General features: G+C 41.8%; 1 protein-coding gene across 1 annotated transcript; it reads right to left on the reverse strand.

Moving 5' to 3' along the window:
* Positions 1 to 38,196: 38,196 nt before the first annotated feature.
* Positions 38,197 to 101,969, reverse strand: ITGB8 (integrin subunit beta 8). The gene is made up of 14 exons (XM_054991970.1): positions 101,819 to 101,969; positions 79,131 to 79,216; positions 71,292 to 71,463; positions 67,070 to 67,316; positions 66,598 to 66,763; positions 62,261 to 62,401; positions 55,833 to 55,928; positions 55,661 to 55,750; positions 52,319 to 52,453; positions 49,289 to 49,691; positions 47,930 to 48,155; positions 46,222 to 46,322; positions 42,570 to 42,736; positions 38,197 to 42,463 (listed from the first exon to the last, which is right to left on the reverse strand). The coding sequence occupies exons 1-14, from the start codon at positions 101,946 to 101,948 to the stop codon at positions 42,338 to 42,340; spliced, it is 2,286 nt and encodes a 761-aa protein (XP_054847945.1). The 5' UTR covers positions 101,949 to 101,969; the 3' UTR covers positions 38,197 to 42,337.
* Positions 101,970 to 143,170: the final 41,201 nt, after the last annotated feature.

Below are 143,170 nucleotides of genomic sequence, written 5' to 3' on the forward strand. Positions count from 1 at the left end.
TTCCCATTCAATTACCAACCAAGGCTGACCCTGCTTAGCTTCTGAGATCTGACAAGACTGGGCTAGCCTGGGTCATCCAGGTCAGGGCCCACTACAGGACAGAACGCATGATATCACCTAAAACTGGAAGGAAAATAGTTTGGAGGATGAATGAAAGGATAAACACTTTTAAGATGGCAAAATTCAAGTGGGAAATAATAGCCTGAAGGTTCTATAAAAGTAAGTAGAAATCCTCTATATGCTACTTTCTGGTACTGGTTCCTGTAAAACAGTTTCTGCTTTCTACCTAATTTTTGCCTTTGGGAAGTATATTGTTAAAATATTGTCAGTCAGAATTGTTAAAGTTGCCATTGCCCTCATGCTCTGAAAAGAAGACTGATCTGCACAGGACCTTATTAATTATTGGCCTATTATTGCCCCACCACCATTGCAGGTCATTTCCAATGGACAGCCCAAAAATGCTGCCTGCACAGGGGCAACACTACCCAGCTCTTCTCATACCTACCAAAGCAGCTCAGCCTTTTCTTTCATTGCCTGTGCCAAGATGTACCAAGTCCCCCTGCTTCCCCTGATGCTGCTCAGCACCTAGACACCTGGGACAGAGGGTGGTATGCTAGACAGCCGCTTGCTCAGAGCCCATACAGCACTTCTAATACTGGGCCCTCTATGTCAAACCTAGAGGCACTGTAACATTCTCTATAACAGCGGACCCCAGCCTTTTTGGCACCAGGGACCAGTTCTGTGGAAGACAATTTTTCCACGGACCAGGGGGTGGTGGTTTTGGGATGATACAATTGTGCGATTTATTTCTATTATTACATTATAATATATAATGAAATAATTATACAACTCACCACAATGCAGAATCAGTGGGAGCCTAGAGCTTGTTTTCCTGCAACTAGAGTGTCCCATCTGGGGGTGATAGGAGACAGTGACACCCAAAGTGTGTTGCTTATGTCCAGTCCATAATCTCATTTTGGTTGCTGTCACTACAGAAAACCCTGCTTCACCCTGCCCGCCACTCACCTCCTGTGCGGCCCAGTTGCTAACAGGCCACGGACCAGTACCGGTCCACGGACCGGGGGTTGGGGACCCCTGCTCTACAAAGTCCAGCTAGGAGAAAGTTCCATTGAACTCAGAGTGCCTTGGAGTGCCTCAGTACAGGTGAAAGGTATTGGTAGTTAGAATAATCTTTCTGTGTTTGTTTAAAACCACTAAAATAATTTTTAAAAAACCCTTCCTTGTCAGAGTACTTGCATAATTTTAGAAGTGGCAGTGTCATTGACCTTATGGGGAAAAAACACTGCATATATAAAGTGCTCATTTAAAAAATCTGTTGAAAATTGCTTTATAGAAGGCAGACATGACAGACGAGCAACGTGTATATAGTCATTGTTTGCTGGTCGACAAAGCATGGGTGGAGGGGCTTTTTTATTTACATGAAAAGGTATGTATTAGTGAGGGTAACAAAAGCTTCCTCTAGCTCATCCTCCCTGCTCCATTCTTTGAAAACACTTTCCTCCCGGCTCACTTCTGTTATTGGAAGTGAGCTGAGCTGAGTAGCAAAATGCGTAAGGCATCCGAATGCAGAGAGTTAAACCTAAGCCACCTCACAGGGTTGTTGTTGTAAGAATGAAAAGAAGGCGGGAGAATGATGTAGCTCCTTGGAAGCTGAATAGGACAAACATGTACTTAATAAATCGTGAAGAGAGTAGATGCATGACTGGATGTTTTGGCCACTTAGACAAGCCTATGTGGTGTCATAGTTAGATTGTTGTCCTAGGATCTGGGAGACCCAGTCTTGAATCTCCACTCTGACATGCAAGCTTGCTGGATGGCTTTGGGCCAGACACAGTCTCAGCATAACCTACTTCACAGGGTTGTTGTGAGGATAAAATGGAAGAGAGGTCAACAATGTAAATCACTTTGAGTTCCCATTGGGGAGAAACGTGGGGGCATAAATGAAGTAAATAAATAAATCTGTAAGGAGCCATGGATGCTAGGCTAGGACACATATAGTGCTAGCGTAAGAATATTTTCCTGGGAATAAGCTCCATTGAATAACCAAGTAGGCATGCCTAGGATTGCCAAGCCATTTTTCCTTAGAAAATGACTCATGGTTATTGTACAGTGTAAGCATTTCAGGTTGTGACTGTTAATCTATGCTTGGAGAAACAAGCAAGGACATTCTAACGATCTGCAGGGAGATATGTACAGTACATAGAACTTACGACAGACTGAACTCTAAGTTCACTGAAGTTCAGTGAAATTTACTTTTCAGAACATGACATGCACATTCTTTGGGTCAATGAAGTTTAGCTCATACCATAAAAGGGCAGAAGTAAAAACACCTTATACTTACAGAGGGCTAGAGAAAGTTAGCTCAACAAATAATTGTAAAGCAAAACTATAAAACATTATTGCTCTTCTATACTTCCAGAGCTTCTGAGCATTTGGTTCCATCAAGAGTATTCTCATAGAAAAGTCATTAATGGAATTTTTTCTGTCACCCCAGAGGATCAGGTTAAAATTAACGCAAAAGAGTTTGGAGCTAAACTTTAGGAAGAGGGCAGGAAGGGATGAGCCAGTGCTCAGTTCTTGTTGCACTTTCTTATGTACCCAGTGTAATGTCAATCACCACTTTGAGGTCAGGAGATAATTTCTCTCCAAGCCAGATTTCCTTCCTCAAGGCATTGATCATGGGTCACTGGGGGAGTGCGGAGGGGGATAGCTGTGAATTTCCTGCAGAGGATTGGACTAGATGACTCTTGGGGGTGCCTTCCAGCTCTATATTTCTATTATTCTTTTTAATTTAACTTTGGTTTACCTACCTGAGACCTCTTCAACATGCTCATTAGTTACAGCATATCTCTATCAAATGTATTTTACCCAGTCTTTCCTCCTAGAGCCCCGTGGCGCAGAGTGGTAAGCTGTAGTACTGCAGTCCAAGCTCTGCTCATGACCTGAGTACGATCCCGGTGGAAGCCAGGTTCAGGTAGCCGGCTCAAGGTTGACTCAGCCTTCCATCCTTCCAAGGTCAGTAAAATGAGTACCCAGGTTCCTGGGGGTAAAGTGTAGATGACTGGGGAAGGCAATGGCAAACCACCCTGTTAAAAGTCTGCCAAGAAAATGTCGTGGTGCGACATCCCCCCATGGGTCAGTAATGACTCGGTGCTTGAACAGGGGACTACCTTTACCTTTTTTTTTTCTCCTAGGAACACAGAACAATGTATGTGTTCCTTCCTTCCTTGTTTTAATTTTTGTAACCCTGTGAGTTAAATGAGGCAGAGGATGTGTGTAGGTGTGATCAGCCTATCAGATCAATTAGTGAACTTCATGACAGAGTGGGGATTAAATCTTGGTGCCCCAGGTTCTAGTCTGACACTCTGTCCAATACGCCACGCTGGTGTCACCGGTCTCTCCCAGAACTGTTAAAACAATAGCTTTTATTGGACCAGAAATTAAGAAATTTCAGTGTGATACCACTACAAACATGGGGTTCTTCAGTACAGTGGAGATATCTGAAACCAGGGGTTGGTTCAACCCACTAAAATATTTTTCTTCTGTAATCTCCATGATGGGCAAGCTAAAGAAAGATTCAAGCTGCATAAATGACAGTTTTCATATAACCACTATGTTGTTGAGGTGTTTGTTTCCAAGAATGCTGTACAAGTGCCCCTTACCAAAATCATACCCCCTTGCCCAAAAGCTAAAGTTTAAGAGATGAAAGGCTCCTCTCTCTCTCTCTCTCTCTCTCTCTCTCTCTCTAGCTCTCTCTCTCTGTCATATGAGATTTTGTTCCAAGTTCACGTGCATTAAAATATCATCCCATACCAAACATATGAAAATTGTAATGGTATGCTCCACTCATGAGGACTACAACACCTCAGTTATGGGAAATTTCCATTTGACGACACTTGTGCATTTTTAAGGTGACATGATTATCGTGTATTTCTGGATACCACCCTGAGAGTTTCACGATATAGCTGCCTAGAGATCTTCAGATAGTGCAAAGGTTGGCTCAGATTGCCTGTTCACATGCAATGGAGAAGTTATGGTGTGGCACCACATTTCCTTGTATGTGGGGGAAAGGTTTAATTCCCTTCAACTGTAAAATCAACTTTTTTGGAGTGGGGAACAACCTCCACCCATCTCCACCATACATGTGAACAGGCAGACACAAGAATGCCTTCATTGTAACCACTCCCATCTCTAACACATAGGATAACATCACAGGCCTACATTGCAAAACTGTTGTAGGAATGACCGAAATGATATATAACCTAGATGAGAGAACTCAGTTTTCCTTGAATTTCTGGAGATGAGGTGGGGATCATGTATATATTAAATGAAAAGAGCCACTAAAGGTGAGAGACGAGTGCTGGAAGTTTCCCTTTCTCAAAACGCTGCTTACTCTGCACCCTTCATTCAGTCAGGGATGATGAGAGAAATGCCATCAAGTTGTAGCCAACTTGTCGATCCCTGCTGAGGTTTTCAAGGCAAGAGACCAACAGAGGTGGTCTGCCATTGGCTGCCTCTGCATAGTGATCCTAGTCTTCCTTGGTGGTCTCCCACCCAAGAATCAACCAGAGTCAACCCTACTTAGCTTCCGAGACCTGATGAGATAGGGCTAGCCTGGGTCATCCAGGCCAGGACAAGAGTCACCATGGCCCACAGTCCACTCAACTATTCTCTTTGGATCCTTCGTCACACGCCTTAGGTTCAATCTACATGACACATGAAAAGAAATTGCATGACTTGCTGGGCTTTGTACCTGCCAACTTCCCCAGATGAACGTATACAACAAAAACCTGGTGGTTGTATTTAACAAAACATGCCCTAAGCCACCTCACTGGTGAGTTTTACATGACTGGCAAAAAACCCAAAACCTTTCTTTTTTGCATATGTTTTAGAGCCAGTTTGGTGTAGTGGTTAAGAGCGCGGGACTCTGGAGAGGGGTTTGATTCCCCACTCCTCCACTTGAAGCCAGCTGGGTGACCTTGGGTCAGTCACAGCTCTTCCAGAGCCTCTCAGCCCCACCCACCTCACAGGGTGATTGTTGTGGGGATAATAATAACATACTTTGGAAACCGCTCTAAGTGGGTATTAAGTTGTCCTGAAGTTGTTATTATTGATGGTATTATGGGGGGGGGGGGCGTGCAAAAAGCCAAACACCTTGTGTAGCACCTGAAAACAAAATGAACCTGGTGTGGTTGGGTTGCTGCAGAGATCAGGAAGTGGATTTATTCTTTGTATCCTGCTTTTAACTTTGAGGTATGCTCCTGTTAGTGTGTGTACGCATGTTCAGAAATTTTCTGGTCTCTATTTTTAAATGTGTTAAATTTATTTTATTTAGAAAATATTTAAAATGTTCAAGGTCTGTACTGTTTCTTTTTTCTGTACATATCTTGATGCATGGAAATAAAGGCAACCAATTCATGATCATGACACGCAGATAAGCAGGTGTTGCTAAAGTTAGCTAACAGTCTGCTGCCGGATGACCCTGTTGATGCCTGATTGCTGCAGCTCATCCATCATCCCAATATCTTATGCTATTTTTTCTACCTATAGCAGAGTTTTATGTGACTTTGACTCTACAATGCCTTTCAACAATTATTTTTAAGAACTTCTTTCATTTTTAAACCACTTTAAAATAATGTTTTTACTTTAGTTATTCAGTACTTCAGTTTTACCTTCTGCCAATTTTACCTTAATTCCTAGTACTAATAATTGTTCTTACTCTTACTCTCTTCTCTATTCACTATGTGCACGATCCTATGCAGTTACTCTGGTGTAAACTCAATGATTTCAATCTCCTTAAACAGCAATAATTCTTCCATAGTTTTTAGTTCCTTTAAAATTATGATGTTCTTTATTTCAGTCCCTTAAACATGTAATTTCTTAATGACCTCTAAATGTGGGCAGGTATTTTCATTTCACAGGCTTCAGAAATGCCACTTTTACATTTCATTATTTTAGCTCAGTTTCATATTTTCTGGAGCATAATATCCAACTTGATTGCAAATAGTGAAAAAAATCCTCTCTGAAAGGCTTAGGATATGTACTGTCCCCCAAGTATAATGCCCTTAACACGAGAATTGATCTGTTCAAACTTTTCCGACAACTAAAATTAAAAAAATATTTTGGAAATACACGTACTGTCCCTTTTTATGATGGTTTCAAAACAAGATCTACCTTCATTTCTAAAATATCTTATATCCAATTGGAGACCTTTGAGTGACTGGTCCTTAAAGAAATCGATCTTGCAGAAAGCAAATTGCAGGTAAAATGGCATAATATGACCAAATTGGATACAGCTGCTTTACATGACTTAGAAAATGACAAAAACGTGATTATTAAACCTGCCGATAAGGGGGGAGGCATAGTGTTGATGGATCGTGTGGATTACCAACAAGAGGTCTTACGACAACTGTCGGATCGAGAGTATTACTGTCCGATAGATCACGACCCAACACTAGAAATTAAGAGGGTAGTTAAAATAGTGGTGGACAATGCCTTGGCAAATAACTTTATCCAAATCCCTACACAGGGCTCTGCTCAATTTAGATCCACGGATTCCTGTGTTCTATTGTTTGCCTAAAATTCACAAAAATGTACAACCACCCCCCGGAAGACCAATTATGTCAGCATAATTCAGTGTTAGAACCGTTGGCCATTTACCTTGATCGCATATTGCAGCCATTCGTTGTGCAAGTTAAATCTTTCATCAAAGACACAACGGACTACATTAATCTAGTGGAGGACATGGACATTCCAGAGGGGGCATACCTCCTTACCATGGATGTACAATCTCTGTACATGTCCATTCCTCACCATAGCGCCAGGCTTGTGATAGAAAATATTTTCAATCAGAGACCACTCCAAATTCCTCCGACCAGTTTCCTTATGGATCTATTGGACCTCATTATGGAGAAAAATTACTTTAGGTTTGAGGCTCAATTTTTTTACCAGGTAAGGGGGGGTCGCCATGGGTTGCCCAGCGGCCCCCAGTATCGCGGTTCTGTACATGGCCGATTTTGAGGAAAAATTCATTTACGATCCTATGACTAATCCCTTTCATGATCAGATCATATGTTTTCGGAGGAACTTGATGACATTTTTTCCATTCTACGTGACCCCGAAGTGGTAGATGAATTTATAACTTGGATTAATAGTCTAGATCCTAATATACAATTTACCCACCAGGGTAGCCCTGAGAGCGTCACTTTCTTGGACGTGGTCACCTTTAAGCAATCGGCTACCTCTCTAGGTGTGAAACCATACCGTAAACCCACCAACAGGGCGGCATATTTAGAATACACCTCTCATCACCACCCTGTCTTAAAGAAGAACATACCGGTGGGCCAATTTTTACAGATCAAAAGAAACGCCACTCATCACTAGGACTACTCTGTTGAAGCAAATAGAATGAGTACAGCTTTCAAGACACGTGGATACCCGAACTGGGTAATCCAACGCTCTAGGAAGAAATCTGACTCGATCCCGCGGCCCCAGCTGTTAACTTACAAAAAACGTGACAACAATACAACTGGGATCTCTTGGGCCATAGACTATACACCTTTGTCAGGGGCAATAACTAAAATCATAAGAAAGAATTGGCATATCCTTTTGGACATACCAGGATGTGCATCCTTACCACAAATAGGATATCGACGCACGAAAAGTTTGAAAGATTATTTAGTGCACTCTGACTTTAAAGAGCCACAGATAACATCCAGCTTACCAAAGGGGCATTTCCCCTGCGGCCATTGTAGTGTTTGTGCACTGTGCGTTGATCTTAAAACAGTCACACATGCATCTCTATATCGCCCTCTGTTTTCAAGGTGTTTTTCCACTTGTAGTACTGCCAACGTAGTGTACCTCTTACAATGCAGCGGTTCTCTTATGTATGTCAGCTGCACTACTCGCCCGGTCCGGCAGCGCATTCAAGAGCACATTTCACGTATTAAGACTCACAACCAGGAAGCACCACTTTACCAGCATTTCCAGAACATCCAGCACATGGAGAAGCTTTTTTAAATTCTCAGTTCTGGAGGCACTGCAGAGACCGGGCCACATGAATCAGTTTCTCTTACAAGCGGAAACACGATGGATTTTCCAATTAAGAATATTAATTCCTCATGGCCTTAATAATGAGCTCAAATATTCAGCCTTCTTATAATAGCTTTTTAATACATCTTCTCTTCCTCCTTATCCTTCCTTTTTCCCTCCACACCCCCTTCCTCTCTGCCCTTATTAAGAATTGAATAAGTTATATACAGGAATTAATACTTGTCTCCAGGGGTTCAACCCGACTTTTGCATAATATTTAATTAAGGTTTAAAAGATTCTAGGTAAATTAGTATAATTAATAAATTATAAAATCTTATTTAAATATTTATTAAAGTATTTATTTCATATATATTATAATTTTTTACAAAGACTGAGAATCAATTAACCTAAGGTGACATAGGATCTCCTTTTATTATTGCACTTTCCACTATTGCACTTTTTTGCACAATGTCGGATGTATGTTTACATTGTAGTATCAATTGATTTAATAGTATCAATTGGCTTAAATACATGGAGCAAGTTAATTAAAGGCTCGCCCATCTTTTTTGTATAAGACTGTTTAAAGGCGTGTCAGTTTCACCTTTGAATTTGTTACAACACACAACGCTGGAGATTGGATGCCTTGCGTCCCCTGCTGTTCAAAATCGTTGGAATTATGATTGTGAGTAACTCTGCCAAAAATTGCTGGTGCGGGTGTTTATTAGCTTGTTTATTACTTTATTTATTAGCAATATTGTACAATTGTAGAATTGGTGGCCTGATGAAGGAACTTTCTGAAACGAGCGAAGTGTGATAAGGCCGGCATTGCTCGTTGCCACCATGCCTATCCATTGCTTCGTGTCAATTTCAATATCGGCTTTGCCCTTCCTTCTTGGCATCATGATCGCACGGCTTCGGGGACAAGAAGTGACGACTCCCTAGCTGACTTACCAGCAGCTTGGAACAATACTATATACATAATATGGGACACTATATCTCTCCTTGTATATAGACCTTCGAATTGTTGTACTTCCATTGCTTTAAATATTGCGAATGGTTGTACAAGCGTTAAATTGTAAAAAATTGTAATTTATTGTTGCAAACGGTTTCCCTTGTATGTTACGCATTATCATTGAATCTTCACAATACAATTGTATATTGTGGTTGGTTGTGGCACACTTCCTTTTTTCCCTGGCTAGTGGTATATTCTAATCTACACAGTACCTCCATTAATCAACTTTCATTAAATGAACGAATCATTTGTATAGTCCTTGTTAACTGCACAACTCCCATTAATTGCACTTCCAATAATTGCATGGTTTGTATTAATTGGGTTACTTGTCCCTCAATTTTTTCTAAATTAAACTGTTTCTTGTAGAATGCAGTTGCAGCTGTCATTTCCCTTATTTAAATTTTATCTCAGTGCCCTTTGTGTTATTCTTTTCCTTTAGTATGAACTTTTTCCATACACTTACAATTTCCCATTGACGCTAAATATTTGCAAAAAGACCAGTAAGACAGAAAACAATCTGCAGTCCCAACTTTGCATCCTATTTAATACTGTTTAGCTGTCCCAGTGTCCTGAGCTGAGTGCGCTGACGATGCGAATCTCCACCCACACACACCTCATAGCAAGCCCCGCACCCTTTGAAGAGGCTCCGGAAGAGGCAGAGAGCCAACAATGGCGAACCCTGGAGGATCAAGCCTCAAGGCTCCAAAATATAGGACGAAGCCCGGCTGCTGGACAGCGCCTGCTTGCCGTCTACCTGGGCAGCTGTCTGGGAACTGCTGCCAGAGCCGCGCGAGGGAGCGTCCTGTCCAGGAAAACAGGGCAGGGGGTGGTGAGAGAGGAAGGACGAGGCTGCCAATTGGGGAAGAAGCAAGTCCCTCACCCAGGATGGGGGTGCTGGTTGGGGCTGTGGTGGGGCCAACAACAGCAGGACTCTTAAAAGGCCGCCAGGGCCAGACCTCTCAGGGGTGTAAGTGAGGGGCTCCTGGTGGGGCGATGCTCAATCCACCCCCCCCATGCCCATTGCTGATGCTTGTTCTTCCAGATCACACTGGAGGCGGCAGGCCCCTGCCCAGAGGGAGCATGATAAGAAAATGGAAAACCCTTCTTGCTCGCCACACCTTTGTGATTGCACTGAGCCAAGTCTAAAATATGCAGCCCGGAACTCCGCCCAAAATAAACTCCAAACATGAATTCCGAGAAAAATCTGTCCTCACTCTCCTTCATTACTTTTTTTTGAGTTGCAGTCAACAGTAATAATGGATTGGCAGGAAACTGATCTCCTCCCTCTTCTGCTGGTGTTGGGATCGTTCCAGGTCAACCTCTTCCCAATTCCTAAAGCATGACACTTCAAAGGTCAGCAGATAAGATGCCCTGGGGTTGCTAATATAGGGTGGCATTGCTCAACTGATGATTCTTCCTTCCCTGCAATATTTCTCATTCACCAGCTGTCCTCTCTGTCCCTAAATGATGATGGTGCTAAACCAACCTCATAATCTACAAGACAAAAGAAGAGACACGGGCTTCTGCACTGGGCAGGATGTTATGCTGTTGCAGGAAAACCTATATTAAGTTGGGAATAGTCACCATCGTATTTAACCACTGCAGAGACAATTAGAAGTCTTGTCACTGTTAAGCAATCATGTCTTGGAATGGGATTGCAACTCACCCACTCTACACCAAACAGCAGTATTTGTACCATTTTTGTTTTGCTGTCAAGTCACAACCAACATGGCAATCCTGTTGGGTTTCCAAAGCAAGAGATGTTCAGAAGTGGTTTGCTATTGCCTGACTCTGCATAGTGACCCTGAACATCTTTGGTGGTCTCCCATCCACGTACTAACCCAGGGGGAGGCTTCAAAAGCTTCTGAGATCTGCCGAGATTGAGCTAGACTAGTTAGGAAATTTGTGCCCTCATAGTTATGAATATTTATACACACACAGCTTTTGTTTAAGAACTAGGTGAAACTGCATATATGCCTTATTTTGACCTGTATACACCCTGTATAATCTATAAAGTAATATAGAAATAAAGCAATTCAAAGGAGCAGAAAAACATTGCTTGATGAGACATTAGTATGCTGTCCTTATCATAAAAGACAATGACTCGCATGTTACATCCTGAATTTAAACATCATAAACTGTTTAGAATGGCTGGTATTCCCCCACCCCCCCTCCAAATTTGCTTTCTGTTTTAAAGTTTACTGATGCTGTACAACAGTGCTAGGAAAGTAAAGAGGAAAACATTTCAAAAATACTTCAGAGGCAAAAATAACGACTTCCAGTTTCTGCCAACTCCCAGATTGTATGCTCCTTACATTGGGAACTAAGGATAGATTGGGTATTCTGCTAGTCTACCAGCCACCTAGCTCCTCAACAAGCCCCCTTTCTGAGCTGGCAGAGGTGCTCTTGGACATGGTGCTGAGGACACCTAGATTGATAGTTCTGGGTGACTTCAATATCCATGCTGAATGCTCCATGTTGGGGCCAGTCCAGGACTTCATAGCTTCCTTGGCAGCCCTAGACCTGTCTCAAATGGTGACAGGCCCATGCATGAAAAGGGCCATACCCTGAATTTAATATTTTCCTCTGGGCCTTTGAGGGAAGGTTTTCTTTTCGATTTGGAGATTCAGCCTGAACCACAGACTGACCATTACATTGGTGAATATGGCCCTGATAGCCCACAAAATGGGCCTCCCGGCTAAAATGGTTCACCCACAAAGGCTCATGGATCCTTCTGGTTTCCAAAATGCACTGGAAGATTTTAGAATGACAAACTCAGTCATTGTGGTGGTGGAAGTTGTGATCGAAACATGAAATCTGAAGCTCCTTGAAGCTGTTGACAAGACTGCACCTCGCTGACCCCTCCCTCCCTTGCAGCAGAACCCAGCCCTGTGATTCTCTGCAGAGCTGGGTGATCTAAAGAGGATTGGAAGATATCTAGAAAGATACTAGTGGAAAACTCAGGCTGAGTCTGATAGAGCATGCTACAGAGCCCATTGGAAGACTTATGAAGCAGTGGTGATAGCAGCAAAGAAAAGTTACTTTTGTGCAACTGTTGCATTGGCTAAATCACATCCATCCTAACTGTTTAGGGTATCTCAGCAGCTTTTGATCCCTAAATCTGAACCTTCCTTGGTTCAAGAACAGACAATTAGCTGCAACAACTTTGCAGAGCTTTTTGCTTATAAAAGAGCTTGAATACAGACTGATTTGGATGCCACCTGTAATATAGGTGAGCCAGAAGTAATGCTTAACACACTGTCTGGTCTGTGTCTGAATCATTTTGACCCAGGCATAGTGAGAGATACTGACAGAATTCTAGCATCTGTGAAGGCCACTACTTGTACTCTGAATCCTTGCCCATCCTGGCTACTAAAATCTTGTAAAGATCACGTAACTCAAGGCACCTTCTCTAAGCCTCTCAAAGAGGCAGTCACCCACCCACTATTTAAAAAACCATCCTTAGGCAAAAACGATGTAGCCAACTATTACCCAGTCTCTAACCTATCCTTTCTGGACAAGTGGTTGAGAAAGCAATAGCTGACCAACTCCAGGCCTTCTTGGGCAACGCTAGTATTTTCGACCCCTTTCAGTCTGGTTTTAGGCCAGGCTATGGGATGGAGAGAGCCCAGGTGGCTCTAGCTGATGACTTGCGCCTGAATGTAGACAAAGGCCATGCTTCATTGTTGCTCCTTCTGGATCTAACTGCAGCCTTCGACACAATAGATTGAGTCATCCTGCTGAGGGATTTGGAGGCAGAAGTAGGTATCAGGAGATATGCTTTGGATTGGTTTAAATCATTCCTCATGGGACAAACTCAAAGGATTGCTATTGGAAACAAGCTATCCTCAGTGTGGGAATTATCTTGTGGGGTTCCATAAGGCACAACCTGAGGTTATTCAACCTCTATGTAAAGCCTTTAGGTGTAATCATTCATAGCTTTGGAATTGGATGTTACTAATATGCAGATGACAGCCAGCTCGATATCTCTGTATCTAAATCCCTTGGTGATAGAGTAGAGGTCTTGAGCCGCTGCCTGACTGCTGTGATCAAATGGCTACAAGTAACTAAATTGAAACTGAACCCGGACAAGATGAAAGTGATGCTGGTTAGGAAGACAGAGTTCTTGAAGGACATTGTGCTTCCACTTTCAGTGGGGTTCAGCTGACTCTTGCTGACTTGGTTACAAAACTGGGGGTTATACTTGATCCAGCATTACTGCTGGGGAAGCAAGTTAATGCAGCTGCAAAAAATTGCTTTCTTCCAACTTGGTCTAGATGGCAAGGTGACCCCTTTACCTTGACACAACTGATCTGGTCACCTGAATCCATGCCATGGTAACATAATGTAACTCTCTGTAGATCTTTCCTCAAAGTCGGTTCAGAGACTAGTTGATACAGAATGCCACAGCTCAGTTATTATCAGGAGCTAGGGAAAGCATGTGTATTACTTCCATTCTGCAGTCACTCCATGGCTACCCATCAGTTTCCAGACTCAATTCAAGGTATTGACTATCACAGATGGATGGGGAGGGGGAGGGTAAACAGTGGGAAAGATAAAACTAGTATCTTACTTTATCCCTACTAGAGGTGTTAAAATAGCTAGAAAGACTGTATTATCGCAACTACTGCTGGTATCAATGGTCATTGTACTTACCTCATTTGTTTAGAAATGCCACTTTTTTTTTTGCTTTTTTTGGTCTCTGTATTTTCAATTTTTCCTCTATTATTATGTTTGTGTATGTGTATCTGCCAAATGAGGATAACATTCCACACCTGATAAAGTAGATTCCAGCCCACAAAAGTTTATGCCACAATGAATCTATTTGTTATTAAGATGCTTTTTGTTGCTTTCTCTACAGCCTATTAAAACAGCCAGCTTCTGGAAGTTTCATTTCTCATAGTTACTGAAAAAAAAGACTGCATTTTATTAAAAGGAAAAGAAGTACAGCATTCTTTTATAGCTTCCTGGATACCTCCTTTTTAATGTTTATGAAGGCTATCAAAACTTACTAGTGATTTTATGGGACCCAACATTCAAAACATTGGCAATGACCTCTGAAAGCAAATATACATTCATCTCATGCACATGCTACACATTTTCACTTTTCCACTTCATGTTGTTTTGTATAACATTCAGAAGAAAATCTGCTAACTTAATGTGCAATATTAATGTTAATATTTTTTATTTAAATCTCAGCTCCTGTTAAAATCCCAGTCTGAGACCACGGAAACTTTTGTCAATGTGGTGCTCATATTCTCATGAGTGTCCTCTATCCAAAGATGGATTTAACTACTGAGTCCTATTACCTATATGGGTCTCCTTGCAAGTGGGGGTGGGATTAGCAGACAAAAAGAAGACTTAGCTAGAGGTGGTAACAAGCGAGACCATCCACCAATTTTTACGGGGTCCCCTCCCCAAGAACACTAACGAGATGGGTATTTTCCAAAACAAAGAATTTTTATTGAAGAAAAGTCTCACACAGATAGCTATATGCACTAAGAGTCCTAGAGAATAACAGACAGGAAATGGGGAATAGTTACAGGCTTTGGGTAATAATGACCTATCAGAGGAGTAGAGAAGTCCGTGGGGAAAGGAGTGAATGACCTGTATTGCATGGAGAAGTTCTCAGAGGGTTACCTTCTGGGTTACCTTGAATTGAGCATGGTAGCGGATAGGTAGCCAATGGAGAGACTGTAGGATGGGAGTGATGTTCATGCTCCTGCTTGCTTCTGCTAACAGTTGAGCCGCAGCATTTTGCAACAATTGGAGCTTCCTAGTTAACTTAGGTGAGAGACCAATCTATAGTACATTACAGTAGTCAAGTTTTAATGTTACCATAGCATGGATCCAGGTGGCTAGGTTGGCCATGTCAAGGTAAGAAGCCATCTTCCAGGCTAGAGTGAGATTGTAGTAAGCATTTTTTGCAGCTGCCTTAACTTGTTTTTCTAGTAGTAGTGCTTGATCCAGTATAACCCCTAGGTCTCGTAACTGAGTCTGCAAGGATCAGATGAACACCATCGAAAGTGGGGAATACAATCTTCAAAATCTTTGCCTTCCCAATAAGCATCAGTCTTGTCTGGGTTCAATTTTAATTTGTTATTTTTCAGCCATTTCACTACAGCTGTCAGGAAGCGATCTAAGATTTCTACTGCATCCTGTGGGGACCTGGATAGCGAGCTATAGAGTTGGGTATCATCTGCATACTGATGACATCCAACTCCATAGCTGCAAATGAGTTCTCCTGAAGGTTTTATGTAGAGGTTGAATAACATGGGAGATAAGACTGTGCCCTGTGGAACCCCACAAGATAGTTCCCATTCTGGAGATAGCTGATCCCTGATGGTGACCCTTTGAGACCGTTCCATCAGAAATTATTGAAACCAGTCCAGGGCACATCCTTTGATACCCACTTCTGTTTCTTAATGCCTCAACAGGATGGCATGGTCTACTGTGTCAAAGGCTGCAGACAGATCCAGGAGGAGCAATAAGGAGGCATGGCCTTTGTCTATATTCAGACAGAGATCATCCACTAATGCTACTAGTGCTGTCTCTGTCCCATGCCCTGGTCTGAATCCAGACTGGAAAGGGTCTAGAGTGCTAGAGTTTTCCAAGAAGATCTAGAGTAGATCAGCTACTGCTCTCTCAATCATTTTGCCCAGAAAGGACAGATTAGAGACTGGGCGATAATTGGCCACATCCGTTTTATTTTTCTATTTCAATGTATATACCGCCCATCCCCAAGGGCTCTGGGTGGTGAACAGTTAAAATCGATAAAAACAAGAACTAAAATCAATATACAAACAATAAAACAAATTAACAAAGTGCAGTGGTGGGGAGAACCAGTGGTGGTGCAGTGGTGGGGAGAACCTATTGTCTAAGTTCAATACTTGCAATGAAGTGGATAAGGAATGACTCAACTAGGTGTGGCAAACCTTCCATGTTTATCAGAGTAAAAGTGTGGGAGGAAGGACTTGTCAGCCTTAAATATATCTCTTTGCATACTGCAAACCACATTATATAGCAGACAGTCTGCCTCTGTTTTTTTGACACCAACTGAAAGGAAAAGTAGTAACCAAAGACCAGGCAAGCTTCTGGGCCAGTGGGGAGACATCATACTTTTTTTTTGTCTGCACCAACTGCAAAACCTGTGACTTAGTCCTGGGAAATTTACTGCAGGCAGGTGTGTGCAATAGGGTTGCCAACAAGCCTGGAGAAAATTCTCCTATTGCATTGATATATTTTTTTAATGTGAGGAAATGAGCAGTTGAAAGTATGGCATGAATGAAATAACATCCCATTAGACCGCTATTAAAGGACAAGACATTTTTCTCCAGGCCTGTTGGCAATCCTAAATAATGTTCTGCCAGCCCTCCATTCCATCAGTCTAATGGCTTAAAGTTTCCTTCACACTATTGTACAACACAGAAGTCAGTTATTAGAGATGAAATTTTGAATTATGAGAGATTATGTGCTAATTATGAGAGATAATGAGCTAATTCATTAGGATTGAATAAACAACACCAATTGGCATGTCAGAGGTGTTTTAATTAAGATGTAGTTGACAATGAAGGTGTAGTTGGCAAGGAAATGAAACACTTTCCCGTACCACACAAACATTTTTCACATAGGCATGATATTGTTACCGGAATTGGTCTCCTTGTGAGTAAGAAAATTTGTGGGGGAATTACCAAGTAAGGAAGATAGCTATGTGAGAGGCCGGTAACCGCAGGGATCTATCACCAACTTCTACAGGGTCCCCTCCCTTATAAAAAATGAGGCTGGTGCTTAACATCAAACAACAATTTTTATTAGAGAACAGAACTGCATGCACATACACTCAGAGTTACTGGAGTAAAATAATTACACACACACACACACACAGAGTCCTAGGAAGCTTAGCCAGAAATTGGGAATAGAGAGAGGGAATAAGTACATCTACCTATCCTGAAGAGGGGGTCCAGTCTGTGGGAGAAGAGAGTAGCTTCGAACACCAGCGTCATTGGCTTAGGAGAGCAAGAGGCTTGGGCAAACCTCAAGGGAACAGCGCTTTGGATCTGGTAAGCGTGAACAAAGAGAGAGAGGCTTAGGGAAGTGACCCTAAGGGAGCAGCCAGGAAGCATGCACAACTTGAATGAGGCCAGGGCTCTACCTTTATAGATAAAATGTGCCCTGAGGTGGGAGAACCCACCTAGCCGTTAGAACGGTCAGTTCCTGGGTTTGACAAAAGGTTTGAGTACCTTGATCAGCAGCTGCTGGGATGTGTGAAAGCAAATGCAAAACATGTTCTAGTGCTGCACAAAAGGAATAGTTCGTTAGTGAATTCCACCGCAGCTAAGTTGATGGATTTAGGTGGGGACTGTACTTTCCCAGGAACAAGTGTATATACTTATGAATGTCATTTGATTAGCTCCTCAATCAGAGACAGGAGATCTCCTCATGGAAGGAGGGAAAGGAATGCATTTAGTGGGGATGACTCTGCGAGACCTTTGTTGCACTGGACTCCTATGGGGCTGGTGGGACTGCAAATCCAATCACCTCTTAATCACTCTGCATTCCTGTGCGACATTCCATGCATGCTGTGTTTTTCCGGGTGGGACTCAGCAACTGTTTGAGGCTCTCTGGTGGCAATACAGCAGCTATTTTAAATCCAAACGCCTGGAGATATTTTAATATCACAAGCAACCATATTAAAATGGCTATTAAAATGGCAGAGGCTGGGCCAACTGCTTACCCTATAGGTAAAATCAAAGTCAAAGACAAAGTCAAAAGAATTTATTGTCTATAGTCATAGGCCATCACAATTCACCAAACATTGACTAATAAACAATTAAATCCCTTACCACAGTTGATATAGATTACTAAAATTAATTAAAACAATACAGTATGCCAAACTATCCCAGAAGTCATGAAACAGCCTCATTCAGTACCACCTTAGATCTTTTCTTTTTGGCTGTGAGTGCGAACTGAGAGCCTCTATAGGACACATGATTATCAGTGTCAGATAACAAAAACACAATCTTCTCGATTTCAGAGTATGTGTTTGTCACTGATAGGATTCTAGCCAAAAATTTAGGTCTGGGTACACTATATAATGGACAATAAAGTAGGTAGTGGGAAAGGTTCTCCACTGTAGGTAATCCACAAATGCAGGTGCGATGTTCCATAGGGGTGTGAGAATAACGCCCTGCCAAATGAGCTGTCTGCATCATCTGAAAGTTCAGAGCAGTGAAAGACACTCTGAGGTTGTAATGAGAAATACTGGCTAGGTAGGGAGATCTTGAATGGTCAAATTTGAATAGTTTATACCAAGGAGCTGCCTTAGATTTTGATATTGATAGCCGATCCATCACTCCATCTGACTTGTAGATCCACTTCTTAAGTGGGAGGTTGTTGGCTGAGACTCCTAACAGGTCATCCGGGATGGTATACGTTTGGCAAATGGTGGATAGAAAGCCAGGGCTTGTGGGGTCTTTGGATAGTAAGTAATTTACTGATTGGCAACTTAAGGAGTCAGAACTGGAAAATTTGATCCTTTTCCAGTATTTTAAAACTGCAAGGTGTACTCGCGCCCTAAGGGAAGGGAGTCCTGTTTCGGCCCTCATCAGGGCGGCAGGAGCACCTTTGGGTAAATCCAAAATCCGTCTCAAGAACTGGTTTTGGGTTACCTCAAGGCTTGTTAGAATGTCTTCCTTCCAACCCCACACTTCAACTCCATATAGAAGGTGAGGGACTACCTTGCTCTTAAATAATTTCAGTGCTGGATCTATCAGTCGACAGCCACTTTGTATAAAAGAAATATATGATTGACCCTACAGTCCTTGATGCTGAGGATTTAACCAACGCAAGATGTATCTTCCAATTCATAGTCTCTTTAAAGGTTACCCCTAGATATTTAAAGGAGCTGCATTTTTGGATTGGGTTGCCAAGGATGCTCCAGCAGGAGATTCTTGGCTTTCTCCTGAAAACCATTACTTTTGTCTTTGTGTAGTTGACATTGAGAGTTTCTTTGTTACAATAATGGCCTAACTGATCTAAGAGTCTCCTCAAGCCGATCTTTGTCAGGGAGGTTAGGACCATGTCATCTGCGTAAAGGAGAACTGAAATCTTCTGTTGTCCCAGAGAAGGTGGCATAAATTGGGGACCTGACAGAGTCTCATTGATATAATTGATGTACAGGTTAAATAGTAGCAATTTACTGCAGGCAGGTGAGTGCAATAGAGTTGCCAACAAGCCTGGAGAAAACTCTCCTATTGCATTGATATGTGTTTTTAATGTGAGGAAATGAGCAGTTGAAAGTATGGTATGAAGGTAAACAACATCCCACTATACATCTATTAAAAGGACTTTGAGAAGTAGAGCAGTTCCCTGCAACAACCAACGGGGGTTTTTAGGAGGCGGTTACAGAATGAGAAGAGGGAGGTTTCGAAATTAGTATTTAATCTATCTGTCTAGCCACTTTTCGACACTGAAACCAAAGTCTTGAATAAAGGATTGGGATTCGTCCCCACCCCACACTACAATGCATTCTAAAGTAGGATGGATCTCTTTAAACTTACTCGACTTATCAAACTTAAAAAACATTTTGGAGATCAAGCACAGCACCATGAATGGTGTGTGTGTGTTAAAATATTGATCCACTTTTGTACCTAAGATAGCTGATAGTTTAATTGACACATTTGAAAAATTGGTGAATAGAGAAATTGACAAACTAGAAAGATCAGATTGGAAGCCATGGTTTAATTTAACATCTGAGAAGTGCAGTGCTTTAGAAACATTAAGTAAGGACAACTCCATTATTTTGAAACCATCTGATAAAGGAGGGGGATAGTTATGTTAAATATCACTGACTATCTCAAGGAAACTGAATTGCAGTTAAACAACTATAGACTGGTATTACAGGACCCCTTACCAGTGATCCAAAAAAGTATCAAAATAGTATTAAACAAAGCGGTATTGACTGGGCAAATAAATGACCAAGACTCTAGAGGTTTGATCAATGAGTCCCTGAGAACACCAGTTTTTTATGCACTACCTAAAACCCACAAAGGAATTCCCCCCTCCCCCGGGGCATCCTATTGTATCTGGTACAAATTCAGTGCTAGAACCCTTGGCTTTTTATATTTATTATATACTTCAACCATTAGTACAAAATACAAGAACGTACATCAAGGACACTATGTCTTTTATTAAATCTATTGAAGAGATCTTCTTTCCTGAGAATGCCTACCTCATGACAATGGATGTGGAAGCTCTGTACATGTCCATTCCTCATGAGGAGGCAAGAAGAGTTATTGAACACGCCCTTTATTCCAGACCTCAGATTAGCCCACCCATCTCTCTTCTACTTAATTTCCTTGATATTATTCTTGAGAACAACTACTTTAGATTTTGTAAACAATTTTATTTTCAAGTGATAGGAGTGGCCATGGGGTGCCCTGCAGCACCCAGCATAGCCAACCTTTACGTGGCCAACCTTGAAGAAAAATTCTTTTTGAACCCCACTGCCGACCCTTTCTTTGAGCAAATTATTTTCTTTAAGAGGTACATAGATGACGTTTTTCTAATTTTAAAGGGGCAGGATTATGCAAATGAATTCAGTAATTGGATGAATACAGTTGACAGCAACATCAAACTTACATGGCAATTCCATTCACAATGTGTCAGTTTCTTAAGACGTCGTAGTATACAAGAAAATCAACTATTATTTGGGGGTTAGATCTTTTAGAAGGAATATTGACAGATGGGCTTACCTCCACTACACGTCTTTTCACTCGGGAAATTTAAAGAGAAATATCCCCTTTGGGCAATTTCTCCAGATCAAACGGAATTACTCTGTGGCAGTGAATTATTATAAAGAAATGGATAAGATGAGGCATTTGAGGACAGGCATTTGTAAATAGAGGGTATCAATCTGGGCTGGTACATGAAGCTAAGATCAGAGCTGGACATGTTTCTAGAAGTTCATTATTGTCACCCAGAGATAGAATGACAATAAATAATATCGAATGGTCTACTGATTTTACATTTTTGGCTCCGCAGATTTCTAGAGTTATTAGGAAGAACTGGCATATTATACAAAGCATACCGGGTTGTGAGTCTCCTCCCCATAGGGTATAGAAAAACTAACAGTCTTAGAGATATCTTAATTCATTTGGATTTTAAAGAGGAACCCACACATTTGCCACAAGGTCATTTTGTTCGTGGCCACTGTAATGTTTGTGCCCTAGCAGTCAATACCAGCACTATAAAACATCCCTGAACTGGCAAACCTCTATAAACTAAACATTTTTCGACATGCGCCACATCGTTTGTGATTTATGTCATAGAGTGCTCCTGTGGATTATTGTACATAGGTAGTACCATTCGCCCTATAAAGATTAGAATACAGGAGCATCTTTCTAAAATTAGGAATCGAACTAACATTGCCCTGTTGGTCCAACTTTTTTCTTGGTATCATAATCATGCGAGTTCACATATTAAGTTTTAGTGGTCATGGATCCAAAGAGATATGCCCTTACACAGAAGTCTTTGTTACAATGTGAGGCACAATGGATATTTAATGAAGATTGCCTGGCCCCTAAGGGTCTTAATCAGGAAATAGATTTCTCTGCATTTTTATAAAATGACACCTGTTCCTTTAAATGGTTCTACAATTCCTTTTGTGAATAACTCTTTAACTTGTAATTGACCAGCATGTTGTATTTATATCCCGTCCTGACTATGTTTCAATGTGAACTGCACTGACAGCACTACCAATGCATATGAGACAGCAATTTTTTATGGATATGTAAGTTTTAAATATTTATTATATTTATTATGTATTTATTATTTTTACTATTTATTTATTTATTTATTTTATTTTTAACCCGCCCTTCCCGCAAGCAGGCTCATGGCAAGGTACAACATTGATTAAAATACAACTTAAAATCAATTAGATAAAATACTCTGCCCCTTTTGGGGCAACCAGTGGGAGTGGACTCTCCATACCCCTTGTAGAGGGAGACCAGTGGAAGTCTCAGCAATGATGGGCTAAAATTAGCCTTCATCATATGCCTGGCAGAACATCTCTGTCTTACAGGCCCGCTTAAATGATACAAGATCCTGGTGGGCCTGAGTGTCCTCAGACAGAGAGTTCCAGGGCCCTGGCCCTGGTAGAGGCCAGCCGAGCCTCCCTAGGGTCAGGGACCACCAGTAGATGTTTTCTGGTTGAACAAAGTGCTCTCTGGGGCACATACATGGAGAGACGGTCCCTTAGGTACGCTGGTCCCAGTTGTTTAGGGCTTTATAAGTCAAAACCAACACCTTGAACCAGATCCAGAATTCTACTGGGAGCTAGTGAAGCTGCTGCAAGTTAGGTGTAATGTGTCCTACATGAAGCTCCCGTTAGGACACGTGCAGCAGCATTCTGGACCCGCTGAATTTTCTGGATCAAGCCCAAGGGCAGCCCTTCATAGAGCGAGTTACAGTAGTCTAACCTGGAGGGGACCATTGCATGGATCACTGTCATTAGTTCCTGAGCCGAGAGGTAGGGCACCAGTTGCCAGGCCTGCCGAAGGTGGAAAAAGGCTGCCTGAGCCACAGCCATGATCTGGCCCTCCATAGACAAGGAGGAATCCAGAATCACGCCCAAACTCCTAACCGATGATATGGGCACAAGTGGCACCCCCCAAAGGTTGGGAGAAGGATCCCTGCCTCTGACAGTCCACGGCCCAAGTACAGGACCTCCGTCTTCTCGGGATTCAACTTCAGCCTGCTCTATTCTACCCACCCAGACACGGCCTCCAGAGCTTTCAACAGGGTGTCAGGGGCACAGTCAGGTTGGCCACCCATCAACAGATACAACTGGGTGTTATCTGCATATTGATGACAACCCAGTCCAACACTCCACACCAACTGGGCAAGGGGATGCATATAAAGATCAAACAACACGGGAGAGAGTATCACCCTCTGTGGGACACTGCACTCCAACGGTTGGCGTGCGGACAGTCTCTCCCCCAGTGCCACCCTCTGTCCCTGACTGTGGAGAAAAGAGACAAGCCACTGCAAGGCCGTCCCACGAATCCCCACATTGGTGAGGCAGTGGGCCAACAACTCATAGTCGATCGTGTTGAATGCTGCTAAAAGGTCTAACAAGATAAGCAGTGCCACCCCACCTCGATCCAGGTGCCTACGGAGATCGTCCGTGAGGGCAACCAACACTGTCTCCGCCCCATGACCCATACGGAACCCGGACTGGTATGGGTCCAGGACAGAGGTCTCTTCCAGGACACCTGTAGCTGATCCCGCTCAATCATCTTTCCCAAGAACGGGAGTTTCAATACCAGGCAGTAACTGGACGGGTCACTGGGGTCCAAAGATGGTTTTTTCAAAAGAGGCCTCACTAACGGCTTCCTTTAGCACCCCGGGAAAACCCCCAGAGCTCAATGATGTATTGATAATGACCTCCAATTGGGCCCCCAACCCATCGGCACTGGCTTTCACCAGCCACGACGGGCAGGGGTCCAGGGAGCACGTAGTGGGCCTCACCAGCCGCAGGATCCTGTCCACCTCCTCCCGGGAGACCAGGCTGAAGTGATCCAAAAATGGGCCAGAAGACGGCCAAAGGGTGTCCAGTTCCCTTACTGTATCAATTGTGGCTGGCAGAACATAACAGAGGGATGAGACTTTATCTGCAAAAAAGCTCCCAAAAGCTTCACAGCTAATAGCCGAATTTCCAATTTGACGGTCTCCCTGCGATAGAGAAACCAAGGACCGAACTACCTGGAACAATTTTGCCGGATGTGAGCTTGCAGACACTATGGAGGCGCCAAAGTATTCCACCTTATAGGCTTTCATAAATGCTCTATAAGATGTTCTTGCCTCTTAACCCCAATTCCGCCACCACACTCGCTCTACTTGTCTCCGTTCCTGCTTCATCAGACGTAGCTCTTCTGTATACCAGGGAGCCAGTCTGACGTGGGGACAGAGAGGGCGATGGGGAGCGATTTTGTTGATGGCTTTCAAGAGATGGTCATACCAGTCCCCCAACAGCTCATCCGATGAACCGCTAGGGGGCATTGGATCCTGCAGGGCATTCTGGAAGCCAATTGGATCCATAAGTCTTCACGGGCGAGCATAAATCTGCTCACTGCCCATGCAGGAGCGGGCCGGCACGCCCAGACAAGCCCTCAGGACATGGTGGTCCAACTATGGCACCGCTTTAATAGCGTCCAGGTCCACCTGAATCCCTGCCCCAAAGATCAAATCCAGCGTGTGGCCCGTTTGATGCGTAGGAGCTGAAACAAATTGGGAGAGTCCCAGAGCTGCCATGAAAGACACCAGGTCCAAAGCCTGAAGAGAGATGGCATCATCAATATGGACGTTGAAATCACCCAGGACCAACAGTTCAGGATGATCCAATGCCCACCCCAACACCGCCTCTAACAAGCTCGACAGGGTAGCTACTGGTGCACTAGGCTGTCGGTACACCAAGTAGATAGCCAAACTCTCCTCAGCATCCCATGCCAGGCCAACACAATCAATAATGGAGATCTTTGGAGCAGGGAGAGTCCTGAAGGAGAAAGACTCTCAAACAAGTATTGCTACCCCACCCCCCGACCATCCGTCTGGGACTGATAAAGGACCGAGAACCCTGGGGGAGCCAGCTCTTTCAAGGTGACCGTCTCGCCATCCCTCACCCAGGTCTCAGACACGCACACCAGGTCCACTGCTTCTGCTGCAATGAAATCTTGCAACGTTTTGGTCTTATTATTAATGGACCTGGCATTGCACAACATCAGTGCCAGAGGGAGGCTACACCTCCTAGTCCCGCTACCAGCATGCCTCAGGATGGGACACAAGTTGGAAGGGCAGCAAGCCCTAACATGTCTCTGTGACCTTCCTTTCCAACCCAGCGTCCCACCACCATACCTCCCTCAACCCCAGAGTGCTGGGATCCCCAGTCCCACTCCGGTCTCCTCTCTCATATCCACCACCCTCCGCAAATCCCACCTCACAATTCAACATACAACAATAGCAGCACAACATCGTTGCCCCGCACCCTCCCTGGCCTCTCTGGTCAGCAGAGCACAGGCAGCTTCAGCAGCAGCAGTCCCCGGCAGCAGCTCCTTTGAGGCCGGAGCACTCAGGAGGCGGGGCTAAGCATTATAGATTAATTGTAACAACACATACATTTATTATTGGATATTTATTGATTTTAGTCATGTAAGTATTTTTTTATTTCTCTCAGGCAATGTGTACATGGCTGATGAAGAAGCTTTGTGAAACGGGATGTTTTGGTTGCTAGCAAACCTGTTGCCAACTCTCCCAGATCTCGGCTTCCCGTCGGATGAAACTGGGTTCTCGATGACGGTGCTTTGCCTGCAAAAGAAAAGGATTGAGTAAATACAATGGTTATAAGGACTATAAAGCACTATCCTAATAGAATTATATTTGGACATGATACCGACCTTGGACACTTATTGACTGCATTGGTTGTATTGAGTAATTAACATAAAGACTGTATGACAGAATCGAAATAAGGGGTTCTCCCTGGATAATTTAAAAGGGCTTTATTGTACAGATATATTAATTAATTTTCACTGTTTTCATTTGCACTGTACAAATAGAGTTTATTTTGATAATTATATAGTGATTTGTTAGAGTCTCCTTGGACTAAGTCCTACTTGGTTTTTGTTTTGTGTGCAATAGGGTTGCCAACAGGCCTGGAGAAAACGCTCCTATTCCATTGATACATGTTTTTAATGTGGGGAAATGAGCAGTTGAAAGTATGGCATGAAGGTAAATTACATTCCATTGGACTGCTATTAAAAGGACAAGACATTTTTCTCCGGGCCTGTTGGCAATCCTAAATAGAGCTATGCCAGCCCTTTGTTCCATCAGTCTTATGGCTTAAAGTTTCCTTCACAACACAGAAGTCAGTTATTAGAGATGAAATCTTGAATGAGAGTTCCTAGTGCTTCTTATTGAACAGCTAAATCATTAGGATCAAACAGACAACACCAATTGGCCCGTCAGAGGTGTTTTAATTAAGATGTAGTTGGCAAAGGCAATGAAAGTGTAGTTGGCAAGGAAATGAAACGCTTTCCAGTACCACACAGACGTTTTTCACATAGGCGTGGTATAGGTAAAATCTAACTTGCTTTGTGCAATGGAAGCAGTTTGGTGATGATAAGGGAGTAAACTTTCCCCAGTTTATAGTGGAGATTTGTTGAACAGTGAAGATTTGCAAATATAGGTAGTTTGGAAATCTTGCATTTATAATGCAGGCAAGGGTGGAATTCAGGGCAGACTCAACCTACTTAGCTAATTTAAAGGTTTAGAGAGTCATCCAGAATCCTACTGGGGTGGGTCTATTCAATGTGGCTTACTCTCAGGAAAGCACTCTTAATTAAGTTCTCAGTGTTTAAGCTTCTCATTGTGTTTGATTAAGAGAAAACGATAGAAATATTTTTAAAATTAAATTTCAGTTTTTTAAATTTTAATCAATAGATTCTTGTTGGGTGGCACACTATGAGCGGAACTAAGAGTGACAAAAGGCACAGATTGGACTTGTCAGCTTCCCTCAAGTTTTGATGGGAAATGTAGGCAGCTTGGTGGAATGTTGGACAAGTGATAGTTGAAAAGTCGATTGGACAGCAGTCAGAGAGTCAAGCTGCAAGACCAGGATGCCTATATTTCCCATCAAAACTTGAGGGAAGCTGACAAGTGTCTAATCTGTGCCTTTTGTCACTTGTAGTTCCGCTCTATATTAGACTGTATTATGGTACAATAGTAATAGTGCCCTTGTGTTATTAAAACACTAATGGCCTGTCAATGGCCGCAATCTGTTTGGTAATTAGATATTCACTCCACCAAGAAGCACTAAGAGCTTTGAAAAGATCCCTCATAATTCTTGGGTCTCTGAGGCTGCTATCAAGATTACATGCTCAGTAACTAATGTCTACTGCACATCAATATGGAGATTAAATTATGCAGTAGCCATAGGCCATGAGACTGAGGGAATGGCTGTGCTGGAAGGGAGTGCAGGCCTATCTCTGTTTTTAAACATAGCCAAGATCATTTCCCAGGTGCGACTTGGGTAAAGGATTTGCAGTAGAGGCAAACAGCAACAACGGCGTGTCTCCCCTGGCCCACATAGTCCATAGCTTTTTGACATTCAACATGAAAAATCAGTCTGGGTCAAAAAACCGAAGATGTTATGCTGCTCAAAGGTCAAGGTGTTAGCCTGTCTTGAAGGAGGTTACACTCCCCGCTGAAGGAGGAGGTTTGTAACTTGTTGGTGCTGTTGGATCCTGGCTTACAGCTAGATGGTCAAGTCTCCTTCATTGCTAAGATGACTCTTGATGAGAAAGCATTCTAGGAAGGATTTGTATTAAGAAACACACCCTTGAGAGAACATACACCACGGCTCAAGCAGTTCGTATGAGTTAACCTGTACAACCACTGGATGGCACAGTTGCTCTGCTCAAGTAACACTAGCTCGATTTGCATGATACCTTTTTTTAAAAAAGTCCCATGTTATATCTCTTTAGCAGGAGGAAAGAGAAAATTTAGCTCATTGCTACTATGCCACTAGATTGCCACAAAGCCGCAGCAATTTACCTCATTGCCACAGAACTCTGGCTTGTCACCATCTTTTCAGACCATAACAACATTTTTCTATCTTTCTGGTTTCAGGCAAAATATCCTATGTTAATTTGTCTGACAAGCCTGTATCCTGTTTTAGTGAGGATATTTGTCCATGTATATGAGTAACATTTTAAAATGTGAGTGGAAGTGTTTTAAAAACATATTTTTTCTCCTGAATTCCATGTGTTAAAATCATATGTCATATTTGTCTTGGATGTTGCATAGGCCTGGTGATACTCTGGTGTGACTCACCATTGACCAATTGGAATGAAAGGCATAGCCTACAACACATACAACATTCATGTGCTATTGTATTTTAGGAGACAATTGGTGATGGCACACATACTATCTTTTAGAGAAGCTTGAATTCCAAGGGTCCTCAGAATATTATAAAATTGTGTTCTTAAAAAGAATCAGTTTGCTGTTGAGAGAATCTAAGAAAGTATGCACTTTCTATGGGCACTTTCACATTTCTGTTTTAATCCACTGCTGTCCTAGCTGCATGTAAAGTGATGTGTGGGTGGTGGTTTCAAACAACATTTATATCCATTCATGAACTGTATGAAAATGTCTATGGCCATTTCAAAAAGTGCTGCTATTTCTGGTGCCAGAAGTGGCTAACCTCCTCTCCAGGCCACCAGGGCTTTTGTAAAGTAACAAAATAATATTAATATTTGATTTATATACTGCACTTCAGGACAACTTAATGCCCTCTCAGAGTGGTTTACAAAGTACGTTGTTATTATCACCACAACAATCACCCTGTGAGGTGGGTGGGGCTGAGAGAGCTCTGGAAGAGCTGTGACTGACCCAAGGTTACCCAGCTGGCTTCAGGTAGAGGAGTAGGGAATGAGACCCAGTTCTCCAGATTAGAGTCTTGCTGCCCTCAACCATTACACCAAACTGACTGTAGCTTTGTAATGATAGGTAGCACATTCTCTGAATTCCCAGCTGTCACTTTTTAAAAAAGTAAGTCTCTAGCCCCTTCTGGGGAAAAGGCATATCTCTACAACAGAAGGGGCTAGAGAAACTGGGAATTCAGAGAACTTGCTACACCTATTGTTACAATGCTATAGCGCTATAACACTAATTTGTGTATGTTCAAAAAAATAAAGCATGGAAATTGTTTGGGAAAATATGCAGCTTCCACTGCGTCCGCTAGTTCTCGCCCAGCACAACTTTCCAGAGTGATTCGGTCTTTAACGTCCCTCACACATGGGACAAATAAAAATATAAATTCGGTAATAAGCTGTGAGGCTTTTGGAGACTATTTTGCGGATAAGATCTTGTCACTCTGTCGGGATCTGTCGACCACGGTTGATGCAGTATGTGTACTGGAGGCCCCTTGGTCATCCTCAGGGTTGATATTAGATCAATTCAGGACACTCTCCCAGGAGGAGGTAGGCAGGGTCCTGCATGCTGTGAAACTTACCACATGCCCACTGGACCTGTGCCCATCATGGCTGGTGAAAACTGGTGGTGATGGGATTCGGGCACCATTAGCTGACATCATTAATCTTTCTCTGATTTCTGGGTTTTTTCCAGACTCACTGAAGGAGGCAGTGGTGCAGCCCTTATTAAAGAAACCATCACTGGATCCTGTTGATCCAGCCAATTACCTCCCAGTTTCGAATCTTCCGTTCCTGGGTAAGGTAGTTGAGAAGGCAGTAGTGGAACAGCTGCAGGTATACCTGGATGATGCCTCTATCCTGGATCCATTCCAGTCCAGCTTCAGGACTGGCCATGGTACAAAGATGGCTCTGGTCACCCTCACAGATGATCTGCAGTGACACTTGGACCGGGGTGGGACCGGTGATCCGGAACTCCACTGGGAGCCAGTGCAGCTGGCACAGCACAGGATGAATGTGCGCTTGGATTGGCGTTCCGTTAAGGATGCGTGCCGCTGCATTCTGGACCAGCTGTAACTTCTGGGTCAGGCCCAAGGGCAGCCCAGCGTAGAGTGAGTTGCAGTAGTCCGGATCTGGTTCAAGGTGTTAACCTTGGTGTTTAAAGCCCTTCATGGACTGGGACCTGCATACCTGTGGGACCGCCTCTTCCATTACGTCCCCTGCAGGGTGTTGCATTCTGCAGACAAGCAACTCCTGGTGGTCCCCAGCCTGAATGACATCTGTCTGACCTCAACCAGGGCCAGGGCTTTTTCTGCCCTGGCCCCAGCCTAGTGGAATGCTCTCCCACTGGAGATCCGGGCCTTGCGAGACCTGTTACAGTTCCGCAGGACCTGTAAAACAGAGATGTTCTGCCAGGCCTTTGGCTGAGTGGCAGCAGGTGTCCTCCTTCTTCCATCTAAGACGATCACTTTTTCTGAGGCTGCCCTCGGCCATCTGCTATGTCCATATACAGACTCCCAATATTTGTTTAAATAGCCTGCTCCTGGACTATTTTAATGACCTTTTAAAAATTATTATTGATTTTATGGTTTTTTTACTTTTAATGTATTTTTTGAATGTTGTTAGCTGCCCTGAGCCCATCTGTGGGGAGGGCAGGGTATCAATCAATCAATCAATCAATCAATCAATCAATCAATCAATCAATCAATCAATCAATCAATCAATCAATCAATCAATCAATCAATCAATCAATCAATCAATCAATCAATCAATGCTGCTATTTTGTATGATATTTTTGTATGATGTTTTTAATGTTTAATATGGAATGTTTTAATTGATTTAATGTTGTTATCTGCCCTGAGCCTGTTCGCGGGGAGGGCGGAATACAAATATGATCTAAATAAATAGATAAAAATTAATTAAATAAATAAATAAAATAAAAATGTCAGAACTGTCAGAACTGTTACGTGCAGTGAATGGGATGGTCATTGAGAACTTGAGAATGGGAAAACAGTTTTTTTTAAAAAAAAAATGGGTGAACCCTGCAGTGCAAATGGGATACAATTGGTTTTGTCTGAAAAGGTGAAAAAAAATCCATTCGCAATTGGCAGCCAAACCGGTTGCATCTGAAATGGCACACAAAAAAAATCAGCAATCAGCAGCCAAAATGGTTTATAAAGGCTGTGTAAAAATGGCCCAAGTTGTGCTTATTGTTATCATTGATAGGCTTCTTCAGTTTATGGTTATTGGCTTTACTTGAGAACATCAAGACTCATTCTGAAACCAGGGTCATATCTATACCAAAAATTTAAGTTGTACTTCCCAAACAATATGTGGCTTGTATAAAATTCCACTTTTGACAAAACTGTCTCTTCACTGGGGGAAGCTTTGGTATCTGAACCATTTAAACAATGATTTGATCTTATTGTGTACAGCTTTGAAAGGACTTTTTACTGAGAACATACACCAGTAGCACAATCATAAGTACTAGGTTTCCCGGTGAGGGCGGAGGATCCCCCCTCCCCCCTGCCACCACTCACCTGGCCAGAGGGCGGGAAAGGCGGGAAAACAGATTTCCTGGGCATGCTCCTGGGATGGTGCAACAACGCCACTCCCAGGAGTGACATCATTGTACCACCTTTGCAGTGGGCTGATTTGGGCCCCAAATGTCATTGCACTGCCCTGAGAGCACGTGCACATGAGGAGCAATGAAAGAGCGATGAAAAGGTGAGTGCTGGGTCCCACCCTCTCACCGGGAAGGAGACCTGGCAACCCTAATAAGCACATTTTCTCAGAAGTCCCACTGAGCTCAAGAGGAGCTTCCTCTTAAGTGTGTGCCTATGGATTACCACCAAGAAGTGCCGTACCCCTTTAGGCAGAATTAACTTTTGGAGAGTTCAAGTGAGTTGAGATTGGCAGTGTCTCCAAAGACCAGTTCTAATACACAATAATCCATTAAGAAACAAATGTTCCTGAATATTCTGGATATCCAGGAAAAGGACTAAGTTTGAGTTGCAGTATATGAAAGTATGGAAAACTACATCTACTTTTCCTATCAGTACTAACTCATACATCACCTTTCTATATCCAAGCTGAAGACCACCTGACACAGCATGAAAAAACAGAGTGGAAGAAATTGCCTATGATCCAATAACTTTGCTGAAACAAGGGGGAGAGATGTAAGGCTCAGGATTAAGAATTCATGAACCACACCATTGTCAATAATTATATTTCTTGGTGTTCCCTGGGTGATGACGTTGACTTGGATGTTAGCCCAAACTATTTCTGTAGCCTCCAAGCTAATCTAAGGCTATCTGTCAAATCAGGTGTCAGATGATCCAGAGGAGTTAGCTGTGTTAGTCTGTAGTAGCAAAATAGAAGAGTCCAGTAGCACCTTTAAGACTAACCAACTTTACTGTAGCATAAGCTTTTGAGAATCACAGTTCTCTTCGTCAGATGCATGATGAAACCAGGTGTGTGTTGCTATCCCATGTTTAGCACATATATAATGAGTTGCAATCCTGTTGCTCAACTGCTTAGTTGATCTTAGAGGAAGAAATAAATATTTCCAGGGAACTATGAAGAGAACAAAGCAGCTATGGAACGCTAGAGAATCACTGATAGAGGTTCTAAGTGGAAACAAAGGCAGACATCCAAGATCAGAATCCCAGAGTCTGCAGTAATAAAGCAGATTTTAACAGACATAACTCAGCTACAGATGAATAAACAGCACTTGAATGAAAAACTGAGTAGTTCAAGAGTGGAGGAGGAGAGATTCCAAGATGAAATTCCTCAGAGAGTTTGCAGTAAAAAGAACTGTGTCAAGCAGAATTCAATACTCCCACACAGACCTACAGTAAAATCAGATAGTTTAACAGCTTATATACTCATGAAGAACAGCTTTTAATAAAAAATAGTAGCAGGTCACACTGATAGTTTCCACAACAGTAGCTGCAGAAGAAAGGTTGGTGAGATGGGTTTTCCCTGAAAAACCAGGGTTTAGAATCAACTTGAATTAAAATGTTGCATAAAACACATGACAGAATAACAGATTTGAGTTTCCTCATTCATTAAAGAGGCTAACAGATGATCATGACCCACCATTTATGGGTATTAATTAATTCTGCTTATATACAGCTTATATATTCATGAAGTATACTCATGAAGCTTATATGCTCTGTTTATATACAGCTTATATACTCATGAAGAACAGCTTTTAATAAAATAGTTGCAGGTTACACTGTTAAGTTCCACAATAGTAGTTGCAGAAGAACGGTTGGTGAGATGGGTTTTCTCTGAAAAAACACTGTTTATGGGAGTTAATTAATTCTGTTTACCATGTAACACACTGCACCTTCTTCCAATTAGATCTGCTTTTGTGTTTATTCCATTCTGCTCATCTATCTATTAGTTCCTCAGTACCCTAGTATAATCGTTGCTTTATCTAAGCTGGATTTCAAAGAGCTGGTCATGATCAAATGTTGAGTCACAGCCAGACAATAGATGAGGCCAGGGCTTTTTTTCTCAGAAAAGAGGTGGTGGAACTCAGTAGGTTGCCCTCGGAGAAAATGGTCACATGGCTGGTGGACCCGCCCCGATCTCCAGACAGAGGGGAGTTTCGATTGCCCTCCACGGTGCGGAGGTCAATCTAAACTCCCCTCTGTCTGGAGATCAGGGGGCGGGGCCACCAGCCATGTGACCATTTTCAAGAGGTTCCGGAACTCCGTTCCCCCACGTTCCCCCTGAAAAAAAGCCCTGGATGAGGCAAACATTCAGTTTTGTGGACACTGAGCCCTCATGAGTCTATTGCCAGTACAGCACTTCTGAAAGCTTCTCTGCTAACAGGGTTTCAAGTGCGGAATAAAACCAGCCACCCATAAGAAAAAGGGGGGGATCCCTTAATTCCAAGTACTGCATCTATCTGCAAGACGTGATTGAACAGAACTGTTAATCCATTAGAGAATAAAGTTATATCCACCCTAGTCCAAGGAGTTGTGTAGTAAAAAAGAATGTTAGTCTAGGAGAGTGTATGACTGCATAGACAGGAGGGCTTCCAAAGGGTTTTCAGTACACTATGTCCAGTCCTAAACTTGTCTTGACCTTCAGAAGCCAGGTCTAAGAGACATGTTTACATTCAATGTCATTGGCTCATTTTTTCATGGTAAGAATGTTTGTTTAAGTACTTTTCTATGTGTATTTTTTTTAAAAGAGAATGATGATTGAATTAGCCATGTATCTCTGCTTCTCCCTCAAGTTATCCTCTCTGGGATGAATGTGGGAGGGATTGGACCTACATGTATTCTCTGCATACCAGGATTTTTGTTGAAGCATGGTAAATTTGCGGTTTTGTTGAAGGGTGGTAAATTGGTCCCCTGAGGGGAAAGGAGTTCTAAAAGACAGACTGCCTCCCTCTGTACTCTAAAGTGGCTCAGATTTAAATCAGATAGGGAAAGAAAGAAGAGCATGTGAATCATGGAGAGTTAAATTTAATGAGAATAACCAAGAGAGAGGAAGTGGAAACAGAGCATGGTTGACAGGAGAGAACGGAGCAATTCAACCTCCAGTAAAAGAATACAGAGTAAAAATGTATAAAACAACCACATCAGAGAGATTGACAGAGAACCAGTTCATGTGGGATGCTAGTAAAACTGATATGAGATGAACATGTAAAGTGACTTTTATACATTGCATGGTGCTTGATGAACAATACATGAAGGCTACAGCTTGGGCAAATGTGCATAATCACATAATTCCTGATCTCTCCTTGTTGACCTGCACATTATTAAAATGGTCCTCTTGTTAGGTACAGGGTGTGTTCCACACCGGAAGACTCTGGCAAGTACAATTTGTTTTTTGAGACAGCTGGCAGGGGCAGTCATGCAATGGATGGAATGTCCTTATTACCACTGCTTGTTGCACATTGTCAATTAGATTATTAATTAAACTGATCATGTTATCTTTCTGAACTGCCGTTTGAGGTTGACGCTGGGAAGCACTGTTCTGCAGTGGTTTCAGAGTGTGGTACTGGGTGATGGCTGCTCCACCCATTTGCTTCTGGCCTACAGGATCCCACAAGGTTCCACCTTGCCCATGTGCTTTTCAATATCTATGTAAAGCCATTGGGTGAGGTCACCTGGAGTTCTGAACTAAGTTGCCACCAATATACAGAGGACAGGTGTCTCATGAGGACAGGAGATCCCAAAGAGGCTGTGGAAACTATGAGCAGGTACCTGGCGGCAGTGAAGCAACTAAAACTTAATTGCAACCAAATGGAAGTGCTACTGGTGGGGGCAAAGGTTTCACCCAGGAATTGGGATGTCTTCTGTTCTGGATGGGGTTGTATTCCCATAAAGGAGGAAGTTTGTTGCTTGGAGGTGCTGCTGGCCCAGGCCTCCTGTTGGACAAACAGGTGGTAGCAGTGGATGAGGTAGGTCCCTTTTGCCAGCTTTGGCTTGTGAGCCAGCTGCAGCCTTTCCTAGGCAGAAAGGATCTTGGCACTATGGCACATGCCCTGGTACCATCTTGATTAGATTACTGTAATGCGCTCTATATGGGACTGCCCTTCAAGACTGTCAGGAATCTAGTTGGCACAGAATGGTGTGACCAAAATGCTGACTGGAGTGGGTTGTATTGACCATATCGCTCCTGTAGAGGTGAGCACGGACCTGGAAAAAACCACGGGCCATCGGGCCATGATCCATTGTGTTTCACAGACCACGGACCACAAACTTTTCACAGACCTGCCCTGGTTCATGGACCAGTTCGTCGGTCTGTGATCCATCACTTTTGGAGGCCTGTCAGCTGAAGCCAGCCTCACGTTTCCATGCCTATTGCAAGTGAGGGGCATGGAAATGGGCACTTTAAACCCCGCACCTTGCTTCAGCTTGCAGGCGGGTAAGTCCTTGCTTCAGCTGGCAGGCATGGATTAAAAGTTAAAGCACACCTTTGCCATGGGGAAAGGGAGCTTTGCAACCTCCCTCAGGCAAGAGGGTTTAAATATTAAAGTGCTCCTTTCCCTGTGGCTCGCAAGCTTCCAGAAAGGGGCACTTTGCACCCTCCCTTAGTCAGCTGGAGCAAGCCAAGGGGGTTTAAATGTTAAAGCACCCCTTTCCACATGGCTTGCAAACCATGCAGAATGGGGCACTTTGCAACCTGGTGCAACTTGCTTCAGCTGGCCAGTTGGGGAGGAAGCTCCCCTGCCCATCAGCTGAAGCCAGCTCTGCAGGGAGTGCCCAATTCCATGCTGCCTGTGAGGGACATGGAAACAGGCACTTTAAAGGCACAGACCAACGGACCGACAGACTGGCCCAAAAGTCATTGAGTCTGTGGAAAACATGCATCCCACGTCCCTCCGGTTTGTGAACGTTGAACCGGGTTGGTTCAAGATGCTAGTATTGACTTGGGGCCAGGATAACTTAAGGACTGCCTACTTCCATAGGAACCTACCCGTCCAGTCTGGTCCTCTTTGGAGGCCTAGCCACTCAGGCTAGACAGGCGGAAACCCTAGAAAGGGCCCTCTTGGTCATGGCACCAAAACTTTGGAACTTCCTCCTCATGGAGATTCAACTGACTCACTCTATCATTGTCTTCTGTTTGACATCCCCATACTATTAGTGTCCCTTCTTCCTGGTTGTGTTATGCATGCAAATATTTATATATTTTATTGAATTATTCGATATATAGTATATGTTAAATGCTGTTTTCATGTTGAAGTGTTTTAATGTTTGCCACCTATTTGGAAGTAAAAGCAGCGAAGAAATATTTTAAATAAACAAATACATGTGTGTCCTATCTTTTCCAGCAGTTCAAGGCAACATGCATGGCTTCTTGTCTTGTCTGTGGTTTTCTCTTAACTAGTCAGAAAAAAGGAGTCAACTTTGAAAGAACTTGTGTGTTTGCAACTGAGGGGCACACTAAAAAGCAAAATGAAGCCAAGAGTCTAAGTATAATTCAACAAGAATTAAAAAAAAACTATACCACAACAGCAAATGCAATGTTCAGGAAGGCTAGGAAGATCATTTTTCCATGACCTTGTACAGAACATGTGGCCAGTTACCGTTTCTGTTATATACAATCCATGATGATTACATGATAAAAAGGAAAAATAGCTTTTATTTATTTTTTTGTGGTTCCCTCGATGCATATTAGTCATAGTTTATGTCCTTAAACAATTTGGCTTAAAATCTTTCCAGACTTAAATTAAGCCAGACCACCCCACTTAAGTGCCTCAGTGAGAAACACTTAAAGAAAACAAGATCTCCATAGGGAGTAGTGTTGCAGTTGGCAATCTCTCCAAGGCATTGCATGTTTGCCATGGCCCTTTTCAACTTCAATGTCATTGTGCTATAAATATGCAATTCTATTTTTCCACCTGTCACAGGCTGTGTACCACTTAATCTTTGTATCGGTGGTAGAAAATGCATGTTATTTGGTTTCATCATGCACCTCATTTTCATTGTTTGCAGTATTCCAGAACTCAGTGTCTATAATTTATGAACTGCACAAGGCATATCTGAAATCTGGATCTCTATATGACATGTAGAATACTCTCTCTCTCTCTCACACACACACATACACACACACATACCCTTTCCAGAAAGCAACTGAATTTTGTTTAGGCTGCCCACTCTCCTAGATTTTTTTTTTTTTTGCAATTCAAGTAAATCCAACATAACTTAAATTCTTGGGAGCATGCAAAGATTAAGCTGAACAAATAATGGATACTGCTAAAAGAAAAAGAATAATAAAAGTAAAAGGAAAATGGTAAGCTTTACTGAGATTTAGCTGTTCCCACTGTAATCCCACTGTTCATTTGCAGTAAGATCAAAAAATAGCAGAGCGAAGTACCATGGATTTTTTTTTTCATTCTTGAGGAGTTTTTGTGCACTGGCATTTAAGTGGGAAGGGCTGCATAAATAAAGTTCTCTATCAAGACTTAATGTTGGTTCTCTTTCATAGCCTCTATATAATGTGACTGAGTTGGACAACTACAGAAGGACAAACTTGTTGGCAAATACTTGTCAAAATGCTACATAAGTACTGACAGATCAGTACAAGACTACGCAAGCAATCCCAAGCAGGTCTAAGTCGCACACTATTCAATGGGGCTTATTCCCAGGAAAGTGCCCTTAGAACTGCACTGATATGACTGAACCAAATAAGATAACCCATGGCATACAAAGATATTATTTACAGTAATATTCTTTCATGCAGAAGGCTTTGTGTGATAGTGAAACTTTTTAAATTGGTAGATGTGACTCTCCTGTTAATTACGTCAGGACTATTGGTTTAGGGCTGCATTTATACTTCTTCCCTCAAATGGATTTGTGTATCTGTTTCTTATATTCAGACATCACAAAAAAGTAATAATGTTTCAATACACGTATTTCTCAACTTCCAAATATTAAAATTTCATAAAGATAAATTTCATATGCCTCATCCAAAGGTTCTGGCCTACTAATGATAGTTTCTTTCTGCATTATTTTTTACTGGAGAAAGGTTTCACCATTAGTAGAACACAACCTTTGGATCTAACTTAAGACATTTAAAAGATCCCATTATTAAACAAAACAAATAATTACTTCAACAGAATTTGCACAATCACATGAATTAAGATGGAAGACAAAAATAATCACAATTTAACAAAATGGATCAAAGGCAGAAAGTATTTTATTTTTTTAGCCAAAGTATAATACTTTTGCATTAACTTAATGCTAAGTCATAGTTATTGCAGCTCTCATAGAAAAATAAACTATTTCCTGATATACTAAAGTGACAAATTAATAAATAAATTGAAATTAAAGTTAGTCATATACACTACAAAAATATACTTTAAATAAAACATGTAGTAAGCTTCTAGGGAAATTGGCAGTGACTTTTTCAAATGGTTTAAAAGATTATAATTAACAATGAGTATTTATATTCTCAACTGCTCTTTCTTTCCTAGAAAGATTCTACATATTAAATAAATCCGAAAACAAATGACTCATCCGCACAAATTTTTACAAAAAGGACAGTAAACATTAAATATGATAAAGGCAAAAACATCAGAAACCACTGCAAAATATACATTTCAAATTGGATCTATTTTTTTTCTGTTTTAAGTTATGTAGTTATATGCAAGAATGAAACTGATTATAACATGGTAAACAGAAGGAAAACCCAATTATTTGTAAGCAGAAATAATAGGCTGTACGACGTTCATAGTAACCTTTAAGTACTTTGTGACTATTATGTACCTTTTCCAGAAGTGTGCAAAGCAGAAAAGAAAGGAATTATTTCAGGAAGAGAGGTTTCCAGAGAACAATATACATTCTAATCTTCAAAGTGCTATGATTGTGTAGTTTGAGCATTTTAGCCACAGGGACACATTTCCATTATCTCCTAGGGTTGCCATCTCCCATTCCTAGAAATTTGGGGAGTAGTTCCTGGGGAGGGAGCTCAGTGGAGTTGCAGTACCATCGAATCCAACCTCTAAAGCTGCCATTTCCTCCAGGAGAATCGATCTTTGTAGTCTGCCTATCAGTTGTCATTCTAGGAAAACTCCAAGCCCCCTAGAAGCTGGTATCTCCGCAAAGAAATAATTTGGTTTGATCAAAAAATCCACAAATTACAACAGGCAGAGTTTCCACATATGGAAGTTCTTCCAAATCAAATCACAGCTACAGAGAGTTCCTTCTGTGCAGTCGATATGAGCATGGGACTTATAATACCACTCCATTGTTGAAGTAAGTGCTCCATGCACATCTGCACCTCCTGGGCCAGGGTCTTAAATTTTTAAAGAGATACTAGCCTGAATGTGTGAGTTGGCGGAGACTTTAAGTAAAGTCTTTTAATCTGAAAAGTGTACAGTTTCAGTGCCTAACCAGATGATATACTGGGAGTTCTGTGTCGGGAATAGACATGGACACGATCCAAAAAAAAATACCGATCAAGCTGTTTGTGGATCCACGCTGATGGCGAGTCCAGATCACCGATTCACTCCGATCAAGTCCCATTTCCGATCTGGAATCTGGGATCGGAGGGGTGCCCCCCCCCACACTTAGAGCAGATGGGGAAAAAAGTTTTTAACCCCTCAGGGAGGGGACTTTTCTCTCTCTCACACACACACGCACTTAGAGCAGAGGGGGGGAAGTTTTTAACCCGTCGTTTTCTCTCTCTCTCACACACACACACGCACTTAGAGCAGAGGGGAAAAAAGTTTTTAACACGTCCCTGCCTCTCCAAATAGAGAGAGACACCCCGTCAACAAGTTTTAGCCAGCTTTTAAAAAAAAGCAGGGATAGAATCCTCCATCCCACCAGATTTTAAAAGCAAGCAGCCAGTCTTCCAAAAGCATATTTTAAACAGGAAGAAAGTAAAACCAGGATCCACACGGATCCTCATGGATCCTATGGTTTTTTAAATAGGAAAAACACAAATGAAACATCAAATCACATACCAACTTCTTGCAAAAAGCAGGCACTGGGCTGAGAAGCCAGGAGGAGAGAGATATCTCTTTTCAGTTAACTCTTTCAGCACTAAATGAACTCAGGAGAGGAGTGCAAAAAAGTTTGATAGCTGCTCTCAAAGCAAGGGTTTTTTGAAAGAGTTAACACTGAGAAGTGCTTTTCCTCGCTAGGGGAAATATTATCAAGTTTCAAACAGAGCTCAGGCATTCCCCTGCCTCCGTTGCCAGTGGAACAGATTGTTGGCACCTGAATGTCTAACTTCCCAGTCCTATCACGATCGCCCCGGAGTCCCGACTGCTGGATCGTTTGCCGTGGAAGACAACGATCCACCAGGTCACGATTGAGAGATTGCTTGCTATTATCGTGGTTTTTTTTTTATCGTAATCCAGATCGTGCCCATCTCTAGTCGGGAACTCCCAGTCCTTTGAAAAGTCATCATGGATGTGGAGGCCTAATTTGGTTCAGGACCATAGTGTAAGAACAGGAGGTGTTAAGTCTTCCCCTGTGCCACTGCTTTCCCTATTGGGAAAACTTGTTTATTAACATCAGTATATGTAGTTTTCCCCAGCAGGGCAAATAAGGGCACCCTTCAGCCATTTTCAATTAAGGGAAAGGTATGGAGGCGAAGAATTAACCTGCCTCCTCTTGTGATCCCTTCCTGATCTGAATCAGGCCACTGCACATCTGGAAACTGACTTTAAGAAGCACTGGGACTCATGACACATCACATAAGAAGTGCCCTGCCAAAACAGAGCAGGGGCCCATCTAGCCCAGTATCTTGCTTCACACACTGGTCAACCAACAAGGCAGAGAGGATGAGGTCTTCCCCTGATGCTTCCTCTTAGCAGGTGTATTAAAAGGTTTTCTGCTTCTAGATGGGAGGTTCCTTTCAGTCATCACGGCTAGCAGGCATTGATGGACCTATGCCCTATGAAGCTGTCTGATTCACAGAACTCCCAGTGTATCATGGTTAGACCCTGAGTGGTACTCCATTTATATCAACTACATGATTGCCACCTAACTTTTCTGTACTAACACAGTATTTTGAAACAGATAAAAATCTGCTAGTCAAATGTCATGGAATGTTTACATACACAGTTTTAAATCCTGTACAAATAAATTCTAACCATTACAAAATTTTGGCTTTAAAAATCCAGTAGTAATCACATTTGTTTATTCCAGTCTCTTGTAAGAAAATGTTCTAGTAAATTTCAGAAATACTTCAAAACAAACAAGGTCAGCCCAATTAGTAGTAACTACAGAAGAAATCTACAAAATGTGTACACGTGTACAAATATTCTTGTAGCTTCTAGCACTCTCTGAAATACAGCTTGGTTCAGTTTTATCACATGATATGCTCATTCACATATAGTGGTCTTTGAAAACAAAGTGGGTCTCTCCCTACTGATGGCTGCATAGCAGCTGGGAAGAACCAAATCCCATGGCTGGCCTTTGAGAATCTACAACCCAATCCCAACTACGCTTATTTGTAAGTAGCCACAGATTTTAATGGGACTTGCTTCTGTAATAGTACGTTTAGGACAATAGCCTTACAGTGCCATCTTAAGAAGTTACACCTTTCTAAATCCATTGAAGTTGATGTACTTAGAAGGGTATAACTCTTCTTAGGATTGCACTGTTAGTGTCTTAGTTAGGCTGAATGTAAACCCACCTCTTTATTAGTGCAATACAGAACATAGAAATTCATCAGTGCTGGAGAAGGGATAGGAATCAGTAGAACAACCTTTTTTTGGTTGACTTTTTAGAGTAACCTGGGGGTTCATCTAGACCTACTCTCTTGTCCTTTGAACAGTTAGTACTGACAGGCAAAATGTCACTGTTTGTGTCAGTCATATTTTTCTTGACACTGTGTGCGAACCCCTGCCATAGATCAAGCCTGTGTTAGCTACCTTTAAAGTGAAATCAGTGCTTTTGTCACACCAGTATAGTTCAACATTTTATGCCAAAATCTTGTAAGTTACATTATGTTAAAGTGCTACAATGCTGAGTGGTGCTGTGAGCAGATATCAAGCCCACTTAGACCGGAATATTCCAAATGAGACTAGTTTGGTCCTCTTGGGTCTCAAACGGGGCTGAACTGCCTCCAGTCTAAACATCTCAGCTTAACTAGACTAACTGGTTAATCAGTAGTTAACACTCATGTGTCTTTCAAAATTGAGCAGCTTTGTTCAAGCCTAGCCATGATGTGCAACTAAGGCTTTTAGATCAGGTTTTTTCCCCCATTACAGTATTCATACCATAAAGTCCAAAGTGTCAGACAAGGGCCTTTCGAATAATCTCCTGGCCTGCAAAAACAAGGCTTTGAAGGAAGTGGTTTGTCTTCAGGAGCTGCATTTGAAAGTTTCATTTACTTGTAACTTCGTAGTGCTGCTGATGTTTATTTCTTCAGGCTTATCACGTCTGTAGGTTACGGTTTTTGTACAAACAGTAGGCAAGAACATTTTATCCTTGAAAGACAAGATATAAGTGGTGAGAAACCCCCACACAATGAACATTACCTTCAATGTTCAAGGGAAAAAAAGACATGAATCGTGATTCTCTGACAGTAGTTACCTTTTTTGTTGCAGGTCCTCTATAATCAGCTGAAGACCTGATTTTATTATTGCTCCACTGCAGCACTATTTGTCGGATTATAAGTACATTAAGCAACCCAAAAAGAAATGTAACTATAAAGATTATGAAAAAGATTCTACAGTGGCTTGGATCATTAGAGGTGCATTCTGCAAGAAGGAAGAAAACAAAAATACACATTACCTTAAAGCTCCAGGGAGCGATGCTATCATATTATTATCAGGAACTCCATTACTATTTGCAAGCTACTTTTATCTAAGCATTTTATCATGTTAAACACTGAATAAATGAAATCATATTCTGATATTTACAAAATGGCAACTAATTCTTATATAGAAAAAGTATCTCTAGTCACGGAAAATACATTCATGAGGAAGATCTGCAGCCTTTAATACCACCAAATACAGGGTATCTGTATTGAAAAGTTAGAAGTAAAAAAGCACCAAGATCAAAGTATAGTTTTGTTAACACTACAAACCCAAAAACTATGCACAAAAGGTGACTTGGCTGAGTTCACAGAAAATACCAATGGTAAAGATAAAAATTAGGACATATTCTCCGGATAAATGATTTTAGTGTTCCATCAAGCTTCTTTCGTCTGTCTGATAATAGACTTTAATATCTAGAAGCATCAGAATTCCATTTATGACTCTTTCAAAACATAAAAACTATAGAGATGTCTTTCAGTTAAATTTTCTCCCAGTGACGTTAAAAAAAACTCCAAAATCGCTGAGAGTTTGCCCTCCTCAAATCCTTAATTACACCATAGCTTCAACCAGGACATGAAATTATGACATTGGCTGTACTTTTCCATAAGATGTGGAGGTTCAGGTCTAATTTTAGAAAAGAGCACATGTGGATTCAAGATTCAATGACCATATGGTAACTCTGTGCTGTACAAGTTGCTCATTTTTGGGCAAAACTAGATAGGCCGAGACTAAAAATGTACTTTATATACAAGTGTGTGAAATGGTAGCTTAAAGAGCCCACTTAGATCAATAAAAGCTGCCATTTGGAGTGAGGAAAACAGTGGGGAGAAGTATCCCTGTGTCCACTTCTCCACATCAGATTGCCTCCATCAGAAAGGTCTTTTTCAGAAGTAAATGCACTACCAGACAATCATGCGCTGAGGACTATAGCCAGAATCAGGCATTTGAATGAACAAAGAATGTTGAAAGAATCCAAACCTAAGTTATCTGAACTAATTTGAAGGCCATCATGTAGCCAGTGTCAAAAGCAAACCTATCGTACATATTTTTCTGACCATTTGAATTCTGCAGCTACTCTCAAGCTAGTTGGAAAACCAAGAGGTTCTAGACAACCATAAGATTCAAGCCCAGTAGCTCAATAAAGATCCAGAACATTTTACAGAGTATAACCTATTGAGAGTCAAGCTCCCTTCCTCAGTAGGAATGGTGATCCCTGAGCCTTTATATCCCAGTCAGAAGGTAGGAGGGATGTTGCAAAGAAGCGGTTCAGGCTGTAACGGTACAATGCAAAATGTAATCAGTTTGATTAGAGTTGACTCTAGAGTTGACTCCCTTCTTTGCAACCACAGAAAATCTCACGGATCTTTAAGGTGCTACTGGACTCAAATCTTCCTCTCCTAACATGGCTACCCACCTGAAACTAGACAACCATAAGAACTGGACACCAGTTACTTATTTGTATTGCTCCTGCCCCACTTTGCCCCCATGTTCTCAAAGTAGCTAACAATAAAATTATAAATGCAGTAGCATCACGTAATAATAAAACCAGCAGCATAAAATGCAAATAGTGTAGCACAACAAAATTGTCTCCACAGCCTGTAATGAAAATCCAGTAGCATGGATCTGGGAAAGTTGCCTCAAGAGGGAATTTGACAGAATAGATGTCTCCTGCAGGTGCCACCCTGCACATGGGCAAAATCAACAGCAGCCTGTACACAGGCTTTCTCTGTGGTAGCCCCTACCCTGTGGAACGGCCTGCCTGAGGAAAGCCCCCACTCTCCTGGCTTTCCACAAATGACGCAAAACCAAATTATTCAAAAAGGCTTTTGTATTGTAGGGAGGGGATCCCAGATACTTCGCTAATGAGTTAAGGACCATAGACTTCACCACTATGTTGCCTTATGTACTACCTGTTTTCTTAAATATGTGCTCCTATGAGCTACTTGTGCTTCATGTGGTCTAATGTCAGCCCTAGAAATGCTTATGTTCTGTTTCAGCATATCTTCGACTCTGTATTGGATTCTTACTAATGCTATGTCTTGGTACAATTGTGTTTATTTACCCTATGGCATTATTTATGGAAATGTCCTTGAAATTAACTGTACTAATGTCACACTGTGTAATCCGCCTTGAGTCTCAGTGAAAAAGGCGGACTATAAATGACATAAATAAATAAATACACATTTTTATTCCACCTCTAGCATTCAAGGCCTTCCAAGTTCCTAGTGTGTAACTTCATATGGGAGTAATCACTTCCTTAATTTTTTAAAAAAGTGACAGTACATAACTGCATTGAAATGTTCATTCTGCTTTGTTTGTTCATGCCAGGTAACCTGGTATGAAATAGCCATATAAGGAGAAATGAAACAGATAGTAATAGTGGGCTTATAGAAATATTTCTTCCTGCGTTACTCTATCTGGCTTCATCAGTGGCAAATTAATTTCTCAAGGGCATGGAAATGCCCAGCCTAGCAATGCATGCCAATTATATTCCCTGTTCTTATTTGGGCTTCACTTTCCCCAGAAAGAGAGAAAAAAAGAGATTTGCCTTTTAATCCCTACATGGAAATATAAATACCAGTGAGAGCAAGAAATACCACCTATGAAAACAAAATCTATTTAAGCACTAGAACAATCTCTAGGAATTTATTTCATGTTTGACCCACGTCAAAACTGACCTGCTCTGAGTGAGGGGAGCTGCTGACATTGGTGCCAGAGTCCAGCAGGTGGGGCAGATTCTTTTAGGACTCGCCCGATTCTTATCCTGATGACAGGAAGGAGAATCGGGTGTAGGACTTCCTGGGTAGCAGTCTGCTGCCAAGATGGCCCTTAAATTCCTGACTGGATGGCGGGCCACAGAAACAGTCTTGCCCGAAGCCAAGAAAGAGCAAAAAGTGGAACAGAATATTTGGCTACAGGAAAGTCTCTGAGAGGCGGGGCCTGGCCACCTCCAGCTCCGTTCTTGGGGTTGGACTTTAAGAATGAGGCTGGGAAGGTGAAGGCAATAGGCTCCAGCCTCTTATGGTATGAGGTCTCTTTGCAAGAGGATGGAGATGAGGCCACAGGCATTGTGGGTGACAGACTGGGAAGCCAGCTGATGCAGACATACTGGAACTTACCTCCTGATGCTGGAAGGAGTAAAGCTGGGGGGAAGAGGAAAATGGGGGCACCTATTCTCCCCACTTCTGAGGCCATTTGGCAACAAAGAGCTTAGGTGCAAAGCTCTTTGGGGAGATGGGACTCTCCCACATTAACCAACACACTTCTTAGCAGCATTCCAGCAACACATGACTTTTCACCTGCTGACGAAGGTAGGACATATGTTCTAACCATGTGTGTTCCTGTGCCAAAAAGTATGCTTCATGCAATCTCAACAGGAGGGAATGAGGAACTCTTTTGTATCAAAACATAATCAGTTGACCTACCTGAAGATTTTTCAGTATAATGGACCCTGTAAGTGCATGAAGCTTTGCACTGGTCAAGAGTAATTTGAGAGGAATTAGAATGATGACAGGGCACACAATTCCTGTAAAGAAAAGTGAAACTGAATGGATTCTTGAAAGATCCTTCTTCCTTTGGACTACAAAGCTCTGCAACACTAAGCGAGAATCTCAGATGCTTTCAGTTCATATCTTCCTAGCAATAAAGATAACCCAGAGAACAACACAGCCTTTGTTCAAGGTTACTCAAGACAGGAGATGGTCTGGCATCACAACTAGCCACAAATTGGACTCTTACTAATCTCCTTGTTTCAATGCTTGCTGAGAGAAAAATGAATGGGACAGTGTCTGTATTAAAATTACATAAAAACTCAGCAGCAATGTGCTCTTCAGAATATAAAAGCAGCATAAAGGACATAAGTACTACTGCTTCAAAAATACCTTCCCGGGAGTAATCCCCAGTGAAAAAACCTGAATAGGAATTTGATCAGACCTACTTAGGATGTTCTCAGAAGACTTCTGCTCTAGAACAGGAATCAGCTGATTTAAAACTCAGGAGCCATTTCTAGCTCATGAAAGCATTGTCTCCTTTCTTATTGCCCTCTTTACATTTGAGAAAGTGTACAAACAGCTGATGAGAGTTCTTGGAACTGTCGAGAGGCATAGGAGCAGACAGTAAGACTTCATTTGTAGCTGTGTCAGAACTACAGTTACTTTTACTACCCATGAACGAATGAGTAGCTTGCTATTTATGTCAGCTTGCTATCTTGAAGAAACTGTTCCTTAGCCTACCTGGCAAGAGAGAGGTTACACCATATACTTTGCATTAAAAGATCTCACAATCAAAGTCAGTTACCTTCAGTTAAACGAAATACCTTTCTCTGCCTGATTCCTGGATAGCTATTAGAAGTCAGAATAGACAGTACTGAGCCAGATCAGTCAATGGTCTGACTTAATGTAAGATAGCTTTGTGTCTAATTAAGCAATATTCATTTGCTGAAGCACCAAATTGGAGAGACCATGACAACAGCTTCAACAAATGGAGGGGTGGGGTGGGGAGAAAGAGGGCAGGACTGAAAAGCAGTTAGCCCCACTGTATTGTACTAGTTAGCCAGGAACTGTTGAAGAGCTGTCCTATGAGTCCCAAGTGTAATGCCAATGACACTTGAAGGACAGCCCAGAGCAAGCCATACACTCAAAAGTGGTCTTTTCCCAAGAAGAAGACTATATCTTTAAACAACAGGATTTGAGTCAAGTTGCACCTTTCGAGACCAATGAGATTTTAGGGTATAAGGTTTCAAGAGTCAAAGCTCCCTTCTTCAGAGCTTTGTTTCTTGAAAGCTTATACCCTGAAAATCTTGTTGGTTTCTAAGGTGCCTCTGGATCAGATACTGCTGATCGACTAGATCCAGAGGAGTTGGCTGTGTTAGTCTGTAGTTGCAAACTAGTAAAAAGTCCAGTAGCTACTGGACTCTTGACTATTTTGCTGATCTACTGTAGACCAACATGGTTCGCCTTAAACAAGATGACTTGCCAGTTCTCAATATCCTCCCAGAACTACCAACCACTGGTGAGATGTCACATGCCGGAATCATAGGACTTAAAGGACCAAGGAAGAGGTTTCTGTGGAGAAGCTGCAGAAGTCTATATATGGCAAATTAAAAATGACAAGTTCAGCTTCCAAGTAACTTACCACTTTTCACTGCAGGTTGTCCTACAAGTAGGGCAGAATTCACACAAGTGACCAAAACTGCTGTAATCAGTGCACTGGCATTTCCCACACACACACATTCCTCTTCCACTGCAGATCTGGCCATCTGAGTTCAGGCAGTGTTTTCTTAAGGATGAAGAACACTGGCAACGGTCACCTTCCCAGCCATCAAAACATTTGCATTTGCTTAGTTCACATTCACCATTGCCTACAACAAGAGAGTGAGAGGGTGAGATGGCATGTCTACGCTACTCACTAGAAAAGGGCCTTAAGTTCATCTAGTTATTAAGTCCCAGGCTACGCACAGAATACAAAAGTCACTGTGCTCCAACACTCCTGGGCTAACATCCCTACCTCCCAACCATGGATTCACTAAGCTATCTGGGACAAGTTTACTTAGACTCAGTTTTTCATTTCCAAAACAGAAACCAATTTCATAGGCTGTTGTGGGAAAACAAGCTTGCTTACTGTAACTATTGCTCCTGGAGAGCAATCCACACACAAGAGAGGCTGCGCAGGAAGGCCACTTCGGAGGAAAGCAATGCCTAAAGTTTGAGCTGGAACTTTCCTATACTTGCCTGGCTGCAGCTGGAGATGCCCCAAACTACTTCACATCCTCCTCAGATCACAACTCACCAGCCAGATGTTACTCTGGGAGTGAATTCTAAAACAGGGAGGCAGGAAGGAGCCATGACTGGGGGGATAATTCTTTAAGAACAACAGTTAACAGTAATTAACAAACTTGTTTTTCTTCTGAGGGGTGTCACATGGGTGATTATCTTTCCTGGAAAAAAAGAAGCCAGTCTCTTTAGTGACTTTGATATGCACCATATGTATGTTTCTAGGCATCAGTATCTAGTAGTCCTTTGGATTTCCCACTGAGACCTACAGGGTGAGATGAGATCTTGTGAAGGACACTGTTGAAGGCTTTCCCATTGTTGGTAACATGCCAGAAAGCTCATCCATTATATGATTTTCTGGCACCACCTCAAGAGGTCAAATTAGCTGAGAAACTCCAAACATTATGGAGATTAAAACCTTCCTTTTCAGAAAAGCTTTTCCAAAACCAATTGTGGGTACTGCATGAAATAATTTTGACTGGAATTCTTTCTCTCTTTTTGCTCTGTGGCAACACCGTTATGTTTTTATAGATATGTTTTAAAAAGTTAATGCCTCTTTTTTAACATTGCATATTGCCAATAATTCTAAACCACTTTAAGAAGTAAATAAATAAAAAAAAATAAAAGAAGCAACTTTATCCAGTCTTGGTCTTTGAAACAGAATAGCCTGCAAAGAGAGGAACAGCTGAACTGGTAAATACAGAAGAGTTCTAGAGCTTACCAGCACACAGGACTCCAAGGTGATATGGGCAGGAAAAGTCATCCTTCTCACAGTATTTACCATATATCATGCCAAGTTTGGTTTTATGGCAAACACACTGCCCATCGATGCAGTCTCCCTGACCATTGCAGACTGGATGGTTCTTCTGCATCTTGCATCGCTCAGAAGATAATTCACTGCTGGAACTACAGATATTGCCCTTGCAGGCAGAACTGTCAGTATCCAGAGATGTCTCACTAGAACATATTCTTCTGTGCTTTATGCTGTCCTCACACTGACAAGCACATCTTGTGTATATATTAACCCTGGTCGATTCATTGAAGCCAATTGGTTTGAGCATCACATGTTTTCTTCCTCCAACTGTACCACATCTTTTCATGGCAATGGATATATTGAAGAGTACCTGTGACAACAATAAAGGACTTTCACTTACTATAATGTCAAAAGGAATCCTGCATCTCACTATGGCTTTGATAGACATAAAGAATACAGTATAGTTATTTTGAAGTGCTTTCAAAGCAACAAAGAGGGAAAAGCTCATCTGAACAGGGTCTTTTGTAGGTGCCAGCTTGTACATGGGCAAAATCAACAGCAGCCCATACACGAGCTTTCTCAGTGGTGGCCCCTACCCTATGGAACAGCCTGCCTGAGGAGGTCAGGAGAGCCCCCACTCACCTGGCTTTCTGCAAACGATGCAAAACTGAATTATTCAAAAAGGCTTTTTTCTCAGCTAGGAGAGCAGTATTGTAGGGAGGGGGTCTCAGATGTTTCACTAATGGGTCAGGAACCATAGATTTCACCATTATGTTGCCTTACATATTATCTGTTGCTTTAAATATGTACTCCTATATACTACCTGTGCTTCACATTGTTTAATGTAAGTCTTAGAATTGATTATGTTCTGTTTCAGCAATTCTTCAACCCCATATTGGATCCTTGCTAATGCTATGTCTTTGTAAACTTGTATTCATTTACCCTATGGCATTGTTTATGGAAATGTCCTTGACACTGTATGGAAATGCCTGCCCTTGTCCTTGCTACCAATTGTACTAATTTCACACTATGTAATCCACCTTGAGTCTCAGTGAGAAAGGCGGAATACAAATGACATAAATAAATTTTTAAAATCTGTAATCTTGTTTTTGGCCACTGAGGCATGAATAAGAATAAATGATCATAATTAATTCTAATTTAAAACATACAAATGCTAACTAAACAAGACACCTTTTCCAAGCAATGTTTTTCCTCTACTGATAATTTGAATATAGGAAAAGTATGTACAACATTTATATCCTGACACATGTGGAGATTGCACATATCTATTTTGCCAGGTACATCAGGAAGCTTATGGTACAACCCTATGTAGAGTTACATCCTTGTATATCCATTGAAGTCAATGGGCTTAGAAGAGTGTAACTCTGTTTGAATTTCTTTTCTTTTTTTTAATAAAAATTTTATTGAATGGGTTAAACATACATCTCATTAAAACCTACAATTTCATTACCCTTTAAATGCATGTATATGCCCCCTTCCCTTCCCCTCCCCCTTTTCCCCTTTTGACTTCCAACAGCACTAAAACCCCTTTATTTCTTATCATTACCTCTATTCACAATATAATCCCTATTACCAAAGGTAAAGTTCATATTCATTCTCCACAACTCTCAATAGTTCTCTAAAATCCACAGTTGTCCTTTCACGTCCCATTTATTTTCCAAATAATTTTTAAATTTTCTCCAGTCACTTAGAAATTCGTTTGGATTCTGGTCTCTTAATTTCCTTGTCATTTTGTCCATCTCCACCATATATAACAGCTTTTGAATCCATTCCTCCACTTCTGGTATGTCTTCTTGCTTCCAGTATTGTGCATACAATATTCTTGCTGCAATAGTCATATAATATAACAGTGTCCTGTCCCCCATATTTACTTCTTGCATGTTTAATCCTAGCAACAACATTTCAGGGTAACTCTGTTTGAATTTCTAGTTTGGAATGCATTCTAATGCCCCAGTCCAATGATCCATTGCAGGCTCATGGTTGTGATGTGCACATGAACTCCATATGGGCTCCCCTTTCTGTTTTATCAGAGGAACACATGTGCACAAAGAACATACTAATGGAGATGCTAGGATTTATTTTCTCCCTCTCTCATAATACTGGTGCTCTGAGCATCTAATGAAATGGTTGGGGAATAGGTTCAGGATAGATGAAAGCAAATACTGCCTTAGTTATCATGCAATTAAACTGTGGAATTCACTGCCAGGGGAGATAATGATGGCCACGAGCACAGATAGCTTTAAAAGGGGGTTAGACAGATTCATGGAGGAGGGGTCCATAAATGGTTAGCCATGGTGATTGAAGGGAGCCAAGAGAGGGGGCACTGAACATCTCAATACTAGTGTGGGAAGGCAGCAGCAGGGGAAGGCCTTGGCCTCTGTGCCATTTCTGTTGACCCTTCATGGTAACAATGGGGGGGGGAGGTCACTCTGTGATACAGTGAGATGGACCACTGGTCTGAATTTGCAGGATCTTCTTATGTTCTTATCATGCACCTGGAAGTATTCATGGAGGACTGGACGTACAAAAATAAAACTAAATCATGTTAGAACAAAGATGATGGCTCTGAAGACCATAAAAACAGGCCGAATGGTGACTTAAAATAGAAGTTTCATCTGTGGATGTCTAAAATAACTGTGTATCCTTTACACTTGCTACTCAAATGATTCAACTGATCAGACATCAGATTTAAAATGTGAGTGGCCACAACATCTTGGCTCAGAGAATACTGGGAGTTTTTAAAAAAATCTAGATAAATCTGAGCTTGGCTTGAACATTGTTATCTGAGAATAGAAATGCTTATTCTTGGTCTGAATTTAAAATAAAGCTCGGCAGAAATCAATGAACAATATGGAGTGCCTGTGGCCCAAAGAACTTTACTTTCAATCCATACAAAGACCCTCTTTATAAGCTGAAAAGAAGTTGTAACAACATTGAAAAAATTCATTCACTTAGGGAACAAAAGAATGTTCATACTTCAGTTGTGGATTTCACATTTTTGCATCCCTCAAAGCCTGTTTTTCTACTTCCATCAGGACAGATTGCAGTAACGTTGACATGTATATCTTGGATTGTGTTATCCACTTGAATTCTGACTTCAGAGAGCAGCTTCTGAAACAAAAACAGAAAGAATTCTATCACATTGCTACATTTTAGTATCCCATAAGAATTAGCATGTCTGACTCAGTGGATTTAACCAAAATGAAAAAAGAGCCTTATCTGAGTCCACCAATAAAGGGATGAATTGTTTTCTCTATAAAGACTCCATTATATATCATCCAGCCACAGTTGGGGGAAATAGTTATTCTGTAAGAGGATAGCAATGTCTGTGTTTTCAGTTACACTGTTGTGAGATGAAGCATGTATGACAATAGAAAATTCTATTCAGATAATCCCAATTCACCTCTTAATGAAGAACCACATGCATAAGAAGCCTTCATGAACTTTCTGTTATCAAAAAATACTGCAGGGGCCCAGACAGTACCTTCCTGTAATAAGAGAACTTTCAGTGTCCACTTACCCCTGCGGGAGTCTTACTCTCTAGTTCTTGCTATGGAGTGCAAGTTTTTCCTTCCTAATTCCATCTGTTTTTCCTTCCTTGCTTCCTTTGGTTGTAGCTACTTCCCCCTGCTCTGACTGCCACCTCAGAACAGGAGCCAATAACATAGAGAACAGAATGGAACATAGTTATATTGGTGACTTCCATGCTCCCTCTAGGGCTTCCATGTCTGAGTGGCCAGCTGCAATTCTTTTCTTGGTGGGAGCATAGAGTGTCTATGACAATAGAAAACTCTGTTCTAGTCATAGCAGGATTTGAGTCCAGTGGCACCTTAGAGACTAACAAGATTTTCAGAGCATAAGCTTACAAGAATCAGAGCTCCCTTTTTCAGACATGAGTAGGAATGGAGATCCCTGAGCCTTTATATCCCAACCAAAGGAGGGCATCAGGATGTAAAGGTCAATGCAGCTTGATTAGAGAAGAAATTAGCATTCATAGTGATATAAGAATCCCAAGTCTTTGTTCAACCTCGGGCACCCATTGTTCTGAATTTGTGAATAAACTCCATTTCAGCAATCTCACGTTGTAATCTGCCCTTGAAGTTTCTCTGTTTGAGGACAGCGACATTTAGGTCAGCAATAGAATGTCCTGGAAGATTAAAATGTTCTCCCACTGATTTTTTAAAGTTGTGATTTCTAATATAAATATGTTATAAATATCTAACACTGCAGCCTCACCATTGATGTAATGCCGACTGTTGTTATTCTACACATATTCCTAAAGCTATGGCAAAAGCTTATATTACACCATTCATTAAAATCTGCTTCAGAGATACAACTGGCTACGTGCCCTCATTCACTGAGAAGAAACGGGTAGCCATGTGAGACAGAGCCTTTTCAATGGTTGCACCTCAGCTATGGAAAAGCCTCCCTAGTGTAGTGGTTATACTGTCAGACTAGAGTCATGGGTGGGTCACTTCTGGGTGATCATTGTGTGACATCACAGCCCTCTCCAGGCTCTGTCCCTGAACATTCCCACAGGATTTGTGGCTATGGGGCTGGCAACCCTACTGCTCCTGCTTTCCTTGTTTTATCATGATTTGATGGATTGTTGTCCCGGGTTTTGTTTTTCTTTGGTGTGTTTTCACTTGTATACTAAAAACCTTAAATAAAAAATCCATAGTTCTAATTAGAAATAGTGGGGAAAAAATAATAGTGGGATATCAGACAACACTCAAAAACCAGTGGGAGAACATTTAATTCTTCCAAATTCAGAACAATGGACTCACCTGGGGCTGAACAGAGACTTTGTTTTTGTCTCACTACAGACGCTAATTTCTGCTCTAATCAAACCACATTGTACCTTTATATCCTTCCTGATACTCTCCCTTGTAACACCCCACCCACCTTTGGCTGGGATATAAAGATTCAGGGATCTCCATTCCTACTCATGTCTAAAGAAGCGAGCTCTGACTCTTGAAAGCTCATACCCTGAAAATTGTATTGGTTTCTAAGGTGCCACTGGACTCAAATCTTGCTGTTCTATTGCAGACCAACAGGGCTACCCACCTATTTTAATCATATTTCACTATTTAATCACTATATGTTTATTTAAAACTTTTACTAGCTGCCTTTCTACCTTGCAGGAACTAATGGCAGCTTACCATTATAAATAAAAGAATCATAAAATGAATAAAAACAATGTTTAAAAGCACAGTTTAAGACTTGTCAATAAACATATAAACAAAATTAATTAAAAGCAGTCCTAAATAAAAAATGTCTTCAGCTGCCTCATGAAGATTGTCAGTGAGGGATCTAGGCACACTTCCCTGGGGATGCTGTTCCATAATTTTAGGACTGCTGTCAATAAGGCCCTCTCTGTTAACCGACCAATTGAGCTTCTTTGGGGCTGTCAGGAGGACATCTCCTCATGATCTTACTTCCTGGGCAGGAACATACAGGAGAAAACAGTCCTTCAGATATCCCAGTCCCAAGCCATTTGGGGCTTTAAAGGCCAAAAACAACACTTTGAATTGTGCTCAGGAGAAGATTCGTAACTAGCAGAATTGCTGTAATATCGGGGTTGCATGCTCCTAATAGCTGGCCCCAACCAGCAGTCTAGCCATAGCATTCTGCACTAGTTATACCTTCCTAGGGCTCTTCAAGGGTAGCCCCAATTACAGTACGTTGCAGTAGTCCAGTCCAGATGTAACATGATTTATTGTGGCTTGGTTTGTCTGAGCTAGGAACGGGTGTAGCTGATGCACCAACCAAAGCTGGGGAAAAGCCTCTGAACCACTGCAGCCACCTAGTTCTTTAATGAAGGACCATGTGTATTTTAATTCAAATATTATGGTTCCAGTCAATCTTTTCCCTCCCTGAAATGATGTGCTAATATCTAAAAGGAGAGATTTTAAAAAATTGGGGAACAAAAATGTAAGTTTCCATATGCAATAAGAATAGGCCTGTTACTGTATAATTATTTCGAATGTGTTGATTGTCTCAGTACACTAAATTTATGTTTTCAATGTCTAGTTCAAGGCAGAATACAGGGGAAAGTCATCAAATTTAATAAAAATGGTGTGTGTGGGTATCTTTTTTGGCTAGTTTATATTTTTATTCTATCATAAGCAAATGTGCATCAGAATCTGTGTCCTCATTCCTCTACAAGAGATTTCTGAGCTTCTGTCTGGACATTTTGCTATATTATACATGACCTTGGAGTCTTTTTGCATATTCACTTTAATACTGATGTTGGGAAAGCAACTAGTAAAGAGATGAAAGTATCTTTACAATTGTAAAATCTTCAGAAACAAATACCTCATAAGCTTCTACCACCAAATCACTGAGATTTGCTGCTTGTGATTCTATCTGGCTTGCAGTAGCACCAGGCAGCAGAGGCAAAAGGTCCTGTGAAAGAGAAATGTACCCAAGGTTATGATGCCAATTTAATCATTGCCTTCTTTAAGCCACAATTAGATGCTTAAAATACCTTATACCAGTGAAACTGGCTCCCTTGGACTGCAAATATTACATTAATGTTGTTGTCTATGAGCTTTTCAGAAAGTTGACCAAGTGATGGATGCTCCTGTGAAAAAACAGAACAGAAATGGGGACAAATAATGCAACTGTTTTCACCTTCAGGGCATTCCATGGACTAAAACAAACAGGAAACCTAATCTATGTGGTAAAATCTCTAATTGCTTGTACCAGACCAGCGGGCGGGGGGGCGGGGGTTAGGACAAATAGTGTTAACTGCAAGTATTGCTTGATAACTTAAAACAGTGTGAAACAGCCAGCATACAGTCACAGAACAGGGGAGAAAAGGTTCATGAAAAACTAAAGAAAACAAAATACCGTAACAGTATTTGTACTAAATTATAAGCAGAATCCAATTGGTTATGAGGAGTAAGACCAAGCTAGATACACAAGATTAAAAACAATATTGCAAAATTCCACAGAAAAGCTGAAAGTCAACTACGATCTAATTGAAAAGGCTGGACTTTGATTTAACTTCAAAAGGCTGGATTTCAAACTACAACTTCAAAAGGTCAATGAATCTCAACTGTAATAACACTGACGATGCCGAAAAATGATTCAGCCTAGAATTTCAACAGAGTTCTCTGGACTATCACTGTTTTGGTTATTTTTCATGGTCCTCTCTGCATTGTGTAGTTTATTTGTGAGGTCCATTCTCCCCCCTAATGCATGCTATAAGTTAAACCACTGATAGTTGCCTGTCATGTCAGACAGAGGCCATTAAATGGCAGCTGAGCTCAGAGGTGCTTGGCTTATTGATCCTGGCAGTCTGGGCCAATTCACACATTATGGGGCAGGAAATATCACCTCCTTGCATTGTATGCTTCTTTGATATATTCAGTTAAAGACATGATTTGTCAAGTGCGTGCATCAAATTTTTAATGGCACAGGCATACCTCAAGGGTGATGTGGCCATGAGCTGTCGACTGGAGCCTACTGTTCCAGTCTGCACCACTATGCATTGAAAAGATTTACATGAGGATGCAAAATGCACAGGAAAAAGGAGGTACTAGAAGCTGCTACTCCTGGTGGCAGGGATGGAAATGGCTCAGACACACCACACCTCCTTCCCCTTGTCATGCTCTTTTCTGCTTACCTATGTGTTTCATGCCACAAAATAATGCTGTATCTGGACCAGGTAAGAGAACAGGATCAATGGGTGGGTCCAACCACCCTTCAAAAAGCCTTCCTCCAGCATGAGTTGCTGTTCCTCCAACAGAAAATGCTCCCTTCAACCAGCATTGTGCAGTAGAGGACTGACGTAGCACAGTGGTTAAGTAGTTCAGCTATGAATCAACACTCTACTGGTTCAAATCCCACTACTACCTTGAGCTCTGTAGGTGGCCTTACCTAAGTTGCCCCGCAACTTAACTACAGTGGTCCAGGCAATGGTCACCTCTACGTTAGACTACTGTAACGCACTCTATGCAGGGCTTCCCCTGAACTTGATCCAGCAGTTACAGGTGGTGCAGAATTCGGCAGCGCGTGTTACAGGTACGCCGATGCTTGAGCATATAACTCCAGCACTGTGTCAGCTGCACTGGTTAATGGTGGAGTACCGAATCAGGTTCAAGGTTCTGGTACTAACCTATAAAGCCCTATGCAGACTGGGACTGGCGTATCTGCAGGACCGCCTCTCCCCATATGAACCCCAGAGAACTCTTCACTCCAGTGAGAAACATCTCCTAAAGGTCCCTGGCCCCAGGGAGGCCGGCTTGGTATCAACTACGTCCAGGGCCTTTTCGGTCCTGGCCCCAGCCTGGTGGAATGCTCTGTCTAATGAGACCAGGGCCTGGCAGGATTTGTTATCTTTCTGCTGGGTCTGAAAGACAGAGCTGTTCCGCCAGGCATACAGGCGGTACCAGGTGGAGCCCCTGTGGCTGGTTGCTTATAGAATATGCCCTCCCTACCAGCAGTACCCCCATCTAGTAATTTTTCTTATTGCTAAGATGCTCTGTAGATGCTTTGTAGATAGTTAAGGATTGGTCGGTTGGACTCAGTGCTGCTATGTACATGTATATATATGTATTTTAACTGCGTAATTTTGGAAGTTCTATGGCCTTTAATGGCTTTTAACCTATAATAATTGTTTTATGTATTTTAATGTGTCTGTTGGTTGTAATCCGCCCTGAGCCTGCTGGTGTGGGGAGGGCGGAACATAAATCAAATATATATAATTAAATAAATAAATAAATAAATAAATAAGCCACTCCTCTCAGCCCTAGATCCCCAGCTGTATTGTGGGCATAACTTGTGCTAACTTGTTCACTGCTCTGGGTGAGGAACTAATCTGTCTAGAAGAGTGGTATATAAGCTCAGTTTATAATGATGATGATGATGATGATGATGAAAATTCATTTAATATATAACTTGAGAAACTTTGGGGTACATAACTGGTTTATCCCATTCTCTCCCAGGTGAGCTCAGCTTTGTTCTTTGTACATACAAGGAAACCCTGTCAGGATTACTTAAATCCAGAGGCAGCCTTTCCTGCACCCAGTTAATTGTGATAGGATATAACCTAAGTACAGAAGGCCATGCCTCAGCAGGGGGAGGGGAGAAAGGAGGAGAAGCAATGGACATCTGGCCAGCATTAATTAGGGCATGTAAATGCTATTTTCCTTTTAGCAAAATCTAAGAGGGCAGAAACAAGTTCCCAGAACATATTGGCTTACAACCACCAGGCAGATTTTTGTTAATACAAATTAGTACAATTAGCATACCACAGAGTTTACTTTGGAACACAGTTTGGTAACAATTTGTTGCTGTTAATGGTTTAATGTTGCTTCAGTTTCAAAGCTTCGCCCACTGTCCACAGATGTTCTCTGGCTTCTCACCACTGACTAATTTTGCCAGACAGATTTCGTGTAAGTCACAGAATCTCCTTCTTCAGGCTGCTTTGTGTAGAGCGTCTTTGGTCTTGCATATCCCTCTTGTATTTGGAACAACGTTTGGAGGATTACAACCACTTTTTTGTAAATTTCTGCTGAACTCCGGATGGGAGGCTGCAAGCCTTTTTGATTCCAGCAGGCTTAATTATGTTGTACTTCTTACCGTAATATCAAGGACTTACATTTAAGTAACAAAGACCTGCACTCTACTTAAATACAGCCCACAGGGTTAACATAAACATGTTGTTCACATCATTTATAAAAGGTTTTACTAGAAACAACAGCCATCTTTCTACATTCAACAGAACACAAATAACTAGAAGTGGGTACACTTAACTGGTAGTGTTTTCTACCAGGAAGAGCTATAGACAGACTTGATAATTTATCAGATACAATGCAGTTAGCTTATTCTACCAAGCCTTACTGTTAAAATAATTGTTAAATAATCTATTATATATTTTCTTGGAATAAAATGTTTAAAATGATAATAAGAAAAAGAAGAAAATAGTTAAAATAAGAACATTGCATGTTAACAAAAAACTTGATCTTGAATGCCATTTTTGCCTCCATAAAGAAACTCAGAATTACACACAGGGAATAATTATATTTTAGCTAAACTTCCCTTCTGGCTTAGGATTTCAGCAAGACTCACACCAGTTATAGTGACTTTTCCATCTGGTATATACCCTAAACTCAGTGGTCTCCAATAGGTAACTTTCCTATAGCTGCTGTAGCTCACGCACCCCCATAGAAGAGCCAGGAAAAGACTGTGAAAAAATTTGTTATAGGCCTTTTTTAAAAAGTAAAAATCTTCTATTTTGCAGATTTTCTTTGTGCTGATTAGCAGATAGCTTCATTCCTGACACTCTTCCTTGTCCATGTTCTGTTGCTATGACAGAACAAAACTTAATAACATGCATGGGAGTGGGAGGAGCTTGGCATACGCTTCATTACTCAGAAGTAGCTCTCATTAAAAAAGGGTTGGCAACCCCTTCCTTAAACCATCTCTTCTGCATCCAATCAGTTCCTGCTATAAAAATCACTGCTGCATTCATGGTTTTCTGTCTAATACATACAGGTGGTTTATGTAAAGATGAGCTATTAAAGCAAAAAAGGATTATCATGGTTGAAACTACAATTGAGATGTCCTATCTTACATATAATATAAATAAATAAATACCAGCCCACTGTACCAGCCTCAGGCCTCCTGTTGCGCCAGCTGGGAATGCAATAATCCAACTCTCACATGCAAGTGTTAACTCCTGACAAAAGCAGAAAGGTACATATAGAGAAAAGCTGGACTGCTAGCTACTTTGTGAAGAAGAGATCGCAGGAGTCAGATCATGAGCAAGATGAGACAGAAACAGGCTTGCCCACTTATACTACCCACTTATATCAGGCAACCTTCCAGCCAAGCTCTCCACTCCTGCCAATGCTCAAATGAGCAGCAGGGGAAGAATGGGGGGAAGACTTTGTGCAACATCACTTTGAAGGCCTGGATTTGATGCTACTATGTTGAGCAATGCTCTAGGAATTCAGGGAGAAGCTCTGACTCCATGGTAAAGTATTTGCTTGGCATGCAGAAGGTCCAAGGTCCAGTTCCAGTCATCTCCAGCTGAAAGGATCACATGGTAGGTGACATGAAAGACCTCTACCTGAGACCCCTGGACAACTGCTGCCAGTCTGAGTAGACCATACAGACCTTGATGGACCAATGATCTGGTTCAGTAAAAGGCAGCTTCATGTGTTCAATCCTATCTTTATGGTAAAAACCATAGAAGTTCATGGAATTCCTAGAGCACCACTCGACATGGTAACATCACTTCCAGTTTTGACCCAGAATCAATAGTGCATATTGCTCGGTGTCTCTTCCCCAATACCCCAACGCAAAAAGTCTCTCAAGGGTTTCATGCATGTGCTTGGCAACCCAAGAATGAAAGGTGGGATCAGAGACAGAGTTAGACCAATCCTACCTTCTTTATTTATCAGTTGACAATGACAGCACATAGTAGGGTTACTATTACCTTCACTGCTGATGAGAAAATTATGTAAAGAAAAAGAGATGAGAAGACTGGTCATCCTCCCTAGGGATGCTGAGAACCCTTTAAGCCCACAGAATTTCCTTTGAGCCCAGACCCACCAACAAAACCCAACACAAACATCACATGAAAACAAATCACATGATTTGTGCAGTTCCATGGGTTCACATAATCCCTCCCCTTGTTCTCTGTACACCTATAACTTGCTGTTCCTTTTTCATGTGGAAGAACATCTGCATTCAGCCTACTGTGGGAAGAAAGCAGAATTGCACCCCTTCTGACCTGCTATTGAACTATTACACTAAACTATTACATTTCTGCCAAAATAGGCTGTAGCAGTCCCATCTTAGATGCCCATAGACCAGGGGTGGCCAAACTTGCTTAATGTAAGAGCCACATAGAATAAACATCAGGTGTTTGAGAGCCACAAGACATGATGCATTGAAGTGACTACATATGAAGAGGTGGGTTTGGGGGAGTGTCCTGAAAGTGACATCACACGAAGGGGTGGGGTTTTGGTGCAGTATGCTGGAAGTGACATCATCAAAAGGGGTGGAGCTTGGGAAGGGGGTGGCATAACAGATGTCTATAAAATTATGCAAGGTGGGGAATGTGGATAAAGAACTTTTTATCCGTGTCTCAAAATACCAAAAACTTGTGACCACCCAGTGAATTTGATGGAAAATAGATTCAGGAAATAATTAAAATGTAATATTTTTCTTTCTTTCTGGAAGATAGACTCATCCATGGCAACTAGCCATGGTGACAGAAGGAAACCTCCATGTTCATACCGAGTAAACCTCTGAATACTGCCTCTATCCTCTGTTTCTTGGCACTCTAGGATAACTCGCTGGTTATTGTTCGAAGAATGCCGGACTAGATGGATCACCAGTGTGATACTGCAGGGCTCTTCTTCTGTAGTATGATGCAACAGCTGAGGCTTTATATGATCCATACAAAGCTGTTTCCATCTCTCAACATATTATAATTTGTGCTCTTCTTCCATTTTGCAATGAAACATTACTTTCCTATATTTATGATACAAGCAAGAAAAAACAAACCAAAGGTTCTTGCTGGGCTAATGGCACTAATTATTATTATTCCTGAAGAAAGCAGATCAAAAGAAAAAGGAAGAAAGCAAATATTCAAAGTCTTTGTGGCACGTATTTCCATCAGTTGCCTGCCTCACATGTTCCCTTTTCTTCCCCTCCAATCAATACATGACCCATAAACAATTGTTACTCACACTGCATTGACTGGGAGGAAGCAGACTGCCATTCTCCTTTCTGACCAATCAAGAACCTTAAACAGCTTGAGTGAGGAGAGATCTGGCAGAAGTTCATGTCTTCCCAGCAGTTGTTTCTCATTATGGAGGCCCTCTCAAGCTTTGGGAACTACGGTCCAAAGAACACCATCTACAACATATACCTTACCATACTGGTTGCTTTGACGTACACATTATCTTTCAAATGGCAATTTCCATCATTAGGAACTACTATCCCTGCTAATTTACTGTCAAGGGCGAGATGAGAAGTCTGATCTGTCATCATGAGGAGTAGACGCTTTGCTTCCCTGCGCCAACCAATATGGCTCTAGGAAAAGAAAAAATAATAATTCTATATGCTTTTTAAAGGAAAAATGCAGGTGAAATTGTGTCATTTGGTTCTGCATTACTCAAGGACGGATTTATAACTAAAAAGCTAAAGTTAATACCAATTTAATATACATCAACCATAAGATATTTAGGCTGCAATCCTAAGCATGATTTCCTGGGAGTAAACCCCACTGAATAACATGGAACTTACTTATGAGTATTCCTGCTTTGGATTCCCTTATTGACTTAAAAGTCTGCGATACATACTTATTTACTACCTGCAGGTCTCCTGAACTGATGGTGGTAAAACACACAATCAGAATTCCATGTATATTCTTGAGGGGGGGAGGGGGGGGTCTACACTGTGTGAAAAGGGTACATTTTCAGTCCATCTCATAATTGATAGCTCCCTCTCTCTCTCTCTGGACAACCTCCATCTGGGAAATGTGAGTAACATACTTTGATATTTATTGTATACTGCTAGTCAACTGGAAATCTCAACTTGGGATACTACAGCAAACCAAACTGTATCACATCATAGATTGTTGTAGAGCCAATACCTGAAGCTGTACTTCATTTAGCAATTGATTAACAACCCATAAAAGCCAAACATTCCTGCTGCAGAGTGCAAAGAGTAGCTGCCAGTGCTATCTATATCTGACATGCTTTTCTGCTCAGCAACTGTGGCTTGCAGGAAAGCAGGTTTTATAAGCCATGCACAAATGATATTTTAAAAATCTTTTTACAGTGTAATCCTAAAGTTACACCAGTCTAGCAATAGTCTTAGACTGGAATAATTCTGCATAGGATTGCACTGCAAATTGATTTCCCCCCAGTATTAAACCAGTTCTTCTTACTATACATATTAAAATATCTAAAAGCCCCTTATAAACATGCTGTCATTGACCACAGGTCGGATCAAAGGATTCTCTTCTACTGATGTGGAACTTTCCTTCAGTGCAATGTATTTTCCATTAAGAGAATGTGTCATTTTCAGTAGAGGATCTGCTCCTAGTAGAGCAGAACTGTTAGACTCAATCCCATATATGTCACAGACATAGCTAATTATGTATTTTTTTTCATATCAACAACTAATGAAGCAAACAACTGTCTGGCAGGGGAAGGGGGGAGGGTAGTAAATAGAATGGCAACATTGACTAAGTTGGATCATTAGTAGATAAAGTTCACTGCTAAAGGGAATTTGGCACATTCTTCTTCCTTAGTGGGATAAACCTGCATATTTTTAAAGAAAAAAAGCAAAACAATGTTTCTGTTGCGCTGAATGATCATATAATAGGATCACAAGTAGATGTGATCTATACATTATTTATTAGTATATGGCATTTACATATCATTAAAACAATTAAAGTTAAAGCTAATATACATACACAAAACATAAAAAAATCAGGGTTGAGAAGGCTATCTTTCTGGTTGCCACCCACCTGATCTCATAAGACCAGGGCACTGTAAGCAGGGCCTTTAAGATGACCATAGAGGTAAGGTAAGTTTGTTAAGGAGTAAGCGGTCCTTTGGGAATGCCCATATAAGGCTTTTAAGGTCAATACCTGCACCTTGAATAGTGCCCAGAAACAAAATGGGAGCCAGTGTAGATGGAGACTGGACCCACTCTCTACAACCCACTCCTGTCAACATCCTGGCTACAGCATTCTGCACCTAGCATTCTTCAGTGTATATATAAAGTGGGCTACAGGTTGTAGTAAAAAAGACTATGTGGAAATGCATTGGCAGGATGGCCATATTTATTTATTTATGTCATTTATAGCCTGCCTTTCTCACTGAGACTCAAGGCAGATTACATAGTGTGAGATTAGTACAATCAATATTAAGGACATTTCCATATAGCATCAAGGACATTTCCATAAACCATGCCATAGGGTAAATAAATGCAAGTTTACAAAGACATAGCATTAGCAAGGATCCAATACAGAGTAGAAGAAATGTTGAAACAGAACATAATCAATTCTAGGACTGACATTAGACAACATGAAGGAGTATATAGGAGTACATATTTAAAGCAACAGATAATATGTAAGGAAACATAGCGGTGAAGTCTATGGTCCCTAACTCATTAGCGAAGCATCTGAGACCCCATCCCTACAATACAGCCCTCCCATTTGAGTAAAAAGCCTTTTTGAATAGTTCGGTTTTGCATCATCTACAGAAATCCAGGAGAGTAGGGGCTCTCCTGACTTCCTCAGGCAGGTCGTTCAACAGGGTAGGGGCCACCACAGAGAAAGCCTGTGTACAGGCTGCTATTGATTTCACCCATGTGCAGGCTGGCACCTGCAGGAGACCCTGTTCAAATGAGTTAAGCTGCCGTGGAGGAACATAGGGAGGGAAGTGGTCCTGTAGGTGTGCTGGGCCAAGGCCATGAAGAGTTTTGTATATAATAACCAATACTTTGAATTGAGCATGGTAACTGATAGGTAGCCAATGGAGTGACTGTTCGTGCTCCTGCTCGTTCCTGATAACAGCTGAGCCACAGCATTTTGCACCAATTGGAGTCTCCTAGTAAGTATAGATGGGAGACCTATGTATAGTGCATTACAGTAGTCAAGTTTTGATGTTACCATAGCATGGATCCAGGTGGCCAGGTCAGCTGTGTTGAGGTAGGAAGTCATCTTCCAGGCTACAGTGAGGTTGTAGAAAGCATTTTTTGTGGCTGCTTTAACTTGTTTTTCTAGTAGCGCTGGATTCAGTATAACCCTAGGCTCTTAACCGAGTCTGCAACGGTCCATCGAAAGTGGGAAGTACAATGTCCTTTGAGATCTCTGCCTTCCCAACAAGCATCACTTCAGTCTTGTCTGGGTTCAATTTCAATTTGTTATTCTTCAGCCATTTCACCACAGCTGTCAGGCAGCGATCTAAAATTTCTACTTCATCCTGTGAGGACCTAGATAGTGAGATATAGTTGGGTGTCATCTGCATATTGATGACATCCAACTCCATAGCTGCAAATGAGTTCTCCTAAAGACTTTATGTAGAGGTTGAATAACACAGGAGACAAGATTCCTCCCATGAACATTACAGGCAGTCCTGCCAACAAACTGGGGAGTTCCAGGAGAGGATAAGAGAAACAAACAGGCAGATCACAAGATTCCATTGATCCCATGCTTGATTCTGCTGGATGGCGTTGAAAAGAGGTAGAATTTCATAGCTGCAAAAGCCTTGGAGTTAATCTGTTACTAGTATCAAAGTTACGTATTGCTAAGAACTGGGAAAATGCCCAAATTCCCACTATGAAGCAACAGGCAATTAGATGTTGGGAGACGGCCATCACACAGACCCAACATTTGAAGGTCAGGGCTGCTTTTCTCAGTTTACAAGCAGGGATGGACATATATTTGTCTGGCTATTTATGTAAGGCTATCTTGAAAAAAAAGGACTTAAATAATACATTATAGGGCACCAAATTTTGGTTAAGGTTCATACTCTGCATGAGGACTTTGAGGTTGGGTTATTGTAATCTTTTATTTCTTTCCTTTTATTGTGCTATCAAATTCGTTTAATACTGAAAATAAAAATAACATTTTTAAAAAGGAAAGATTAAAATAGTACCCAAGCTATTACAGAACTATCTACTAGTTTTAAATAACACTGTTCAACAAATGCATACACACAAACACAGTCTAGTGGTTGCTGGGAATTAGTTTTGGGATTTTCAAAGTACTATTTGAAGCATGACAAACTTCTGTTAAGCCATTGGCTATAATCTGTTGGTGGTATCCAATAACTGCTTTCTGCTAAGCAAGAAGCCTTTCTTTGCCAAAGCAAGGTAGTGACTTAGCAGAAAGTGATAGCTTAGTACTGCCAACCTCCCAGTGGGGCCTGAAGATCTCCTGGAATTAAAACTAATCTCCAAATGACAGAGAGCAGTTCCCCTGGAGAAAATGCTTGCTTTGAATGGTGAACACTACAAGCATTATACCCAGCTGAAGTCTCTTGCCTCCACAAACTCTGGCCACCCCAGGCTCCACCTCCCCAATTTCCAGGAATTTCCCCACATGGAGCTGGCAACTTTCAGATCCCTCTGCCTCTGGGACAAGCACAAGCTCTATAATACTTCCTTTTGCTCTGTGAAAAGTCAGCATCTACTCTAAACCACAGAATGTCAATCACAGGAATTTGACAAAAGATCTGCATTCATTGGCTTCTTCTCTGTTTACCTCTTACCTGGCATACAGCTGCCTGAAGCATAGCATCAAAGCCTCCTTCAGGTGTATCAATATTGCCAGAGATTTTTTGCCTATTAATTGCACTTCTGAATTCTGTTATCTTATCAGTTAGTGATAATACATTGATATAGCCATGAGGAGGCATACAATCCAGATTATAATCACTGTTTGGGAAAAGGAAACACAGAAAATTAGAAAATAGTGAAAGCAGCAGTTAGTTCTATTGCATTTCTTCTGGAGTCACTTCTTGGGCTCCATGCAGCCCCATCCTAAAAATCTTGCCAAGGCTGCAGCCACAACGCTGTGCTAGGTGTTGCAAGAACCCATAGAAGATACACAAATATGAATAGTTGCTCATTTATTTTATACCCCATTGCTTTTCAAAATATAGATTAAGATGGATTTGGATTGAAGAATGGGTATGTTAAACCATTAGGAATAAAATCAATATGGAATGAATGCGCACCTACCTGCATTGATTATGGATTCTTCCTGGGTGTATACTAATGTACGGGGTCACTGTCTTATCCACGTATGATCCAAATCCAAGTCTTAAATCAAGGGAAATATTTTCCATCTTTTGAGACAAATCAAACCCAACTGTGTTTAATTTTTCTATGTTTTTGTGCATAGATGCAGACACATCAACTAAATAATAGAGGTCCACAGGGTACTTTTCCAGAAGGCGGACTTTCAACATAAAACTTGCTTCAAATCCTGACAGGTAAAAAACCAGAACTATAATCAGTATTTCTAATTATTACAGGTTATCTAAAATAAAAACCTCATGTAAGCAACTATTTCTAAAACATTTTATTTTTTCTGAATAAGTTTTTTAATAAATGGTAGGCTCCAAGTAGAATTTAACAAAAAAATGTGCTGGAGTATTAGACATGAAAGATGGTTGTGCATCATCCGCATGCCCTCTTGTGAGCAAAAATTCAAGGATAGCCTGGAAAAATTACACCCCCCCCCAGTGCTTTATCAAAGCCTTCTTATTTTCCTGAGGCCCAGGTCCACAGTTTCAACTTGCTAATTCTCCCACTGCTCTGAGATCATAAATTATTATTTTATTATTTAAAAAGATTTTGTACCCAATCTTTTCAACCTATACAGCTTTCAAGGCAGTCTACAATGGGCCCATTTCTATGGGTCCCTGAAAAAGGTGCCCCTGGCCACTCTACTGTTTCCTATGGGAAAAAAGACAAAGCTGACTCCCATTGTAGAAACACACTGGGGCAAGGCTGCCATGGCCAAAGCACACTCCCAAATGCAGACTGAGCTCATCCCAGAGAAAGCCCAACAGAAGCAAACTGAAGCATGGGAATCCATGGGAATCGAATCCCCCCTAGAACCAAAGTGAAGCAAGGGGGCCAACATCACACCAAAGAATCACATCCATTCCACCCAAACCAAAGCAAGAGACTCTGTTGCAACTTAGCCCAACAGAACCAGTGTCATTCACAGCAGCCAGGCACTGGGTTCAGCCAGTGAGGAAACACCACAGAACTGAACCAAACAGTACCCAGCCACAAACACAAAGCATTTCCTTGCTTCAGTTTGCTTCTGTTGGGCTAAGTTGCGACAGTGTCCCTATTTAGATTTCTGTCACAGTGCCTCTCAAATTACAGTGGATGAAATGTGAATCGTTTTTGAAAGTTACGCATCTAGCTTAGCTTCGTTTCTGGCACTGCACCATCTAGGGCATATTGAATCATATTCTGTATTAGATTACCATCAGGCATAACCATCGACTCTTCTATAGGAAACCTATCTTCTAGCAGCCATCAGGGCTCAGTAACTTTCATTTTTTAAAGAGTTCAGCAAACGAATGGTGTCCAAAAATAGAAACAGAAAATGCAGATTATTTCCCCCCTTCAGTGACTTAGTTCCACAGGGTGAAGAAACAGGTGGTTGGGTATATAAAAAGATTTTGTGAGCAATGCAAAGCAAACATTTAAGATGTGTGTAAAAATAAGAAGATGCCAAGGTCCATCTCAATAAGCCTCCAGCTTCCCAACATGCCTGTGTAAAGAACAAAGGCAATGGTCTTCCTCTGCTGCTGTTGTCCCCAGGATCTAGAATTTAGACATACACTGCCTCCGAACTTGCTATCACCAGGGCTTTTTTTCAGGGTGAATGCGGGGGAATGGAGTTCCGGAACCTCTTGGAAATGGTCACATGGTTGCTGGCCCCGCCCCCTGATCTCCAGACAGAGGGGAGTTTAGATTGCCCTCCGCGCCGCTTGGTGGCGCGTAGGGCAGTCTAAACTCCCCTCTGTCTGGAGATCAGGGGGCGGGGCCACCAACCATGTGACCATTTTCTCCAAAGGCAACCCACTGAGTTCCACCACCTCTTTTCTCAGAAAAAAAGCCCTGGCTGTCACTATCAGTAGTTGTTGTGAGACCTATCCTCCACTAACATGTCTAGTTCCCTTTTAAAGCCTTGTAAGAAAGCAGCTATCATTAAGTCTTCTGGTAGTGAACATCATAAATTAGTTATATATCGTGTGAAGAACTACTTCCTTTATTCTTTCCTTAAATTATTTCCCATTAACTTTATTAGATAATCCCAAGCATTATGGGGAGAAAGGAGAAAAATTCTACTTACTTTTTTCATGCCATGCATAATTTTCTAAACCTGTCATGTCCCCCTTTAATAGTATTTCCCCCTTGTTGATTTAAATTTTTACACAGCCAGGAATACAACAAAAGACCTAGCCCAAGGAACAAAGAGCCTCTGAGAGAAGAGGACAGGAAGTAGAGGGTGTGAGCTGAAGATAAAAAAATCCAAGCCCCACAATGAACTGAACTGCAGGAATCAGAATATATTAAGAGAAACCAAATTCATAAGGCTGTACTTGATAATGCAAGCCTGTGGGGAGATTTGTTGATACAGCAGGTGCTACAATAATTTTGGATGTTTTATTGAGTTTTTTCTCATAGACTTTGGGCCAAACCCAACCACCCTGCTTTTTGCCTTTCTTCCATGCTTGTGACAAACAGGCCATAAGCAGATGCTGTGGTTTACTCAACTCTGCAAACAATCCAATGGACAACAAAACTAAGCAGTTTTGCTACAGTTCACAGGATCTGTTCATCAACAGCATGAAACTTTGTCAAGTGGGAGGAGGGAGGAGAAAAAGACAGATACCTGCTCCAAACAGTCCTGGCACACACTGGCTCTCAGCAGAGTACCAGATCAGTTCAGCATAAAACCCACTCATCTTGTAATCAACTTGACAATCAATTGAACTATTACATCTAAGGAAGCTCCAGTTTTTAGCTGTTTTTGTGACACTAACAATATCAGGATTCTTGGTCTTTGTCAAGGAAATTACATCACTTTTATATTTTGCTATCTTATAAGAGCATAGAAGCATAAACTGTTCTGGCAGTTTATGAAGTCATGCCATAGTATCACATTTGCCAAGAGCCACCATGACTCCCAGAACAAAGGTTTTCTCTGGGTCCCACCTTGGCCCAACTCAACTATATGGCCGATCACTGGTTGCTTTCCCCAAAGTTGCTTCATAAAACAGCATAAAGAGGGGGGGGGGGGGGGGGAGAAAGCGGTATGAAATTAGCAGAGTTGAAGACAGAGATTGCACATTGGAATTAATGAGAACAGACACAAATTCCAGTATAGCTCTGTAAGAATACTTTACTACATAAAGGATAAAAATAGAGTTATATTGGAAGAAAATAAGAAATTGCTAGACTTGACTAAATCTTGCTAGAAAAGATATCTTAAGACTGACTGAGAGAGAGAGACTCTGAACAAAGGGCAATAAAACTTCAGTATAGCAGTATATTAATAAACAGGCTGCCCAACAGAAAATCCTAATTCTACTGCACTAAGCTTAGAGACTCCCCTTCCTATGGCGGTAATCCTTATTCGAGGCCTAAGTGGTTACATGCAAATAAGTTTAACTAACCAAGTAACACAAACAGTTTAACTATTTCATGACTGAAATGGAAACACTTGCTAAATCCCACAGAAACAATAATGGAGTATACTCTTACCCACTGCTGCCATCCTCCCCTTCTCCCATGGGGGAAACAGCCAGCAGGCCAGCTGGTCTTTTCTCTCCTGTTTTCTCTTCTTTGTGTGCAGCTCAAACCCATCACTGGGTAAACAGCGAATGGGATAGACAAGGGGAGGAGATCTATTTCCCGAGTATCAGCAGATCTGCTTGTAACTATCCTAGCCTTCCCACTTGCTTGACCTGGGAGACTCTAATGCCCTACTGGCAATAGACAGGTATGACACAGGCGTGAGGAACTCAGGAGAGAGTGGGAAGGGCAAAACATGGGGAGGGGAGGTCTTGGCATGCACACCCCACTGTAAAACTCCAGTGGCAACTCCAGCCATGTGAAATACTTTTGTCATGAACAGAGTTGCTATTTTCTTTCATTTAAACTGTCAGACCTAATTCCTCAGAGCCTAGCATTACAAGATACTCTTTTCTATTCTGCATCAGCATTCCACAGCAACTGTTCATATCTGAGTAAGTAACAATTATGAATTAGGCCAGATGTATTCAGTCAGTAGATTCTGAGACTCAGCAGCTAGTTGACTTTTATCTTTGCAGAGCACTTCTTGTTGAGAAAGAAGACTAGGTGCTCCGTGTGAAAGCATCTTTCACTTCAGTCTGGTGACACACAAACATTTTCTTTTTGATAAGCCAACCTGGATGTAGCTGAACTGAAATCTCTCCTGGTGTCACTTGTAAATTAACTTCATTGTTGGGTACCATTACACCAACTTTGGGACTTTCTATGAAGTCTGGGTCACATCCTCTGGTAATTAAATGTGAAATTATGTCACATCGTTCCTTCTGCTTTGTTCCAGCCATGAAATCCTGTTTTAAGAGATACAGAGAAAAATATAATGTTCTGTAATTTCTTCAAGCACAGCTATAGGCCGAAAATGAATTTCAAACAATGGTGCATACCAATATAATCAAAGAAATTTACATAAATACACATTTTAATAACAATTACAAGAAAATATTTAAAAATAAATGTTAATTATTCTAATAGTTTTTGAAAGAAAGGTCATTTTGGTGTAGAGCAGGTTTGGTGTAGTTGTTAAGGGCAGTAGTACTCTAATCTGGAGAACCAAGTTTGATTCCCCACTACTCCACCTGAAGCCAGCTGGGTCACCTTGGATCAGTCACAGCTTCCTGGAGCTCTCTCAGCCTCACCCACCTCACAGGGTGATTGTTGTGAGGATAATAACAACACACTCTGTAAACTGCTCTGAGTGGGTGTTAAGTTGTCCTGAAGGGCAGTATATAAATTGCAAGTTGTTGTTAATTTTTCATGTACTTTTTTGCACAATTTTAACCATTTCTGCACATTTTAGGGGGTTATGTTATAATTAATGAAGGAGCTTCCAGCTCTGTTGAAGGAAAATGAAGTTTTACCATAAACTTCAAGCAGACTATGCCCTGAAGTAAAAGCTCTAGGAGACCTACAGTGCAATTCTAAGCAGTGTTACTCCAGTCTAAGCCCATTGACTCTTCTTAGGATTGAACTGTTAATTCATGACATTTGTGTCCTACAGATGATGGTTTAATTCAACATTTACAAGAAGTTACATTTCAAAGGACAAAGTGAAGCTTCCAGCAGTTCTTTCTGGGGTTAGCATCTTGAGAAATGTTTTTCCTGTATGGTCACAGTGAACTCTTATGCTTCTGTCTAGCTATATATGCCAACTTCATTCAGCTCAGCAACACAAAAAAGCCCTGCTGTATCAGACCATCAACCCATCTAGCGCAGCATATGGTTTTACACAACTGCCAACCTGCTGCCTTGGAGGGCCAACAAACAGGACACAGAGGGCAAACCTGATGCTGCCTCTGTATATTTAAGTTCCCTTTACTCACATTACCTGGTAGCCATTGATGAATGTATTGTCCCTGAACCTGCCTAACCCCCCTTTGAAGTTCAAAGCCACCTATGTTATGTTCCTCCTTGGGTAGCATCCTGGAAGCATACAGTGCCACTGTTCTCTTAAGACTGTTTTCTGTTGCTTCTTCCATGCCTTGGAAAGAGCTCTAGAAAATCCCATCTCTCCAAGCCTTTAGGAAGGCCTGCGAGGCAGCACTGTTTGAAAGGGCGTTTTTGTTCAGGGTGTGGAAAGTTAATAGATGGCTCTCTTTCTCTGGTAAATTTGCTGATGTGCTTGTTTCTTAAAGTTTGTAGTCTGCTATGCCTTTTCACATTTTGACTGCACCTAACTAACAGTTACCCCATTGCTCTGATCATTTAAATATATTCATGTTAATAATTAAAAAAAAGTTAAATAACTACATGCCCTGACCTGGACAGTCCAGGCAAGCTTGATCTTGTCAGATCTTGGAAGCTAAGCAGGATCAGCCTTGGTTAGTTAGCCTTGGTTAGTAATTGGATGGGAGTCCTCCAAGGAAGACTGGAGTTGCTATGCAAGGCAGGCAATTGCAAACCACATCTGTCAGTGTCTTGGCTTGAAAACCCCAGCAGGGGTTGCTGTAAGTCAGCTATGACTTGATGGTGCTTTCCACCACCTGCATTAGGATATTTTTAGTCAGAAAATTATAAAGTGTTTTACTCTGGAAATGACAAACTCAAGAAGAAATAATGTTGCTGTAATCCGGAGCTATAATGCATAGCTATATACATGCAATCCAGAGCTATAATGCAAAGTCTGACTGAATAATTAAACAAATCATCAGGAGTAGATGGGATATCCAAATAAAAAATCATTATAAAATCTGCATGATACAAGTCCATGGGCCGTATCCTCAATTTCCAACATCCCACAGGGGCATAACCTTTCTCCAAATGGGATTTTTTTGAATCTCCCAAATAGGACAGCAGAAGGGAGCACATTAAAACGGGCCAACATAAATGCCCTTCAAATACAGGGATCGATTAAACAGGAAAAATACTCTGCCGGCGCATCACTAAATGGAATCCCCCATTGAACAGGAGAGCAATGTCCCGAAGCGAGGCTTCTAAGGTCTTGCATCTCCATGTCTATTAGCCTCTGTTTAATCCTAACAAAAGCATTCTTCTCAGATAAAAGGTACAGATCTTCTACGTTGAGCCCCATCAATGTGATTTTCCTTTCAATATAGTTCAACCAGTCACACGTGTTAGACTCGTGTAACATATACATTATGAGACTATTAGGCCCACTTCGAAAATGTTAGCGAAGCCAGAATTTGAAGGTTGAGATACATGCCTTTGTAACTAAATGTCTCTGATTTGTCTCGAGGCAAATTGCCGCATAAGGTACACAAGCTAGAAGCCCCAAGGTTTTTCTAAGAAATTTAGATTGGACTCTTTAGATGGGATATCAACAGAGTTATTTCAAGGTACAGAAAAATGAGTTCATCAAAATCTTAACAAGAATATGACAACAAATATGGAAAACAAAGCAATGGCACAGAGGCTAGAAATGCTCAACCTACATTCCAGTTCTTAAAAAAAGAAGACATCAAAGATTGCAGCAACAACAGGATCATTGCATTAATTTCCCATGTGAGCAAACTGATGCTCAAAATTTCACAACAAAGAACTGTGAAATGCCAGATGTTTTAAGGTGGTGCACTAGAGATCATACTGCAAATTTACATTGATTACTGCAGCATACTAGGAAATTTTAGAAGAAAATCAGCCTGTGTTTTATAGATTACAGCAAAACATTTGACTGTGTTGATCATGAAAAACTACGGATGTTTTTAAAAGAAATGGCTCTGCCACAATATCTAATTGTTTTGATGCGCAACCTGCACTCTGGACAAGGGGCTACCATTAGGATGGAACATGGAGAAACAGAATAGTTTTTAATGGCAAAGGTGTCGTACAAGGATATCTTTTTATCTCCCTGTGTGTTCAATCTCTATGCAGAACATAGCATAAAGAAATCTGGATTAGATTTAGATGGTAGAATGAAAACTGGTGGAAGGAACATCAACAATCTAAGATATGCAAATGACACCACATTACTGGCACAAAATAGTAGACATGAAACAACTACTGTTGAAAGTTAAAGAAGAAAGTGCCAAAGCAGGATTACAGCTGAACATCAAGAAGCCAAAAGTAGTGACTACTGAGGAATTATACATTTTAAGGTTGACAATGAAGAAATCTTTAAATATTTTCTATTCCTTGGTTCAATCATCAAACGAAAGGGAGACTGCAACCAGGAAATCAGAAGGAGACTGAAACTTAGAAGGGTAGCCATGAAGGAACTAGAAAAGATCTTTAAGTATAAGGAAGTATCAGCGGAGAAAAAGATAAAGATAATTCATATTATGGCATTCTCCCTTGCTATGTATGGATGTGAAAGTTGGACAATAATGAGAGCCGACAGGAAGAAAGTCAATTCATTTGAAATGTGCTGTTGGAGGAGAGATACCATGGACTGTCAAAAAAGACAAATAAGTCAGTTCTAGACCAGACTGGGAGCACTGCAGAAATAAGAGGCACTTGAAACAGCAAGGCCATCAGAACTGTTCACTGTCTAATCCAGAATTCTGTTTCCAAGAGTAGTCCAATAGTTCACAACTGTTTCAGCATCTTCTAGAGGCATACTGCCATTGAAAAAGAAAGTTTTTCCTTTTTTCCACTGATGTCTCTATTTTCCATGAATCCTTTTTAAAGCTATCTTATGACAACAAATTCCCTAAGTTAAAGAGGCATTATGACATAATATGCTCTTCTGTTCTGAACAAATGAGTATTCAGCTTCATTGGGTAACCTTGAGTTCTAACATCAGAGAAAGACAAATTCTCTATCCACTTCAACCATGCCACCTGTAACATTATAAACCTCCATAATGTTTATCCAGATTACATGGAATTTTAACCAACATATTTTAAACCATTTTGTTTAAAACGGTGACAGAAGCCAGCATGGACCAATATTGGTTGTGCAGTCTATAGGGCTGGCTGCTTGTGAAAGGAGAGAAACCATGCAGGAGAAGGTATTTTCCCTCCTATGGGACATTTACTGGGGAGGGACCATGAGTCAGTGGTAGAACATCTGTTTGGCATACAGAAGGTCATGGGATCAATTTCCAGGACTGGGTGGCAGGTGCTGTGAAAGACCTCTGCCTGTGACCTGAAGAGCTGCTGCCAGTCTGAGTAGGCAATACTGACCTTGAGGGATCAATAGTCTGATTCAGTATGAGGCAGTTTCATAAGTTCATGTGTGTTCATCTGTTCTTATGCTCTGGGTTGCATTCGCCACCTTCGCGCCAAGTGGGTGAGAAGACTCTTTCCCCCCCAGGATGTATCAAGTTGACATGTAATTAAACTGAGTGCTTTTAGAGGACCACTTCTTCAGGGTGTGCATGGTGTGTGTATGGGGGGGGGCAGGGAATCACTCGTACTAGTTGATTCTAGCTCAAAAACTCTTGAATGTATCACTTAGTCATCACAGCAGGCAACCATTGCCCTTTATTTAGCCTGTGGCCCACAACGTTCCAACAAAAATTGCTTTTCTCAAGACAAGTGTTTTTTTTTATTGAGCAGTTAATAAATTTGACATATGAAAATGCCTTTTGCTCTGAACTGAATAACTGGATTGCTTTTATTGCCAAACAGGATTTCCCATTTATTTGGCTGGAAAATATTAGAGTACTACCAATATACACTATGATGGTTTTGCTCAAAAGCAGGACACAAGAAAGGGGGGAATGGATGAAAAATCAAAAGATGTAGAACATGGTTTATACTTGGCACAGTTCTTACACTTAAAGGGGGTATGACCAGTGTCAAGATCCCAGACTTACAGGCCACTAAGCATTGATTGTAATGTATGAGTACAGTCCATGTGTAGGCATGATTCACCTAATTCCTGCAGCTCTAATATATAGCCATATGTGATTTCCTACTTAACAACAACAACATTCGATTTATATACCACCCTTCAGGACAACTTAATGCCCACTCAGAGCAGTTTACAAAGTATGTCATTATTATCCTCACAACAAGCACCCTGTGCGGTGGGTGGGGCTGAGAGAGCTCCAGAGAGCTGTGACTAGCCCAAGGTCACCCAGCTGGCTTCAAGTGGAGGAGTGGGGAATCAAACCCAGCTCTCCAGATTAGAGTCCCGCACTCTTAACCACTACACCAAACTGGCTTGAAGTGGTGGATTCCAAATTATAATGAAACATATGCTCAGTTGCAGTGGTATAACAAAGCCTGTCGTAGAATCTCACATCTCTACAGAGACTGAAGCATATGGCATGAATAACTAAGTAACAGGGTCTTGATTAGCAACTCTTCATTCTTTTAGGAGATAAACAGTTATAAAATAGAAAGTATTTATGTGATTCAAAGAATACTTTCATGTTTGGATAGCTTTTCACCTGAGTATATCTTTCTTCCAAAGGAAACACAAGATGGTGAAGTATGTTAGCATTTCACAAGATGGCAAAGCATAGTTAACTAAGCCTCTAAAAATTAAGACATCATGAGCTGGAAAGAAGAAAGTTCATTGGCTGCAGTGTGAGACAATTTGGGGGCCAGAAGCATTTCCATGAAGGTACCCTACACAGGTAGGGTTGCTTGGCATAGCAGCAGCATGTGGATGAAAAAACATGGTCACAAACATGTTATTCCTACGTCAGTGAAGATGGTGTTCATGCCCTTATTGCCCTTACACAAAACATCTACAGTTCCTAAATTTGTTAAGTCTGTGGGCACCTTTGGAGTCTTGAGAAAGGGTAGTATGTACTACCACAAAATGACCGGCCGTGGCTGCTATGGGCGGGATGGGGAATCAGAAAATGTGGAAAGGGCCTAAGCCTGTAATGGAGGCAGCTGTTTCTGAATTGGTGTTCCCTGAAGACACAAAGGTGAGGTCAGGGCTGGCTCTTTACCTTAAGAAGAAGGAAATGGGCGCCAAAGAACACATTGGAGAGCATAAGGTGTTTTTACACTGTTTTAAAAAAAACATTTTTATATCTGTAGTTGGAACATTCATTGTTTCTATCAAATGGTTTTTACATTGCTATTACCTTTCTTAGGCCCTGAAATGCTCAGGAGAAAAGTGAGTATATAAATATTCTAAGTAACTGAAATAAATTACGCCTATGGGTGCCATGTTGGGTATCACTGAGCTATCTAACAGGTCATGCCCAAGGTGAATTAAAAGCCTGCAACAGTCAACACAAAAGAGAACCTTTTTTTTCCTTTTCAGAGCTCCTATGATCAGATGATCCTGAGCAATGACTAATAGAATAAATTAATTTCTAAAGGAAAACATACTAGACAGAAATTTAGCAACTGACAAGGTTGTATTTGGATCACTATCTAGCATCAGATAGGGGAGAATCTCCCCCTGAAAATTATTATCTGGAGCACAAGAGGTAAAATCCAGCTATTCCTAAAAACAGTAAAAAGAGAACATTCCAATATTTTACAAGACAAAGTGTCAATTTTACCCTGACCACAAGTTTCAGTTAGGTAGCCATGTTGGTCTGCAGTAAAACCAGCAGGATTTGGAGAAGGGACCTTTGACCCTTGAAAACTTATACCCTGAAAATCTTGTGAGTCTCTAAGGTGCCGCTGGACTCAAAATCTGCTATTCAACACAGAGATGATCATATAAAAGCTTTTACTTCTAGTTGCTCTTGAAAGCATATTTGAAGTATTCTGGTAAGTATCAAGCAGATTTTTAAAACGTCCAAGCAAATATATGAATGCCCACATGGCTGCTTTCAAGCTAGGAATGCCATGCTGCAGGCAAACACCTCTGGGACCTTTTTTTGTGGGGGGGGGCAAGGGGCAAACACGACGTTATGCGATGCATCGACATTATGTTGGTATATAAACCAGGTTTAGGTTTTAGCATCCAGTGATGGCATTGCTGTATGATAAAGTCAAACTCCAGTAATCTGGGGGGGGGGGACCCCCAATTGTGTTGCAGCTACTTAAAACTTGAACACTCAGTGGCTGTTAGAAGACAAATTGGTGCCAGTTGTACATTTCTTTCTTTTACATGCAATATAAATACTTAAGTTACAGAGATACAAAGGACTGTCTCTGTACAAGGCCATATATTCTGATAGTTTCCAATTTTTTTGTTTACCAGTGCAGTTATAAAGCAGATGGAAAACGATGGATAGAATTTAACTTATTTTTAAAAGTTAAAATTTTCTCCATCAATGGTTTGATTTTCCATTTATTTATTTACTTCATTTAAACCTCGCTTTTCTCCTCAATGGGGATCTAAAGTGGCTTACAACATTCTCCCTTTCTCCCATTTATCCTCACAACAACCCTAGGAGGAAGGTTAGGCTGAGAGTGTGTAACTGGAATATGAAGGTCACCTAGCAAGCTTCCATGGCAGAGTGGAGATTTGAACCTGTGCCTCCCCAGACCCTAGTCCAAAATTCTAACCACTGCACCACAACAGTTCTGTGATGCAGAAGTTTTCTTGTTTGTATAACTCCTGAGCTAGAGTCTAGAAACAGTTCAACCAACAAGGCTGTAGCATGATGACTAATACAGAAAGAGCAACAGCTTACCTCCTGAGTACACCATCCACATTCTGGGCCCACGGCAAGGCACTTGGTACATGTTGCTGCATTTGAGATTGCACATCTGTTTTCTGCTGTAATAAAATATAAAGCCATTAAGTGTTTTGCAAACTCGCCCGGGATACAACATCTACATTTTAAATGGTGAGTTTTAAGAAAAATATCTAACACAAATGACATTTGAAACTTTTACTCCAGGGCATAGTCTGCTTGAAGTCAATGGTAAAGCTTCATTTTCCTTCAATCAGAGAAGGACAGCACTAAAAACCACTGGAGGAGACAAAGCACAAGATTAGTGGCACTCTGCAGAGAGTCAAAATAAAACCATCTCTTTATTTGTTCTATTGTTTAATCATTACAATTCCTACATAAGAATGAAAAAGTTCAGCAAAGACTGGAGCCAGGCAAACAGAAGGGGGGGGGGGGGAGTTACAACGAACTCAAAGAGGGATATATCTGCCTGGCAACCTCCATTTTGGAGTCCAAGCTTTCGTCTTTTTAAGAAACAAAGAACAAAACAGAGGGAGCTGTACTTGCGGCAGTACTTGTGAGAAAAGAGAACTTCTTTGTCCAGGTCCTGACCTACTTGTGTCCATGAGTGATGGCATCCCCCTAATTCTTTTCATGACTTTTGGTTTTATTTTGCTCTTTTCCTAAGTACTTATACCCAAACATAACCCAGCAGCTCTTGGGGATGGGGACATGTCAAAGGGGTACAGTGCTAATTTTGTAGTAGCTCTATAAAATCCCACTGACAATGGATATACTGCCTGCTGTAGAGATTTCATTGGTATTAGTTTTAGCTTGTGCTTATTTTCATTATTTTAAAATAAACTATCTTTCCTTCTTTCTTTTTTGCATACACGGAGTAGAAATTCATTCCTTCATTCCTTCATTCCCTCTGTCATCTGACATAAATTATTGCCAGTGAGGCATTCTGTTTCTCAGGTTAATACACTGAAATAATTTGCCCGCAAGCAGCAGCTAGCTACTGTGACTACTATCCCCAGGAATACACTCACACCCCTTTTAAGCTTGATGCCTCGTTGCATGTTTGAATTTTTAAAAGGGCAGCCTGCCATCCGCTATTTTCAACTCTTTGACAGAGTGCTTTGGATGACTGCCCTTGAAATGCAATCTGTGGTTCTTTGTTCTGTTAAGTTTTCAAGCACATCCAATGTGGCAACAATGAAACATTGCTGTCTCCTTATCCATAAAGCCGCAAAACTGTAATGCTGGAACACAAAGGGCCAACTCCTCCAGCAGCTCCCGCACAGAGGCAGGATCGTCAACCATCAGGACTGTCGGCCCACACCAGAAGGCAACTCCAAAGAGCTAACCGTCAAATGAAAGAAACTAGGCCGAAGTGCTCAATCCCTCTTTCGCTCCAGTAAAAAGGTAAACTGTTCTTTATTAAGACAAAACAGAACAGGAAAGGTACGCAAGCCAAGTCAAGAGCAAGAACATTCTTAGAGCCCCTGTGGATATAATGGTTAAAGTGTCAGAATGGGAACAAAGGAGCCCAGGGTTCAAATTCCTAAACAGAATGCATAATCTGAGATATAATCTTATGGCTGGCCACACTCTCTCAACCTAACCTACTTCACGGGTTTGTTGTAAGGAGGATAAAATAGATGACTGAACTTTGTATGCTGCCCTGACTTCTCTGGAGGAAAATCAGGATGAAATGGAAAATCAGAATGAAATGGAAATGTGAGAGATTCTTCCTCTTTTTTTGTAACAAAAGTCCCCAAACAACCCTCACCCAAGTCTGAATGAAATCCACACACTGAAAATGAATTACAGGAACAGCAGAGTTGCATGGTAGACCTGCTGGAATTTACATCAGACCATAGGTTGGAAACTCTATCATATAAAAAAATCCATGCATACAGAAATCTAGCACCTAGGAAGTTCTTCACAATAACAACAAAAAGAAATAACATGGTTGCTTGATAAAAGTGGTTACCTTTGGCTGGTGTAGTAGTCAGAGACATTAATAAAAGGAGGCATGATTGGCCACTTTTGCATGTGTGCATATCTGAGTGGAGCAAGGACCAAAGAGTCCAGGCATTTGTGTACAAGGTTGCCATCTGTGGCTTTCCACTTAACCAACTTTCCTGTCACTATATTAGATCCTGACAAATGACTAATATAGAAACACACACTAGAGTAGCTACAATATCATCACTGGGATAACACCAACAGGGGCGGTCTGTAAATCACAGAAAGCCTATATTGTGCCTATAATAAACTAAATGCAAGTTAATTTTTTAAAATGAACAGATAAGGTGGGTTTCTCTCATTTATTGTAAAATGAGATTCGGAATCTGTTCGGTTAACAATTTGTTCCAATATTTTCTTATAGAAGTAACATTTGCAGACATGCATTCATTCATAAAGTATTTCTCCTTTAGCTGCCAGTCTATTTTTTAAAAACATAAATTAGAACCAAGGCACTATTAAATTAGTTATTTTTTTAAAGAAAAAAAACCTTTCACTAAAGCTAGAAATATTTTTATGAGCTGGCACTGTACGGAACAGAGACTTCTCTTGCCATTTTACCAAAAGAGCCCAGACAAAACTGCACAATTTTGTTGCCAAAAACCAAGAAGCGAGTTTCTACTGGCTTTAGTTAAATAACTGAGATATGCCAAAAGGTATTTTAAAACAAGTCAGGCCACATTTTGGCTAAATGAAAAACACAATTGCACAGGCTTATATACATAATAAAAGTTATGTGTAGCTGGTTAGCTCATGCCTAATTGTGTATCAAGCTGGAGGATTATAGCTCAGTCCCTTAAATAAGGTTTAATGGCCCCAGGTACTGCAAGAACAAAGAGGGAACACACCGAGGACAAGACTGAAAAGAAGAACAGAGTTAGACAGCATGTCTCACATTCTGTTCTGGCCTAGGCCTTCTCATGGTCATGCAGCAGAATGGTGAGGTGGTAATGAAGTGGTAACCACTTCAGGTTTCAAGTAAAGGATTACTTTCCCCCATGTTCTTCTATGTTAACAATCCCCTGTAGATGGAAAGCTAGCACAGCAGGCAAAGGGCTAAACTTGAGCCTCTGCTACTTTCTAAAAGTTGCTAGGATTTTCTACTTGGAAGAGCATTAAAAAGTTGAGTTTTGCCCCCAACAGTTAGAAACAGTGCAGCCCATTCTACCACCACTTCAGAAATTTACCACCTTATTTATTTATTTTACAAAATTATACCCCAGCTTTCTGCCCCAATCAGAGCTACCAAGGCAGCTGACAAATTAAAAACACATAATAAAAATGTATCTTTAAAACCATTAAAACCAAACAAAAATGTTTTTTTAAAAAAATTAAAACCAAGCTACAGGGTTCGATAAAATACACATACATAAGAACAACAATTAAAACACAGAGAGGGTGGGAGGGACCTCTGAGGCCACCCTCCTAATCTCAGAATGGACACCTTAAACAAGGCCTCAGAAGATGACCATAGCGGTCAGAGAGTAGGAGTAGGCAGTCCTTCAGGTATGCTGATCGAAAGCCATACAAGGTTTTAAAGTAGGGTTGCCAACCCTGGGTTAAGAAATTCCTGGAGATTTGGAGGTGGAGCCTTGAAAGGGCAGGGGATGTACCTCAGTGAAGTACAGTCTACCCTCCAAAGCTGTCATTTTCTCCAGGTGAACTGAACTGTGGCCTGGAGATCAGTTGTAATTCCGGGAGATCTCCAGCCACCACTTGGAGGCTACCAGCCCTGTGAATTGTGCCTGGAAACAGATTGGAAGTCAGTGTAGATGGGCCAAGACCAGGGTGATATGGTCCCTACAGCCCATTCCAATCAAAATCTGCTATGTGGGTAGCCTATACCTCAAACTAATAGCACAACCTTCTGGAGGTGGGGTGGAGATGAAGAAGGAGGCCTGGCTTATGTGAAGCAAAACCCAAACCAAACATCACCCCATCTATACACATCTAAGGACCAGTCTCAGTCTCCAGGACTTGTGTACTATTGACAGACATTCAAAGAGAATTCATTGTGTACATTTAAAAAAATTCTGCTGGAAGTATATCCTAGGAACAGCACATTCCCAAAGCATAGCTGCTATGAGATTTTGCCATTCTCATTTCAGAGCTGCTTCCTTCTGCAAGTTCAGTTCTGCAGATATTTGCTATTTCCCCCCCAAACAGCATTTGCTAGCATCCCTTCCCTTCTCTACCCTTACGTGAAGATGATAGTTTCCACCCGAAGCAATTTTCCTTCAGGGAGGGTAACATTCATAAATGAATGTAGAAGAGTATTTCTTCTGAAGTCTTTTTGTCCTAAAGCTCTCATTCATGAATATAAATATACAAGCAGGGACCTACAAGAATTGTGTGTATGAGAGAGCAATTCCATCCTCCTCCCCAGACACTCCATAGCTTCACAGAAACCTGCCTGCCTGATGTCTGCTTCCCCTACGTCGATGGTGCAGCCTGCCTCCCTGCCTGCTTCCCCCCATCATCAGAGTGGCTTGCCTCCTGTTCCCCTGGCTGCCTCCTGTCCCCCTCCCATCATTGGTGGTCTGCCCCATCAGTGGCATGGCCTGCCTGCCTACCCTTGCCTGCCCCCCATCCCCCATTAGTGGTTGCTACCTGCAGCTTTGGCACCTTGGTGGCAGCAGCTCCTGCTTTGTTTGCAGCTTTGCCTGCCTGCAGTTTTGCTGCCTCAGTGATGGCAGCAGATCTCCTCCCCACAAGGCTGGGAGTGGCACTATGAGCCATGTTCTAGCACAGGAGCTCTTGCTGCACATGCACAGACAACAGCTCCTGTGTTTGGGTTTTCTTTAAAAACAAAACACCCCTCTATTTTCCCAAAAAGTTTAAGATTTTTCTGCAAACCTAGGAGGACCCCCAAATTTGCAGAAATATCTTACTTCTGTGAAAATGGCCCTGATCTGCAGATTTAAGTATCCAGTTTAGCAAGCTTTGTTATTTTAGAGCATTCAACTATCTGTACATAGCTTCTCTGAGGTAATAATGGCAAACCCCATTCCTGGACATTTTATCGCCTTACACATCTTGGAATTCTCAAAGGATTCTTATTGAAAGAAAGACACCTTGGATTCCAGCTGGCAAACAGTTTTAAACTTGAACAACAGGTCTGAGGGCTCTTCATTATCCCCGGGGAGGAATTGGAGAGGCCATAAGCTCCCACCTTTTCTAAGACACTTGAATACTTCCTTGTCTCTGAGAGTAATGGAGGAGGTACCCTCAAGCTTTTTGAGTTGGGTCCTGCCTAGAAGACTTGGAACTGGTACACACATTTCTAGTAGACTTAGTAGTACACACTTGAGTGTATGCAAACAGTGACTGCAAACAAGCTATTACAGATAAAACACTAAACATTTTCCAAACATTTTTCATTTTACAAACACGCTATTTTTGCAGTTGAGTCAGTTCATGCACTTGGCTGCAAGAAATGTAAACACAGGTGAACGAGCCTGTGCTGCCCTGCAGCACTCTTCAGTCATGTCACTCAGCCAGTTGTCCCTGCAGACCTGTACAATTACACCTGCAAAACTCCAAACAAAATAAATGAGAGCCACCTGTATATGAAACTTTGTACCGGCCAATTCCCAAGAATCCTCCCACATGGACTCTCTCTTTCTACATTCAGGGAAGTAGTGGATGTGGTGGAGGCAGCGAGGACTCCTGGGAATTTTCTGCATTTTAAAAAATATCTGTGTATTCATGAAAATGAAATGCACATCATTCCCAACACCTGCTGGACTTCCATCTATCAGCCTTCACAGCTACAGTTAATGCTCATTTTTAAGAAAATATGCAATGGTGACTAGCACAACAAAAAGTTGGCATTCATTATGGTCAATCTTAATATTTAGTTTAAGAAAAAGGCAGTTTGCAGACTTGTAGAATGTGCTTCCAGGGAATTACACTAAGCCAGTATTACTAATTAGACAGGATTAAACAAAGGAAAGAAGGGGGAAAATCAGCCTCTAGCTTTTTAGAGCTCTTTTAGACAGAACGAGTGAAAATATATTAATCACTTGGAGCAGGAAGCCTAAATTGTTTCAGGCAGGAAAAAAGTATGTTACAGAATATGCAAAACACCAAAGGGAGGATCATTCCCCCTGTGAGAGAGCAGCAGAGTTCAGAGGAATCAGCTAAAGACCCAATGCAGCCCTCTTTGAAGTTCAAAGTAAACCCTGGGATGGAGGCAAATGGCTGGGTGGAAAAATTTGGAAGCATGTTGGCCTCATGTTGGGCTTGGTTCACATGTGGGCTTGAGGAAATTGCACAAGATGGGCAATATTTCATCTGTTTCCCCAGGGCCTTTTTTCTGGGAAAAGAGGTGGGGGAACTCAGGACCGCACAATGATGTCACTTTTGGTCAGCTGGAACAAGGGGGGAGTTTTTTAAAGTTTAAATCGCCCTCCGTGAAAATGGTCACATGGCCCCGCCCCCTGATCTCCAGTCAGAGGGGAGTGTAGATCGCCCTCTGCACAGCTCCAGCAGCCATGTGACCATTTTCAAGAGGTGCCGGAACTCCGTTCCACCGCGTTCCAGCTGAAAAAAAGCACTGCGTTTCCCCCAATTTGATTACCTGTTAAATAACACGTTCTCCACTGGACATAATTTTGCACATGTACACACAAAATGGCTTGATGCGCATGAACATCGCTTGTGAATATGCAGAATCTTAAGCCAGACCAAAAACTTCTCAAACAAGCCTAGTACCTGCATTACTCAGCACTGCCGAGGCCACCTCACTCCAGCAGAGCTTTCCATAGACTCTTGTGGAAAAGCATGTCCATCCTTTCTCTAGGCCCCTCGGGACAATTAGCTCCCCCCTCCAATGAGGCCCACTCTTACTTCCATGCACCTCTTCCTGCATTGTACAGCCATGATTCAGATTAGACTGATGAACAGATAAAACAGTTTCTACTGGTCAGTGATAGCACTCATCAAGGAGTAGAGATTTGGCCTACTCTGAACGAGGACGTAAAGCCCTTTAAAGAAGCAGGTTTGCATCTTATGAGGGCAGCTAGATGCACATCTACAGATGGGTCTCTGAATTTCATCTGTAGCACACAGAATTTTTAATCTGCTTTTGTTGGTTTGCCAGATACAGAAACAGGAAATGAGCAGTTATTTATGCCCTGGTCATGTTCAGGTTAGATTACTACAATGGGTTCATCATGGGCCTGCCTTCGAAGACAGTCCACAAACCTTTTATCAAATATGCAGCAAGCTTGGCTTGCAACAACGTACTATTTGTTTAGAAAATCCTTGACTCTCCGGGGCACCTGCCCAATTGTAGTGAACATACCTTTCCAGGACTGAAAGAAGTTCACTGTCGACTCATTAGTTACAGGTTTAATTTCAAATGCTATCTTGGACACCGTAAATGCTCATAGGCACTTAAAGGAGCCTGTACAACACTTATGGTCTTCTTCAGAAGACATCTGCCATCTACTCCCAACCTCTGAGGCAAGGTAGAGGGGGCCATTAGGGACAGGTCCATTGTGGTCACCTCAAGTTATGGAACACCTCTCTTTTAGATACGTTGAGAAGTTGAGCCTGAACACAATCAACAACACAATCACCAGGCAAATTTACAGTGCTCGATTTCCCTCGCCTGCATACAATGCAAGCTTCTCAGGCACATCAGAGATAGTAGAAAATGTGGCAGGACACCTGAGTGGCTAATTGACATTGACAGAGAGGTTGTGGAGAGGCATCTGGCTGCACTGGATGAATACAAATCCCCTGGGCCAGATGGGGTGCACCCAAGAGTGCTGAAAGAACTTTCTAGAGAACTTGCAGAAGTCTTCAAGGCCTCCTGGAGGACTGGGGATGTGCCACAAGATTGGAGAAGAGCGAATGTTATCCCAATCGTTAAGAAAGGGAAGAAGGATGACCCGGGAAACTACAGGCCGGTCAGTCTGACTTCTGTTGCTGGGAAGATATTAGAACAGATTTTAAAGGGATCAATCTGTAAGCATCTGAAGGACCGCTCAGTGATCCGGGGAAGTCAGCATGGTTTTGTTCCTAACAGATCTTGCCAGACCAACCTGGTTTCCTTCTTTGATCAAGTGACCAGCTTACTGGATCGGGGGAACTCTGTTGACGTGATTTATCTGGATTTCAGTAAAGCTTTTGATAAGGTCCCCCATGACATTCTGATGGGCAAACTAGAAGACTGTGGAGTAGACTATAGGACAGTTTGGTGAATAGGGAACTGGTTAGAGGACCGCACTCAAAGAGTGGTGGTCAACGGCATTTCATCAGATTGGAGGGAGGTATCCAGTGGGGTGCCACAGGGCTTGGTTTTGGGCCCGGTACTTTTCAATATTTTTATCAATGATCTGGATGAAGGAGTGGAAGGGCTGCTCATTAAAGTTGCTGATGATACCAAATTTAGAGGAGTAGTAAACACCCAAGAAGATAGAATTAAAATTCAACAAGACCTGAATACTCTGGAGAAGTGGGCAGCTGTGAATAGGATGCAATTCAACAAAGACAAGTGTACAGTATTACATCTGGGCCACAAAAATGGGAAGCACAAATACTGGATGGGGGATACACTTCTGGGCAGTAGTATATGTGAAAGGGATCCTGGGGTAAGAGTGGACTGTAAACTAAATATGAGCAGTCAGTGTGATGCAGTGGCAAAAAAGGCTAATTCAATCTTGGGTTGTATCAAAGGGGCCATAGCGTCGAAATCGCAGGAGGTCATAGCCCCTCTCTATACTGCCTTGGTCAGGCCACACCTGGAGTATCGTGTGCGGTTCTGGAGGCCTCAGTTCAAAAAGGATGTGGCCAAAATCGAGAGGGTGCAGAGGAGAGCGACGAGAATGATCAGGGGTCTGGAGACTGAGCCCTATGAGGAAAGGCTAAGGGCCTTGGGAATGTTTAGTTTGGAGAAGAGGAGGTTGAGGGGGGACATGATTGCTCTCTTTAAATATTTGAAAGGCTGTCATTTGGAGGAGGGCAAGGAGCTGTTCCAGTTGGCAGCAGAGGGTAGGCCCCGAAGCAATGGTCTTAAATTACATGCACAAAGGTACTGGCTGGATATTAGGAAAAACTTTTTCACGGTCAGAGTAGTTCAAAAGTGGAATCAGCTGCCTAGGGAGGTGGTGAGCTCCCCCTCACTGGCAGTTTTCAAGAAGAGGCTGGATGAATACTTGTCAGAGATGCTTTAGGCTGATCCTGCACTGGGCAGGGGGTTGGACTAGATGGTCTTGTATGGACCCTTCCAACTCTATGATTTTATGATTCTTCTGACCCAATGGCCTCAATATTCCCTGACAAAGTTTGTCTTGACAATACCAATTTGCATCCACTGTAGTGGCTTGTGCTACACAGCCAGATCTCTGAGAATGCTTTTGTCTAAATCTTCTTTTTTATTTGAGAACAGGCAACATCCCCTGGGGTCATAGCCAGGTTATTAAATTTACCGATTTGTATTGTAATGCATGGAAGGGCTTGCAGTTTTCCCCCTCTGTTCACAGGAAGTCTCAGATAATGATTGTATTTCATTGTGCAATCCTTTGTTGACTTCTGTGCCTACCCCTGCTGTCTTTTGACACAAGTCTTGTATGTACTACTGCAGCTTGTCATTTTGTTAAATTTATGTAACTTTTTTCAATTAATTGTTATTGCTTCTAGATTGGATTGGGTGTTATGGTGCTACTATTTTTTACTGCATTTGATTTCATTATGTATTTTATATCTGTCTTTACTGATAATTGGAAACCACCTTGGGACTTTTAAAACTGAGATGTGGTACATAAAATTATTAAATACACCAAATAAAATGCCACTCTGTTCACAAACTGTTCGAAGATTACTAGCTCAATGAATTCTTAACCCAAGTTCAAGTCGGGTAATTGCAAACTTCAGTGATTTTGCTAAATAACCGAGGCACCCCATGTCTGAGAATGCAGATTGTGCCAAATAGCTGTAAAACAGCAGCATGCGATCAGTTTCAAGCAGAGAAACAGCAGGCTGGGAGCTAAATCGGCTCCACTTGCAATCCCTCCTCTCAAAGCCAAACTCATTTCTAGTCTCAACACTTGGCTAACCAAAAAACAACGAGCTAGGTAAGTGTACAGCACCTTCCTGCACATTTCTGTCCTTAAACCGCACAACACCTCATTGTTTTATAGCTTTTGCACAGCCAAGGGTCTCAGAGATACAGTGCAGGCACAATGTACTATTGTAAAAAGACATCAATTTCTTTGCTGCTATTCAGTTGCTATTACAATTCACAATCAGTGATAAAGTTCAAAAGCTCTTTTTTTGCATAGCCAAGAGCCTCAGAGATGCAGTGCAGCCACAATGTACAATTAGACTCTACTAAATTTTAAAAAGACATCTATTTCCTTGCTGCTACTCAGTTGCTACTTACAATTTACAATCAGAGATACAGTTCAAAAGTTGACTGGGACAGCAAGACAACAGAGCTTGATACAAACTCAATGAAATATTCTCAAGTTTCACTTGGACCATATTTTTCATTCTACTTATGTCCAGTACAATTCATGTAAATCAAGTAATCAACCAGGGAAGGAAGAGCAAGAGATTTAATCATCGTAAAATACTTTCTTTCTCATTCTGGCTGTGCAACTTCAGACCGAACTTGCGCAGATAACAATGTAACTTGCTTAGGACTGCAGGTCTTGTCTTCTGGACCCAGGGTGAAAGAAAGAAAGAAAGAAAGAAAGAAAGAAAGAAAGAAAGAAAGAAAGAAAGAAAGAAAGAAAGAAAGAAAGAAAGAAAGAAAGAAAGAAAGAAAGAAAGAAAGAAAGAAAGAAAGAAAGAAAGATTCTCTTCCTGCTGAATTGTTGTTTCAGGAAAAGCAACAGCAAAGCAGCCTGAATACTGAGCATTCTATACAAAGCAGCTTTTATTTCATGTAAGTGGGAGGAGAAGCCCACAAGAAAATAAGCAGGTTTGAAGCTATGTTAAAACTTACCAAAGTGAAGCACATTTGATCCCCCACCCCAACCTTTCTCTGCTATTTGCCACTTAAGATGGTTCCTTCATAGGAGGTCTTTTTTGAATATCTTAGAGAAGTTATGAAGCATTTTGCCTTAAGCGACTATACAAAGATGTGACAAGACTGGCAAAGTACTACAGGAACAAAAGGAAAACACTTCAGCAGAATGTTTGGGGAAGTGGGTGGGTGGGGGGAAGGGATGACTCTACTAAGACAGATCACTAGCATCATTTCATGCTGTTGTAAAGTCACTTTAATTTTCTCTCTCTTCCCAACTGCCCTTAATGTTTGCAGTATTTTGTTTCCATAATCTAAAAATCATTTAGATAACAAAGCAGGCCAAAACATGCACCTCCTTAATAGGGAATTGTTTTCTGCTGTGGATAAAGTTATAAATGACAGGTTGCCCAGACCTTAGGTTAAGGACCACCTATTGCCATAAGATACTACCAAACCACTGCAGTCATCTTCAAGGCCCTGCTTTGGGTGCCTTCACCATCTGAGGTTAGACAGCAGGCAACCCAAGAACACACCTTCTCGGCTGTGGCTCTGAAATGAGAGAAGTCCCTTCCCAAAGAGACTAATTTGCCCTTCTCTATCACCATCTTCTTCTAGCGGCCAAAATTTTTTCTGTTTGTTTGGTGTTCTCTAACCATTTATGTGTGGCTGCCTGCTGCATTGGGGACCCTGAACTGTGTGAAAAGGTGGGATAAAAATATTTTAAATATTTAAATTGGAAACAGTTGCCGGATGGAATACTTGCTCAATGGATGTTCAACAAGAGCCCCCTTTAGACTAGCTACTAAGTAACTCAAACGCAGTGGGCCCTCAGATAACTAATCCTATTTGTGCTCTGTCATTTTATTTGGTGGCACATCAACATCTTAACAGGTAGATACTGCATTTTTTTAGCACTTGGGATAAAAAAAAATCTACCACTACTGGAAAGTTGCCTAGATTGAAATTGTTGACACTTCTTTTAAAAAGCGATTGGGGGGGGGGCAGGTTTGATACAGTTTAATATGAGATACTGATGAGATACTGATTAGTGCATGTATCACAAATAGCTAGCAGTTGAACTTGTAAATCACATCATGGACAAAGCGGAACAGTTGGGCCCATTTTTACATTTGCTATGAAATGCATTTCATTTGATTACTTCATCATGAAGTTTTAGAATAAGCCAAATGGCTTTGGGAAATGCTTTTGGCAAACTTCACTATCCAGCGCTCGCATCCTACTATCAGATATTTGTTTCAGTTGGCTTAGTTAAACTGTAATTATCCTTTGGTTGAAGTCACAGAACAAGAGATCCTTTGTTGCTGGGTAGTAAAGCTGGAAGACACTTGTTTCGGAACTCACAACTTTAGAATTCTGCTCTTATGTTCTGTTCTGCTTGCCATTCAATTTTAAATTAAGGCTTACATTCCACCTTCACTTAAAAATTTAAATAATTAGCTGAAATCATACACATATGTTTTTTACCTTTTCTCACAAAATTCATGAACATTATGGAAACCAGGCCTTGGCCATATAACAGACTGTAAATCTGGGATGCTAGTTGTATGTAGGAGGGCAGCAAAAGCAATCCATGACGTTCACAGACAATCAGTTTCTATTTACTGTAATAAAATGGCTTACCACCAGATTACACACAACTAAAAAGAAAAAGCTTTGCACCAACAGAACTCAGTTTTTTCATTGTTTTATTTTAAAAACCCTTTTTGTCCTTTATTTAAAAAAGATTTTCCAAAGGATAAATAACAATAAAGGAATATAAACCAAGCAGCAAGGCTAAGGGATAAAATACAAATTGTAAGTCAAACATACTAACACAAGTGTTGCAGGAATGTAAGACGAGTTTCAGAACTTATGACATAGGCAATAACAAAGTATGACTATAATATTAAAACAGTTAAGACTGACAGACTAAGATCTGGGACATGTACGTTTGAATCCCCACTCTGTGATGGAAGTTTGCTGGATGACCTTAGGTGAGTCACCCTCTCTCATCTTTACCTATCATATAGTATTGTTATTGTGAGAATAAAATGGAGTAAGGGAAGCCACAAGGGAGAAAAGCCAGGTACAATTAGAAAGTAATCTTTTTTTCAGCAGCAAGTTTATTTGAGGCTAGGCAAATCAACTCTAAAGCAAGAGAGAGAGTGCTGTTACTGGAAATGAGTAGGGCATTCCCTCCCCTATACTTGCTTTCATCTTCTCAAGAGATCTTATTTTGAACTAATTCATACATGCATAAAAAGGAATGGGGTATGGCTATGGGAGAATTGCAACAGGCTAAATGGAAAGGGCCACATATTTTCTATGCCTATGAATTTGCACACTGCTCTTTTTTGTGTTTGTGTTGGCGCTAACAGAGCAGCTGACCTTAACTTTCTAGTCCATGTATTCAAAGTAAAATAATTGTGTGCATAAATTGCATGTTTCTTACCTGGAAGTGCTCTCCGTGTAGGAAATTTGAAGAGGCCATCAAAGGAGAGAACTCTGTAATAAGAACCCCAAGTTCATAATATCGCTTTTATGGTATGACTAAGTTTGTGGTGAAAGTTTTGAGTAGTTTGCACGTTTGAGTGGACTTTTGGAATTAATGATGATAATGTTCTTTGACAAACAAAAAATACAGAATTGAAATTAAAACCCTTTTGTTTGCTCACAATCACAAGGAGTACTTTAAGTAAAGGTAAATAAACTGACATGTTTCAAGAAGTCCAGCAATACAGTTTTCTATCTTTCCCCCTTAACCGAGTTCTATGTAACTGCATTCTGCAATTCTGAGGATAATTGTCTCACAATATTTGGAGACAGTCAATCTCTCGATTCAATAAATATCCTAGATTTACAGTGCAAACCTAAAGTAGAGTTGCATCCTCTTATTCCACTGAAGTCAATGGTCTTAGAAGGGTGAAACTCTGCTTATAAGAGTGCATGGTTAATATTTGTATAAATATATGCATACATGTAGAATGGCTTCAGATGGTACACAGAAATGACAACAGTGGAAGTATGAGGCCCAATTTCAGTACCATGCGGGCAAAAGAAAAAGGTATCCACTTGGCCTTTTATGTGTCTGGCATTTAATTTAAACCTTACCCTCACTCAGTGCACATGCACATTAAGCATGCCCAAACAACGAATTCTCAATGTGTTAACAGCACAAGCATGCACAATGTTGACTACGTTAGTTTTTCTTGCTTGCATCATATTGAAACCAGGCCTTATTGTCCCTGCTTCATGACCCTGGGTGCATGGGAGGTCCCGGATGGGGCTGGCGGAGGGGAACCACTTGCCAGTAGAATCCTAAATTTACTGATTTTTTTAAAAAAAATAATGTATGAAATTTGATAATTATAATGTTGTAGTGTCCCCACTAGTCAGCAGGAAGCCTGGAGAGATCAGAGATCATTCCTAGTGAGACGAGCAGGGTCAGGCCAATGGGCCGTTAGTCTCTGTATAGTTCTGGAAGAGAGATCAGGCTGCATACTCACTGCTCAAGCAAACATTCCTTGTTCTGTTTCAATGGGCTTCTTCAGATTAGGTTCCATAAACCTTATATGATTTGGGCACCCACCAACTGATTACAAAGATAACAAAGAGCCAGTTTGGTGTAGTGGTTAAGGACGCAGGACTCTAATCTGGAGAACCGGGTTTGATTCCCCACTCCTCCGCTTGAAGCCAGCTGGGTGACCTTGGGCTAGTCACAGTTCTCTGGAGCTCTCTCAGCCCCACCCACCTCACAGGGTGTTTTGTTGTGTGGATAATAATGACATACTTTGTAAACCGCTGAGTGGGCATTAAGTTGTCCTGAAGGGCGGTATATAAATCGAATGTTGTTGTTGTTGTTATATGTTTATATGAACATTCTTTAACATGAGAGCCAGTTTGGTGTAGTGGTTAAGAGCGTAGGACTCTAATCTGGAGAGCCAGGTTTGATTACCCACTCCTCCACTTGAAGCCAGCTGGGTGACCTTGGGCTAGTCATGGCTCTCTGGAGCTCTCTCAGCCCCACCCACCTCACAGGGTGTTTTGTTGTGGGGATAATAATGACATACTTTGTAAACCACTCTGAGTGGGCATTAAGTTGTCCTGAAGGGCGGTATATAAATCGAATGCTGTTGTTGTCATTGTTATTATTATTATCTGTTCTCATTTCCTCATTGTTGTAACTGGGCAAGCAAGCACAGATCAAGTTTCCCTTGCTTCCCTATCTCTCAACTAGAGATGGAGAGGAGGATAAGCTTTGAAGCCATCCATCTTTTCCAGCTCTACAAGTGCCTGGCATGTGGTGGTGGAGATTGTGTTTAGACTGGAGGGACTCAGGCAAGGGTATAGAGAGTGAGATCAAAGAATGGAGGTTTCAGCAGGTGTGTGTGTGTGGGGGGGGGGCTAAGTAGTCATAGGACACAAAGGGCCTTTGACATGAGGCCCACAACTCAGGGAGGTTTGCAGATTACCTGTCCTCCAGTCCACCTGGTGGTAGCTGTTTCAAGGAGGGAACCTCCTCTCAACTACAAGCTCACCAGGCAAGGGCCTTGCCCACTGCTCTGGAACATGCAGTGGTGCCAGATCAGGGAAGAGCTGGCTTCAGTTAGATAAGAGCAGTTGTGTACTGCTGATTTTTTTAGATCTGTTGGCAGCATTTGACACAGTTGACCATTTGGTTCTGGTAGACCACCTAGCTTCACTGGGGTAAGAGCTACCACCTTACAATGGTTTGCCTATTTCCTCCAAGGATGCTCAATGAGGGTGGTCACCCTCATTGAGCATCCTGACTAGGGTTGCCGACTAGGGAAGGTTCATCCCAACTAGGGTTGCCAGGTCCCCTTACCCTCCCAGAGGGGAGGGGGGACCTGGCACTAACCTTTTTGTTGCTCCTTGCATGCTTGCAAAGCTCCCGTGCCTGTGTGATGACATCAGTTTTGGTGATATCACTTCTGTGTGACACTTCCAGGCACATGCTTCATAGCAGGCCAAGTTGGGCCTCAAACAGGCCCAATTTGACCCATTTGGGGCCAAAATTGGCCCACTGAGGTGTGTGGGAGTGCTGTTGGGGTGGTGTAATGATGTCACTCCCAGGAAGCGATGCTGTCATGCCGCCCTGGGAGTACTCTGGGGAGGCCCATTCCCACACCCTTCCTCCCCATCAGCCTGGTGAGTGGTGGTGGTGGGTGGACTGTGGGAGCAGGGGATTTCCTGCTCCCACTAAGAGCATGTTAACCCTGATTTTGATGGAATCAATCCTGTCCCCAATGCTTTTTAATATGTGTGTATGCCCTCTAGCAGATGCTGTTAGGAGGTTTGGAGTTGGATGCCACCAGTACGCTGATGATACCAGGCTAACTTCTACTTGATACGCAACCAGAAGCAGATATCTCTTCCTTGGCCCAGTGCTTTGAGATCTTAATGGAAGAGGAAGAGTATAAAAATCAAATGAATGAATGAATGTCAAAAGAGCCACATATGGCTCCTGAGGCACTGAGTGAGACTGTCCTACTGTGTTGTTTATTGGGTGTCTTGTGCTATAGGCTGAAACGGTCAACTTAAATGCAGTCACACACAGAGTAATCTGCTTTGAGTCTCAGCTTGAAAGGTGGCCTATAAATAAGTAATTAAAAAAATATCCTTTCAGCCCTTTCCACAGTACAACATTTACAGTTGGACAGTCTTTTAGCACTCTGCATGCAGCTCACTTGACAATGAGTAAAGATGAATCGTCTGGTCAGTCTTTGTAAAGCGTCCACAGGAAGGGGGGGGGGGAATTGAAAACGTATATCAAAGAGGAACTTGTGATATGAGTTATCAACCCTTGTAATCCAAATTCTCAAAGATGCAAATTTTTGTTCGAAGAATGGCCTGCTCCGTATTTTGTTTGTTTTTTAGGATGTAGCCAGAATACATGAATGAAGAAATCAGACAGGTTTCAAACCTCTTGTCTACAACTAGGGCAGGTTCTGAATGAAGGTATGAAATGCAGTCTTGCCTGGTGGGTGACAACAGTGTGTGTGGGGGAAATGATTTGAATCTGATCTGATTTCTATTTTAAGGCCTACCTGCCCGCCTAGATTCCTACTGTATTATTGTAAAATGGAAAAATTAAAGCTATATTTATGTCCTGGGCCTGACTGTATTGTTATTAACTGGACAAATTAAAGCTGTTACACATTAGTGCAAAAGTGTACGACACTGGATCCAGGCCCGCTTGCAGATAGGGTTGCCAGGTCCTTATACCCTCCTGGTTGGGGCGGGGGGAACTGGTACTTTCCAAGAGTTCTTTATCCACACACACATTTTGCTCACGTTAGCTCCCGGTACTGACGCAATGACATCACTGGCAGCGGGCATGCTCCCACGCTTTGCACAGGGCCAATTCAGCCCATTAGGGGCCAAAATTGGCCCCTGAGAAGTGTGGGAGCACACCCACCAGGGAGCACACCTGCACACTGCTTGTCTGTGAGGTTCCTTGCTTCTCAGGTCCATTCCCTGGGTCTCCCTCCCCCCTCAGCCAGGTAAGTGGTGGCAGGTGGCAGAGGCTGGGAGCAAGGGATCCCCTGCCCCCACCAGGGGACTGGCAGCCCTACTTGCAGCCCTACTTGTAGCCCTTGTGGGGGAGACTATGGCTCAATGGAGGAGTATGAGTTTCAGCTTTGCACACAGAAAGTCCCAGGTTCAATCCCTGGTATCCCCAGACAAAATGATCAGATTGTAAACATAAGGGAATAAGTGGCACGACTGTAGAGAATCCGGCCAGTGACTTGTTAAAATTAACAGGCCTTGCCCCCCACTGAAAAAACATTCTGGGTGTGCCCTTGGTCTGGTGTAACATCTGAAATGTGGAACTTGCACATTTATTTCCAGGGAAGAGAAACCGTTTCTCTTTGAATATTATACCAAAAATACAAAAAAATATGCATGGACCTTCCAAAGCCGCTCTATCAGAAAGAAAAGAGTATGAAGAGTTTTTCAAGCTATTGAATGTGGTTCTATAGCCAATTTAAAATTGGTAGCTATAGAGAGCTTTCACATTTAGGCTTTTTTTAGTGTGATTCAGTAAGTTGGCATGAACACATGCCAAGAAAGAGGCTGTAGATTTCTGATCTACTAGCCATTGCACAGGAGTAAAGCAAAACTCTTAACCAGTAGACAGCAGTGGAGCAAAATATATCTGGACTCTGAAGCAGAGACAGCTTTTCTTCAGTGCCACTGTCTCTGACTAGGCTCTGCTTTTTTTTTTTAAGTACAAGTTAAAATGACAAAAACTTCTGCATACCACAGCTGGGAAGGGAAGAAGGAGACCAGACTTTACCTAGTTTTTATAGTGTAGCAGTTCATGAAATTCAGCTGTAAGACACAATACATAAAGTTTCCAAATCTAGTATGGCTCAGCCATGTGGGCCAGAGACTTACAGCTGATATTTTAGTCTAGCAAGACTCAATAAGCACTGGACATATGAGGAAAGGCAAAGGACAACAACCAATAATGCCTCACTAATGTTATTCACTTCCTGAAATATGGCTTTTTGGAAGTGTTATAAACTTAGTAGTGATTTGCTTCAAGTTTGGATATACAAACAAAATGAAAAGCAAGGCAGTTAAGTTAAACAACACACCCAAGTAATTTCTGTTTACAGTACTGGGAAAACCCTGTGAATGAGACATTAAGTGTGCAACAATTTATAGAGTCTAATTTACCATTTTAATTAATTCCAGGCTAAACCTTGGCATGTAAACTCAATGCATAGGACTATATTTTATCCCCCAAGCATCTTAAATTAATTGCCCCCTTTTAGTTCAAGAAGCACAAACAAAGATAAGCAACTAAACACAACTCTCATAACCTTAGTTATAAGAACTATAGATTTTAAATTTGTAAGCTAAATTAGCTTGAGCATTGAATACGATGGCCCATTCATATCTGATTATTACCTAGCCTTACTCCATTAGAATATTTCCAAGAACAGAGGGCACAGGTTTTATCTTCTTTATTGATGACTGAAGTCTTTGATTATACTTTTTATTTATTTTACAAAATTTATACCCTGCCTTTCTACCCTCGTAAGAGCCACTTAAGGTGACTAACAAACTAAAACATAGTAAAATCACATCTTACAACCATTAAAGAAAACAAAAACACATTAATAGAACAATTAAAATACAGACACAAAATCATAAAAACAATAAGTAAAACACTGGGCATTAAAACTTTGCCCTAATCAAGTAAATTCCGAACAATTTCTAACGTTTTACATTCAGTCTTCCAGCCTGGTTTGTGAGGGAAGCATCCATAAAGTAAGAATTCACTTGAAACAGAGTTCCTTCTCTCCACGCCACTGACATTTGGTGGTGATGAATTACAATACATAGGTCAAAAATTAGGGGAAATAGTCCTTACTCGTCCCTTGGTATGGAGTTCAGTTTCCATCTTTGTTCCTTCTTGAATACTCAGGCAAACCAGACTTGTTAATATCTTCCACATCCTTTTGTAACTTTCTATCATAGCTGCTAATACTGTGCTAGATTTTATACTACCTTGCCTATCTAACAACAGCTGGAAGTGGTCTTCAACCACTGTGAGTGAACTGATTACTCTTTATATTGAATCTTGTTTTATATCAGCCTTTTTTGGTAACATATCCCTCACCTACACGGTCTTCTGTTTTGACTACAAAAGCATCAGCCTGATAAGATACACACGCCAATGCATCTGATGAGATGATCTCTGACTCATGAAAGCCTATGCTGGAATAAGTCTCTAGGCTTTACTGGATTCTTTTATTTTGATGCAAACAAGATATTAACTCTTATTCTACTAACAGAGTAAGGATAGGCAATAGGAACAGGCCAAGCATCCTCTAAACTTCAACTCTCTCTCTCTCTCTCTCTCTCCCTCTCCCACACACACTGAGCTACCCCTGTAGCCCTACTTAAAAGTATTACAGGAATCCCTAGTGAAATTATTACAGAGGCCATGCACACACAAAACCTTCAGATATGTGGCTGAGATGCCAGATGAGGTGCAGCCAGTGTAGTTAGCTTTGGCTTCAAGAGATTGGGTTCAAATCCCCACTCAGACGTGGGGCTGTCATCTCTCTTGTCCTAACCTACATCAGAGGGTTGTTGAAATGAAAGTGAAGTGGAGGAAAGAAGAGCTACCTACCACTGTCCTGAGCAATTTATAGGAAGGATCAGATAGAATTACACTAGATCACATAGCAGTGCTTCTCGCATCATGGGAAGATAAGATTCATTGGAAAAGACAATAATGCTAGGAAAAGGGAACCAGGCAGTAGGAAAGGAGGAAGACCTAATGTGAGATGGACGGACTCAAGTCCTGAGCAAGGCTATTAATGATAGGATGGTCATTCATTCATAGGGCTGCCATAAATTGGAAGTGACTTGATGGCACATAATACACACAACAGCGCACAGAAGGCATTTCAGTTCCTCTCTCCTTCCCCCCCCCCCACAAACATCTTGTGACATGGAGAAGGCTGGGGGGAAAACCAACCTGTAGAATGCCATGAATATCCCATCTGAGCTATCATATGTGTCTAAACCCAGCAGGTTATCCACCGTGTCATGCTGGCATATTATATAAAACATGCAACATTGCAGGCATGATTTGGAATTATCACAGAGCAGGCAAAAAGAGTTGTCCAGCAAAAACATGCAAAGAGTGACTGCCATTGTCAGATCAGCAGAAGACATAATTCACAAGGAGTTCTCATATTTTAAATGTACACAAAGGGGGGTGGGGGTAGTAGATGAAGTGTAGAAGTTATCTACTGTTATGCCACACAGTCTGAATTAAAGTATTTGCATTTTACAAAGCCTCTTTACTTCGCAGTTAAAAATCAGTTTGCCTTTCTGGTCTGCCAGATTACAAATCCCACGCAACATGAAAGATTACATACCTTCACATTAACAAAAACAGATTCACCTCCTATTTCCTGTCTGTGGAACAAAGAGTGCAATCCTAAACTGATTTGCTCCCTGCTAAATCTATTGAAGTCAATGGGCTCACAAGAGTATAAATCTGTTTAGGGTTGTACTGTAAGAAAGCAGCAATCATTGTTTCTGCTAGACTCCACCCCTGTTATTATTTCAGGGAATGATGGTGTGAGAAATGAAGCAACAATTAACTTTCATGGATTTGGCTCAGCAACAGGCAAAATACATCTAATGGAAAAATCTAACACTCCTGTCCTGTTTATGAGCTGCTCCTCTGGACTTCACTCTATCCAAGAGAACGGTAACTATAAAAGCCATTCGTAGGTGTGCTTCACTTGTCAGAACACAGAACAATGTGCATTTTGCTCCACTTTTCATTTTGGATTTCCATAAGACTCTCATTGCTCACCCATGCAAAAAGTTGGCTAAGCAAGCAGGGTCAAACACACTTGGAGGCTGCTGCAGACATTCAACAGGCAAGAGGAAGATTTGAAGGCAAGACTAATAGTTGTTTAAAAATTGTCACAATGAAACTAATTAGGAACAAAGGGTCATGACCCCAGCCCCAATTTAAGAATCCCCCATAGGAAACCACACTGTGTTTTCAATTTGCATTGTCCCTTTAAGTATTCCCCATCATACTTGTGTAGATTTTCTTTAATGCTAGGTTTTAATTAATATGCTCTAAGGATTTGTTTTTAATTATTTTTATTTGGTAAGCTGCTTCAGGCAGATTCATGGAAAAGGTGGTATAAAAATGTTCTAAATAAATTTGGGAATGCAGGGCAAGTAGAAAGAAACACTTTCAATGGGCAGTGACCATGTGCCACCATAAACCTGATGGGTTTCAAACACACTCTTTTGTTTTGAGCAGGTAGAAACATTATCTTTAAAGGAGAAGAAGAGCCCATCTGTGGGGAGGGCAGGGTATAAATGGAATAAAATAAATAAATAAAGTAAATAAGTATATAGTTCATCATCCAAACCACATTTAAATCCCTGAACACATGAAGCTGCCTCACACTGGAGTCTGATCAGTCTGTCAAGGTCACCCTTACTTACTTTTTGACTAACATTGCCCTTCTGGGGTCTCAGGCAAAGAGAGGTCTTTCACACCACCTACTTCCTTAGCCCTTTAAATGGAGTTGCTGGGGACTTACTGCATAGGAAGCAGTTTCAAGTGGGCAGACCTGTTGGTCTGCAGTCTAAGAGTAAGATCCAGGTCCAATAGCACCTTTAAAGACCAACAAGATTTCTAAGGTATGAGCTTTCGAGAGTCAAAGCTCTCTTCGTCAGATACAAGGAGTGAGGAAAGGTAGATACACTCCTTGTATCTGACGAAGGGAACTCTGACTCGAAAGCTCATAATTTGGAAATCTAGTTTGTCTCTAAGGCGCTATTGGACTCAGGATAGACTGTCTGAATAGGAAGCAGATGCTCTACTAACTGTGCCGCTGCCAAACGACGTTTCTATCGTAACTCTCCAAACTTTAGCAAGCATTTCTGCTAGCCTCAGTGAGCCCAGAGGCTCGTAGTTCTAAGCAAGCTTTATCAAACGCCCCATCTTATATTCATCTATTGGTAATGAAGTCCCACCGAATTCCACGGGGCATACCCAGGTAGGTCTGCATAAGGTCACAGCCAAGATTCAGGCGCACTTTTGCTTAACCCTTTCTTTGAAATCAAGGCACGCACCCACACCCGCCCCTCGAAAAAAACTTACTGCGCTGGCACAAGCCCGGCACAGCTGCCGCGAGCAGCCGCGCTGCCCCCAGGACCGGGCCAGGACCGCGCTGGCCCCGCTGCAAGGAGACGAGCCCGGCGGCCAGGCAAGCCAGGAGAGGGACCCACATAATGCGAGGCAGGCGGCCCCTCCGGCGCTCTTGCTCCCTCGCTCGTTCCAGGCGCTCAGCGCAGAGGTCTCCGCCCCCTCGAGGGGGATCCGACGGCAGATCTGCAGCACCAGGGGGAGGAGCGGCGCCCGCACGGACCCGGGCGCAGGTCGGAGGAGGCAGCGCCGTAGCGCCGCTGCATGGCAGGGCGAGCGCGGCAGCAGCTGGGCGGGCGCAGGAGCAGCCACGTCTCTTCTTAGCCCGCGGGACTCTCCGACCGCCTCGGCCCCTGCTCGGCTTTCCCAGGGAGCCGCCGCCGCTGCTCACAAAGGGCTTTTGTCTCCCTCGCTCGCTCCTTTCGCTCGGCTCCTTGGCAACGGGCCGAAGCGAAAGCCCGGGCAGGAGAGGAGAGGAGAGGCTGCCGCCGGCTGTCCGAGCAGAGGGAGCCCTCGGGGCTGCGCGAGCTCTCTGTGACCAGCCCCCGGCGTCTCGCTCCCCTCTGCCTGCCGGCTCGAGCCTGGCGGGGATGCCGGCGAAAGGGCCAGCCGGGCAGGTTGCGGGGCGCCTGGCGCTGAGGGGACGGGAGAAACGTGTGTGGGACGCGGGGGCGGGCCGCGGAGTCCCCGCCCAGCGCCTCTTTGTTTGGCCGGGCCGGGGCTCGCCAGCTCGCGCGGCTTGGCTCTATTGTTCCCGGCGGGAATGTGCCTCCGGAGGCGAGGGGCCGGCCGCTCCTGGCTCTCCGGCTCCCTCGCCCCGCCCCGCGCCGCCGCTTGACAGTCCGCCCAGGCGCTCACTTCTTGGAAATCCATCGCAGGCCCCCTCCCCTTCCCCGGCCACAAAAGGCCAGCCGGTAACTGGCCGTCGGGGGGGGGGGCGGCGGCGAATAGGAGCCGAGCGCCCTTGGGATGCTTGGGCTGGGCCCCCGCTTTTCATGTCACCTCCTCTCCCCAAGTTAACGCAACGAAAGGGAGCTAGTCCAGGACGTTGTCCGAAATGGCTCCGTGTAGCAGGCAGCTATACAACAGGGGAGGCGTTCCTCGGCATGAATTGAAACTGCACCTCTTGAATCCTATCCCGCTGCTAAGCGGAGCCCCTGCTAGGAACAAGGTGGCAGTCCTTTGTGGCAAACGGGAAGGGAGGCTTGCTACTTCATGGAAGTGGTGGTTCCCTTCCAGAAACATCAGTGCTGAGGCTCAGCCCTATCTGGAAGCCCTTTTCCTAATTCCATGAAGATAAGGATAGGGGGTCGAGATCATTCCAGTTGTTGGTCTGCAGGAGAACAGGATTGCCAACTAGATTTCCAAGGAATGTGCTTTTGAGAGCCCAAACTCCCTTCCTCAGATACAAGGAGTGGGGAAAAGCAGGAGTCTTTATAATCTAGGCAGAGGGCTGAAGGGACATTGGTAATTAGAGTGTCAGGAGGCTACCCACATGCTGTGGTTAGTATGGCAGAGAAGCGGTGTGTAGAAAACTAGTATGTGTACTGAGAAAACAATCCTATGTCTAGATTCAACCTTGTGGGGTCCATTGTTCCAAACTTGCAGATAAATTCAGTTTCAGCAATCTCATGTAATTTCTCTTTGAAGGTTCTCTGTCTGAGAATGGCAATTTTTAGGTTAGCAATGGAATGTCCTGGAAGATTAAAATGTCCACCCACTGGTTTTTGAATGTTGTGATTTTGGATGTCATATCTATGACCATTTATTCTTTTGCCTCGGGACTGATCTCTTTGCCTGCAGCCTTTGCCAGGATTATAAAGACTCCTACCTTTTCCCACTCCTTGTATTGGATGAAGGGAGCTTTGACTCTCAACAGCTCACACCATGGAAAGTTAGTTGGTCTGTAAAGTGCAACTGGACTCAAATCTTGCTCTTCTATAATTCCAGAGATGATGATGGCGGCTTTCCGCAACTAATAAGTGGCAATCCCTTTTATTAATTTGCCGTGCCAAGGCTGAGCCTGTCCTGAAAACAGCTTTGGGGACTGAGCCTGGGGTAGGTCCCTTGTAAAACTCAGGCTGAATTGTTCCTTTGCCTGTGTTTTGTCACCAGTTGGCCAGTTTCCAAGTCCTGAATACCACTCTGAATTGAGGCTGCAGTCCTAAACATACTTCCTGGAAGGAACAAATGCTCAGCACTGGGCCATTCTGAGGTATAAAGTCAAACTGACCCAATGTCCTTTCCGCATGCAGTAATTTAGGGAAGGCAGTGCTGGAAGTGGGAAGAAGGAAAACTGCTCTGTCGGGAATCTGTTATTTGAAAATGATTGTTTCATGTGACTTCAGGGCAAGGTCAGTTCTGAATATTCTTACATGATTCAGAAAGCCTTAATTACTTTTTATTTTATGAGCCCTGTGCTGAATTTGCCCTAAAACGATGTAGAACTATTTATGCTAGGAGCACAACTGTTTATACTAACGAATGGCTCCTCCATTAGATCTGCTGGGCTTGTGGCTTTGCTTGGTTTTAGTCTGCATTTTAAAAATTAATTAATTGAAAATATTTCTACCGCTACACCTCTGAAGATGCCAGCCACAGCTGCTGGCGAAACGTCAGGAACTACAATGCCAAGACCACGGCAATACAGCCTGGAAAACCCACAACAGCCATCGTTCTCCGGCCGTGAAAGCCTTCGACAATATTTCTACCCTCTGCAATAGAATAAGGATAGATCAAAGGAAATACTTATTTACTCAACGTAGTTAAATTGAGGAATTCACTGCCAGTGGATGTAGTGGCGGCCACAAGGGCAGATGGCTTTAAAAGGGCATTAGATTCATGGAGGCTACGTCCATCAATGGCTGGTAGCCATGATGAGCAAAGGGAAGCTCCATATACAGAGGCAGGAAACCTCTGCAGGCCAGTATTAGAGGCAACATCAGCAAAAGGATGTGACCTCTGTGCCCTGTTTACTGGTCCTCCGTGATAACTTGTGTTAGTCCAGCTTGCTGGACTAGATGGACCATTGGCTTTTCTGCAGGGCTTGTCTGATGTTCTACCCACATTTCTCCTGTACGCAGGATTCTGCATCTTTCAAAGTTTTAAATTGCTGGGTTGAGATTACAGTGTATTTTATTTGATTGTAAACTGTGTTGAGGTTCTTTGTAGACAACTCGCCTCCCCAATCCACAGATAGGAAACAACTCCTTGTTGTCAGTTGCACACATAGCACCCACCTATTCTAATCTCCAATACATTTTGTCACTCTGTTGAGCAAAGTACCTTTCCCCTACCCTAAGGAATCTTTCTCTAACTTATGGCTCTTCTGTTTGTTGAGCAGTGTGGCCGGATCCACCTCAGATGGATTCAGAAAGGAGTGATAGTATACAACGTGCTTTATAATCCTTGTTTCATGTACTTTCATGATCACCCTCTTTATATCATTTTCATTTGCTGATAGGCAATGAAAGACAAAATATATGGTAGACCTTGCTTAAGGTCAAGCCTGCCATCTAATCACAAAGATTGTTTCCACTCAGGGCAATTCCACGTTCTGCTGTCACTGACACAGTGAATGTAAAAGGATTTGCAGCCGCACTGGAACCTCTACATACAGATTTTCTCTGGTCTTTCCTCTTGTGCTTACCATTCTCTCTGACTCTTGCAGGCTATTTTAAAAAAAATGGTAGTAATGTTTTTAACACTTGCAATGGATAATTTTAAAAAAAAGAAGCAAAAAGCCTCCCAGCTTTTTGCTCCCAGGTATGTGGGGAAATGGTGCTAGATGTCACACCAGATGTGGACTGGAAGGTGTGGAAGTCCTCAGTTTTCCATCCATGTGTTCCCCAAACCTGCTTTGGATACAATCTTCCTGGAAAGATTGTGTCAAAACATGTTTGGGAAACCCAGAGGCAGTGGAAACCCATGAAGGTGGCTTATTAACTACACGTCAGTCTTAAGTATGGTTTTGCATGATGTATAATGTAGTTACAAAATAATTTTGGCTTGTTCCCCAGAAACACCCTCCTGGGCTACAAAGAGAATACAATGAAACCAATATTTGTTGAAGCAAATGAGGATTTGACTGATCATCTATGGGATGAATCCTGGTTTTACAAAGTAACCATAATTATTTTTTTAAAAAAAACCTATGGTTTTGAATGATGTCTGAACTGAGCCAATGACAGTTACAGCCCAGTCTCTTAGAGTTAGAGGTACCAAACCCCACACTGATTTCAGTTGGTGTAAATGTGCCTAAACTGTACATGGATTCAGGTGATTAGGTTTGCCAGTGGTGATGTGCAGGTACAATTCTTGCTGCTGGAAGCATCTGGCCACTTCATAAAAAACATACTGGACACCCAAGTTATAGAACTGAAAGTCAGTCACAAGTGTTGGTTTTAGTGTTTAAAGCCCTTTACACCTGTATACCTGTGCAACTGCCGCTATGTCCCCCACAGGGCCTTGCGCTTTGCAGATAAGCAGCTCTTGGTGGTCTCTGGCCCATAGGACATATGTTTGGCCTTGACCAGGGCCAGGGCCTTTTTGGCCCTAGCTCCGGCCTAGGTTGCCAGCCTCCAGGTGGTAGTTGGAGATCCCCCGGAATTATAACTGAGCTCCAGGCCATACAGCTCAGTTGCCCTGGAGAAAAAGGCTGCTTTGGAGGGTGGACTGTATGGCATTATAACTTGCTGAGGTCCCTTCCCTCCCCATCCCCTGCCTTCTCCAGGCTTCACTCCCAAAATCTCCAGGAATTTCCCAACTTGGACCTGGCAACCCAAGGCCTGGTTGAACACACTCCTGATTGAGAAACAGGCCCTGCGGGACCTGTTGCAGTTCCACAGGGCTTGTAAAACAGAGATGTTCCACCAGGCCTGGTCGAGAGCCCGTGAATTGTCCCCTTCCTGTGCCCTGCTCTGCTGGCAGCTGCCCTGGGCTGTGCTGCAGCTATGTATGTGGTTTTTAAAGATATTTATTATAGCCTGAGTTGATCATGGCACCAGTTGTTTATATTGTTTTTATGGTTTTTAAGATACGTATATGGTTTTACTTGTATAATATATGTTGTTAGCCACCCTGAGCTCATTCGCGGGGAGGATGGGGTATAAATTTGATAAAATAAATAAGATTATACAAATTCTGCATAGAAGGCAGTTTGTTTCAGCTGGACAGGTGATAACATGGCTCTGACCTTTCAATAATTGCAGGATAATACAAAAATGGAAACAGATATAGATCACTTGCCCACTCCTGCCAGATCCTCACTGCCCCCCCCCCTTACACGAAGCCAGAGAACAGGGTCTTTCATTAAAAGTTGTTAAATAGCCCTGCACTTTCCCACCCACTCCCAGTGAGTAATAGCTTGAGTTTCACTTGCTGTTTCATTTTTAAACCTAATGAGTTTTCTCCTAGGATGCTCCGTCACCAGTGGTGACACATCCTGCCCCACGGTGAGTAATGCTTTTGCCTTCAGCTCCTGTATGCCACCTTTAATGTTTCAAAATTATTTTCTTTGGGCTGGCTGAGATTGGCAAAAAGAGCAAAAATCTACTGACTCGTAAGCTTGCTGAACTTCTGTGTTCCAGTGACCTCTGAGCAAACAGAGGTGTTCAAAGATTACTTCTAGCTGAGTGAGTGGAAAGTACCTTACTTTTAAGTAAAGGCAAGGAAATTCCCTCCTTGTCTTTTCAGGTATATTAATATCACAGCGACATGACAACCTGAAAGCTGCACTATATTTTGATAAAACCCACAGTTTTGTAAAACATGATATTGTTCAGTGTGCTTTCATAGGAATTTACTCTTTCCATTGCTAAGCATAAATGTGAATAGGTTTAGCATAGGGTTGGTTCAGCCATTTCTTCTGCTGGTGTAAAAGGAAGCAGATGACCACCAACAAAGGCTATGCTGAGAATCCTGGGACCTGCCATGTGGGATGGGGGAGTGTACTATGGAGGGGAGGGGAGTGAAACAGCTGATGAGATACACACACACACACACACACACGTATCCCAAGATCCAGAGGAGTTAGCTGTGTGGCTCTGAAAAGCTTATGCTACAATAAAGTTGGTTAGTCTTAAGGGTGCTACTGGACTCTTTACCATTTTGTGTGTCCCAAGCTGTACATATTTTGTACAGCATGAAAATGTAATCATCAATACATCATTTTTTTAAAAAAAACCTGCTTTAATTTGTTGTGCTGAACCTGCATACCTCATAGGATCCTACTGGCTTTCCTGTGAAACCATCTGTGGCACAGATGTCATTATTATTTATTATATGGAAATGTTTGTATCCAGAGTGTTATGAGACCTCATTTTATTTATTCATTTAAAAAAAACAGATGTTGAGAGATGTTCCATTTCTGTGGCTTGGCATTTACACATATGAAACTGGGCAACCATGAAGTTACCATCCAGTTTTTTAAAATTTTGGTCAAACCTGAAGACTTTAGTGCCAAATACTGGCCATTATTTTTATTGCCTCATACGCAGCCACCAATAAACCATTTTTTTATGGTCTACTTAATTGTCCCCTCTTACATTTCTCAGTCATGTAACTAGCAGTTATACAAGTGACAGGCAACTGTAGTACTACATTTTATTGTTTTAGGATATTCTTATTAACTCTGGTTTGGATCCCAAAAAAGAGGGGATTTTCAGTTCATCCTTCTGTGGCAACCAAAAATGCCCTCCTGAAATGTTGCTCCTGGGGCAAAGGGGACTGTAACAAATAGCTTGAGGGGGAATCAGAAGGGAGGAATGAGCAAAAATGCCCCCTTGTTCCATGGGAATTGTATGTGGATCCACACATACATGTAAAGAAAATACAAAGATGAAAGAAAATCCTGAGGCTGAGACATATGAGTTGATCAAGGCTCCCCATTGAATTTAGCTCTGGAAGTGGCTCTATGCTTCACATAATAATTGTGTGCGTTTGTTGTCGAGGTCTCCCATGCATCAAAAAACATGGATTGGGCTGTAGATCCCCAACATGCGCTCATAGATGTTTAAGTACGCGTCTGTCAAGTCATGCTATTTTTCCTACAGGAAACACCAAACAATCAGTGTATCTGTATGACTGCTATGCAAAGTAGGGTTTTGAACCTAAGTTTCACATTATTCATAAATCCTTATTGGCCCTTTAGATTGCAGACTGCTTAATCCTAGCAGGATTAGAAACATACCAAAGGTTCCATTATGACCAAATTTTGTATCTGCAGACATGTAAAAGTGGAGGAATAATTATTTAGGACTGATGCCAAAGCCTGTCTAGGAATAATGTAGCAACTGATCCCTGTAAGAGTATGGCCTGATATATAGCGCTGATTTACAATGTTGCCATTAAAAAAACCGGTTCTGTGGTTTTGACTCCATATACCATATTTAAGCAGCAATCATTTTTCAAAGATGCATGCTTGGTGCCTTTGAAATGCTCCCATGAGGTATGTATCTCATGAGCAGTATGATAGCATCCATTGGTAGTCAATTTTTCCATGCTACAGATTCTAGTCAATTTTAAGGTGAAGATCTTGCGAGGTAATAGCTCTGGCTACAGGGAGTTTGTTTCCAGGAAATATTTAGGATATTCTAGTATCATCTATTCTTCTTCTGGAACCAATGTTGCCTCTTTGAAGTTTGTCAGTTCAGGAAGCTCTAGCTCTGCCTCAGATGATATCTTTCCGAACCAAGATGAAAACAAGCATTTATGGGGGTGGGAAAAAATGAAATGACCTTCATCCCTTCAGAGTTAAAGACTGGCTATGTGTATTCATGACCTTTTAACTTTCTACAAATGATTGGAAAGCACTTGTGAATAAAGAAAAGTAGAGAACATTCTGATTAGTAACGTAAGAAAGATATCTGCTGGCTGCTCTGTACAACTAGGCCTTTAAAAATGCTGTAACACTGCAGAGATTTTTAACAAGCAGATCTTTCAGGACATTTTACATATGACTGTTTCCCACAAAAGTGTTTTGCTTAGCTATGAGAATACCATACTTACCCTAAGCATCATTACTACATTAACTTAAAAGCATTTTAGTTTATTATTGTTGTTGTTATTATTATATGCCATCTTTCTACCCAAATAGACTTCCCAAGGTGATGAACATTAAAAAAATTTAAAACAACATTTTAAACAATTTAAATTTAAAACAATATTTAAAAGAATATAAAAACAATTCAATAAAAAACACACACATACAACTCCAAGAATAGGGAGGAGGGCCAGTAATAAAACAAAAAATTCTTCGCCCACTGATAGAAGTCAAAAATAGAGGGAAACAGACAAATCTCCATTGGGAGGGGGTTCCAGAATTTTGGTGCCACAACTGATTAGCCTCAGATGGCAGATGGCATCTGAAACAGGGCCTCTGATGATGACTGGAGTGAATGGGTAAAGTTCATGGGGGAGGAAGTGGCCTATAGGGTACGCTGGGTCCAAGCCATATAGGGCTTTAAATGTCAATACAAACAGTGTTATTGGACCCGGAAACAAATTGGGAGTGAGGGTATAGGGAACAAGACTGAAGTGTTAACGGTCCCTACAACCCACTCCAGTCAGCTTTCTGTTCCAGTTGTAGCTTCTGGACAGTCTTCACGGGCAGCCCCATGTAGAGCACGTTGCAGTAATCTAATCTAGATGTCACCAGGGCATGTACTAGAGTGGCAAGATCTTTCCTACCCAGGAAAGTGTGTAGGTGACTCAGCCAAAGCTGGTGAAAGGCAACCCTGGCAACCTCTGCCACGTGTTTATCCAACAAGATGCTCAAGTTCAGCAGCAAACCCAGGCTACAAACCTTCTCTAGGAGTGCACTCCATCTGGAACAGGCAATGACCCATATCCTGGGTCCCCTCCACCCCAAACCAGTAGCATTTCTATTTTGTTGGGATTAAGTTTCAGCTTATTAGCCCTCATCCATTCCAAAACTGTGCCCTCTGTCCCTATTTTAAATCAGTTATTGCAATGCTTCAAAGTGTAAAGATGGGAGCGAGCATACATAGTCCCAACAATAAAACAAGGAGATTTCTTTTTCATGGAGCCAGTGCTTAGAGTGTCAGAGAAGGGTATGAGATACCCAGATTTGAATTCCCACCCTGCCATGGAAGCTTGGAGGATGGGCCAGTCACACACACTCACTACCTCACAGGATTGTTGTATGGATGAATTAGAGAGGAGAATGATGTACGCGATTTTGGGCACCCATTGAGGAAGAAAGTTGTGGCAAAGTAAAGCAAATAAATGAACAGCTCTCTCTTATTTATGATGCATCTTTAGGCATTTCTTGTAATGAAGAAATATAATAGATTGTTTAACTTGATGATGTCCCTTTAAAGTGACACACAAAACCTTTAGGTGGCAGCCAAGGGCTATAGTTTTAACTTCTTTTTTGCGTGGCTTATGGTTTCAAACTGGGAACAGCATAATCAGCAATCTATGTTTGTAAAAAGATTGTTTGATCACCAGCCAAATATGATTGCTTGTGTAGTGGTACACTTTCCAGGGTCCAGTAAGTCCTAATGCAATGCCAGGTTTACAATTGTTGGTGTGCATTATTAGGAAAAGTTATTGAAGATAGCAAGATCATTAACAATTAAGGGGCAATCCACAAACTCCCCTGCTGAGAAAACCCTGCCCTCTCCATCTCAAGCACTAAAATGGGTTGGGGACAGCACATGGCCCAAATGCCATGCAAAGCATGGTAGCACTCTTGCATTGTTCCCATTGCTCACATCCATGCTGTGTACTCTTCTGACTCCAGGCATGCTTGGGCTTTGCTGTGATATAGGGAAACGGGGGGTACAGAAACGTAACATTGGAGCACAGTACTGCACAGTTGTGGAGTGGGTCCACCATGTCCAAAGTCAGCAGGGAGACCTGCTTCACTGATGGCAGAAAGGCTTTATGCTGGATTTCCTGCCAACTTGTTGTTCCATTCGTTTAATTGCTGTATGGTTTTGGGGTGCAGATTGGTATTTTAAAGAAAATAGGGACTCTAGCACACAATTTCTATATTCCATCAGAGCATTCCCCCTGCACTCAGAAGCCAAACTAATAATGGAGCATCCTAAGGTAACTCCTCAGTACCAATATAAATTTTTTATACTCAAGTGTAACTCCTATATGATTACAAAAAAAGGGACTGCACATGCTCAGAAATTCAGTGTTAAATGTCTGGCACAACTTTCCCCTCTTTCTGCATGTATGTGTATGTGTATGTGTATAATTTCCCCGCGTATCCCTACTGTCCACACATTACTTCAACCCTTCTCTTCAACTCCACTTGAGGTAATTTTCTAGAGCAGTAGGATACTTTAGGAGGTACAATGTGTAAAAATGGGACTGGGCATTGGATGCCTACAGGAACCTGCATCAGTAGTGCCATTCCTCAATTCTATGTATTCCCCTCAAAGCCCTGTAATCCTGTATTGGTAGTTCTAAAATTTCTTTGCCTTTTAACTTATGATTTTAAGAATTCACAGTTTGGAAGAAGGTTGTATTCACCTCTCTTTTTAAGTATTCATTATATGTTCTAAGCATTTCCTGAAATCTCTGGTTATTTCAAGCACAAGTAGAGGTGGGCACAGACCAGGAAAACACCATGGACTGCCAGCCAGTGGTCTCTCAATTTTCATGGACCACAGACCTCGAACTTTTCACAGACCCACCCCATTCACAGACTGGTTCGTCAGGCCGTGGTCCGTCACTTAACTTATGATTTTAAGAATTCACAGTTTGGAAGAAGGTTGTATTCACCTCTCTTTTTAAGTATTCATTATATGTTCTAAGCATTTCCTGAAATCTCTGGTTATTTCAAGCACAAGTAGAGGTGGGCACAGACCAGGAAAACACCATGGACTGCCAGCCAGTGGTCTCTCAATTTTCATGGACCACAGACCTCGAACTTTTCACAGACCCACCCCATTCACAGACTGGTTCGTCAGGCCGTGGTCCGTCACTTCCAGGGCCCTAAGACCACCCCCTTCACACTCAGAGATGCCAAATTCATAGTGAGGCTTCAGCAGGCTCTCCTCCAGCCACTCTCCCAAGTTTGGCCAAGATTGCATTTTGGATGTCCGAGTTACAGACCCCCAAATTGGCCACCCCCAGAAAACTTCCAGTAGATACTAGGAGCTGCAAATACCAATTGACTTGCATTGGCTTGCAGCACCAAAATGTTGCAATGAAGCAAAATCAAACAGAAAAGAATGGGGGAAGACCCCCACCCCCACCCCACTTCACTCATCACATAGACACCTTCCCAGCTGTTGCCTAGGGAACTCATTCTTGCTCCTTGCTCGCATAGAACTAAATGAGAGCTTTCTGATTAGCAGGCAGAGCTGCCTATCAAGGTTTTGAGGGCTAAGATTGGTGTTCCCACGGCTGCAGAACATCCAGCCCTTTGTTGCCTAGGGAATTAATTCTTTCTCCTTGCTCACATAGAACAGAATTGGAGCTGTCTGGCAGAGCTGCCTATCAAGTTTTTAAGGGCTGTAGAAGGTCTCTGGATGTCCCCTCCATTGCCTAGGGAATTGATAGATTAGAGCCAGGATGTTTGGACTCATGGGCCGTCGTCACACGGGCATCTCTTCCGTTAAATTTACAGCATATAGCGTCCTACCTGTTATCGGCACAGTAACGTTTCTTTGGGTCACCTAACGGCTCTTCGCGCCACCAGCTGTCCACACCGAAGCACTCTGTTCTGTTCTCTAACCGTGCAGAAGCAGCTCCTCCCCCCTTTTTTTATTATTCTGGCGTTTAATTCCGCTATAACGGAATAACAGCATATAAACATTCCATTAGAGCAAAACATTACAACCCTTTTGTTTTTCCAACTTTGAAATTATATAAATAGCCCTTTGCCTGCAGAAAACTCCCTGTCTGACCTGATCCCCATCGCTGAAGACTCTGTCATGGCGAGTGAGTCATTTTTACTTCAGCAGAAAGTTTGCATTGTGTTATGGCGTTATGGTGTTATAAGGACATAATAAAATTTAAAAAAGGGGAGTCGCAGGAAGAAATGGATTCTGGGATTGAAGGGAGGGCATAGGGCGTTGCGAGGCGAAATAAATCGATGTGAGGTATTCACACTGAGGCACAAAATAGCGCGACTATCAAGCACAAAGCAGAAGAGAGAAAATCGCTACAGTTTTGGAATAAGGTGGGTGTTTGCCGGGAAATAGCGCCATTTTAGCGCTAAATAAAAGCCCGTGTGACGACGGCCATGGACAATGGACCGTCCCAAACAAACCAAAGTTCATGAAAAAGGTGAGTCCCATGGACCGCGTGTTCACGAACCACGAACAAGGCCGGACCATATTAAATTTAGGTCCATTTTCTGGACAATGCCCACCTCTAAGCATAAGTAATCAAAAATCAAAACAACAAAAACACTTTTGTTATTTCTGCTAATAGAGTTTAGCTATCTAGATTTGTAGTATGTGGCTAGCTTGCTTAAAAAGAAGCTCATTTACCTAAGTGAAAATAGGAATAATGAAACAGCAATAATTAATGGCACATTAAACATGTCTATAAAACAAGTTACATCAGCCTATCTAAAGCTAATGTGTACTGACTTCCGGTTTGGGATTCATGGAGGTCTAACGCAACTCCACTTGCGGAGCTGACCGGACTGCCGTTTTAACCGGCCGGTGGGGTGAAAATAGCCCGCGGCCGACTGCTCTCAGGCGGGGAGCAGGCAAAGAACGCTCAAGACCCTAGGGTGAGCTAGATCTCGGACGAGGGGGGGCTCTACACAACGGGTCCCCTCCCGATCCTTGAGGTCCCACCTTGCGACGGGTCGGCTATAATCTCTGCGGCAGTTTTGGGGCCAATTCGGCTGGCACAAGACCTACATACCCAAGCTTCGATTGGGGGAAGAAGCTGAGAGGAGAATTTAAAATCGAAACAGTGATTACAACCCGAGAAAAGTGAAGAGAAGGTAAAGATCATTATCTTCTGATACGGGACAGATTAATAAAAACAGAGAAGAAAAAAAGTAGATTTTTAAACTGCAACAGACTAGTGAAAAGGAGGGGAAGACTCGGCAGGAATTGTATTTGAAAAGAGACTAAGTTTAAAGAAGTTATTAAAGAAATTGGACTATTGTTTTGAATACCTGTGGCTTTGGAGCTGTGAGAAAAAGACACCATCGCGAGATCTGCTGTGGGAAGACGGGAGACAGGAAGTGCGTAATAACAATAGAGTGGCTGGAGAGAAGCGGCCCTTGCTGGAGGGCAGGAAGTAGGGAATCGCCATTTTTGAAAGGGGAAGGGTCGCGGCTTCAGCGGAAGAGGAAGTAGGCCATCTTGGATTACAAAATCATAGAGAAACCATAGAGAAAAGACGCCCGACATTTTGGACTCTTGAAAATTTAATTTTTATAAGAAGATTGGGACATTTAAAATAGAAAAACGTTAAATTTTACGCCACGGAGTTAAGGAAGAGAGCGGATTCGTGGGAGCGAGCTAAAGCAAGCCCCACGATGTCAAAAAAAGAGTGGCAATCGGCAATAGAAAACCTGGATAAAAACTTGGATAAAAAACTTTTAGATATGATTAAAGAACTTAAAGACACGAAATTGGAGCTGATAAAAGAGGTTAAAGAGGTTACACAGACAGTAAAATCGGAGCTGTCAGAAGTGAAAAAAGGTATGGAAACAATACGAAGTGAATTACAAGGAACGCAGCAGAGAGTTAAAACAGTAGAAGACGCGATGGAGAATTTAGCAGACATGCAACAAACAGAGATGAGATTGGTGAAGGGGAGAATGTCAGTTGCAGAAACTAAACATATGGAGAAGCAGCTACGTTTTCGTGGCCTGCCAGAAGTGGAAGGGAAGTCAGCGCAAGAACAGATGACTGAGGTGTTGGCTGAATACCTGGGGAAGGAGGAGGAGGAAGTTGTGGCTATCCTAGATGTGGCATACCGTGTGAATTCGAGAATTGCAACCCAGAGGAAATTACCAAGAGATGTGATTGTGCAGTTTACAACACGAAATATGAAAGAGAGGATTGTGACAAAACAGTTTCAAGATCCATTGGAGATTGATGGCAAGACGATCATTATAATGAAGGAACTGCCCAGATCAGTGTTACTGGACCGGAAAAAATATAAAGTGCTAATTCAGATGTTGAAGGACATGAAAATCAGGTATAGATGGGAGCTACCGGAAGGAGTGTCCTTTGAGTTTGGAGGGGCAAAAAAACGCATTAGATCTGAGCGAGAGATGGAGCGATTTATTAAGGACAATGAAAAAGACTTACCAACAAGACTATGAGTATGGAGTGTAAAGTATTATCTTGGAATGTAAATGGACTAAACTCATCGAATAAGAGGAAAAATATCTTTCATTGGCTACTAAAACAAAAATGTGATATTGTTTGTTTGCAAGAGACCCATATTAGAAAACAGGATGTAAAATATTTAAAATCTGGAAAACTGGGCAAAGAATTTGTAGCGGCCTCTAACAAGAAAAAAAGAGGAGTGGTGTTGTATATAAAAGAGGAGCTACAGCCAAAATTTGTTGTGAGAGATGTGGAAGCTAGATTTGTAGCAGTGGAATGCATTTGGAATTTAAAGAGAGTGTTGGTAGTCGGACTTTATGCACCTAACGGTGCAAAAGAAAGCTTCTTTGAGGATTTAAGGAAGCATTTAGATGATCTTGTATATGACCAGATAATTCTTGCTGGAGACTTCAATGGAGTGACAGATTTGGAGCTAGACAAAAAGACTACAACGGCACAAAAGAAAAGAGGACTATTACCAAAGCTTTTTTTTGAGTTGATTCAACAAGAGACTCTCGAAGATGTATGGAGGAGAGAATATCCTAAAAGTAGACAGTTTACTTTTTATTCTGCAAGGCATTTTACATTATCAAGAATTGATATGATCTGGGCCTCAAAAGACTTAGTGTTATGGACTAAGGAGGTAGAAATAATGCCGATGGTAGGCTCAGATCACAACCCAATTATGTGGAAATTTGGAAAAAGGAGAAAAAGGAAAGCATGGAGAATAAATGAGGACTTGTTACAGGAAAGAGAGAATATGGAAATATTGAGAAGAGAGACAAAGTTTTTTATACAATACAACGTGAATAAAGAAGTACCAACCAATAAAGTTTGGGATGCTTACAAGGCGGTTGTAAGGGGCATACTAATGGACTTAAATGGTAGAGCAAGAAAGAAGAAAGAGGAGAAAAGACAAGAGATTGAGGAGAAAATAAAAGCCAAAGAAATACAGCTAAAAAAGAGACCAGGGAAAAAGAAGGTATACCAGGAAATCAAAATACTTCAAGAACAGCTAACAGCAATGAGCAATAAAGAATTGGAGTGGAATCTTAAAAGACTGAATCAAAAAGCGTTTGAGGGTGTTAACAAACCTGGGAAATACCTGGCATGGCAATTGAAGAAGAAAAGGGAAAAGAAAATAATAAATAAAATCTGTGAAGATAACAAAACGTATTTGGAGCAGACTACCATTAGTAGAGCCTTTTATAAATTCTACGCTAAGCTGTATAATAAAAAAGAAGTAAACAAAGAATCAATAGCGTCATATCTGGAGAAAACCAAACTTCCAGAAATCTCGGAAGCTTGGAGAAATAAGTTGAACAGTGAAGTAACTGACGAGGAAATAAGTAAGGCAATACAATCTGCAAATCTAGGAAAGGCGCCAGGGCCAGATGATTATAGACCTATATCATTACTCAATAATGACTATAAAATTTTTGCGAAGATATTGGCGGAGAGATTGAAGGGGTGGCTCTCGAAAGTTATAGAGGAGGAACAAGCAGGCTTTTTGCCAGACAGACAAATAAGAGACAATTTAAGGACAGTGATCAATGCTATTGAATATTATGACAAGCGTTGTGACAAAGAGGTTGGTTTCTTCTTTGTAGACGCTGAAAAAGCGTTTGACAATTTAAACTGGGACTTTATGTTTGCCACTATGGAAAAGCTACAATTGGGAGAAAGATTCATCAGAGCAATTAAGGAAATTTACAGAGACCAGACTGCAGCAATTGTAGTGAATGATGAATTGACCAAGAAATTGACGATAAGTAAAGGAACAAGACAAGGTTGCCCGTTATCTCCATTGTTGTTCATTTTAGTATTGGAGATTCTGATGATACAAATACGTCAAGATGAGGAAATTCGTGGAATAAAAATAAAGGACTATTCATACAAGGTCAGAGCATTTGCGGATGACATAATGTTAATTGTAGAGGACCCATTGGAGAACATGCCAAGAGTGATGGATAAGATCAAGGAGTTTGGAGACTTGGCAGGTTTCTTCATTAACAAAAAGAAGTCAAAGATACTATGCAAAAACATGACTAAGCAGAAACAACAATTGTTAATGGAAACAACGGATTGTGAAGTAACAAGTAAAGTGAAATATTTGGGAGTCGAATTAACTGCAAAGAACATAGATCTATTCAAAAACAATTATGAAAAACTATGGACTCAGATAGAGAGAGATTTGATTAAATGGAATAGATTGAATTTGTCATGGTTGGGCAGGATTGCAGCAGTTAAGATGAATGTGTTACCAAGAGTAATGTTTTTGCTACAGACAATACCAATCATCAGAGACTCCAAACAATTTGAAAAATGGCAGAGGAAAATATCAGATTTTGTTTGGGCAGGCAAGAAGCCTCGAGTGAAAGTGAAAGTTTTACAAGATGCAAAGGAAAGAGGCGGAATGCAACTGCCCAATCTGAGACTTTATCATGATGCAATCTGCCTAGTTTGGTTGAAAGAATGGATGACATTAAAGAACAAGAAACTATTAGCCCTAGAGGGATATAAAAAAATATTTGGATGGCACGCATATTTATGGCATGACAAAGTAAAGGTCAACTCGATGTTCCTGCATCACTTTGTTCGGAGAAGTTTATACATAATCTGGAAGAAGTACAGAATTTATCTACAAGAAGGAACTCCTCTGTGGGTGGTTCCATATGAGGTGATAGACCCGAGAGCTGTTGACAATGAACAACAATGTTTAACGTATAAAGAAATAACTAAAACTGAAGCATCCAAACTCAGAATAAAGACACAAGAGGAACTATCACCTAACTACGACTGGTTCCAGTATAGACAGATCAGAGACTTATATAATTCGGACTCTGTAAAGGGAGGTATACGAATAGAGAATTCGGAACTAGAGCAGACCCTTCTTAAAGAAGACAAGAAAAGAATATCCAAGGTATACCAAGTACTGTTGAAGTGGTATACCGAGGATGAGATAGTTAAAACACAAATGGTGAAATGGGCTATAAACTTTAATAAAGAAATAACAATGGAGGCATGGGAATACTTGTGGAAAACTACAATGAAGACAACGACATGTACTAATATTAAAGAGAACATCTACAAAATGATCTATCGTTGGTACATGACACCAAAGAAGATTGCGCTAGGGAATTTGAACACTTCTAATAAATGCTGGAAATGTAAGAAGCATGAGGGCTCCCTCTATCATATGTGGTGGTCGTGTGAGGTAGCCAGGCAGTACTGGGGGGAAATAATAAGAGAAATGAGTGAAATTTTACAATTTCAAATTAATAAGAACCCAGAACTCCTGCTACTGAACTTGGGAATGGAGGGAATTCCAGCCCAACATAGGACGTTGATATTTTATATGACAGCAGCAGCTAGACTTTTGTATGCGCAAAAATGGAAAGTACAGGAAGTGCCAACTATTGAAGATTGGATTTATAAATTGCTGTATATGGCTGAAATGGATAAGATGACAAGAAAACTGAGAGATCTGGACTCAGGGCAGTTCAACACAGACTGGGAGAAGCTGAAACAATACCTGGAGAAGAAATGGGAGGTGGGAGGAAAACTGTGGCAGTTTGAGAACTACTGAAGCATTGAAGTAGAGGGGGGAGACTTTACCGGGGGGAGAAGAGATAAATGCGAATTAATAAGCAGTCAGATTAATTAATTGATATATATATAGATATATATAGTTTAACAAATAGAACATAGAGAAAATAATTAATTATAAGGACTAAATATAAGGATTGATTAATTAACAATATTTTCTTTCTTTTTGGTAAGTTTTGTACCAAACTGAATGTCTGAAGATATAGATGAGTCAAATTGATTGACTATGTGATGAGAGATATATAGAATTATTACAAAAAGATAGAATGAGTAATATATAGAGAATAAGTCAAATTGTTTGATATAAATGAATGTATGATCTATATGGTTTATGATATATAGAAATATTTGAAATTGAAAAATGGGATAAATTGTTTATCTAAGATGGAAACAAAGACTTACAGTTTGGGCATACAATGTTAAAAAATAGTCAAGGATGTACTGCTTAGAATAATGGAGAACATATATTTGTTTTAGATAGAGGAAGTTAATAAAAGTAAGGGAAAGGGGACAAAGGGTTGGAAAGCTGTTGGAAGTCAACAAAAAGGGGGGGAAAGGGAGGGGGTTAGAGATGAAAAAATTGGGGAAAATTGAATGTAAATGTAAAAATAATGGATTCTAACCCAATAAAATTTTTTTCAAAAAAAAAAATAAAGCTAATGTGTACTGTGATAGCTTGGAAAAAGTTATACAATACTTCTTCAGATGTTTTTTCCTACTAGCTTTTCTATAGCCTTAATGAAGCTGGCTGGTTTCAAACAGTACAACCCATGCCGTTAGTTTAACGGGCTTAGACTACATTGAATTACAGCCCAAGTTAGCCACAGTGCAACCCTGCCATCTTAACATGAGAAGCCAAAGCTGGTTGCATGAATATGATTCATATCACCTGTTGCACTAGTTACTTCTCCCTGCTTCAGAGATTAAAACATATTACTGAGAGTTACACATTACTTCCAAGTTTTGAATATTAGGAGACCAAGCCATGGTATCCACTTCACTTTTCTGAGTCCATCTCCTTTTTCCTCTCCCCTGCTGCCTTGTGGGACCTCTTTGGGTAAGGCGATGCAGGGGCCTATTACTCTAACCACCCACCATCTGGTATGAATTTTCTTTGATGCTGGCAAATTGCAATTATTTACACACCAAATCATTAGAGAATGAGTTTTCAGAAAGATTGCCAACAAATAATTTAACTCAAAAACAAGCTCATTTATCATCATGCAAACATTTGAATCAGACAGCTCAGTGCATCAATTATATATGCAGTTCCTTCAGCAGCACTGTCACTTTTGAACAAAAGGCACAGAGGACAGTAGTGAACTATATACCTGTAATCACTGAAGTGTTTGTGTTCTCTTTCCCTTCTGGGCTTGAATAAGTTGATTTCTGACACATTGGGAAAAGCTGGTTCTAAGGAGCTGCTCTACCCAGAAAAAAAGTACAGATGGAATTGCTTCTTTTGTGGAAATGAAGGAGGAAGACCTCAATTACAGAAGGAGCTCTACATGCAAGTCAGAGTTCTTCCTGAGACCACAGCAAACTGCTAGATTGGCACAAAGGCCTTTTCCAGTCTTAAGCCCTTGCAAACCACATTAAACTGATTGTATTCATTCATGCCAGGTGTGCAAATACATCATTAGCTCACTTCCCTTCCTTCCTTGCTGAGGTGTATCAACCACAGATGAATATTTCATTATTTTTAATTGAACAGAGACACCTCCTAGTAGCAGACCAAGATTAATATTACATACATTCTGTGTTAATTTTCATAACCTCATCTCTACTCTTCAGTTTACAGCAGAACTCAGAAGTTTCTTATATTGCATCGCTGCCTTGGGTATTCTGTTGTGCAATCTCTCTCTCTTAAGGGCACCTGCAGTTATTTTCAAATGTATTATTCCAAGCTACAGCTGGAAACAATTTCCAGGCTCTTACCTCATGGTCCGTATCCTCATATCAAATAGATTTTAAAAGCATTCCTTATTGGCTCATGGTCTGATACCTAACCTTTAAAAAGTGCTTTGCCTAGGCTTAAGAGACAAAACAGCATCTTTTCAAAGTCTTTGTCTAAGAGATGTCAGTTATCTCTCTAAAACTCGCCCCCACTTTTTTGTTCAGTTATTTGCCCTCGAAAACACAACAGTGTAATTCACTGTTATGTAACACAGGTTTCTGTGCCTCTTGTCAAATAATGTGCATACCAGCAGAAATGTGGACACTGTCATCACTGGGAAAGAATTTGTAGACAGCATTCACCTCCTTCACAAAAAAAATCTTCCTCCTAGTCAAAGATCTTAGAGAATGCAAATTGGAAATGAAAAATAAAAAAGAGGCAACTCAGCACAGGAAAAGTACATGTTGTGATAGCCCATCTGCAAAAACTTTTTTACACATCAGATGTTGGACTCAAATAGCTGGCATAGAAAATGAAAGCTTCATTACCTCCAGATGAAGCAGATGCTGGACCTGTCTTAAACTATTATGAAAGTGCTTTGATTCTGTAGCAATAATAAATTAATATAGAGAAGAAAGTGCTGAGGTGTCATTGTCTGGGCTGCATTTAATAAGCTTTAAAGAGATTTTATTTCCCTTTAGTTTACAAACTGATAGGTTTACAAACAGGTAGATTTAAGCAATACAAGAAGGATGTCTGTGATTGGACAATTTTGGCAATTCTTTGAGGATTCCTGGAATTGCTTAGTAAAGTGACTGAAATGGCTCCTTTTGTGTCAAGCCTCTTACAGAAGATCATACTGAGAATCAAAAACATTACTATCAAATGAGGTATTTAGCCATATTGGGTCAATATATATGTCCGCCCTAAGGTTGCTATGGCTGCTCCCACAAACAGAACAGGGCAGGACAGATAGCCTAAAGGCTGTTACTGGGCAAATAGTTCAAGTTAACCATTTGGGCAGCGCAGGCCCCCTAAGGCTGGCCCTGTTGGCAAGTTGGCTCCCCTTCTGAACTTAAACCAAAACAGGGGAGAGAGAGAGAGAGAAATGACTGGGTTTGAGTTGATCTCTAGTGTGTCCTTATACAGACATTCTTTCTGTAGCCTGGGGCCATTTGTTGCATTGGATTCCATACCTCAGCTCCTCACACACACCCCGCCCCGGTTTATCTTTCTACTCCTGGGGTACTTTATGCGAGCAATCTGGAGCTCTGCCTTCTCTCCACTAACTTGTTCTGGGTCAGTACGTCCCTTCCTTTCTGCTGCCCGGCCTTATTCCTCCTAAATAAGCACCCTGTCTCCCCACCCTCTCTCAGCTGCCTTGAGTTCCGTCACTGGTTCTGGCCTGATGTTTTCTCTCTCTCTCTCAAGATAAGGAGGTCTGTCACTGAATGGGCAAAAGAGCTGAATAGATGACCCTTTCCATTACCCAGAAAAATAATTGCAAAACTTTATATGATTCAAGGATAATCTGTAGTAAATATGAAGAAAGTGAAAAGTTCAAAGAAGAACCTCAAAGAAAAGAGAAGCCAACAGTTTATTCCCAATGACAAAAAAGAAGGTGCCATGTTTTGAGAATGTAAGGATCACTTTAAAAAGAAAAATCACTTTTTTCCTTCATGGGAGCAAACAGGTTGCTATGGAGACTGCCTGAAGCAGAGGCAAAATATAGACAGAATCTCCCCAGAGCAATGAAATGAGCTCGTCATATGTCAACACTCACACTGTAACAAGACTGACCATAAATGCCTTCCTTTTGTCTCAAAGATATATTTTATGGAAATGTAGTACTAGATATGAGCCCTGTATCTCCAAATAGCAACAACGGCAACTTAATAGCAGAAGGGGTATTTTTGTTTCTGACTGGTATTTGCAAAATAATTTGTTTGTTATTGCACAATGGGTAATATTATTCTGTAATTACAGGTGTGAATACCACTAATGACATAGCAGAAATAATTCCCAACGAGTAATAAATGCTTACATGTTGGTGCTATTTACTAGTTCCTGGTGGGACATAGGCATCTTTTGGTTATGGCAAGCAGTACTCTAGGTTATCCTGACCCAACATCTGGGAAGGAAGTGACAAGCCCAAGGCCTAGGTGGTGCTATATAGCTGGACTGAGAAAAGGTGAGCCATGATGCATCTGTGGGAAACAATCTCTTTAGCCCCCTTGAAGATCCTTGCATAGTCTTCTGTAAAATTACAGATAATCCCTGGGAGAAAACCCAAACCTGAGAGATACAAAGAAAATTTTCCTCTCTCTAGTCTTCCTCTAAACCTAGGCATTTTCTTTGAATTGCAGAAAAACAAACTCGATAAGTAAAAGAAGAGACTATTAGAACAATAATATGATATATGAAAATATAACAATTGGGAAAACATTTTTAATCGAAAGAGCTTAATTGCACACACCCACCCAGCAGGATAAATTTGTGTAGATTTATAAAACCACAAAAGTTCTAATGTTAGCACCAAATATCTGATATGAAAACGTCAGCAAACAGTGCTGAGTCATTTCTGGAAACACAAAAGTAATATATTAACACGTAAAACCTGTCATAGAAGGTGAGGGGGCAGTCATTTTGAGAAGTTACATCACAGCTTGTTGACACCTGTTAAAAGCTACTGTGATGACTAATCATAATAAAATGAAATATAATTATCTCTAACACACCACCTTGGGAAGGGCAGGCCAAAGCACTGAATGTGTGTTAGTATAATCCAGGGCATCAGACCAAGATGGCATGCCTGCCTTTGCTTGGGTGTTTAGCAGCAGCAAGGATTATTGGGAACTGGCTAGTAAAATCAGTACTCTTCTTCTGCATTTGACCACATACAGCTGTCTAGTTAAATCACACTGGTGGGCGAGAAGCACAGTCTGTCTGTGTGTCTGGCCAGTGTGCCAGTTTTAGGTAGTACATTACTGAAGCTTTTAAAAAAAATATGTAAAAGAGATGGTTGGTAGTTGAGAAACCTAACAATGGGCTTGGAACAAAAGCCATAAGATGAAGGACAAATTTCTTGTTAAACCAGTGGCTCTCAAACTTTTAGAAGTGGAATACACTTCTATTTTTCTTTTTTATGTTTAGGTTTAATAAATGCAAGCAGGGAACCCACAAGACTTGTGGGGCAATCTCATTTCTCCTGTATTCCCTCTCCCACTATTTCCTGTTTCATTTCCCTGGCAACCCCTAGAGCCTCTCCCTTTTTCTTGCTTCCTACTCTCCTTCCCACCCGCCAGCCAACCTACCTATATCTGCACCTCCACCCATCTTCAACCTCCCTCCTTCCCTCCTCCAAGCAGTCTCTCCTCAGGAAGAATCTAGCCCAGTTCCATTGTGGCAACCACCAGCCTGGGTTCACTTATGACACTGACTACTTTGGGGACCTAACTCATAGATGGAGAACCACTGAATTAAACAAAGTGAAAATGTGAAAATGGTTAGAAAAAAATGAAATCAAGGACTAAATCCTTTTGCAGCATTCAAGCCTCTGGAAGGTTGATAACATTACCATGACTATCATTTGCATGCATGCATGGATGCTTCCTTCCCATTAATCGCCTTGGAGACAGCAGATCCATACATATAAAGGAAAGAATAGCCATTACCTGTTGTTTGTATTGACATGAATAAAGCTGTATTTGCCAGTGCAGGATCTCCATGTGCATATCCATGTGCATACCAGAACTTGCACTCAGACAAGAAATCGCTAGATTCTGGTAAATGAGTTTAATTTATAGTACCATCAATTTAGGATCAACACCCAGCACTTACTTCCAACTGTAATAAACATTTGGCAATGGAACAAGTAGTCTCAGGAAGTTGTGGAACTGGACATTTTCAAAGAGAAAGAGATTAGATAAGCAGAGGCAAGCATGGTTTTGACGTCGGGATTTTTCTTTGGGAAGAGATTAGACTAGATGATCCATGCAATCTTCTCTCATTTTAATGGCATAAAATACATCAATTTTGGCCCTAGTCCAGTTAAAGTTATACTCTGTTGTGTGTGTGTACATGGCCCTGGATAGAGATCTGTAGGACCATCTAAATCAGATGTCCTTAGTGCTGCCAGCTCCTGGTTAGGAAATTCCTGGAGATGTTGGAGGTGGACCCTGGGGAGGGTGGGGTTTGGGGAGGGAAGGAACCTCAGCTGTGTATAATGCCATAGAGTCCACCTTCCAAAGCAGCCATTTTCTCCAGGGGAACTGATATCTATGGCCTGGAGATCAGTTGCAATTCTAGGAGCTCTCCAGTCACCATCTGGAAGTTGGCAACCCTAGATGTCCTTATTGAAGATTGCTTGACAATAGCAAAGCTTGTTCACCTCAATGGCATGCTTAGATCTCTTTTTCCAGACTAATGCATTTTATTTTAATTGGAGATAGCAAATAGGAGAAATGGCTCAATTTGTTTCTTTTAAACTCTCCATATCAATTTCATTAGGAAACTAGAATAGAATTGCTTTAATACCTTGAGAAACTTTAGAATAGAGATGGGCACGATCGGCATTACGATAGAAAAATACCCACGATAATGGCATTTGCGCAATCGGGACCCGGCGGATCGGTGCCGTCCACCGAGACCGATCTAGCAGTTGGGGGGGGGGGGGGCTTGATCAGGGCGATCGGTATCTGATCGGGGATCCAGTCACTCCGGTGCCAGCAATCTATTCCCCTGGCAACGGAGCCAGGGGAATGCCTGAGCTGAGTTTGCCCTCCTTCTGTCGCCCTGGAAACCTGAATGGAAGCCCAGCTTACCTTGATCAGCAGGGCTTCCTTCCAACCATGGAGCAGCAACGCACTCACCAGTTGGGAGAAGACAGCCAGGGGAGGGAGGGGGAAGGGAGTGTTCTGTAGCCATGGGCACTCCAAACGTTTTTTAAAAACGTTTTTTTTAAAAAAACAGGGCTTTATAGGAGGAATGGCTGTTTTTCTGTCTGTCACTCTCTGTTTTTAACCTGCTTTTAAAACACTGTATTTTGTGGGAAAACCTCATTCATGGCTCTGTGTGCATGTTTAAAATATGCTTTTGGAAGACTGGCTGCTTGCTTTTAAAATCGGGTGGGGAGGAATGGAGGATTCTGTCCCTGCTTTTTTAAAAAAGCTGGCTGAAACATGTTGACGGGGTTTCTCTCTCTCTCTATTTGGAGAGGCAGGGACGGGTTAAAAACTCCCCCCCCTGCTCTAAGTGTGTGTGTGTGTGAACATCCCCTCCCTGAGGGGAGGCGGCTCATCACCGGGTTAAAAACTTCCCCCCTCTGCTCTAAGTGTGTGTGTGTGTGTGTGTGTGAACGTCCCCTCCCTGAGGGGAGGCGGCTTGTTGCCGCCTCCCCATGTCCGCCGGGCCCGGCGGTCACCGCCACCACCCACCTTCCCACATAGCTGGGAACAGCGGGGCGCCCCTCCGCTTTGGCCTCCCTGATCCCCGATCCACGGATCGGAAACGGGAGATGATCGATGTGGATCGGTGATTTGGGGTCGTCGCCGGCGCCAATCCACAATCAGCTTGATCGGTAATTTTTTTTTGATCGTGCCCACCTCTACTTTAGAATCATATAATCAGTTCAGGGCACCAGATAGATATCCCTTCATGACTTCTTTAAGAACTTATTTCATCACAATAAATTAACTGACAACTGTATAAAGGTCTTGCTCCAGAAATTATGAAGATCAGTATATTTTAAAATAATTGGGAATAGTTTCATTATTTAGGTTGTATTACGTGAGGCAGACAGAATGAAAATGACTGCTAATATGTATCTTGACAGATTATCTGACTTGTCATTTCCATTTATTTTTTAAAAAGCTATGCTTGACAAATTATAACATGTCATAAATTAATTTCTAGCTTTTGGAATGAGCAAGTTTTTGTGGGGAGTTATTTCAGACTTTCACATGCCTTTGTTCTTAAATTTAAAAATCTAAGCAAAATTGTTTGTGGATGTCTACTGCTTCTTTTACTATCATGATTATTTTGGGGGGAAAGTCTTTAAAACTGTATAGGTACTAATGAAATACCTTGAATAAAAGGGTGGGGGGGGGGGAAGCTGAAAAATGTTGGGTCCTGAAAGGTGTTGAGTTAACATATATAAGTATATTGCTCCATTATTGGATTTTGTGAGGTATTGAATATTTCTGCTTCCAAAAAACCATCATGGTAAGCAGTTCTCAGATTGCCAGGACACCCTTCACCAGGGCCAGCATCAGCATACCCTGAGGTGGGGCATCTTCCAGGGCCCACTGCTACCGAACCCTAACTGCACAATCCTTTGCCGCTTACCTGCATGCCTTTTCCTCACCCACTTGCTTGTGAATGCTCTACCTCCTGTGCTTCTGGCTTCCCTGATTGCCAGGGAAGAGTGTGTGGGTTGTGCAAGCCATGCTCCTGATGGTCACAGCAATGGTACTCTCAGCTACATACAGGGACTAGTGTCACTGAGGAAATGGCATACAGGTGGCTGTATGGGCTGTGGTAGCATTCATGAGTGGGCAGGAGAAGGATGCACAGGCAGGTGAGGGATACATGACTAGAGGAAGGGAGGGAGGGAGGTATGAGTGGGGGGGAGAGGAGGGAAGAAGTTATGAGTGGTGATGGTCAGAGGAGGGCAGGTACCCATGAGCACTGCCTGCCCAGGGCTCCTTGACTCAGAGTCAGCCCTGGAACCCATTTGTAGTAGGAGATTCAGCCCTGAAAATAGGATGGTATGTTTGAACATATACAAGCGTACCTTTTCCAGACCACTGAACACCACAGCTGACAACATTGATTTGGGATAAGTACATAGTCCTTTCCAAGTCAGAGAGAGTGATTTTGAGACAGGCTTTTTAAAAGAGCCACTTTTCATGATCTTACTTCCCTAGAAAGGCATTATGTTGGGCAGTATGACAGAAAAAAGGAGTTACAACTAGACATGGGCACAAACAGCATTACGAACAGAAAAAAAACCACGAACAGCCCAATCTGCTGTTCACAAACAAGCTGTTCGTGAGGCCCCATCCTAAACAAACAGGTGGTTGTTGCAAGCCTCATTCATTGCCTTCGGCAGCCATTTGTCAAGCCAGACAGTCTGGCACCCGCAATCAATCCCCTTGGCAACCGGAGGCTGGGACTGAAATCTGTCTGAACTCCTTCTGGCTTTCCTTCTGGCTTTAATCCTTCAAAGTACTTCCAGCAGAGAGTCCCTTTTTTGCCACTGTGAAGAGAAAATGACAGCCAATGGGGAGACCTGTGGATCATGACTTTCCTGGGGTGCAATCTCTCTGAAACTTGGGGGGTCTTCAGAGGACAGTGAGGACTATGTCCCCTGCGAATTTGGTGGGTATTGGACATTGGGAAGGTCAATTTATGGGGTGTTTAAAGGGCCCTGCTCCTTGCACGTGGCCCTTTAACTATCAGCTGGCAGGCAGCAGGGGGGAATCCCCCCCTGTCGCCTGCCAGCTGATAGTTTAAAGGGATCTTTAAAGGGCTAGGTAAGTGGGTTTGAGGGGGGGGCTAAGTGTGGGGGGTTGGTGGGTGGGGTGGGGTTCTGGCCCCCACGAACAATGAACTTGTCCGGGAACAGTTCATATTCATCCATGTTCGTTGTTTGTGGATGGCATCGAACAACGTACAAGGTGTTCGGAATTTTACCCCCATTCGTGCCCATGTCTAGTTACAACCCTGGAGTAACACCCTCTCATAACCTATGAACTTAAGAATCCAAAGAGAACAGAGCTCCTGTACCTAACAAAAGAGGAAAATTGGGATGTGTTGTTTATAATGTCATAGTTTTGCAGTTGGGCCATATCTTTCTACCAGATATTTATATCCCACTGTCCCTCTGAGGAGCTCGTGCATAGGCGTATCCCTCTTTATCCTCATAACAATCATGTGAGAAAGTTCAGACGTAAAGCTAGTGACTGTCTTAAGGTCACATAGTAAATACTATCGTATCCACTGTGAGATAAAACATTCTGTTAAAACTTTTAAGATTTTACATTTTTTAAAGAAACCATGGAAATCAGTTCCAAAGACAGTTCAGGGCAAGTGAAGGTAGAATAAATGAATGCAATGCACAGCAGGCAAATGAAAAGCATTTGGCAATGTCTAACACAAGTGAGGGAGTGCTGGCATGAGAATTCATATAGAAGAGTATGCCTACTTTAGGAATTGTCCACAGGTATGCTTTATTCGCAGTGTCATTGCATGGGATGGGTTGAAACTTTGGATAGGGAATATGAATGCAGTGGTGTAGCGTGGGGAGGGCCAGAGGGGCGGCTGCACTGGGCGCAAAATTATTAGGAGGCACTGGCTGCCAAGGAGAGCATGCATCATGTCTGCAGGAACCGGGTGGCCACCTGCACCACCCTGGCTGCCTGCCATGCCGATGGGGCAGCCAGCTTGCTTGATGCTGAGCTGGCCCTCCTTGGCTGCTGGCCAAAGAACATGCTAAGTGGGCGATGGCAGTGGCATGGGTTGCTGCAGTGGAGGGGTAAGGGGTGGGGAGGTGAGTGGCCCCGACTCAGGGGAATGCTTGCGGGGGGGGGGAGCAGCTGCGGCAGATGGGTAAGGGGTGGGGAGGCAAGCGGTCCTGAAAATGCACATCTTGAATTTTCTCCACATCTTTCAGAATGTTTCAATGAACTGCTAAAAATTAAGGCTAATTTATCAATATTGACATTTTTTTAAAGCCCAAATTCACATTTTTTAATTCTTGTCTTCATTTTATGCTATTAACAAAGTCAACACCATCAGAAAAAAGTTCTACATGCATAACAACAACTCAAATTATATATAGTTAAATAGTAACTCAGTTCTGCTATCTCAGTTACAATGATAATCTGAAAGTGGGATATTCCACTAACTATGAGCCAAACTACAGGAGTCGCCCGAGATGTGTTCTTCGCGTGTTAGATCCCACAAGGTTCCCTGGGTAGTATAATCTTACAAAAATAGCCACTCTATGCGATTCTCTGATGGGAGAAGCGCGGTGGGGGAGATTCTCTCTCTTGCAAAAAAGCCTCAGCTCGGGTTTTTTTCCGGGAGCTCGAGGGCAGGGGTGAATATAACAGGAGGCAGGAAATCAGGGTGGCTTTTGCAAGAGAGAGAGAATCCCCCACACTTCTCTTCCCCCAGTGGAGAATCACATAGAGTGGCTGTTCTTTGTAAGACTACACTACCCAGGGAACCTGACACGTGCCCGGGCTTCTCGTGTAGTCTCCCTCTATGTTTGTTAGGGTATTTCAAACCAGGATCTGAAACAATGGATTGGACACTCAGCTTTTTCACTCAGTCTTCCTTCAAATCCGTTCATACTACAGTCCCCAGTCCACATGACTTTTGTAGAGGAGAGACCCATGATTCTAAGCATAGCCTTGTTCATGGTCATAAAGCCTTCTTCCTTTTTTCACCAGCTGAAAAGCTAGTTGGGTCTAATCTTATGGCTGGGAGTTGGTTTATCAACTATCATAATAAGCCTTAAATAGGATTTTGCATGACATAAGAAAGTATTCTTAGAATTACACTGTGAGAGTAAGTCCTACTAAACAGTTTTGAGTAGACTTTCTTAGGATTGTTGTCATATGAACATGTTTAATCTGGGCTCGTTCCCTTGTGCCAACTTCACTACAATGCAGGCCAGGATATCAGCTGGGCCTCTGATGGGTAGGCAAGGGAAAAAGCAAAGTGATACAACCAGCATTTGGCCAAGGGTAAATCAAGATTTGAATTAGGATCTGCAAGACTTGTCTCAAAAATTAGCCATAATTAAAATAAAAATGTAGTTTTGCATTATATCAAGCCACATTCCTTTAGCTTTTCTCATATAGCCAGGAGAATAGAGCCATTAAGAAAATGAACTGCGAGACAAAAATTCCGTGGTTCTTCAGATATCATTTCAGCCACAATCTTATCCTTAGGCAAGCTATTCTCTCTGTATCTCAGCTCCCATCACTAATAAAGGGGATAAGAACACTGGCCTATTTTATGGGGCTATTATAATGATGAATGAGATCATGAATTTGCAGTGCTTTGAGTATTTTATAGAGTACTATATAAGTACTAAGCAGTAGTATTATCATTCTGGATATACCTTATGTTCCCTTTTATTGTATATGCATCTAGCTTTACCCTCCCTCCCATAATTTTGGCTGTAATTTTATTGAAATTAAATTTTGTGGTCGTGGGGTAGTAGAGATATACAGGGTTAGCAGTCAGACCCCCTTCTCATGTTAAAAGGGCAGTTTATGGATATCATAAATCCCTTGCAAGAAGTCCTAGACACTGCCTGGTCCCAGGCAGAGAGGATGCCAGCCTTGAGACTGGAAAGTTACTAAGCCATGAGTCATAGGGGAATAACTGACTGACATCCCTCCACCCCCCGCCCCAACATCAGAGATAACAAGGCTTCCTGAGAGACACCTCCCTGCTAATCTCATCAACACCATTCTCCAGCTTTCCTCTCACTTACCTAATCAGGCTATTCGGCACATCTGATAGCCTTCCTCTCCGATATTCACCAGGTCATCAAGCTATATTTTTACCTATAGTCCAGCCCAGATAGTTATATCACACCTTTCTCAATTTATTGTTCCACTTCTGGACAAGCCATTAAGGCTTTGTTTCTGAAAGTAACATGTCAATTTTGCTCCAGGGCAGTTTCGCACTATAACTGGGCTGTCGAGCCATATGCTCAGTATGTATGTGTGTTGCTACCTACTCATGCACCCGCACTCCATTTGGGTTTCTTCTCTCTGTGAAATGCTGGTCATTTTGCTGTTCCTCCATGGACCTTCTCCGCCTCTTCAAGACTGGTAATTATCACCCTTCCCCTGAAACTGCTTTCCCATTTCCTCACTGTTTTCTTAGTTAGCTCTGTGTGTATGCTGTGTAGATTTTCTGTTTGCCTTTTTATTCCTCTATCAATAAAGGCACTTTTCCAGTAGAACATCTGCCTATTTATTTGAGAGTTCCCTAAGGGAACAATTGTGGTATATATAGGTGGAGATTTCCCAGTTACCCCTTCTCACTGCATCTCCTTTCATGCTAATTCACTCAACTCACAAGGAGACCACCATTAGGGTAATACAATAAAGAGGCATGGTCTTTGTCTATATTCAGATAGAGATCATCCACTAAAGCTACTAGAGCCATCTCTGTCCCATGATCTGGTCTGAATCCAGACTGAAAAGGGTCCAGAGCACTAGAATTATCCAAGAAGACTTGGAGTTGGTCAGCTACTGCTTTTGCAATCACTTTGCCCAGAAAGGGCAGATTAGAGACTGGATGATAATTGGCCCTGTCATTTTTGTCTAGGGATTTTTATTTAGTGGATGGATAACCACTTTTATCCATGCGAACCTTTTTTTCTTTCTTTGGATTGTGTGTCCTGAAATCCGGGCAGACTGAGAATTTGAAATGGTTCAGGAACAAACAAATCTGAGCAGCTTCTGTGATGATAAAAGCTGGAACTGCAGGCTCTACAGCTAGTCAGCAGTGCCAATGACAGGTATGCACCGTAGAAGTGCAAAAGACCCGGTGGGGTAGTTTGCTCTCCTGCCCTCCATGTCCATGGCTCCTGGAGGATCTGAGCACTGACTCAGTTCCCTTCCAAGGCTGGCAACTGGCAAGAGCCTTGATATTGATGCTGTGACATCACTGGCAACTCAGTGACATCACTTTCGGCAATAAATATAGGAGCCGTACAGATTTCTATCCAGGATAAGGAGATTGAGAGTCAACGGAGTTAAGAGAAGAAGGTAAGAAACTCTTAAACTGCAATCTTAAGAACCAGTTCCTAGGAACAATCCCCATTGAATAAAGTGGCACTTACTGTTGAGTAGGCCTGCTTAGGATTATACCCATGCATTCCCATTTTTAAGAATAAACTTGAAGCTTACTATTGGCACAAGGTCCTGAAAAGTCCAACTGATGTGAATTGTTCACCTACAGAGTCTTGCGAGGAATCCTGTACAATTGTCTTAAGAAGATTACATTCTTTTAAAAATCCATTCTGCATCACTCTTAAAAATATATAAAAGTTCTGACCTGGATGGAAAAGGCTACAGCTCTCAGAAACTAAGCAAGGTTGGCCCTGGTTAGTACTTGGATGGGAGACAAGCAAGGAAGTCCAGCATCTCAATGCTCATCTCTTGCCTTGAAAACTCTATGGGCTTGCCATAAATTGGCTGCAACTTAATGACACTTTACGCACATATGCGATGTATATCGGATTTTCAAAGACCCATTAATCCTGAATTAAAAGAAAATTTCCCCAAACCATTGATTACCCTCGTTTAATTACTAATCTTATCAAATTTATTTGGTTCAGGGAAACATTTGGGCTTCTACTTGATTTGAAATATTTTAAATCCCATTTAGATTGGGGGGGGGGGGAGAATACCAGTGATTGACAGTCCAACTTCTGACAGCCCTGTAATTAAGTGCACAGTTCAATCATTTAAAACCCTCTTTACAGATAATTATATCTAATATCTATACTTTAAAAAAAACTCTTTTAAGGCATTTGTATCAGATGCTTCATAATATTTACCTCAATGCATTATTTTTTGAAAAGACTTAAATTCCAAGATTAATGAACATATATACAAATAACTAAACCTTAGAGAATAGATATCCTTTAAAAAGCAGTGAGATAATACCGGCACATTCTCATTTATGGAAGAGTGGTAAGACAATGTCAGTGAGCACCACATAACAACAGTGGGACACCACAGAACCCAGGAGAAGGCAATGAGAAGATAGTTGAAACTGGCAAGGTCCCACATAAAGAAGTGTGAAAACAAGATACTCGGGAAGCATAAAGGCACTAAGGGCTTGTTCTGAGGTAGTTAGCTGAGGATGAACCAGCCCCTCCTGAATAAGTATGAGGGATAGTGGTTCTATGCTGGGGCTATTATTGGTATGGTATACTTGCCTCTAGTTTCCCAGGCCAACACTGCTTCAACTCCACTGAAGCAGGACATCATAACGGCCGCAGTGCTTCCGGTTTGGGGAAGAGGGAAACATGCTTTATATTGGCCTGCTATTTTTTTTTAATGCAATGACTAATAATAACATTGGGATTTTAGACCTTGTTTAAATAACCAGTTGCTTCACATTAGCATGACAATGGAATAAATCCTTTTCCAAATTGGTCCTCATCATTTACTTTCAGGGAATACATGCTTGTTTTCATGTATATTGTGAAAGACAAGGGTTAGAAGGGATCCTGTCCACTAAGTCAAGAAGTAACGAATATGTAACTACACAAAAATACAGTCACATTTAAGAAGTGCATATTGCTCTGTGTTTAGATTAATGGATTTATCCCTAATGCTGTTTCCTCCTGTGAGATGGAGAAAAGGGGGGTTTATTTAACGTTTATTTATTTATAACGGCATCATTGATTGTTTTATATTTAGTTTGTTCATATATTATTGTTTTTTTACTTTGCTCAAGCTTGGAATCAATAAGCTGCTGCATACCCAAAAAGCATGCAGAGAAAGGGTTTTATGATATCACACATTCAGAAATCTTTTGGGAGGCACAATGGTTGCTCACAAGTGGGCTGGGGGTTGCCACAGGACTGTATGTTAACTAAGTAAAAAGATGAATACCATACAAAGCCTTTTAAACAAAATTTCCATCCTTTTAAATCTAGTTTGGATTGTGCCGTTTATGGGTTGCATTTTGCTGTCTTGAACAGCTAATTTATTTCATTTAAAACCCCAACAACTGTACTCTAGGTCAAACCCTGAAGGAAATTAATTAATGCTGGCAAACCCAGTGTATGAATGGATTTGCCCTTAGTGATGTCACAGTTACATTTGGCCTGAGGTTCTTCCATTGAAACAAGTGTCTCTTTCTTTCTCATTTTTTCCCCCTGCAGGGTTTACAGTTTCCTCTTGAACAACCATTTTTTTAAAAAATGCTAAAGACTATTTGGCTCTGCCTGTCATGCTAGTAGCTTCAAAGGCAAAACAAAACATAATCTGCAACTAGCTCCCTGAAACCATTCATTCATGCATCTGCAAGAAAATGCAATTAATCTAATTAATTATTCTCACCCAAGATGAGGAATGTCAAATACACAGAAAAAAAGGAACACACAACAGTGAGTTTTACTTCTCAGAGAAATATTTAAAAGGTACAGTTGCCAAATGATGCTCCTAGAACTGCGCAGCAGTTAAAAACCTGGGCCTGGTCTTCTTGAGAGAAGAAATAAAAGCATCTGTCCCTTTCTAAGTTAATAACAGTGTGTCTCAAAGATAAAACTATTGTTTTGTAGCCATTTGGAATATACACTCTGGGCTCATTGCCAGCTCATTGGCTAGTATAAATCAATGTCGTTCCACTAACTTCATGACCTACATGCAGATGTGGAGTTACTTCTTCGGTTCTTAAATCACATCAACTTCAGTAGGATTTTAAATAGTTCTGCAAATGTAGTTTAGCTTTAAAAAACACAAAACAACCCTATCAAATGCTAACTTAATGAAAAGAATAAAGACTACAAATAGGATGACAGAGAGGACTGATTACTGGAAAGTGAGCTGCTATCATTCAAACGATTAACCTTGCAACCCGATAGCCAACTTACACAGACAAGGAGGGCCTGAGGACACTGGCAAAGTTCCACTGTGATGCAAGCACTACACCAACACAATCGTGCCTCCACTGAGTCATTGCAAGAGGAAAAATCAGACTTGCAGACGTAGTGGATGTGACTGTGTCAGGTTGGTACTAAGAGTGCTTGAACACCACCAGCTCATTTCACTCCCTGCTTGTCAGCCCTGTGCAGAGATCTGACTCCTCAATAAGGTGTTCAGCTGCCCACAAGCCATCCAACTCTGTTAATCGCACGTAGCATGGTACAATGCAGTGCAAGATTCCCTGTCTTGCATGTCGCTAGAGCATGCATGCATGACCCAACAAATCACATGAGGCCTATTAGCAGATTTCCTGCAGCCTATCCATATCACCATTACCACCACTGCCTGGCAGGACCCCATACCTCCCCATCACCACTATTGCTTGGCAGCCTCTGCCCCATACCCCTTCTGTTGCTGCCTGTTTGATTAGCCACCGCTGCCACCATCCATTTGGCAGCTGCTCGAGGTTCTTCATGCTGGGGAGATCAGAGGCTCTCATGCTCACATGCTGTAGCCTCCCCAGTTGTTAGTGGTCAGACTTGCCCCCACAAGATTAGAAAGTTTATGAGTATGATTATGCCATAAACCACTTCTCTGAACGTGCCCCTTCAAGCACTGAAACTATTGCCCAGACAGGCAGAAACATGGAAGCTACCGCCTAAGCAGGCAGAAACATGGAAGCTGGATCCCAGCTGGGAGATGGAACATGCAAACATGGGAAATGACAGGTGAGGCCAGCTTACCCCCTCCCATGCCCCAGAGGCACACTAAGGAGCCTGATACAATAGGGCATTCCCAGAGTTCCTGAATTAATCAACGCCACACACCCTATTGATAATCCCCTTAACCCCTTTTCCTATCCTTAGGCAGTTCAGGGAGCTGATAGCCTCACCCATCCACTTCACAGGTTGTCAGTCATAATTGATAACTTTAGTTCCATCCAGGAAAACCCAGTCAAACCTTCTCAGTTCATTGTCACATGCTGGAGATAGTTTACTGGCTTATTGTCCCACTTTGGAGACAATTCACTAGCTCTTTGTCTTGCCCCAGAGACAACTTCTCAATCCTTTGTCCCACCATGGGAACAATAAAGAAGATGCAATCTCGCCCCTGGGTAGGATTCACAGTATAAATTGGACTGCCTTTCTGCCATAGCTGTGTGCATACTTTGGATCCAGCATCCACCCTCGAACCTCTGTTCAAGACCTTCCACGCAGGTCACTCAATGCTCTCCCTTTCTTCCAGATGCCTGGATGGTAAATATCACCCAATCCCTTGAATTCTATCCAACTTTCACTACTGCTTTCTAGCTAGCTCTGAGAGCATGTTGTGTGTGTGTTTTGATCTTTGTTATTTTCCTTTTGGTTGAAACATCTGTCTGGTCATTGAAAGAGTTATCTAGCTGAGATAATCTTCATATACATTGGTGAAGACCCCTCAGTTACCCCCTCTCGCTGCCTCCTCCTTGCTGCTAATTCCCCCCAATTCACAAGGAGGTCTTCCTTTTGGGTTGAGTAACACTGTTGCAAAGTTAATATTATCTCTAGCCTCTCTATGTATATGGCAGACATCTGTCCTATGTGACCGTCCCAAGTGTCACACAAGATTCAAGAGTCACACAAGATAGCTAAGGGTAGGATGTGAGAGATGCACAAGATAGCTAAGTGTAGGTGAGAAACCTTTCCTCTGCTCCCTCTTGCTTCCCGTTCTGGCAGGAGCTACAGTCTTGGTGTTTCCTTGTAGATTAGATCTTCCTCACTGAAAACCCTTTGCCAGGGTATTCTTTACACAGCAATGCTCGAATCTTTATATGGGGAGGGGGCATGATTTTTTCTGTGTGCCCCCTCTCAGTGAGCTATGCCTGTACATCCCTCCTTGTGTGCCCCTGTTTCATGTTCAGTCAAAAGAGTTTATATTCACAGACTAGATGTGTGTAGTGTGTGGTAAAGAAGAGCTGAGGCTCTGTCTGTAGGATTCCTACTGGCAGCACCAGAGTGATTCATACCAATAAAGCTGCTGTGCTTCCTCTTGTATTCTTCAGGCTCCTTTTCTGTGTACGTGGTAGGATATGGTAATGTTAGGTGTGTTGCTGGCATTGCCATGAGTGGGTTGGTTCCCTCCACATTTGGCTAATGTGCATGATGTGACTTTAGTGATAATTATTTTTCAGCAATCACCACACGATTGGTGGGCGTCAGTGGACTCTGCTGGAAGCGGCACCCTCCCTTTCAGTTTTGTTGCCAAGAGTGCATGAGACTTCAATTATATTATACTAAATTTGCTCTGAACTTAGCACAGACCTGTTGGCTATACAAGAAATGTGAGTTGTGACCTACGATGTGATCTGCCCTGGTTGCTCTTTCATAACTTGTGTCATATGCTTTTTCCTGGACTATGCTCTGTCTGAGCCCTTGCAGACCATTGAAGGAACTCACATTGTACAAGATCTGGCTTCTTCTATGGGACAAAATTGCTTGTGCTGAAAAGGCCTGGACACTGTGATGGTGAACTAATGGGGACAACAGGTCCAAACCAGGTCCACCTTTCAAAGGAAGAGTTTCTACCTGGTGACCTGATTGCTGCACTAGAATGACTCTGCCAGTGGGGAATCTTGGCAGAATGGAGCATGGAAAGTAAGTAGCAGAATGGCTGGACTGAAAGACTCTTGAGAACAAATACTCTCAGTTGCAGCTTGGCTATTACAAGGGTGTAGGAGAAATGTTGCACAAATTGTCCCCCCCCCCCGAACTTTCTTTCCTTTGCTGTTCTTAACAGAGCCACTCAGGTCTTTGGATTAGTCCTCTGCAAGTCTCTCACGAGGCGTGTCTGGTTGATCCAAGCCCTTAGTGCTTTCCAGGCAGAACGCTTCAACCCAAGCCATTAACTGCATTGTGATGCTCTCGCTCAGCATCATGGCCTATTTATATATTTCATCTATGCCATTATTAAACCAATATTTTCCCCTTCCTACTGTCACTGTAAATTTAGTATGACATCTCAAAATGACTTACTGAAAACTGAGTAAAATATCTCAGTGTATATAATTAGCAAGCCCTTCAAAAATGACATGCTCCAAGATGATCAACTCAAAACTCTTTATTTAAAGCTGTTGCTAGATTATTTTATAGCTCATACAATTGTCATCATGCTGGATATTGTAACTCTCTTAATTGCCATCATTATGGGAATTAAAAAATAAAACTGAACAACAGTAAAATACTCACTCCCAACTTTGATTGACAATTGAACAAGGCCAGCATTAGGGGTTGGAATACTCAGGCAGATGCTGAGATCTCAGTACCCTGGGAGGGCTCATAGCCGAGATGTGACAAGTTGTTACTTCCTGGTCCCAGGCACTGATGGCTGGTTAATCTTTGGCATCACTTGGACAGTTGCTCGAGGGTAGTAGGTACAAGATTGGTTTTAGGTAGTGGGGAGCAGCAATTGGCAATACTAAGGGCTGTGCACTTGCTCTAGAGCCAGTGTGGCATAGTGCTTACATTGTCAGAGTAAGATCTGAGAGACTGAGATTTGAATTCTCACTCTGTCATGGAAGTTTGCTGGGTAACCTTGGGTCAGTTGCTCTTTTATAGCCTAGCCTACATCACAGGTAAAGATGGCAGATAGGAAAGATACAAGAGAGGGTGGGCCTGGAGGGGTGGTAAGAAGTTAGTAGTAGGGACAAAGTAGGTAGTCAGCAGTAGGGACATATCTAAGGATGCATACACACACCCATTCAAGTGTATGAGACAGAGGCTATTAATGTGCTGTTTATAATATTATATGCTGGCTTGACTCAATAAAAGGAGCCACATCCTCCAGTTTGCAGGATCTGAGCAAGTCTATTAATGATAGGACATAGGTCAGAGGCAACTTGACGGCACATAACAACCACAACAGGTCAAAACCAAATACCAGATCAAGGTCTTCAAAATGTAGACACTGAAGTCACCTTTGACTAGGTTCCAAGTGCAGGGAAGCATCACTTATGAAGGATCGCCATGCATGTCACTGTTCTAATGTGAATTCATTTTACTATCACTTCAAGGAGCCTTAGCAAGAGCCCCACATTATAGTACAAAGCCTTACTAAAGAGAAAGAATGAAAGCTGCCATCCTACACATACCTGCTTAGAAGCAGTGAAATCACCAGCATTCGTGCCCAAGTAAACGCTCTTAGGGCAGAGAGGAACGACTGTTTCCCTTGCTACAACAGCACCAACTTGTGGCCTATATTATAACTGTACAACTTAAAGTTCAACCACGAAACTGGACAAGCCACTGGCTGACACGTTTTCTTATCACTTTTACACAACCTCTTGGATTTTTTTTTAAAGCGAGTTAAAGTGTATGTGAAGTCACAAGAGCTGTCTGCAGGCTATGTCAGTGATCATTTAGGGAATTATTTAATCTTCAACATAGCTGTCTTTGATTCTTTATAAAAAAGATAGACTAAGTCCAACCAAATTCCATTCCAGGACCTTCTTCCTGGAGCTGTCCATTCATTCCCTTATACTAAGGTAGGTAGCAGATCCTGGGTAGTCAAAACAAGACTAAATGTTATGGGTCTCTGCACAGCTTCCTTGATATTTACATGTAGAGTTTAGCAACTCTGTGTTTACTCTTCTTTGTTATATTATACTGAAGTAGTATGTGGCAAGGCCACAAAACAGGAACAAATAATAAAACACACAAAAAAGGTTTATTTAGGAAAATAAACAGTTTTAGAAAGAAACAGAGAATTCTAGTTTATCTGCTTCTCCAGTCTGATCTAGAATGGGGCAAAGGAATTCCATTTTATCTCTTCAAAGTTGTAGAATCGTAAATTGAACAGTATATATTGCAGAGAATGAAATAATGGAAGAAAGAAAAGAAATCCTGTTCCCTAGGATGACAAAGGTAGTTTAAAGTGGCACGTGTGTATTAGCCTAATTTTCATTCTTACATTATCAGCTATCAGGTGATCTGGGAGATAAGCCTAGCCTGTTTTCAATTAAGTTTTATTTCTCCATTTTGGGAATCTTATACTTCTTGATCTGGACATTTTAACCAACTTTCTGGAGAAATCTGATCTCATAGTTACAAATGGCTAGAGACCTCTAAACTGGTTTATTGTAATGTTCTCTATAAAGAGCTGTTTTTGGAAAGTTCCCAGAAGACAGTGTTCCAGAATACAGCAACTTATCTGCTAGCAGGGACAAGCTGCTCCAAGCATTTTACATGAGCTGAGATCCAGCTTCACTAGCTCTCAGTTTTGTTTCTGAAGTTACCTTGAAGTGATGATTTCAACCTTCAGAGTTTGGAACCAGAAGATGCCTTCTCCAATATCAGCACACATACTAGCAAGTCACACGGGCTGGAGTGTTGGATCAAGATCTGGGACAGCCAGATTCAAACCTCCACTCTACTATAGAAGCTCATTGGGCAACCTTTGTCTAACTTACCTCCACAAGGTTGCTGCGAGGAAAAACTGGAGGAAGGGAGAATGATACGAAAAGCTACTTTGGTCCCAATTAGGGAGAAAAGTGGAATATATAAAAAGAGAAAGTAAGCATTATATCTGCTTTTAATTTGGGGGGTGTTTTTATATCCTACTGCAAACTATCTTCCAAATAATTTTTAATTAAAAATTTATTCAGCAAAAAGAAAGTTTGATATAGAGTTTTAAAAATTCTTCTACAATTCTATAAATGTCATATAGGTGTTCAAATCAAATTCAAATCATCATCCTAGTCAAAGTTCAATTTATCAAACTTATCTAACTTTTTACCATGCAACATACTGGTTAGTTTATTCAGCTGTACACACTAGTTTTTCCAACTGCTCCTTATTTAGGATTATGTTTTGGTTCCCATATCTGGTGATGGGGAGTGCTGTCAAGTCATAGCTGACTTATGGTGATCCCTAGTCGGGTTTTCATGGTAAGAGACTAATAGAGGTGGTTTACCACTACCTCTCTCTGCAACCTTCTGCTTTGTTGGAGGTCTCCCATCCAATTACTAACCAAAACCAACCCTGCTTACCTTCCAAGATCTGATGAGATCAGGCTTGCCTGGGCTATCTAGGTCAGAGCGTCCCATATCTACCAAAGACTAATCTTGCAGAGATTACGGCATTTAAAGCAAAATCTTCAAAATAGTACTTAAAGGTGGGATATGGAAAAAAATTAATCCATCAATAAAAGCTCATTTGCAGAAGACACACCTTACAAACATGAAATTTCAGATTCAGTCCCTTGCACCTCTGGCTGAAAAGGAGCTCAAATAACAGGACTGGGAAACACCTCTGCTTGAGGCTTTGGTGAACCGTTGTCAGCAAGAGTAGACAATACTGGGCCAGCTAAACAGCTTCACTCATTTTAACACAGCTTCACATTTTCAAATATGTTAGCACATTCATTCTCCAACTATTGCTGCTGCGCACGTTGGACAAATCCTTGTTCTTTTGCAACTTGGGCTTGTCGACTGCTTCATTCAGTTCATTGTTTGAATCTCATACTGCCTAATAATAGCAGAATGATAGATGCAATAAGCCTGATTGTCTGTCCAATAGAAATGTGGAATGTTGCCAAATGGATCGGCAAACAGCTGCTCTTGCTTTTGTCCTCCTATATAGAGTGTGGTTTCCTCTGTACACAAATACTCTGATTAATCAATTAAATGCACACAAAATTACTTATTAGCCATCAACACAACACTGAACATTCCAAAGAGCTAATGATGCAAGTCTACGTGATATATGGGGGCGAGGGGGAGATCAGTGGTTTAATTATTGTGGATTCATACTGACATTCCAAAGAGAAAAAAAATGAGTAG

Source organism: Eublepharis macularius, chromosome 11, assembly GCF_028583425.1.
Source record: "Eublepharis macularius isolate TG4126 chromosome 11, MPM_Emac_v1.0, whole genome shotgun sequence".
Taxonomy (NCBI): domain Eukaryota; kingdom Metazoa; phylum Chordata; class Lepidosauria; order Squamata; family Eublepharidae; genus Eublepharis; species Eublepharis macularius.

Excerpts from the sequence above, each read along its gene's own strand:
- ITGB8 (XM_054991970.1), bottom strand. The coding sequence starts at position 101,948 with ATGTGGGTCCCTCTCCTGGCTTGCCTGGCCGCCGGGCTCGTCTCCTTG. Across the intron at positions 52,454-55,660 it reads TGGTGGTAGAAGCTTATGAG|AAGCTGCTCTCTGAAGTCAG; the intron begins GTATTTGTTTCT and ends TTTTTGTTTCAG. Across the intron at positions 46,323-47,929 it reads ACAACCTGCAGTGAAAAGTG|GAATTGTGTGCCCTGTCATC; the intron begins GTAAGTTACTTG and ends TTTTCTTTACAG.